Below are 144,179 nucleotides of genomic sequence, written 5' to 3'. Positions count from 1 at the left end.
GGTATTTGTCGTTTCTAATGGCTGAGTAATATTCCATTGTATACATAAACCACATCTTCTTTATCCATTCATCTTTCGATGAACACTGAGGCTCCTTCCACAGTTTAGCTATTGTGGACATTGCTGCTATTATAAACATCGGGGTGCAGGTGTCCCGGCGTTTCATTGCATCTGAATCTTTGGGGTAAATCCCCAACAGTGCAATTGCTGGGTCATAGGACAGGTCTATTTTTAACTCTTTGAGGAACCTCCACACAGTTTTCCAGAGTGGCTGCACCAGTTCACATGATGGTTATAATACAAACCTTATAGGGTCAAAAACTTCCCATCCTGACCAGTGGAAGGAGTCCAAAAAGACTAGAAGCAGTCACCATTAGAGTTCACCCTGTTCATGACACAAAACCTTCATTTATATTAAAAGAAAATACCCCTGTAGTCTCAGGGTGGTTGCCATCTCTGGGTCTGCCTGCTCTCCCATCTTCAGAGTGTATTGATCTTAATAAACTGCTTTGTGCTTTGCTACATACCTTCTGGCTGTCTTTATTTGAGTGGGGATCCTCATGCAAACCTTTCATGGGGAATCCAAAAACTGAGAAGTCCATTCACACAACACAGAATCTCCCACCAGTAACATCTTTTTAATCCTCCTGCTTTTTGGGCCATGTCTTCTTAAACTTATAACTAAGTTCAACTCCTCTCATCTTGGACAGGTCCAGCTTCGCTCTTACTAAAACAAGGATATCAACCCTTATCAAGAGGACACCCAGACTATCAGAGCCCCCTGGACCAAAGTTCTCAAGGCTTCCAGGACCAAGATACAAGCCCCACTTCACCTAAACCCTATATCATCTCCTCATGCCCCAGGCAGATAGCAAGGAATAGAACTCTGATTAAAACTTTGCTCCTGTTTAGCAGGAAGCAGCTTTGGAGCCTGACTTTGCCCCTTGACCTGAAATATTTCAGAGTCCCAAGTCCTTGAGGAGGGAATGATACAGTAGATAGTGGGTTAGACATGAGCTAGAGGCAAGGGAAATGATAAATACTTTACATATAAAAAACCTAAGGGCACAAAACCTTGACTTTGTGGCTTTTAACACCCTGGGGCTGATAGACAAGAGCCACAAATGCAGAACATGCACTCTCCTCTTCAACCTCTACCCCTGGGTAATCTATAGTTTCATTATAATGTATTTACATTGTGGTTCCAAGCCCATCGTCCCATGGGGGAAGATGACCATGACAGTTCTGGCAAGATTTGTAGGGCCAAAAACTCTCCCTCCTAACTGATAGGAGGATTCCCTTAGATGATTAGGAACAACCCCAGCCAGATATCACCCTAGCTATGCCCCATAACTTATGCAGGCATAAAAAGAAAACAAGACCTCTAATGCCAGGGCCTACCCACTCTACCACCTTGAGAGTGTACTATCCTTAATAAACGGTTTTGTATTTGTTACCTAACTTCTGGCTCTTTATTTGAGCAAGGATCCTCACACAAATCTTTCATGAGGAATCCAAGAACTGAGACCTCCATACACACAATGCAGAATCTCCCACCAGTAACAATTTAAGTTCTTCTTTTCTTCTAGTTCTTTTATTGACTTTTTTTAGTTTGGCATTTATATATTTTAATTTCTAAGGCATCTTTTTGTTTTTTATTTGCTCCTTTTTCTTAGCAGCCTGCTTTGATTTTATGGACTATATTATTTCTTAAATATTCACAAGGCCAGAAATATGTGTCTCTTAGATTTTATGTGATTCTTGTAAGATCAATTATTTCATATATTTGTTAATGCTATCAAAAGGGGGAAATGGTATTCCTCAAAAACATACTGATTCTTAGTTGTTCATTTATGTATGTTAACGGATGACCAGGTAGCATATATTTCCTCTGTGTTTACATATGTCTGTTTCCCCAACAGTTTTCTCCTCTGAGTGGTAGAGGTCCTATCCAATCTATGTATGCAGGGAGAGTATATAATGGGAAAACTGCCTTTTCTTTACTATTTGTGGCTGAAAAGGAATAAACACTCCCAGTCCACATTATAAAATTAGGAAGGTTTTACTCTGTGAGATTCCAGTATCCATGTTAAGAGAGGTAGATATTTTCAGGCAGATTGTTTCATTCTTTATAATTTACATCTCTGATTTGAACCCAAGATTAAATTTCCTAACTTCACATATAGAGGGTATGACTATTTTAAGTGTACCAAAACAATCATTTTAACAATCACGTGAGTTACCACTACTTATACCTGCTTATCCTGAATTTGTAGCCTTTTTATTGGACAACTACCTATTTTATAGTTTTTGCCTCTGTCTATCCTGGGCACTAGCTCTTGATGTAGTTTGTCAACAATGGGTATCTGTCTTCACTAATCAGAAATGTTCATACACTTAAAATGTGTTAATGCCTATTCCTCTCATACAGCTGCTGTTATCAATTTATTTCATTTTGTACTCCTTTCCAATCAATCATTTGGATGAACAGGAGGAAAACACATCTGCTTCATAAAAAACAATCAGCTTTAAAAAATAAATTATTAGCTATCTACTCATTTTACTGAAATACCTATATTATTTTAGGGACTACCAAGTACTGATTATGACTGCTAATAAGTTCACTGAAAGCTAACTAATATCTCAAAGATAAAGAAAAAGGCAGCCAAGTTGATAGATATGTTATTATGCTACCTTGTACATGCATGTATAATTTTATTGTCCTGTAAAGAAGCAAAAATAAATGACTTTATATTTGGACTACATGTTTTATTAAATGTGAACCAAATGTACCCGTTTGTCTATATTTATAGGCTAGCTACACTGCTACCATATACAATCTTACTTTTGAAAAGCATCTTGTCTCTTTTGCTCATTGGAGCTTATATCCACGCATTCATTCATTCAACAAATACTTATTCAGTGCCTGTAATGTGTCATCATTGTATTAGGTGCTAAGGATACGGCAATGAACATGAGAGATCTCTGATCTTATGGAATGTGCTGGCTATGATACAGACATATGATAAATATGTAAGCAAGCAAGTAACTAAATAATGATAAATTTTATGAATGTGTATGAATGAAGGAAATTATGTATGAAAAAAGCAAATAGTTTCCTGGGATAGTAAATACAGACTGTTGTAAGAATAAAAATGACTCAATTTTCTACCACCCATGGTAGGAGGAATTGAGAAGTTAAAAACTACCAACATGACTTTTTCCACTGTTGAGAAGTTGGTGGCCAAGCTTTATGTACCAGGCTTTTTGTATCAGATTGCAACTCAATATATGCAATTCAAAAAGATGCTACTAGTATATCTAGTTTTTTACACTGAAGGTAGTACTAAATCTATATATCTCTCATCAAAATAAATATATGAACTGTAGTGAATAGAATAATTTTCACTCACCAAAAATAAGCCAGATTAAATGATGGAGGGAAGGAGAGAAACTTCAAAAACATATTAACATAAAGATACTAATGAATTTTAAAATGATGCATTGTGAACTTACCCTATGAGACTATCTGCTAGTCATAGTAATAATATTCTGTGTGCCAAATGGCATATATGAGGGTCAGAACAAAGTTTACATTAAAGCAGTCAATATTTCATTATTACTTTTACTTTTATCCCTTAATTTTTCAAATTTTTTTTGAAAAGTCTCATCAATCAGACTTAAGGTATCTTGCTAGAATGCATAAAAGTAGCAGACCGAGCATAAATTACAATTCTATAACACTAACTCTTTGGCTTTAAAATATTCTCTACTTAAATGAAAATTTGGTACTAATTCATTTCTACTTCCCCCTCTTACTCTCCTCTCACCACTCTCTTTGGAATTAACTCTTTAGCTTTCAAAATATAGACATTTTATAGAGTTTAAAGGGAATCTTATGTATTTTAAAATTATGAAGTAAAAAAGATTTTTATTCTCTCTTCAACTATATTTTCTCTTATGATTTTTACATAAACCTTCACTGCAAAAAAAAGGGGTGAATTTGTTTCTTCATAAATGTATCTAATCAAGAGAAAAATCCCTGGAAATGTAAAAATTTTAAGTACCTTTGTGATCATCACTTCAAAATACTCAAATTTTTACCATGGAAGAAATAAGGAAAGGTGAAAAGATACCTGTAAAATTGAATTTGTCATTTAAAAAAAAATTGATCTGGAGACAAACTATTGAACTGAATTAGAGTTTATACTTATATTTATCTGGTTATCTTCTGAATCTAACATTATTAAAATGTCTTAAAATGGTTGCACTAAAAATTCACTCTAGTACATTATTTTTTATTGTAAACCAGCTATTTGTTTTGTAATTTGTTTCCAGTTGGCATGACATACTAATTTGTTAAAATTAAAATATATGTTTATCCAACATAAGTACTAAATATTATCCAGGCAAGGCACACTAAAAATTCTATTCATAATTATATTTTGTCTAATACACATAGAATTTACATTGTTTAAACAGAAAAGATGTGCAATGTGCATATCTAATAGACAACATCATGCCTAATGGCAAAAATTCTCTTTGCTGTGGTTTCATTTGATGTGGTTTGCATTTCCTGTGTATACTGATTTTTAAAAAATTATAAGAATAACTAGCTTAAACTAATCAATAAGCCAAAGTGTCATATTTTAGAGTGGCAAAAATCTGCTCATTTTCAATTCTTAGGGATTACCAATGCAATTGTATATTTGTTATTTTATGAAAATTTGCAAGAAATATTTATTCATAAACTGGATCTTCTTTTCACACCATTGGTATAAATTTAAGATTACTTGATTTATTATCCTTGGTTATATAATTTTAGTATATTTCTGGTGTGAGACTACGAAGTGCTAAAATTATTTCTGTGAATGACCCCTATTTGTTTCATCAAGACTAGACTTGAGGGTTTTCGCAGATCAGTGCCTACAATTATTATATCATAACACAATTAACAGGAGTGTGGCAAGCCTAGACTTCCTAAAAGGTAGGATCTAGTGATGGTAATATTGGTACCTGTACTTTCTACTCCAGTCTTCCTCAGATACTGGTTTATTTATATTTTTAATTCCCATAGGAAAATGTTGTATTATACATTATGCACCACTAGAAATTATGTTAAGTCAATCAAAATAGAACATGAAGCAATGAATACAAGTACTTAAGAATCCTACTATTAAAATGTAATTGATCTGGAGGGCACCTGGCTGGCTCAGTCAGTGGAGCATACAACTCTTGATCTTGGGGTCATGAGTTCAAGCCCCACATTGGGCCTAGAATTTAAAATAAATATTTTTGTAAAGAAAAAAAATGAGATTGATCTGGGTTTTAATTCTATTCAAGTGCTCACTTAGGCAGTACATATAATAATTCTATTCAAGAACTCCTTACCTCTAACTTAAGTAAATTGCTTACATTCTGATTTTTCACTTGCCTCATCTCTAAAATGGGTATTATGATCTCTGTGTCACCACTTTTTGTGAGAATTAAAAAAAATAATGGATGCAAAGTGCTTAAAATAATACCTGCTAAGTAGTAAATTCTTAATAAATAATACATATTGTTATTGATTGAATATTACTAGCTAACTAATGAAAGTGTTGGTGAAGAATAATTTTTTTCTACCCTTCAAGATCCTTCTACTTTGACTAACAATCAAATTGACATGAGACAGACTAACAGGAGAAAATATAATTTAATAGCCTACATACTGGCAATACACAAAGACATGGAAATTCCAAAAATATTGAAGAAACATGATACTTATAAGAACTAAGAAGAGGGGAGAAATCTGATGATACAATTGAGAGAAAGACCATTAGCAGGATGGTGAAAAAAAAATGTTTGGAAAACAAAGGTTCCTTTATTTATGTAGATAAGTTTCTTAGCTAAAGAATCTCTGTTATTAGCTCTCTTCCTGTTATAATCAGGCAGTTGAAAGGAAGGTAAAGAGATTTTCTTGAATCTTCTGGGGTTTTATTGCTTTTAACTCAAAATAAGTTCATACCAAAGTGGCCCATCTTGGGGCTGCCTGCCCTTGGCCCTTACAAAAGCATATCAGTGGCAGTAGTTTAATATGTGGATTATTGGAACACTGGGGTGGCAAGGGAGAGGGAGCTCAATCAGTTAAGCATCTGCTTCAGCTCAGGTCATGATGCCAGGGTTCTAGAATCAAACCCAGAATTTTTGAATCAGAAAGATTCTGCTTTGCCAGTTTTCAGCTCTATAATCCTGGGCAACTCACTGCAATTTTCTGTACCTCATTTTTTTTCATGTAAGAAATGAAAATAATAATATTAATTATATCATAGGGTATTGAGCAGATTTAAATGAGATAATTTATGTAAATTTTTAAAGTAGCAGCTGAGACATGGTAAACACTAAATAACTTATTTTTCTGTAATTTTATTTTTTTACTTTATTTTTTATTTTATTTTTTATTAGAGTTCAATTTGCCAACATATACCATGTCACCCAGTGCTCATCCTGTCAAGTGTCCCCCTCAGTCCCCATCACCCAGTCACCCCAACACCACATCAACCTCCCCTATCACTACCCCTTGTTCATTTCCCAGAGTTACAAGTCTCTCATGTTCTGTAATCCTCACTGATGTTATTACTAATTTTCTCTCCTTTCACCTTTATTCCCTTTCACTATTTTTTATATTCCCCAAATGAATGAGACAATACAATGTTTGTCCTTCGATTGACTTAATTCACTCCACATAATATCATCCAGCTCCATCCATGTAAAAGCAAATAGTGGGTATTCCTCATTTCTAATGGCTGAGTAATATTCCATTCTATACATATATCACATCTTCTTTATTCATTCACCTTTCGATGGACACCGAGGCTCCTTCCTCTGTTTGACTATTGTGGATATGGCTGCGATAAACATTGGAGTGCAGATGTTCCGGCGTTTCACTGCATCTGTATCTTTCAGGTAAACCCCAGCAGTGCAATTGCTGGGTCATAGGGCAGTTCAATTTTTAACTCATTGAGGAACCTCCACACAGTTTTCTAGAGTGGCTGTACCAGTTCACATACCCACCAACAGTGCAAGAGGGTTCCCCCTTCTCCACATCATCTTCTAACATTTGTTGTTCATCATCATCTTCTAACATTTGTTGTTTCATGTCATGTTAATGTTTGTATTTCCCTGATGGCAAGTAATGCAGAGCATTTTCTCATGTCCTTGGCCATGTCTATGTCTTCCTCTGTGAAATTTCTGTTCATGTCTTTTCCCATTTCTTTTTTTTTAATTTTTTTTTATTGGAGTTCAATTTGCCAACATATACCATAACACAAGTGCTCATCCCGACAAGTGCTCCCGACAAGTGCCCCCCTCAGGGCCCATCCCGACAAGTGCCCCCCTCAGGGCCCATCACCCAGTCACCTCAGCCTCCAGCCCACTTCCCCTTCCACTACGCCTTGATCATTTCCTAGAGTTAGGTGTCTCATGTTTTGTCACCCTCACTGATATTTTCACTCATTTTCTCTCCTTTCCTTTTATTCCCTTTCACTAATTTTTATATTCCCCAAATGAATGAGACCATATAATCTTAGTCCTTCTCCGATTGACTTATTTCACTCATCATGACACCCTCCAGGTCCCTCCACGTCAAAGCAAAGAGTGGGTATTTGTCGTTTCTAATGGTTGAGTAATATTCCATTGTATACATAGACCACATCTTCTTTATCCATTCACTTTCGATGGACACCGAGGCTCCTTGCACAGTTTGGCTATTGTGGACATTGCTGCTAGAAACATTGGGGTGCAGGTGTCCCGGCGTTTCATTGCATCTGTATCTTTTGGGTAAATTCCCAGCAGTGCAATTGCTGGGTCGTAGGGCAGATCTATTTTTAACTCTTTGAGGAACTTCCATACAGTTTTCCAGAGTGGCTGTACCAGTTCACATTACCACCAAAAGTGCAAGAGGGTTCCCCTTTCTCCACATCCTCTCCAGCATTTGTTGTTTCCTCTCTTGTTAATTTTCCCCATTCTCAAAGGTGTGAGGTGGTATCTCATTGTGCTTTTGATTTGTATTTCCCTGATAGCCAGTGATGCAGAGCATTTTCACATGTCCTTCTTGGCCATGTCTATGTCTTCTTTGGTGACATTTCTGTTCATGTCTTTTGCCCATTTCATGATTTTAGATTATTTGTTTCTTTGCTGTTGAGTTTCATAAGTTCTTTATAGATCTTGGAAACTAGCCCTTTATCTGATAGGTCATTTGCAAATATCTTCTCCCATTCTGTAAGTTGTCTCTTAGTTTTGTTGATTGTATCTTTTGGTATGCAAAAGCTTCTTATCTTGATGAAGTCCCAAAAATTCATTTTTGCTTTTGTTTCTCTTGCCTTCAAGGATGTATCTTCCAAGAAGCTGCTGTGGGAAAGTGCAAAAAGGGTGTTGCCTTTGTTCTCCTCTACGACTTTGATGGGATCTTGTCTCACATTTAGATCTTTCATCCATTTTGAGTTTATCTTTGTGTATGGTGTAAAAGATTGGTCTAGTTTCATTCTTCTGCATGTGAATGTCCAATTTTACGAGCACCATTTATTGAAGAGACTGTCTTTTTTCCAGTGGATAGTCTTTCATTCTTTGTCGAGTATTAGTTGGCCATAAAGTTGAGGGTCCACTTCTAGATTCTTTATTCTGTTCCATTGATCTCTGTGTCTGCTTTGGTGCCAGTACCACAATGTCTTGATGACCAGAGCATTGTAGTAAAACCTGAAATCTAGCATTGTGAAAACCCCTGCTATGGTTTTCTTTTTTTAATATTCCCTGGGCTATTCGGGGTATTTTCTGATTCCACACAAATCTTAAGATGATTTGTTCCAACTCTCTGAAGAAAGTCCATGGGATTTTGAAAAGGATTGCATGAAATGTGTAAATTGCACTGGGTAACATTCACATTTTCACAATATTAATTCTACAAATCCATGATCATGGAATATTTTTCCATCTCTTTGTGTCTTCCTCAATTTCTTTCAGAAGTGTTCTGTAGTTTTCAGGGTAGAGAACCTTTACCACTTTGGTTAGGTATATCCTAGGTATCTTATGCTTTGGGGTGCAATTGTAAATGAGACTGTCTCCTTAATTTCTCATTCTTCAGTCTCATTCTTAGTGTAGAGAAATGCCACTAATTTCCGGGCATTGATTTTGTATCCTGCCACACTACTGACTTGCTGTATGAGTTCTAGCAATCTTGGGGTCGACTCTTTTGGGTTTTCAATGTATAGTATAATGTCATCAGTGAAGAAAGAGATTTTGACTTCTTCTTTCCAATTTGGATGGCTTTCATTTATTTTTGTTGCCTGATTGCTAAGGCTAGGACATCTAGTACTATGTTGAATAGCAGTGGTGTGAGTGGACATCCCTGTCTTGTTCCTGATCTTAGGGGAAAGGTTCTCAGTTTTTCTCCATTGAGAATGTTACTTGCTGTGGGCTTTTTGTACTTGGCTTTGAAGATGCTGAGGAATGTGCCCTCTATCCCTACACTCTGAAGAGTTTTGATCAAGAATCGATGCTGTATTTTGTCAAATGCTCTCTGAATCTATTGAGAGGATCCTATGGTTCTTGTTTTTTCTTTTGCTGATATGATCAATCACATTGATTGCTTTCTGAGTGTTGAACCAGCCTTGCATCCCAGGGATAAATCCCACTTGTTCATGGTGAATAATCTTCTTAATGTATTATTGGATCCTATTGGCTAGTATCTTGTTGAGAAGTTTTGCATCCCTGTTTATCAAGGATATTGGCCTATAATTCTCCTTTTTGGTGGGGTCTTTATCTGGTTTTGGAATTAAGGTGATGCTGGCTTCTTAGAACGAGTTTGGAAGTACTCCATCTCTTTCTATCTTTCAGCTTTAGTAGAATAGGTATGTTTCTTCTTTAAACGTTTGATAGAATTCCCCTGGGAAGCCATCTGGCTCTGGACTTTTGTGTCTTGGGAGGTTTTTGATGACTGCTTCAATTTCCTCCCTGGCTATTGGCCTGTTCAGGTTTTCTATTTCTTCCTGTTCCAGTTTTGGTAGTTTGTGGTTTTCCAGAAATGCATCCATTTCTTCTACATTGCCTAATGAGCGTATAGCTGCTCATAATAAGTTTTTAAAATCGTTTATATTTCCTCAGTATTGGTGGTAAAATCTCCTTTTCCTGATTTTATTAACTTGAGTCTTTTCTCTCTTCTTTTTAATAGGGCTGGCTAATGGTTTATCTATCTTATTAATTCTTTCAAAGAACCAACTCCTGGTTTTGTTGATCTGTTTCATAGTTCTTCTGGTCTCTATTTCATTGAGTTCTGCTCGAAGCTTTATTAATTCTCTTCTTCTCCTGGGTGTGGGATCTATTTGTTCTTCCTTCTCCAGCTCTGTTAGGTGCAAGGTTAGCTTTTGTATTTGAGTTCTTTCCAGTTTTTGGATGGATGCTTGTATTGCGATGTATTTCCCCCTCAGGACTGGTTTTGCTATATCCCAAAGATTTTGAATGGTTGTGTCTTCATTTTCAGTAGTTTCCATGAATTTTTTAATTTCTTCCCTAATTTCCTGGTTGACCCTTTTATCTGTTAGCAGGATGGTCCTTATCTCCATATGTTTGAAATCCTTCCAAGCTTCTTCTTGTGATTTAGTTCTAATTAAAAGCATTATGGTCTGAAAATATGCAGGGGACAATCCCATTCTTTTGGTATAGGTTAAGAGCTGATTAGTGTCCCAGTATGTGGTCTCTTCTGGAGAAAGTTCCATGTGCACTTGAGAAGAATGTGTATTCAGTTGCATTTGGATGTAAAGTTCTGTAAATATCTGTGAAATCCATCTGGTCCAGTGTATCATTTCAAGCTCTTATTTCTTTGGAGATATTGTGCTTAGAAGACCTGTCATTTACAGGAAGTGCTGTGTTAAAGTGTCCCAGTAGAAGTGTATAATTATCTAAGTCTTTACTTTGGTTCTTAATTGATTGCAGCTCCCACATTCGGGGCATATATATTAAGGATTGTTAAGTCCTCTTGTTGGATAGATCCTTGAAGTATGATATAGTGGCCCTCTTCATCTCTTACTACTGTCTTTGGGATAAACTTTAATTCATCTGATATAAGGTTGGCTACCCCTGCTTTCTTTTGAGGACCATTTGAATGGTTAATGGTTCTCCAACCTTTTATTTTCAGGCTGTAGGTGTCCTTCTGTCTCAAATGAGTCTCTTGTTGACAGCAAATAGATGGTTCTTGCATTTTTTATCCAGTCTGAAACCCTGCGCCTTATGATGGGATCATTATGCCCATTCACATTCAGAGTTACTATTGAAAGATATAAATTTAGTGTCATCTTAATACCTATTCAGTTCCTGTTTTTGTGGATTATTTCTTTGGACTTCCTCTTTCTTTTAAAGAATACCCCTTAATATTTCTTGGACAGCTCGTTTGGTGGTCCCAAATTCTTTCAGTTTCTACCTATCTTGGAAGCTCTTTATCTCTCCTCTTCGGAGTGAGAGCCTTGCTGGATAAAGTATTCTTGGTGGCAGGTTCTTCTCATTTGGGACCCTGAATATATCCTGCTAGCCCTTTCTGGCCTGCCAGGTCTCTGTGGAGACATCTGCTGTCAACCTAATATTTCTCCCCTTATATGTTGGGGATCTCTTGTCTCTTGCTGCTTTAAGGATCTTCTCTTTATCTTTGGAATTTGCAAGTTTCACTATTAAAAATTCGAGGTTTTGAATAGATTTTATTGACTTTGGGGGGGGAACCTCTCTATCTCCTGGATCTGAATGCCTGTTTCCCTCCCCAAATTAGGGACGTTCTCAGCTATGATTTGTTTAAATATACTTTCTGATCCTCGGTCTCTTTCAGTGCCCTCTGGAACCCCAATTAAACAGATTTTTCCTTCTGAGGCTGTCATTTATTTCCCTTAACCTTTCCCCATGGTATTTTAATTGTTTTTCTCTTTTTTCCTCAGCTTCCTTCCTTGCCATCAACTTATATGTCATTCACTTGTTCTTCTACTTCATTAACCCTCATCGTTAGGATCTCCAGTGTGGATTACATCTCATTTAATTGATTTTTAATTTCGGCCTGATTAGATCTAAATCCTGCAGTCATGAAGTCTCTTGCATTCTTTATGCTTTTTTCCAGAGCTACCAGTAGCTTTATAATTGTGCTTCTGAATTGGCTTTCTGACATTGAATTGTAATCCAAATTCTGTAATTCTGTCAGAGAGAGTACTATCTCTGACTCTTTCTCTTGTGGTGAGTTCTTCCTTTTAGTCATTTTGCTCAGTGCAGAGTGGCTAAAAACAAGTTGTACTGGAAAAATTAAGGAGAAAATAAAGGAGAAGGAAAAAAAGGGAAAAAAAAAGCAAAGAACTAAAAAGAAAAAAACAAAAAACAAAAACAAGAAAAACCAAGGAGGGGTATTCTCTGATTCTATATACTGCCAAGTCCCTCAACTTCCCCTGGAGCTTTTCAGTTCTGCTTAGTCAATAACTTGCTCTCCTCCTGTCATTCCAGCTGGTCTTCTGGTGGAGGGGCCTCGTGTTCTGTTTCTCATGTGTGTGCACATGGGGGAGCTGCCCCATTCCCTGCCAGGTGCATGGCTCAGTGGGAACTGTTTATCCTATGAGGCCCCTGCTCCCTGGTGGCCCTGCTCCATCCCAGTCACAAGGTGACACAGGGAGGAACAAGAAGACTGGCAGCAGCCAGCTCTCCATCTCTGGAGTCAGCTCCCACAGTAACACCCGCAGCTCCCAGTCCACAGGGGCCTGGATGATCTGGGGGCGGAGGGTGCTGATCTGCACAGCTCAGGGTGACTCGGGGCCAGGAGCCTCCTCGCTGTTCTGTGTCCTCCCACCTCTGCCTGTCCCTGGGAGAACGCTGGATCCTAGGCTGTGTCTCCCAGCACCCTGGGCTCCAGGGCCTGCGCCGCGGGAATCTCGCCCCCTGGGGCTACGCAGCCCCCTCCACGTGAAGCCCCCACCTGAGCCGCCACCTGAGCTGCTACCGAGGCCCCACCAGGCATGCGCTCCAGCCTTTTATGGAGCTTGGCCTGTGGTGTGTGGCACACTTTCCCCCGGGGCGTCCTTCCTCTGTTAGTGACCCCGGGAACCTGGGGCTCCACTGCCCCTCCTGGGATCCTGCCCGAGTTCCCTGTCAGTGCCTTTCTGTCTGGGAAGATTGGTAAAGTTCCTGCTTCTCCAGGACTGGACTTTCCTGTCCTGGAGGCTCTCACCACCCGGCCTCAGCCCGGCTCCTAGCGGGGGCTCCTCCCCCACTGGATGCTTTTTTATTTATTTTTTTTCCATCTTCCTACCTTGATGGAATTGTGAATCCTTCTCACTGTAGCATTCCAGCTGTTCTCTCTTTAAATCACAGGCCGAATTCTTAGGCTTTCAGGATGATTTTTTAAGGTATAGCTCTCGGACCCACAGCCTCCACCGCCTCCCCAAACACTTCTTCAAGAGGTTCTGGGGTCGAGAAGCTGCCGTTTTTTATTTTAATTCTTACTGTCTTTCTGTCTCTACCCAGTCAAATAACATGGAAAAACCCTCATTGCAATAAATCAATTAGTTAACATTTTTAAGAAAAATTAGAGTGTGTGTAACTCATAGGGATTATTCTTCATGAAAAGTTTTCAAATTAAAATTTAATAAATAGGAAAAAATGAACAAATAACAAGATCAAAGAGTGCTGACATTGTCCTGTTACAATAGCTTTATTAATAGAGTAATTGGCGTACATTTCAATAGTCCAACTTTACTTGTAAGCCTAAATGATTTTAATACCATTTCATTAGAAATGTACAATTGAAAATATTCATTTGCAATATATGCATAGAATACCATAGCATCAATAGCTCTGACAAAGCTTTTATACCTGAAATGCCCTTTATTCACTGTCATCTAACAAAAGTTCATCCATTTTTCAAGACTTAGATAAAAAGCCAATTCCTTATTGAAGCTTTCCCAGATTCCCTCACAAAAAAGCCATCAGGTATCAATTGTCATGGTTCTTTCATTATTCATATTTTAGTCATTTATTATACTCTACCTCTTTCTATAGGTTTGTATGTAAGTGTGTGTTTCTTTACTTCCCATACTACTTTATAAAGATCTCATGAAATTCATAGATTATATATTTCTATTTCTTTGCACAAATACTCTAGGTCAGTCTTGTATCTAAGGGACAGTCACAAATGTTTTGTATAATTACAAAATATTGGAATTACAAAATGTCATAAGTATTCATATCATCCAAGGAACTAATAATCTGATTATAGTATCATGGAAAATAATATTAAAGCTACCTCCTTTTCTTTTGTCCTCAAAAACAAACTCTATTTAAGTTAAATTCCTCCCTTCATATCATAGAATAGGTTTCACCATCTATGAGAACTTGTGGTATTTTGGTTTGAAAATGCCTATGTACTTTGTTCTCTCTACTTTTTAATTCAATTTTCAAAAATGCTTCCTTCTTCACTTTCATTGTTGACTATGATTATAAATTTAATATCTTCTTTATACATTTTTTCACTTTTAAATTGTATCATCAAGAGTTGTAGAGAGAAATCTTAATATATTAAGCCTTGAACTTCAACTTTGAAACATGATGTTTTTCTTCATAGCAAAGGGCTCCAACACAGGTCAAAAGCATATGAAAAATATCTGTTTCTAGCCATGATGAAATAAATAGAACCATAGTTGCCCTCGTAACATAAACAACTAGAAAACTGAAGAATATATATATTATGAGAGACACATAGAGCGAGGTTGGTAGATAGAGGGAGAAGTAGGCTTCTCACAGGGAGCCTGATGTGGGACTCAATACCTGGACCAGGATCACTCCCTGAGCCAAAGGCAAATTCTCAACCACTGTGCCACCCAGGTGTCCTGGAAATGGATATTTTAATTATTGTGATGGCTACACAGGCATACACATATGTTAAAACTCATTAAATTGAAACTTAAAATGGGCATATCTGCAGAATTCCAGGGAATTCAGGGAAGAGGAAGATCATAAGCTCAACTCATCCAACAGATACATATAGATAACACCCACTTCAGTGCAACTAATCTAGGAAATGAACTGAAGACAGGAAGAACTGGCTTTCCACAGTTCATCTTAGAGAGGAGACCACATCAAAATTAATAGGAAAGGCAGAGACACAGTTGGAAATCAAACTAATCTGCAAGACTAACCAAAAGAGGAAGAAGAAGAAGAAGAAGAAGAAGAAGAAGAAGAAGAAGAAGAAGAAGAAGAAGAAAAAGAAGAAGAAGAAGAAAAGAAAAGAGAAAAAAAAGAAAAGAAAAGAAAGAAGGGAAGAGAAAAGAAAAGAAAGAAGGGAAGAGAAAAAAGAAAAGAAAAAAGTCATCACGACATGGAAAAGGAAGAGGAACAGGCCCTACAAAAAGCACTCCAGACACAGGGGAGCTATACTGGGAAGACAAATCTCCATAATACTTGGTTTTGAAAACAAGAGGGGTTTAATGTCATGAGTTTTTACAATCAGTGTTCTTAACGCCAGGTATTTTAAAAATCAGTGGACTCAACTCTGGGAGAGCCAGTGGGTGATAGGAAAGAGTAGCCTCTCTTAAAATGATAGCACAACAAATAACCCTATAGAGATACAACATAAAGGCACCAATTTGAAAAGCATCTCGGGTATAGAGAAGAAGATTTATTCACTAATCTCAGAACATGTACTGAAGGGACAGGAATCTTTAGGAGACCTCGCCAAGAACAAAAGAACTGGCAGGCGCCATTTCTCTACCCTGCCCCACAGCCTACCAAGACACCTGCAGAAACCAGCACAAACACTTTGTTACCTGGCTTGCTAACACTCTGTCAACAGATTCTTCTGAAGACTCACTCCATCTAACTTACTCCACTCCCCACTTGGCAGGAGTCCATCCAAAGCAGTGCCACAAGCATCTCATTGTGCAAGCAGCTACAACAGTGGTCAGCACCACACTAAATTGACTCTTGCTGTGGGGAGATAAGAAGATAAGCATATGCATCAGTTCTACTGCAGCCCAAGCAATGGTTCAGGAACATACATCTGATCTGACTGCTGGTCCTGCCCACAACAAACCCTCTTGGGAGGCAAACACAAAAGAGTACCCAGTACTTTGGGGTAACTGTAACTCCAACAGACAGACTGGTGGCAGACATCTGCTCTGAGTGCAGGCCTCATCCCCTAACAAAAGCAACTCAGGGTACAGTATAGAGACAGCACCCTGCAATTCAGTGTCATCACAGCCCCAGCAGAGGTCAGACCCGACTCAAGCAAAAGGCAGTCCCAGATGGGACCCTTAACATCAGAGGTACCAAACACTGCCCACAACAAGCATAAGGCCACTGTAGCCACTTGACTGAAGGCAAACACAGCTTAAACACAATAGTAGGGCACACACAACACATACAGGAAACACTCTTGAAGTTCCATGTTCTGGAGAACAAGGGATATTGCACTATAGGGTCTCCTCATAAGGACACTACTTTCAAGATCAGGAGATATTCCTAACTTTCCTGATACATAGGAATAGACACAGAGTGACACAGAGGAATATTTCCCAAATGAAATAACAGGAAAAAAGCACAGCAAAAGAGCTCAACAAAACAGAGACAAGCAATATGCCTCGTAGGGAATTCAAAGTAAAGGGTCATAAAGATATATACTGGAGAAAAGAATGGAGGATCTTAGTGAGACTTTTATCAAAGACATAAAACTTAACAAATAACCAATCAGAGATGAAAAATTCAATAACTTAGATTAGGAATACACTAAAAGGAACAAATAGTAGACCAGAAGAAGAAGAGTAGATCAATAAGCTAGGGGGCAGAGTAATAGAAAGCAACCAAGCAGAACAGAAAAAGAAAATAATAATAGTAATAATAATAATAATAATAATAATAATTAATAATAATAAACAACTGAGAATAGGTTAAATAAATTAACTCAGCAACATCATCAATTATAAAAACATTCGTATTATAGGAGCCCCAAAAGTTAAAAACAGACACTAAGGGACAGAAAATTTATTTGAAAAAATCATAGCTGGAAACATCCCAAATATGTGGAAGGAAACAAATATCCAGATATAGGAGGAACAGAGAGCCCCAACAAAATGAACTCAAGAAGGCCCATACAAAGACACATAATACCTGAAACTACAAAAAAGTCCTGATAAGGAAAGAATTTTCAACACAGCCAAAGAAGTTCAAAGCAGTTACATGCAAAGGAAACACCATGAGAATATCAGCTGATTTTTCAGTAAAAATTTGAGGGACAGAAGAAAGTGGCAGGATATACTCAAAGTGATGAAAGAAAAAACCTTTTATTTTAAATATTTTATTTATTCATGAGAGACACAGCAAGAGAGGCAGAGACATAGACAGAAGGAGAAGCAGGATTCCTACCAGGACTCTGGAATCACACCCTGAGCCAAAGGCAGACGTTCAACTACTGAGCCACCCAGGCATCTCTGAAAGAAAAAGCCTTAAGCCAAGAATACTTTATCCAGCAAGATGATCGTTGAGAATGGGAAAGATAAAGATTTTTAAAGACAAACAAAAGTTAATTTACTTCATGACAACTAAACCAAAGTTACAGGAAATGTTAAAGGGAATTCTTTGAGTGAAAAGAAAGGCCATAATCAGGAGTAAGAAAAATTAGGAAAGAAAAACTTTTACATGTATATACAAACATAATGAAAGTAGATCAATCCCTTATAAAATCAGTATAAAGAGGGATGCCTGGTTGGCTCAGTTGGTTAACCATCTGACTTGATTTCAGCTTAGGTCATGATCTTGGGGATGTGAGATTGAGCTCCTCATGGGGCTCGATGCTGAGTGTGGAGCCTGTTTGAAATTCTCTCCCTCTGCCCCTCCCCACCCCAGGTTGTTTTTTCTCTCTCTCTCTCAAAAGAAAAAGAAAAACAGTACAAAGATTAAAGCACAAAGCAATAAAAATCAATTATACCAGTAAAAATCAGTCAAGTGGGACAGGTGGAGAAAAGGACCCTAGACTCATCTCATCCCACAAATACAACTGTAAACTGCCAAAGCATTCTAAATGTCTCAGAAACCAACCTGAAAACTGACAGAATAAACTCTACAACTAAAGGGAGAGAAGAAGCCACATTAAAAAAGGAAGGAAGTATGGGGAGATGGCCCTGGAGAGAAATGGATCAAACATAGTGCAGAGGAGAGTGTGTCATGGTCATAGAGAGGGCCAAAGAGGGTAGAGAACACAAGGGAACACACAATAACATTTCCCCAAAGCCCTGGGGGAAGACAAGAAGGGCTGAGTTTTATGAATTCTTGCAAAAATCAGAGCATAATTCCTGCAGTTTAAAGGTTGGAAGGTTTGGCTGGGATGGAGTCAAGAAGGCACTGCCCTCCTCCTGGAGAGAAGGCAGGCAAACAAAATGGGGGCAGGTGGCATGAAAACTATGATTTGAAGAACACCTGTGGCACAGAATGGAAAGATTATTGACTCTTCTTGGACACATTCCTGAGAGACAGCATTCAAGGAAATACCTCTCCAGGGACAAAGGCTGACACAATTTCCTTCATCTCCCCTTAGCATAAACACAGAACCACCTGCAAGAAGCAGAGCAGTGCCAACACTAGCTGCCTAAAGTGCTTGCACCAAGTCCTACAACTCAACACTGTGGTGGAACTGCCCTTCTCAGTTAAGTTTGTCTCAGTCCCACTATGGTAGATCTCTTCCCCAGAAAGCCAACAGAAACATCTGCCCCCAAAACATCCCCTGACCAGAGAATTGTGAAGAGATTCGGTTCTAGTGGAAGTAGTATCAGATCTCATTTAACAAGCAAAACAGAGCACACCTAGTTAAAACTCATCACTTTCTGGCCAAAGACTAAACACTGCCCACTACAGGCAAGAAGAGGCCCTGCAGATGATAGCCTCAAGAATAGAGCAGCTAAAACACAAGAACAGAGCACAAATAGCACACACAGAGCACCCCCTTGTCCCTGAAGGGACAGGCCTGGGACACTACATGTCTCTTCTTCAAAGGCCATCACGTTCAGGAGCAAGAAATACAATGGGCTTCTTAAACACAGAAAAAGGCAGAGACTTTCAAAAATTAAAAGATGGAGGAATTCATACCAAATGAAAGAACAAGATAAGGCCACAGTCAAAGATCTAAGTGAAAAAGATATAAGTTACATGCCTGATGGGGAATTTAAAGCAACAATAATAAGAATACTTCACCTGGCTTGAGAAAATAATGGAAGACTTCAGGAAGACCCTCACCAAAGAGATTAAAAAACTTAAAATAGAATCAGAAATGAAGAATGAAAAACTGAGATTGGAAACAGGCTTGATGCAATGAACAAAAGCCTGGAAGAAGTAGATAAATGAATAATTAATACAGCAGGCAAAATTATGGAGGATAATGAAGCTCAACAAACAGAGAAAGAAGAACTAAGGAACATGAGACTAGACTGAGGTAAATTAGTGACTCCATCAAGCATAATAACATTCTTTTTTATAGGAGTCCCAGAAGGAAACAAAAGAGAAAGGAGACAGAAGGTTTATTTTAGGAAATTATAGCTGACAACTTTCCTAATCTGGGAGAAAGAAACAGACATCCAGTCAAGGAGGCAGAGAAGTCCCATTAAAAGCAGCAAAAAGCAGGTCAACACCAAGATATACTGTAATTAAATTTACAAAACATAGTGGTAAAGAAAATAAAATTTAAAGCAGCAAGACAAAAGAAGTCTTAACTTACAAAGGAAGACCATAGGCTGACTGCAGATTTCCCATTGAAGTTGTCAAGCCAGAAGGGAGTGGTATGATATATTCAACCTGCTGAATGGAAAAAAATCTACAACCAAGATTTTTTTTCTATCCAGAAAGGCTATAATTCAGAATAGAAGTAGAGATAAAGAGTTTCCCAGGCAAGCGAAAACTGAAGGAGTTCATAACTACTAAAACAACCCTGCAAGAAATATTAAAGGGGAATCTTTAAGTGATAAAGAAAGACCAAAATGATTAACACAAATGAGAAAGGAACAGAGAAAATTTCCAAAACCAATGACAAGTAATAAAATGGCACTAGATACATATCTATTAATAATTACTCTGCATGTATATGGCCTAAATTCTCCAATCGAGAGACATAGAGTGTCAGAATGGATTAAAAAAAAATACAAGATACACCTATATGCTACCTATAGAGACTCTTTTTAGACTTAAATACATCTGCAGATTGAAAGTGAGGGGTTGGAGAATCATTTATCATGCAAATAGATATCAAAAGAAAGCTAAGGTAAGAATACTTATATCAGACAAACTAGACCTTAAAACACAGTGTAATGAGAGATTAAGAACACTATAATAAAAGGGATAATCCAACAAGATCTGACAATTATAAATATTTATGCACCAAAAATGAGAGCGCCCAATATATATAAAACAAATAACAATGAACATAAAGGAACTAATTGATAATAATACAATAATAGTAGGGGCCTTTAACATCCCACTTACATCAATAGGCACAACAGACAAGCAGAAAATCAACAAGGAAACAATGGCTTTGAATGACGTACTATACCAAATGGACTTAACTGATATATACAGGCACTTCCATCCTTTTTTTTTTCAAGTTTTAATGTCTAGTTAGTTAATGTATACTGTATTATATTAGTTTTAGGTGTAGAATTTAGTGATTCATCACACACATACAATACCCAGTGACCAACACAAGTGCCCTCCTTAATACCTATCACATTTAATATGTCCCCCCACCCATCACCCCTCCAGTATCCCAAATTTGTTTTCTATATGTAGGAGTCTGTTTTCTGGTTTGACTCTTTTTTTCTCCATATGTTCGCCTGTTTTGTTTCTAAAATTTTACATATGAGTGAAATATAATATTTGTCTTTCTCTGACTGACTTGTTTCACTCAGCAAAATACTCTCCAGTTTCACCCACATCTTTAAAATGGCAGGATTTCATACTTTTTAAAAATTAGTTTCAGAGGTAGAATATGGTGATTCATGAGTTGCATATAACACCTAGTGCTCATTACATCAAGTGCACTTCTTAATGTCCATTACCCAATTTTCTCTTCTTGCCACCCATCTCCCCTCCAGCAAACCCTCAGTTTGTTACCTATAGTTGAGTCCTATAGTTGAGTCTTTTATGGTTTGTCTCCCTGTTTTCATCTTATTATATATTTCCTTCCCTTCCCCTATGTTCATCTGTTTTCTTTCTTTCTTTTTTTTTTAAAGATTTTTATTGGGGCACCTGGGTGGCTCAGTGGTTGAGAATCTGTCTTTGGCTCAGGTCGTGATCTCAGGGTTCTGGGATCGAGTTCTACGTCAGGCTCCTCACAGGGAGCCTGCTTCTCTCTCTGCCTATGTCTCTGCCTCTCTCTCTGTGTCTCTCATGAATAAATATTTTTTTATTTAAAAACTTAAAAAAATAAAGAAATATAATGGAATACCATTATATATATAATATATAATTGCATACACACACACACACACACAATGGAGATATATCAGTTGAAGGACTTTTGAGCTCTTTCCATAATTTAGGTATTGTTGATAATACTACTATAAATATTAGGGGGTATTACTTGGAATTAGTGTTTTTGTATCTTTGGATAAATATCTGTAGTTCAATTGCTAGATCATAGGGTAGTTCCACTATTCAGGTTTGAGGAAATTCCATACTATTTTCCACAATGGCTGCACCAGTTTACATTCCCACCAATAGTGTGAGAAGGTTCTCCTTTCTCTGCATCTTTGATAAAAACCTGTAGTTTCTTGTGTTGTTAAATTTAGCCATTCTGACAGGTGTACATCTACACATCTACATCTCATTGTAGTTTTGATTTGCATTCCAATGATGATAAGTGATGTTCAGCATCTCTTCATGTGTCTGTTATCATCTGTATGTCTTCTTTGGAAAAATGTCTATTCATGTCTTCTACCGATGTTTTAACAGGATTATTTGGGGTTTTTGGGGTGTTGACTTTTATAAATTCTTTACATATTTTGGATACTAATCCTTTTTAAAAAAATTTTTATTTATTTATGATAGTCACACAGAGAGAGAGAGAGAGAGAGAGGCAGAGACATAGGCAGAGGGAGAAGCAGGCTCCATGCACCGGGAGCCCGACGTGGGATTCGATCCTGGGTCTTCAGGATCGCGCCCTGGGCCAAAGGCAGGCGCCAAACCGCTGCACCACCCAGAGATCCCAGGATACTAATCCTTTATCAGATATATTCTTTGCAAATATATCATCTAATTAATTAGATTGCCTTTTAGTTTTGTTGATTGCTTCCTTCACTGTGCAGAAGCTTTTTATCTTGATGACATCTCAATAATGATTTTTACTTTTGTTCTCTTGCCTCAAGAGACGTTTCTGGTAAGTTGCTATACCTATATCAAAGAGCTTAATGCCTGTGTTATCCTCTAGGATTTTGATGGTTTCCTGTATCATATTTAGGTCTTTCATCCATTTTGAATTTTTGCGTATGATGTAAGAAAGTGGTCCATTTTCATTCCTTTGCATGTTACTGTCTACTTTTCTCAACATTTGTTGAAAAGACTATTTTCCATTAACTATTCCTTCCTGCTTTGTTGAAGATTAGTTGAACATAGAGCTGAGGGTCCATTTCTGGGTTTTCTATTCTGCTCCATTGATCTAAGGGTCTGTTTTCATTCCAGTACCATACTGCCTGCATCACCACAACTTTGTAATATAAATCGAAATAAGGAATCATTTGCCTCCAGATTTTCTTTCCTTTTTCAAGATTCTTTTCACTATTCAGGGTGTCTTCTGGTTCTATATAAATTGTAGGATTGTTTCTGCTAGCTCTGTGAAAAAGACTGCTGGTATCTTGACCAGGGCTGCACTAAATGCCTAGATTGCTTTGGGTAGTATAGACATTTTAACAATATGTGTTCTTCCAATCCACGAGCATGGATTATTTTTCTATTTCATTGTGTCATCTTCAATTTCTTTCATCACCGCTTTATGGTTTTCAAAGTATAAATCTTTAACTGTATTGAGTAGGCTTATTTCTAGGTATCTTATGGCTTCTGGTGCAATTGCAAATGGAGTAAATTCCTCGATTTCTCTTTCTGCCCCTTCATTATTGGAGGATAGAGATGAAACAGGTTTCTGAATGTTGATTCTGTATCCTGTGACTCTACTGAATTTGTGTATCATTTTTAACAAATTTTTGGTAGAGTCCTTTTCGTTTTCCATATAGACTTCCATGTTGTCTACAAATTGTGAGTTTGATGTCTTTCTTGTCAATTTGGGTTATCTTTTATTTCTTTCTATTGTCTTATTCCTGAGTGTAGGACTTACAGGACTATGTTAAATAACTGGTAAAAGTGGGCATCCTTGTCTGGTTCCTAACCATAAAGTAAAATTTCTCAGATTTCCCTTATTGATGATGTTATTAGCTGTAGGTTTTTAATATATGGCCTATATGATATTGAGATATGTTCTATCTCTACTTTGTTGAGTGTTTTTAATCATTGTACTTTGTCAAATGCTTTTTCTGCATTTATTGAGGGTATCAAATGTTTCCTAACCTTTCTTTTATTAATGTGTTATATCATGTTGATTGATTTGAGAATAATATTCTCAATCCCACTTGATCATGGTGAACAATTCTCTTAATGAACTGTTGGATTCAATTTGCTAGTATTTTATTCAGAGTTTTGCATCCATATTCATCTGAGATATTGGCAGTAGTTCTCTTTATAGTAGTAGAGTGATTCATTTTTGAATCAAGGCAATCCTGGCCTCATAGAAAGAATTTGTATTTTTTCCCCCTCCAATTCTATTACTTTGGAATAGTTTGAGAAGAATAGGTACTGATTCTTTTTAACTGTCTGGTAGAATTGCCATGGGAAGTCATCTGGCCCTGGACATTTTTGGGGGAGATTTTGATAATTGATTCAACTATCTTACTTCCGGGATGCCTTGGTGGCTCAGTTAGGCATCTGCCTTTGGCTCAGGTCATGATCCCAGGGTCCTAGGATCAAGCCCCAAGTCAGGCTTTCTGTTTAGTGGGAAGCTTGCTTCTCCCACTTCCTCTGTCTGCCAGTACCCTTGCTTGTGTGCGCTCTCTCTCTCTCTTTCTCTGTCAAATAAATAAATAAAAATCTTCTTAAAAAAGAAAACAATTACTTTGCTTCTTTTGTCCAATTTAATAAGTATAACTTGTGATTTTCTTTTAAAAGAAATGCTATAGAAATATAAATATTCTTGTATTATAATCAGTGTTACATTGTATTGAATGTTTAATTTAGACATCATTCTAAAGGATTAATATTTAAATTCACCAAGAATATCCTTACACTTCAAATATTTTATTAATTTCATTGAAGTTAAGTCAAAAGTAAAATATTTCAGAGAAAGTTTAATAAACTTTTATTTCAGAAAATACCAATAAACATAGACATATCTAACAAAAATACAGGTGGAAATGGAAAAATTCAGTCTATTATTCAGATATTTGCGACAGAAACAAAAAAGGTCAGGCATTTGTAAAGGATTTTCTGAAATATATGGCTTAATTTAAATCCAATTAATTAACATATAGTGTATTATTAATTTCAGAGGTAGAGTTCAGTGATTCCTCAGTCTTATATAATCCCCAGTGCTTATTAAATCACATGGCATTTTTTTCTTGTCTTTTAAGATTTTATTTATTTATTCATGAGAGACAGAGAGAGAGAGAGAGAGAGAGGCAGAGACACAGGCAGAGGGAGAAGCAGGCTCCATGCAGGGAACCTGACATGGGACTTGATCCCGGGTCTCCAGGATCACACCTTGGGCTGAAGGTAGTGCTAAACTGCTGGGCCACCAGGGCTGCCCCATCACATGGCATTATTAATGTCCATCACCCAGTTACTCTGTCCTCCAAACTCCATCCCTTCTGGCAACCTTCATTTTTTTTTTTTTTTTTTTGCTATGATTAAGAGTTTTTTCTGGTTTGTTTCCCTCTCTGATTTCATTTTATTTTATTTTTCTCTCCTTTCCTCTATGATCCTCTGTTTTGTTTCTTGAATTCCACATATGAGAGAGATCATATGATAATTGTCTTTCTCTGATTGACTTATTTGCCTTAGCATAATACTCTCTAGTTCCATTCATGTCATTGCAAATGGCAATATTTCATTTTTTTGATGGCTGAGTATTCCATTATACATATATATCATATCTTTATCCATTCATCTGTTGATGTATATTGGGGCTCTCTCCATAGTTTGGCTAATGTAGACATTGCTGCTATAAACATTGAGGTGCAGGTGCCCCTTCGGTTTAGTACATTTGTATCTTTAAGGTAAATACCTAGTAGTGCAATTACTGGGTTGGAGGGTAACTCTATTGTCAACTTCTAAAGGAACCTGCATGATGTATTCCAAAGTGGCTGCACCAGCTTGCATTCACCAAACATGTAAAAGTGTCCCCCATTCTCCACATCCTTGCCAACATCTGTTGTTTCCTGACTTGCTAATTTTAGTCATTCTGACTGGTATGAGGTGGCATCTCATTGTGGTTTTGATTTGTATTTCCCTGATGCCAGTGATGTTGAGCATTTTTTTCATGTGTCTGTTGGCCATTTTTATGTCTTCTTAGGAGAAATGTCTGTGCATGTCTTTTGTCCATTTCTTGAATGGGTTATTTGTTCTTTGGGTTGAGTTTGATAAGCTTGTTATGGATTTTGGATACTAGCCCTTTATCTGAAATGTCATTTGCAAATACCTTCTCCCATTCTGTTGGTTGTCTTTTGGTTTTGTTGGCTGTTTCCTTTCTCTGCAAAAGTGTTTTATCTTGATTAAGTATCAATAGCTCAATTTTGTTTCCATTGCCTTTGGAGATGTGTCTAGAAAGAAGTTGCTGTAGCTGAGGCCACAGAGGTTGTTGCCTGTGTTAACCTCTAGAATTGTGATGGATTCTTGACTCACATTTAGATATTTAAACCATTTCGAATTTATCTTTTTGTGTAGTATAAGAGAATAGCCCAGTTTCATTCTTCTGTATGAGGCTGTCCAATTGTCCCAGATCCATTTATTGAAGACACTGTCTTTTTTCCAGTGGATATTCTTTCCTGCTTTGTCAAAGATGATTGACCATAGAGTTGAGGGTCCATTTCTGGATTCTCTAATATGTTTCATTGATCCATGTGTTTGTTTTTGTGCCAGTACCATACTGTCTTGATGATTACAGCTTTGTAATACAGCTTGAAGTCAGGCATTGTGATGCCCCCAGCTTTGATTTTTTTTCAATATTCCTCTGTTATTTGGGGTCTTTTCTGATTCCATATAAATCTTAGAATTATTTGTTCCAACTCTGTGAAGAAAGTCCATATTTTGATAGGGATTGCATTGAATGTGTAAATTGCTCTAGGTAGCATAGACATTTTCCTAATATTTATTCTTCTAATCCATGTGCATGGAATGTTTTTCCATCTCTTTGTGTCTTCCTAGGTTTATTTTGTAAGTGTTCTGTAGTTTTTAGAGTGCAGATTCTTTACCCTTTTGGTTAGGTTTATTCGTAGATACCTTATGGTTTTGGGTGCAATTGTAAATGAGATTGATTCCTTAATTTCTCTTTCTTCAGTCTCATTATTTATGTATAGAAATGCAATTGATATCTGTGCACTGATTTTATATACTGCCACTTTGCTGAATTCCTGTGTCAGTTCTAGCAATTTTTTTAGTGATGTCTTTTGGGTTTTTCACATTGACTATCATGTCATCTGTGGAGAGTGAGAGTTTGATTTCATCTTTAGAATTTGGATGACTTTTATTTCTTTTTGTTGTCTGATTGCTGAGTCTATGACTTTGAGAATTACATTGAACAACAATGGTGAGAGTGAACATCCCTGTCGTGTTCCTGATTGTAGGGGAAAAGCTCTTAGTATTTCCGCATTGAAAATGATATTTGCTGTGAGCTTTTCTAATATGACTTATATGATACTGAAGTGTGTTCCCTCTATCCCTACACTGTGAAGTTTTAGTAAAGAAAGTTTGCTATACTTTGTCAAATGCTTTTTCTGCATCTATTGAGAGGATCATATGATTCTTGTCCTGTTTTTTATTATGTGATGTATTACATTGATTGATTTGTGGATATTGAACTAGTCTGGCAGCCTAGGAATAAATCCCACTTGGTCATGGTGAATAATCCTTTTAATATACTGTTGTATTCTATTGGCTAGTATTTTGGTGAGAATTTTGACTTCCAGGTTTATCAGAGATTTTGGTCTGTAATTCTACTTTTTGATGGAGACTTTGGTTTCAGGATCAAGTCAATGCTTGTCTCATAGAACGAATTTGAATTTCTTTCCATTTCTATCTTTTGAAACAGTTTCATAAAAATAGTTATTAGTTCTTCTTTAAATGTTTGGTAGAACTTCCCTGTGAAGCCATCTAGCCCTGGACTCCTGTTGATGAGATATTTTTTATTACAGCTTCAATTTCCTTGCTAGTAATGGGTTTTCCTTGCTAGTTCAGGTTTTCTATTTCTTCCTGTTTCAGTTTTGGTAGTTTATACATTTCTAGGAGCATATCCATTTCTTCCAAATTGTCCAATTTGTTGGCATATAATTTTTCATAATATCTCTTAAAATTTGTTTGTATTTCTGTGATTTTGGTTGTGAATTCTCCTCTCCTGTTTTTGATCTTGTTTATTTGAGTTCTTTACCTTTTCTTTTTAATAAGTCTGTCCAGGAGCTTATCACTGTTTTTTTGTTTTTTTTTTTCAAAAAATTATTTCCTGATTTCATTTATCTCTTCTGTTTTTTTCTTTTGTTGTTTGTGTACCACTTACCTCTGCTCTAATTGTGATTATTTCCCCTTCTTCTTCTGATTTTAGACTTCATTTATCTCTTACTGTTTGATTTAGGTTTAAGGTGAGGTTACCTATTTCAAATTTTCCTTGCTTCTTGAGGTAGGACTATATTACTATATAACTTCTCTCTTAGGATTGCTTTCGCTGCATCCCAAGGATTTGGACCACCATGTTTCATTTTCATTTGTTTCATGTATTTTATTAGTTTCTTCTTTAATTTCCTGTTTGATCCATTCCTTCATTTGTATCAAGGTCTTTAACCACCATATACTTATAGTCTTTCCAAAATTTTTTCCTGTACTTTTCATATTTCATAACATTGTTGCTCAGCAAAAATGCATGGTATGGTCTCAACCTTTTTGTACTTGTTGAGGTCTGATTTGTGACCTATTATGTGATCTTTCTGGAGAATGTCCCATGTGTGCTTCAAAAGAATGTGTATTCTGCTGCTTTAGAATGAAATGTTCTAAATGTATCTTAAAGTCCATCTGGTTAAGTATGTCATTCAAAGCCATTGTTTCTCCATTGATCTTCTGCTTAGATTATATATGTAGTGATGTAAGTTGGGTGTTAAAGTCCCATAGTACTGGGGCTCCCAAGTGGCTCAGTCAGTTAAGCCTCTGTCTTCAGCTCAGGTCATGATCCCAGGGTCCTGGGATTAAGCACATGTTGGGCTCCCTGCTCAGTGAGGAGTTCACTTCTCCCTTTCTTTCTCTGTGTCCCCCTCATGTTCTCTCTCTCTCTAAAATAAATTAATAAAATATGTTTTAAAAAATAAAAATCTTCTACTATTATTGTATTATTATCAATGAGTTATTTAATGTTTGTTATTAATTTTTTTATATATTTGGGTGCTACCAAGTCAACTTCATAAATATTTACAATTGTTAGATCTTCCTGTTGGATAGTCCTCTTTATCTGATGTAGTGCCCTTCTTCATCTCTTGTTACAGTCTTTGCTTTAAAATCTATTTTGTTTGATTTTAAGTATTGATACTGAAGCTTTCTTTTGACATTAATTTGCATCCATTCCCTCACTTTCAATCTGCAGGTGTCCTTAGGTGTCAAAAGAATCACTTGGAGGCAGTATATAGATGGTTCCTGTTTTTCTATTCATTCTGGTACCCTATGTCTTTTGAATGTAACATTTAGGTCATTTACATCCAGAGTAATTATTGATAAATATGAATTTAATGCCATTTTATTAATTGTTTTGTCATTGTTTCTGGAAATTTTCTGTTCCTTTCTAGTCTTTGTTGCTTCTTGTCTTTCTTTCCCACTCAAAGAGGCCCTTTTACTATTTCTTGCAGGGTGGGTTTAGTGTCACAAAATCCTTTTCTTTGTGTTTATCTGGAAAACATATCTCTCCTTCTATTCTGAATGTATGTTTACTGGATAGAGTATTCTTGGCTGTATGTTTTTGCCATTCAAGAGGTTGAATATATCATACCTCTCTTTTCTGGCTTACTAATTTTTTGTAATGTTCTGCTGCTAACCCTATGGGCCTACCCTTTTAGAGACTTTTGTTTTGCTCCTTTTAGGATTTTTTCTTTATCTCTATATTTTGCAAATTTAACTAAGTATGTCTTTGTGTTCGTCTGCTTTTCTTAATTTTAATGGGAGTTCTCTGTGCTTCCTTGATCTGTGTGTCTATTTCCTTTACCAGATATGGGAAGTTTTCAGCTATAATTTCCTCAAATAATTTTTCTGCCCCCTTTTCTCTCTTCTTCTTCTTCTGGGAGTCCTTTTTAATTTTAAAGATTTTATTTATTTATTCATGAGAGACAGAGAGGCAGAGACAAGGGAGAGGGAGAAGCCGGCTCCATGCAGGGAGCCTGATGTGGGACTCAATCCAGGGGCCCCAGGATAACACCCTGGGCTGAAGACGGTGCTAAACTGGTGAGCCACCCAGGCTGCCCTTCTTCTGGGAGTCCTATGATACAAATGTTATTACACTTGGTGGAGTCACTGAGTTCACTACGTCTACTTTTGTGATCCAATATTTTTCTTTCCCTCTTTTTTTCAGCTTCATGATTCTCCATAATTCCATCTTCCATATCACTTATTCATTCCTCGGTTTCTTCCATCCTTGTTTTCATTACCTCCAGTCTGTATTGAATCTCAGTTATTATAGCTTTCATTTGGCCTGATTGGTTTTTTAGTTCTTTTATCACTGTGGTAATGTTCTATCTGATATTTCCATACTTTTCTCAAACCCAGCTAGTATCCTTGATTGTTGCTTCTGGATCAGGCATGTTACTTATACCCGTTTTAATTTGATCTCTGGCCATGATCATTATTTTGGGATGAATTGCTCCATCTTGTATTTTGTCTAGGTCCCTGTTTTCTTTTCTTGTTAAGAGATTGTTATATTTCTTGCTCCTGAGAGTAATAAAAAACAGGCTTCATGAACAATAGGTCATATAATTCCAGGGACTGGCACTTCAAGACGTGTCTCTATTGTGTGCTGTGTACACTTTGATGCTGTGTTATGGTTGCTCTATCCCTCAGGTCAGTCCTCTGAAGAGTTTCTTGTTTGCAGTATGGAGTGTTTGGACCTTGGCCAAAATGTGGCAAGTTTTAACTAGGTATGCTCTAGTCTGTTTGTGAAAATAGACCTGATGCTATTTCCAACAGAATGGAAACTTTGCAGAACTCTCTTATCAGTAGACATGGTGCATACACAGGTGTGTGTTGGTCTTCTGTGGGAGAAGACCACTGTGTTGGTCCTTAGACATACTTTCCTTAGAAAAGCAGTGCCAACAGAGGGCAGGGCAGCAGGACTAGGTGTAAGCAGGTGAGGTAGACAGTATTGGTGCTATGCTGTTTCCTGAAGGTGGCTTTTGGTGAGAGGTGGGGAGGTAAATGGTACCATCCTGCTCCTTTGTCCCTGGAGAGAGGAGTCTGTGCTTGTTGCTCTCAGTGAAGCACTGCAGAGGAGCAAATAATTTCTCCTCATGCATCATAGTTTTTCAGATCACTGATTTCACATGTCTGTCTCTGAGCCATCTGCCTAACTGGAGCAGCATGGTATATGTTGGGCTCTATACTAGCCATGCTACTGACCTTTAAAATTGTAAACTTCATGAATCTGGTGTAGTGGGGACCTGTGCTGGTCCTCTGGGATAGGGCCTTGCCATGCTGGGGCTTATGTAAGTATAACTCAGATGGGCACTTATGCCAGGTTTCAGGGGCATGGGATTTGCAGTAAGCAGGCTAAACAGGAGTCCCTTGTTTAGCTGCCCTCACCAGGTGTCCCTGTGCCTATACTGACTGGTGGGGGGGGACACACCCATTGCTTCTTTTATACCCATAGAGTCAATGCCACTTCTCAAAGATATGCTCCAAAAATTATAAATAGTACCTCCCTGTGCCCCTAAGGTGATCTTTAGATCATACAATCAGCCTCAGGGTTGTTTGCCAGCCTCTGTTCCAGGTGTACTGCAGTGTCCTCAGGTCTCTATTATAGCCAAGCCTGGGGACCTCCAAAACTCTAGTGTTTGAACCCCACTGGTTGCAAAAACTCATGAAATTCAATCTTCCTCTTTGCCTATCCAGTGGCTTTGGGGGAAGTGTTCTCCTTTTGTGTATCCCTGTGAGAGCCACTCTCTCTTGCCTTTCTCTGCCCCCAAGGGCTCTAACCCTTCCAGAGCATCTACACTCTGTTCCTCTCCAAACAATGTCTCTATTCTTCCTAATTTCCTCAATAGTCCTCTTCAATCCCTCTAGTTTTGCAGTTTGTTCTATCAATCTTCGGTTAATTTCTTGAGTATTCAGAATGATTTGGTAGTTATGTAGCTGTGCTGGAGGGATGAGGCAAGCTCCGGGTCTGCTTTCTATGTAGCTTTCCCCCAGAACATTCCATCTGAAAACAAAAGAATACACATTTTTTTCTTGTGCACACAGGAACCATTCAACACCATCAAGTGAGATTTATTCTGGGGTTGCCAGGGTTGTACCATATTCACAAATCTATCAACGTGACACACCACATTATTGATAGAAAGGATAAGAACCATATGAATCTCTCAGTAGATGAAGGAAAAGCATTTGACAAACTATTATTTATAAAAACCCTCAACAAAGTAGGGACATAGGAAACATACTTCAACATAATAAAGGCCATATATGCAAAACCCACAGATAATATCCTCAGTGAGGAAAACTAAGCTTTAAGTCTATGATCAGGAATAAGACAGAGATATCTACACTCACCATGTGTTTAACATAGTACTGGATGTCCTGGCCACAGTAATCAGACAGTAAAAAAGTAAAAGACATTCAAAACTTCAAGGAAAAAGTACAACATTCACTATCTGCAGATGATATGATACTCTATGTGGACAACTAGAAATAATCAACTAAAATATTGCTAGAATTGATGCAGAATTCAGTAAACTTTCAGGTTACAAAATCAACATACAGAAATCTGCATTTCTATATACCAATAATGAAGCAGAAGAGTGAGTAATAAAAGAATCAATCCCATTGCCAATTTCACCAAAAGATACCTAGGAATAAGCCTAACCAAAGAGATGAAAGATTTGTAATATGACAACTACTAAACTCTGGTGAAAGAAACTAATGATGACACAAATGGAAAGACATCCCATGCTTATAGATCAGAAGAACAAATATTGTTAAAATTTCGATACTATCCAAAGGAATCCACACATTTAATGCAATCCCTATCAAAATACCAACAGTATATTTTTACAGAGATAGAAGAAATTATCTTAAGATTTGTATGAAACCACGAGAGACCCTGAATAGCCAGAACAACCTTGGAAAAGCAAAGCAAAGCTGGAGACATCAAAATTCTGGATTTCAAGCTATATTATAGTGCTATAATGATCAAGACAGTATGATACTGGTACAAAAGTATTGACAAAGATCAATAGAAAATAATGCAAAATCCAGAAATGAACCCACACCTGTATTTTCAATTAATCTCTAACAAAGCCGGAAAGAATATCCAATAGAAAAAAAGGACAGTCTCTTCAAAAAATGGTGTTGGAAAAAATGGAAAGCAACATGGAAAAGAAAGAAACTAGACCATTTTCTTACACCATACACAAAAATAAATTTAAAATGGATGAAAGACATATATGTGAGATAGGAAACCATTAAAATTGTAGAGGACTGCACAGGCAGTAAACCTTTTGACATTGGCCCCTGGAACTTCTTCTTAGATATGTCTACTGAGGCAAGGGAATCAAAAGCAAAAATAAGCTATTGGAACTTCATCAAAACAAAAAGCTTCTATATATTTAAGGAAACAATCAACAAAACTAAAACGCAACCTACCGAATGGGAGATATTTGCAAATGACATATCTGATAAAGGGTTAGTAAAATGTATAAAGAGCACTGGGTGTTATACTATATGTTGGCAAACCAAACTCCAATAAAAATACATATAAAATAAATAAAAATAAATAAATAAAATTATGAAAGACAAAAAAAACTTTATAAGCTCAACATTCAAAAATCAAATAGTACAATTAAATAAATGGGCAGAAGATATTAATAGATATTTTTCAAAGAAGACATACAGCTGACTGACAGATACATGAACTGATGCTCAACATCACTGATCATCAGGGAAATGAAAATTAAAACTACAATAAGATAGCACCTCACACCTGTCTAAATGGCTAAAATCAACAACATAAGAGACAAATATTGATGAGGCTGTGGAAGAATGGAAACCTTCTTACACTTTTGGTGCTAAAGCAAACTGGTATGGCCACTGTGGGAAGCAATATGGATATTCCAGAAAAAGTAAAAAATGGAACTCCCCTATGGTCCAGCAACTTCATTACTAGGCATTTACCAAAGAATACAAAAATACATGCACCCTGATGTTTATAGTAGCATTATCAACAACAGCCAAATTATGGAAAGAGCCCAAATGTCCATCGACTGATGAATGGATAAAGAAGATGCAGTATATATATGATGGAACTAGAGATTATTATTCTAATGAAATAAGTCAGTCAGAGAAGGACGTATACCATATGATTTTGCTCATATGTGGAATTTTAGAAACAAAACAAATGATCATAGGGAAAAAATGAGATATACACAAACCATGAAGCAGATTCTTAACTATAGAGAACAAAGTGATGGCTACCAGAAGGGAGGTATGTTGGGGGTGATGGGGATTAAGGAGTGAAGTTTTTGTGATCAGCATGGGATGTTGTAAGTGTTGCATCACTAAACTGTAGACCTGAAACTGATATTACACTGTATGTTAATTATGTAGAATTTAAATAAATAATTTTAATAAAAAACCTACTGAATTTTATGCTTAAAAGTATAAATTTAAGGAATATGAATTCTATCAATAAAGCCGTGTTTTAAAAAAGAATATTTAACAAAGAGAAATAAATAAGGAATGTGATACTGAATTAATTAATGGTTTCTTAGATAAGCTACTTAAGTACAAGCAACAGAATTTTTAAAAATAGATAAATTGAATTTCATCAAAATTTAAAAAGTTGTGCAAAAGACACCATAAAGAAAATGAAAAAAAAAAACCCCACAGATTGGGTAAAAAAATATTTGTAAATCATATATCTGAAAAAAGTTTAGTATCTAGAATACATAAAGAAATCTTACAACTAAATGATTAAAATATAACCCAGTTGGGGCAGCCCAGGTGGCTCAGCGGTTTAGCGCTGCTTCAGCCCAGGGCATGATCCTGGAGACCCAGGATTGAGTCCCATGTCAGGCTTCCTTCCCTGCATGGAGCCTGCTTATCCCTCTGCCTGTGTCTCTGCCTCTTCCTCTCTCTGTGTGTCTCTCATGAATAAATAAAATCTTAAAAAAGATAATCCAATTGAAAATATAGGCAAAGGATCTGAATAGTTATTTCTTTAAAAATTTAAATATGACCAATAAGCACCAGAAAATATGTTTAGCAGAATTTATTAATTAATAAATATTAATATATTAATAAAACAAAGTGGTTTACTGTACTGGCTCATCCTGTAAGATTATATTCCCCCTCATTATCATTCTGTACCCTACTTTTATCTCATTTATGTTTTGGTGGGCAATGAGGGTTCTGGTTTATATAAATTTGGGACTGAGCATCTTCTACAATACAGGACTTAAAACACTCAGAACCAAGAGGATCACCCTCTAGGACCCCTCAGGTACACTACATTCTCCCTCCACTACAAGTTCTTCACCACCACCAGAATGCAATTAATTGCAAATCCAAGTCACAACAAGATGTCATTTCACACCCACTAGGATGCTTATCATAAAAAAGAAAAACAACAAAAAATGTTCATGAGGATGTGGAGAACTTGAAACCTCATATGTTGCAGATAGTAATATGAAAGGGTGCAGCCACTATGGAAAACTGTTTGGCAGTTCCTCAAAATATTAACAGGAAATTCTCACATGATCCAACAATTCCCTTTTTAGGTATATTTTCTAGAGAAATGAAAACATATGTCCACACAAAAATGTGCACACAAATATTTATTGCACCATTATGCATAATAGTCCCAAAGTGGAAACAACCCAAATCACCTTCAACTGATAAATAGGTAAACAAAATATGGTATAACCTTTTAATGGAATGTTATTGTTCAATAAAAATGAAGTAGTGATACATGAAATGACACTGAAAATCACTGAAAATATTATGATAAGTAAAAGAAGCCAATCACAGAGGAAAACATATTGCTTACTTCCATTTATATGAAATGCTACTAAACAATGAATGGGTCAACCAAAAAAATAAAAGAATTAAAAAAAAAAACTACAGGGAAACAAATGAAAATGAAAACACAGAAGTCCAAAATATTTGAGATTCAGCAAAAGCAGTTCTAAGAGGGAAATTTGTGGCAATATAGGCTTATATGAAAAACAAGAAAAATATCAAATAAACAGCCTAAACTTATAATAAGGAGACAGAAAAAGAACAAACAAGATAAAAAATCAACAGAAAGAAGGAAATAATAAAAATAGGAACATAAATAAATGATATAAAAACTAAAAAAATAGAGCAGATCAATGAAAGAAGGAGCTGGTTGAAAAAGATCAATAAAATTGATAACCTTCTAGCCAGACTCCTCAGAAAAAGAGAAATGACTCAGATTAAGAAAATGGAGGGATAGGGAGACGGTGCAAGATGTCAGAGTAGTAGGGGTCCTCAACTCACCCGGTCCCACAAACTTACCTAGATAACTTTGAAACCAACCAGAACATCTACAAATTTGACCTGAGATTTAAAGAGAGAACAGCCAGAATGCTACAGAGAAGGGTTTTTGCTTCTAACAAGGTAGGAAGGTGGAAAGAAATATAAAAAAATAAAATAAAATAAATAAAATAATAAAAATGAAATAAAATAAATAAAATAATAAAATAAAATAAAATAATAAAATAAAATAAAATAAAATAAAATAAAATAAAATAAAATAAAATAAAAATCAAGTTGGGGAGGGGCTCCACGAGGAGCAATAAGCCAAACTCCGGGTCGGGAAAACCCAGCCCTAGAGAAGCATGAGCTTTCAAAATCCGCACCAGATTTTTCCTGGACAGAAAAGTGCTCAGCAGAGAAATTGGGCAGAATCACAGGAGGGGCAGTGAAGCCTCCAGTTTCCCGGAGTCACTAAGAGAGGAAGTGCACCCAGGGGAAAGCGAGCCACAAACTGTGGGCCAATCTCAAAGGGCTGGACATGCCCGACAGGGCATGTGGGAGAAGCCATTCGGTCAGGCGAGGGGCTCCAGACAGAGGTGTCTGAACCCTGTTGCCTTCAGGGACCCCGCAGCCCAGGAGCACAATTCCACCAGCACAGGGCTCCAGAACCCAGGGGGGCGGAGTGAACAAAGCCCACAATCCTGCACTCCCACTAGGACAGGTGGAAGCTGGGAGGGCACAGGACAGCCAGAACTCTCCTGCCGCTGGGCGCCCCCAGCTGTGCAGATCAGGACACCTGCCAGCCCAGGAGCATCTAAGTCCAGTGAGGACTGGGAGACTGTGTTAGTTACTAGCCGGGAGCTGACTCCAGAGCTGAAGACCTGGCTGCCGCCAGTGTTGTTGTTCCTCCTTATTTCACCATGTGCCTGGGAGAGGCAGGGCCAACAGGGAACACAGGCCTCACAGGATAAACAGCTTTTATTGAACCTGGCAGCCAGGAGGCGGCAGGCAGCTCCGTCCAAGCACAGACACCTGAGAATCAGCACAGCAGGCCCCCTCCCCAGGAAGACCAGCTGGAAGAACAGTAGAAGAGCAAGTTCTTGAACAAGCGACTCTGGGAAGCTCCAGGGGAAGTCGAGGGATTTAAAGTATATGAAACTAGAGGGTACCCATCCGTTCTTTTTTTTTTCCTTTTTCCAGTACAACTCGTTTGTATATCAAACTATAAATTTCCAATTTTTTCTCCCACCTTAACTAGAATATTTTCCCACCTCCTCAATTTAAATTTGTTCCTTTTTGATTTTCATATTTCTATAATTACAGGTCTTAGATATATTTTCCCACTTCTAGATTCCCTTCAACATACTCGACTTAATTTTGGGAAATATACAAGATATGTTTTTGTTTGTTTGTTTAGTGTTTTTTGTTTTCTCTGCCTCATTGTTTTACAAAGGAGGAAGTTAATACCTTCTAAACCTTGACCACCAACATGCACCCAGAACAAAGTGGTTTACTATACTGGCTCATCCTGTAAGATTATATTCTCTCTTCATTATCATTCTGTACCCTACTTTTATCTCATTTATGTTTTGGTGGGCAATGAGGGTTCTAGTTTATATAAATTTGGGACTGAGCATCTTCTACAATACAGGACTTAAAACACTCAGAACCAAGAGGATCACCCTCTAGGACCCCTCAGGTACACTACATTCTCCCTCCACTACAAGTTCTTCACCACCACCAACTCCCAGTGCAACCCTTTTTTTTTCCTTCTCCGTTTTTTCTCTTTACTTTTGCTTTCATCTCTTCTTTTTTTCAATTTTCATCTTTTTCTTTCTACTGTGGGATTCTAGGCCTTTTATTTTTTACTACTTTGTTTTAAAATTTGTTTTTCACTTTAGTGGTCCTTTTGTTGTATTTTGTTCTGATTTCTCTTTACAATTTCTGGTCTCTAACCTAGTCAGAATCATCCAGGATGAAATTTACTTAGGTCATGGTTGATATTCTTGACTCATGCACTCATACAGCCACTCTGCACTGAGCAAAATGAAGCCAAACTCTACCTCTTCGCAGATAATATGATACTGTACTTAAAAAATCCAAAAGTCTCCACCCCAAGATTGCTAGAACTCATACAGCAATTCAGCAGTGTGGCAGGATACATAATCAATGCCCAGAAATCAGTGGCATTTCTCTACACTAAAGATGAGACTGAAGAAAGAGAAATTAAGGCGTCAATCCCATTGACAATTGCACCAAAAAGCCTAAGATACCTAGGAATAAGCCTAACCAAAGAGGTAAAGGATCTATACCCCTAAAACTACAGAACAATTCTGAAAGAAATTGAGAAAGACAGAAAGAGATGGAAAGATATTCCATGCTCATGGATTGGAAGAATTAATACTGTGAAAATGTCTTTGCTACCCAGAGCAATTTTACACATTCAATGCAATTCTGTATCAAAATACTATGGACTTTCTTCAGAGAGTTGGAACAAATCATCTTAAGATTTGTGTGCAATCAGAAAAGACCCCAAATAGTCAGGGGAATATTGAAAAAAAAAAAAAAAAACAGAGCCAGGGGCATCACAATGCCAGATTTTAAGTGATACTACAAAGCTGTGGTCATCAAGACAGTATGGTACGGGCACTAAAACAGACACATAGATCAAAGGAACAGAATAGACAACCCAGAAATGGGTCCTCAACTCTATGGTCAACTAATATTCGACAAAGCAGTTAAGACTATCCCTAGAAAAAGGACAGTCTCTTCAATAAATAGTGCTGGGAAAATTGGACAGCCACATGCAGAAGAATGAAACTAGACCATTCTCTTACACAATACACAAAGATAAACTCAAAATGGATGAAAGATCTCAATGTGAGACAAGAATCCTCAAAATTCTAGAGGAGAACACAAGCAACACCCTTTTTGCACTTGGCCACAGCAACTTCTTGCAAGATACATCTATGAAGACAAGGGAAACAAAAGCCAAAATGAACTTTGGTACTTCATCAATTTAAAAAGCTTCTGCTCAGCAAAGGAAACAGTCGACAAAACTAAAAGTCAACCTACAGAATGGGAGACGATATTTGCAAATGACCTATCAGATAAAGGGCTAGTATCCAAGATATGTAAAGAACTTATGAAACTTCACAGCAAAGAAACAATCCAATCATGAAATGGGTAAAAGACATGAACAGAAATGTCACCAAAGAAGACATACATATGGCTGACAAGCACATGAGAAAATGCTCCGCATGACTTGCCATCAAGAAAATACAAATCAAAACCACTATGAGATACCCTCTCTCACCAGTGAGAATGTTGAAAATTAACAAGACAGGAAACAACAAATGTTGGAGAGGTTGTGGAGAAAGGGGAACCCTCTTGCACTGTTGGTGGGAATATTAACTGGTACAGCCACTCTGGAAACTGTGTGGAGGCCCCTCAGAAAGTTAAAAACAGAAATGCCCTATGACCCAGCAATTGCACTGCTGGGGATTTACCCCAAAGATACAGATGCAGTGAAACGCTGGGACACCTGCACCCTGATGTTTATAGCAGCAATGTCCACAATAGCTAAATTGTGGAAGGAGCTTCCACCTTAAATCACTTTAACTATTTGAAAACCACTACCTTCTACCATTAATTCTTTTTTTAAAATGAAGTGTCTCCTGATGAAAAAATGAACATTCCCTATGAAGCATTCCTTCAAAAAAACTAAACCTAATCTGACCAATACTCAAGATACAACTACTATTCATAGAAATTGTAGAGGTCAGTATGGAGGGAAAAAGCTATACCACAAGAATTCTCAGCTTTTGCACATGAAATATTATTATAATTGCTTAAAACAACACCAAGGACGTATTTGTGTCCAGTAAGATACCTGGTTGAACCAAAGATTGAAAAGAGCTCAGCTATATCAAAGAATTAAAAAATCAAATCTGTTTTCTGTTTTTTATTCATTTATTTGTTCATTTGTTCATTCATTCAAAGGCACTTATTGAACAATTATGTGAGTTTTTTGAGATAAAAAAAAATGTTTCTTTTCCCCCAGAAACTTACAATCTAGTCAATGAGACAGAATGTGAACAACTGTGATAAAAACAAAAAAGTAATAAACACTAAAATAGGAATGCAGCTAAAATATATTCTAAATACAGAGAATAAACAAAAAAGAATTAAAAATTGAGACTCTTCCCTGGGCAAGGTTTTCATTAGGTACTATTATATGTATTAATTTGAATGTTCCATACAACTTGATGATCTAGGTATTATTTACCACATTTTACAGATGAGAAACCTGAGGCTCATAAAGGATGGGTAACTTCCTCAAGACTACACAGCTAATAAGTGGCAAAACTGCATCATAAATATAGCAATGCTTTATTCTATAGTTTGCACTTTTTATACTATACAATATCAGGTGAGGAAGGATTCTCAAAGGCTGCTGAAGTGCACACTGCTTACACATCTGAAACGGTATCAACATATCTGCATTTTGCAGGATGGTAGTGCAAGAAACGCAATCTGTTTACATGAAGTCAGATAGTGATGGCAACCCAAGTTGTATTAGGAAAGCATCCAGAAGTCCAAAAGGGGGTAATGTAGGTACAATTTTAATCTTATATTCAACAAATATTTGAGTATCTAGTGAGTTCAATTTTGAGCTCTTTGAGATTTAGGTACTTGAGCGACATCCAAATGGATGTAAAGAGAAGCCAGCTGGATTTGTGTGTCTATAGGTCATCTGAAATGTCTCAGTTGGAAATATTATTTTAGAAGTGTATAGCATAATTGAAGCCAATGATGTGAATAAGGTTACTTCCAGAGAGAATAAATAAAAAGGCTTGGAACTAATGTTTAAGGAACACTGCACCCCTCATTATTTTGTGAAGTGCTTTAAAATGATCTGTTTTTATTTATTTATTTTTAATTTTTATTTATTTATGATAGTCATCACAAAGAGAGAGAGAGAGAGGCAGAGAGAGAAGCAGGCTCCATGCACCGGGAGCCGACGTGGGATTCGATTCCGGGTCTCCAGGATCGCGCTCTGGGCCAAAGGCAGGTGCCAAACCGCTGCGCCACCCAGGGATTCCCAAAATGATCTGTTTTTAAACTGTGGCAATGCTGAATAAAGGGAGTCAGAGAGGACTTTATGTAAACTTTGAATAGATATTTGTGCTAAACTTTGAATTATGAGTATTATTTCTCTACCTTGTGAATATGGACAATTAACTCTTGAGGAAAGAGCATGAGCAAAGACACACAGAAGCATCAAATGAAATGGTTATTTGAAAAAAAAAAGAAATGGTTATTTGGAGAAAAATAAGCAAGTCTTGTTGCAGCTATAAAATGATTAATGAAAAAAGTCTACAAAGATCTCAGTCTACAACTGAGATCAATTGTGGAGAAATTTAATCTATGCGCAATGGGGATTTGTTGTTGAAGTCTTTAAGAAAAGTAACAGCCATATTTATATTTCAGGAAAAGAATTCCAATATTATTATGAAGGATTGATTGAAAATAAGATTGTAGTTTTTATTTCTCTGTGTTAGGATACTCAAGATATTAAATTAATTTTCCTGTATTTTCTTATTTATTTTGAATTTCCCTTCTCCCCAGTTCATGCAGTGCTTTTCACTGCATTGGTAAACAACAGAAGATTCAAATCAAGGTTTTGAATTTTAAAATTTTATTTGAGTAACAGAAGTCTGAGCTTCCAAAACCTCTACCCTAAAAAATTTGAAACTTAAAGTCTATGCTACAAATGGTAGATCTGGAATAAAAACCAGTTTTTCCACTTCAAACCAAAGATTACAAAATCTAGGAAAGAAAATCAGAAGTGAAACAAAAAGTGAGATGCTAATAGGACCCTGAAAAAATGACTCTGATCAATACTTTCCACTAGATGAGATTTTATGATTTAAGAATATGAAACACCAGAAGGGTTTTAGGAATAGTAGAGCAGAAATGTTCTGTGTCTTCTTTTCTGAGATGCCTTTCTATGCCTTCTAACCCTAGCAGGAAATAGGAGAAGAAAATAGACATGGCTGTATTTGAACAATAGGTTTCCAACAGCTTCAGAGTTCCCCATTGTTCTGCAAGATATGAGAAAGGCCATATGTTCACCATGTTTTCTTTTTTTTTTAAAGATTCTATTTATTTATTCATGAGAGGCACACAGATAGAGAGAGAGAGAGAGAGAGGCAGAGACATAGGCAGAGAAAGTAGTAGGCTGCATGCAGGGAGCCTGATGTGGGACTTGATCCCGTGTCTCCAGGATCATGCCCTGGGCTGAAGGCTGACGTTCAACCGCTGAGCCACCCAGGCATCCCATTGACCATATTTTCAAGAAGAACAGGAAAGTATCTGATCAGTCCTTGTTATAGGGATGAAAAGGACATAATAATGGACCATGGCCAGGGTTTAGACAGGAGTGAAGATATATCAACATGGATAGACAATGATGGCAGAGAAACATGATTTGAAAAAAAAAAATAAGGAGAGAGATAGAGACTCTGAAATGACTGAGGAAAGCTTGAATTGTTGAGATTATTTCTACAACTCAGCTTATTGGAACCACAGAATTTAAGTTCATATGTAAAGAAAAAAATGACATTAACTACTCATCGAAGTTTATAAACTGAGAATTTATATCCACTATATCTTGGTCTCCAATATACAAATCAAAGTCAGAATACTAAACATTCAAATTTTCTCTACACCTAAAACAAGATCTGTATTTTAAAAATACATCAATACAGATAAAAGAAAATAGGAAGGAACCATAATTCCCTTATTCACTTATAATTACCATCAACATTGTGTTATATTTAAATTCAGTCCATTACTTTCTGTAAAATAGATACTGTAGAAAACATTTGCATTTGACATTATATTGTCAACATCTTCCTATGGTGTTAAATATTCCATAAAATACCACTTAAGTGACCAATAATATTTCACTACATGAATATAGGTGAATTGTTTTATCATTTTCTTGATTTAGATCAACTCTTACTTTTGGAAATAGGGATGCCTGGATGTCTCAGTGGTTGAGCATCTGCCTTCAGCTCAGGCCATGATCCTGGGGTCCATGATAGAGTTCCACATTGGGCTTCTTGTGGGGGTCCTGCTTCTATTTCTGCCTATGTCTCTGTCTCTCATGAACAAATAAATAAAATCTTTTTAAAAAGGAAATGTAAATAATTTTGTGATTAATATCCTTACACATAAATCTCTGTGCCCATTGTGATCAGTATCTTTGGATAGATTTTTACAAGAGTCAAAAAGCACTTTTGGTTCAAGATGGCAAGTTGAAGAAATGCTGAAACCTCCCTCTCTCAAACATAGGCAAAGATAATAGAAATTTTATTCACACATATATCACTGCACTCACAAACAAGGGAACTCTGAAGAGCAGAAATGGAAATACTTAGGCTCATGAAATATATCTGAGTCATTTGGAAATAATGATTTCCTTTACAATTTGCCAAGTATAAACTGAAAATACATGTTTAGCGAAAAAACAATAGAAACATGACATGTATCTTCAAAAAAGTAGGGAAAATATCCGACAAAAAAAAACTGTTTATTCAAATAAGACTGAAAAAAATGAAAAAATAACAAAGAAAAAGAGAAAAAAACACACAAAGAAAATGATTGCAAATAGAGAACATACATAATGAAAAATATGATGGCTGAAATAAACATAAATATTTTATTAATCATATGAAATGTTAAGTAAGTATATTTGATCATTAGAAAACAGATTCTGAGTTTGTATTTTAAAATATAAAACAATGTTATTCATAAGGTTCAAAACTAGAACAAAGTAATATAGTTATGTTGAATATAATAATATAACAAAAGATATTCCAGGCAAATGTCAATAGAAATAAAACTAGTAGAGCAATAATAATATCAAACAAAGTAAAACAAAGCAAAGCACATTAAAAGGTAAAATCAGGTTTAGCTCATATTAAAGGACCAATTTACTAAGATTAACAGTCATAAACTAAGGTTCCTTAAAAAAACAGAATTTTTCATGTAAAATTTCAGCTTATAACAAAAATAGAAAACTTCCAAATTCATTTTATGAGACTAATATTTTTTTTCTATTAAGCAAGTACCCCAGGATAAAGATAGCATGTCTGAGTAAATATAACTCACAAAGAAGGATCTAGGTTAGGTTAGAGTTTCTCAGCTTCAGTACTAATTGATGAATAATAATTATCACTTTTGTTTAATAATATTTAATAATACTTAAGTAAACATGTAAATAAAAATTATTATTATTATTATTATTATTATTATTATTATTATTTAGTTGGATAATTCTTTGTTGGGGGATTGGCTTGTGCATTGAAGGATGTTTAACAGCATCCCTGACAACTGCCTACAAGATGCCAGAAGTCCTTCCCTACCCTACCCACTACCCAGTTGTAACAATCAAAACTGTTTCCAGATATTGTCAACTGTTTGCTGGAGGTAATAATCATTTCTACCTAGATGAGCCAATAAATTTCCTTACTATTTAAAACATTTTAAGACTAACTTTCAGTTATCTTCAGCCAAAATCATCAAAAAAGTAACACTCTGTCCCTATGCCAGGTTCCCTTATTTTTTCTCAGATATTATTTACTGTTCTTTATAATTTTTCCCATTGAGCTTTAGAACATCTGTAATGTAAAAACTAAATTCAGCTGGAATTTCTTTAAAATTATGATGTATTTGGAGAGAGTTTGCCTCATAACAACATATAGGTTTTCCATCAGAAATCATGGCTTTGCATTTTTTATGTGGTCCTTTTTTGCTGCTAAATATTTTTTTTAATTTTTGCTATAATGGTCTTGAACATATCCTGTTGTTCATGCTTGGACATTTTGTTGTTGTTGTTGCTCAATAGCAAAAATAAATGGTATTATTTCCCTAATGTGAGTTCTGATAGATAATAAAATTAGGAGAAATTGTCTATTTCATAGATGAGAAAATTAAATCCTTTGAGACAAATCTGACCTACAGTATGCTCTTGTAAATACAGCTTTATTAGCACATATTCAGGCTCATTTATCCACTTACAGTCTGGGTGCTTTCACACTACAATTGCACAATTGAATAATTATAAAGAAATCTTATGGTAGTCAAAGCCTAAAATAGTTACCATCTGATCCATTATAGAAAAAGATTACCAGCTTCTGGTCTACTTCAGTGAACTCTTACTAGCTTCAAGCATTTTTCATTTCCTAACAGGAGATAATAGTGGACTAGGAGAACCCTAGGCTCACTTGTCCCATGAATGCAACTAGATAACTATCAAATAATCCTAAATACCCCAGAAATCAACCTGAAAATGGACAGAACAAACTCTACAACTAAAGGGAAAGAAGAGGCCACAACAAAGAAGGTAGAAAGTGCAGACACATACTTTAGGAGGGGAACAGATCATGTGTATTGTGGAGGGGCAGGGAGCTATGGTCACAGAGAAAGGTGAGAGAGAGAGAGAATGTGTACATTCTTGAATTGGACACCAGAGGGATTGAATTTCATCTGTTCTTGTAAACAGAAGGGCTTAAAGCCTGGAGTCTTAAAGGCCAGATGGTTTGGGCAGCATAGAATCTGGAGGGCACTGTGCTGCTCCAGGAGAAAAGGCAGGCAAATAACCTGGCAGTATACAGTATGGAGACAGTTATCTGAAGAGTGCCTGGGGAACACAGTGGGGAGATTATTTGGTCTTCTCAGAGCATATTGCTGAAAAGCAGCATTCAAAACACCTCTCCAGGAAAAAAGGAACTGACCAGTGCCATGTCCCTCCCCTGCCCTGCAGCATCAACACAGAACCACCTGCAGGAAGTAGCACAGCATTCACACTAGTTGCTAAATTTGCTTATGCCAAGACCCATCCACTGCACTCTGGTGGGGCTGCTTTTCTCAGTCACAGCACAGTATACCTCTACCCCAGAAGACTACTGCAAACTTCTGTCCATACCATGTCTCCCAATTAGGCAGTTATGCAGGGCCTCAGTTCTGAAGGAGATGGTGTCAGGTTTCATTTCATAAGCACACCAGAGCACATCCACTTCAAACTTACCACATTCAGGCCAGGGACCATACACTCCTAACAGCAGACAAAGATAGACTCTGCATATGACTGCCTAAAAGATAGAGCAGCCAGAACACAAAAGCAGAACACAAATAGCACATACTTCAGACACTCCCTGAAGCACCAGGCCCTGGGCACTATATGGCCTCTTTGTCATAAGTCCATTACTATCAGGAGCAAAAGACATAACTGGCTATTCTAACACAGAGAAGATGAGAAGATAGAGGAATTTATCCCAAATGAAAGAACATGATAAGGTCACAAAAGAGATTTAAGGGAAACAGATATAAGTAACATGCCTGATGAAGAATGTAAAGCAACCATAATAAAGATACTAACTGAGCTAGAGAAAATAATAGAAGACATCAGAGACCCTTACCACAGAGACAAATGAGTAAAAAAAGAATCAATCAGAAATAATGAATGCAATAAATGAGATTGAAAACAGGCTTGATGTAATGAACAGCAGGTTGGAAGCAGTTTATGTGATAAAGAAGACAAATTAATGGAAAACAACAAAGCTGAATAAAAGAGAAAAGGAAGAATTATGCAACATGATAATAGACTTGGGAACTCAGTGACTTCATCAAACATAATAACATTCATATCATAGGACTCCCAGAAGAAGAAGAAAGAGAAAAGGGGGTAAAAGATTTATTTAAAGAAATAATAGCTGGGGTGCCTGGGTGGCTCAGTCAGTTAAGCATCTGCCTTCAGCTCTGGACATAAACCAAAGGTCCTAGGATTGAGCCCCACATTCTCTCAGCAGGTAGCCCACTTTTCCCTCTCCCTCTACCACTCCCCTACTTGTACTCTCTCACAGGTGTTTTCTCTCTCTCTCAAATCAATAAAACTAAAATCTTTAAAAAAAGAAGTAATAGCTAAAATTTTGTCTAAACTAGGGAAGGAAACTGCCATCTGGATCCAGGAGGCAAAGGGAACTTCTATTAAAATCAACCAAAGCAAAAAAAATTATAATAAAAAAATCAAAAAACAAAAATAAATAAATAAAATAAAATAAACAAAAGCAGGGCAACACCAAGACATGTCGAAATGAAATTTACAATCTATAGTGATAAAGAAAAAAAACCTTAAAAGCCGAAAGATGAAGTCTTTAGCTTACAAGGGAAAAAACATGAAACTACCAGTAGATTTTTTGACCAAAACTTGGCAAGCCAGAATGGAGTGGCATGATATTTTCAATGTGCTCATTGGGAAAAATCTGCAGTGAAGAATACTCTATCCAGCAAGGCTATTATTCTGAATAGAATGAAATAAAGGGTTTCCCAGAAAAATAAAAACTAAAAGAATTCATTACCAAGAAAGAATCCCTATAAGAAATATTAAAGGGGCTCCCTGAATGTACAGAAGTCACCAAAATTGATAGTATAAAGTCAGGAAACACAAACAGAAAAAATGAATATTTCTATAAAAATTAGTCAAAGAACTCACACAACAAAAGTATATAAAATGCAATAGCACATACCAAAAACATGAAGAGAAAAGGAAAAAAAGAATGGTTTCAAACTTGAATAACTATCAACTTAATGTAGAAATTATATATAAATCTAATACTAGCCATATATCAAAAACCACTAATAAAAATGCAAAGAATATAAAGATAGAAATCCAAATATATCACTAAAGAAAATCAGCAAAACATGAAAAAGAGAAAAAAAAGTGTCAGAGAAAATCTCCAGAAAAAACAATAAGCAAGTAATAAAATGGCAATAAATACATATCTATCAATAATTATTTTGAATGTAAATGGACTAAATTCTCCAATAAAAAATAGGGCTTCAGAATGAATAAAAAGCAAGACCCATCTCTATGTTTTCTACAAGAGACTCATTTTAGACCTAAAAACACCAGTAGATTGGAAGTGAAGGGAGAAACATTTATCATGCAAATGAATGTCAAAAGAAAGTCAGAGAAGTAATATTTATATCAGAGAAACAAGACTTCGAAAAAGACTATAAAAAAAGATAAAGAAGAGCATTATATAGTCATAAAAGGGACACTCCAAGAAGAAAAGATCATATTTGTAAATATTTATGCACTCAACATATGGTCACCCAAATATATAAATCAATTAATAACAAACATAAACGAACTAACTGATAGTAACATAATAGTAGTAGGGGGATTTAACACCCCACTTACATCAGTGGACAGATTATCTGAACAGAAAATCAACAAGGAAACAATGGCTTTGAATAACACACTAGAGCAGATGGACTTAACAGATATATTCAGACCATTATATCCTAAAACAGCAAAATACACATTCTTTTCAAGTGGACATGGAACTTTTTCCAGAGTAGATCACATATGAAGTCACAAAACAAGCCTCAACAAACATAAAAAGATTGAAGTCCTACCATGCAACTTTTCTGACCACAATGCTATGAAACTAGAAACCAACCACATGAAAAAATTTGGAAAGACCACAAATACATGGAGATTAAACAACATGGTACTAAAAAGTGAATGGGTGAACCACAAAATCAAAGGAGAAATTTTAAGAATACATAGAAGTGAGTGAAAATGAAGACACAATGATCTAAAATATTTGGGACGCAGCAAAAGCAGTCATAAAAGGGAAACATATAGCAAGATAGTCCTATCTCAAGAAGGAAGAAAAAACAAATAAACAACCTAAACTTACACCTAAGGGAGCTAGAAAAATAACAACAAATGAAGCCAAAATCCAGCAGAGGAAGGAAATAATATTAGAGCAGAAATAAATGATATAGAAAGTAAAAACATGATAGAACAGGTCAATGAAACCAGCTACTAATTCTTTGAAAAAGTTAATAAAATTGACAATCTTTTAGCAAGACTTATCAAAAAGAAAAGAGAAAGGACTCAAATAAATAAAATCACAAATGACAGAGGAGAAATAACAACCAACACTACAGAAACACAAACAATTATGAGAGAATATTATGAAAAGCTATATAGCAAATATTGGACAACATAGAAGTTAATAAATTCCCAAAACTGAAACAGAAAGAGATAGAAAACTTGAACAGGCTGATAACTAGAAAAGAAACTCAATTAGTAATTAACAAACCAAACAAACAGAAGTCCAGGGCCAGAAGGCTTCACAAGTGAAGAATAGTTAATACCTTTTCTACTTGAAGTACTGAAAAAAAAAAAAAAGAACAGAAAGGTAAATTACCAAAATTATTCTATGAGGCCAGCATTACCCTGAAACCCAAAGCAGATACAGACTCCACTAAAAAAGAGATATACAGGCCAATATCCCTAATGAAGAGAGATGCAAACTTTCTCAATAAAATACTAGCAACTGAATCCAACAGTGCATTAAGCAATTCATTCACTAAGTTCCAGTGGAGTTTATTACAGGGTAGAAAGGGTGCTTCAATATTTGTAAATCAATGAGATATATTACATCAATAACAGAAAGAATAAAATCATATGATTTTTATCATTTGATTAGATCATTTCAATAGATGCAGGGAAAGCATTTAATAAAATAAAACTCTCATTCATGATAAAAGTAGGTTTAGAGGGATCATATCTCAACATAATAAAAGCCAAATGCAAAAAAAACCAATTCACCCTAAATGGGAAAAATCTGAGTTTTGCCTCTATGGTCAGGAACAAGACAGGGATAACCATTCTCACCACTTTTATTCAATATAGCACTGGAAGACCTAGCCACAGCAATCAGAAAACAAAGAGAAATAAAAGGCATCCAAAACAACAAGCAAAAGTGAAACTTTTGCTATTTGCAGATAATGTGATACTCTAATTAAAAAACCTGAAAGACTCCATTAAAAAATTGCTAGAACTAATAAGCAAGTTCTGTAATGTCACAGGATACAAAATCAATGTACAGAAATCTGTTCCATTTCTATACAGCAACAATGAAGCAGCAGAAAGAGAAATTAATAAAACAATTCCACTTACACCAAAACAATAAGATACCTAGGAATACCTAGGATACCATTTGCACCAAAAACAATAAGATACCTAGGAATAAACCCAAGCAAAGAGATGAAAAGACCTGTACTCTGAAAACTATAGAACATGGATGAAAGAAATTGAGCATGACTCAAAGAAATGGAAAAACATTCCATTCCCATGGGTAGGAAGAATGGTTTTAAAATATCTATACTATCCAAAGCAATGTACACATTTATTGCAATGCCTATTGAAATGCCAACAGTAATTTTTAACAGAGCTAGAATAAATAATCCTAAAATGTGTATGGAACCACAAAAGACCATAAATAGACAAAGCAATGTTGAAAAAGAAATGGAAAGTGGGAGACATCACAATTCTGGACTTCTAGTTATATTACAAAGTTGTTGTGATTAAAACTGTATGGTACTGGCGCAAGAATAGACACATAGATCATTGGAAAAGAATGGAAAACCCAGAAATGAACCCACAGTTATATGGTCAATCAATCATCAACAAAGTATGAAAGAATATCCAACGGTAAAAGGACAGTCTCTTCAACAAATGATGTTGGCAAAAGTAGACAGCCGCATGCAGAATAATGAAACTGGACCATGTTTTCACACCATACACAAAAATAAATTCAAAATGTATTAAAGACCTAAAAGTGAGAGAGACCTGATACCATAAACATCCTAGAGGAGAACACAGTAACCTCTTTGACATCAGTCATAGCAACTTCTTTCTAGATATATCTCCTGAGATATTTACCCAAAGAATAAAAAAATACTAATTCTAAGGCATACAAGTACCCTGATGTTTATAGCAGCATTCATCTACAATAGCCAAATTATAGAAACAGCCCAAGTGTCCATTGACTGATGAATGGATAAAAATAAGAGGTGTATATATACAATGGAATATTAGACATAAAAAGAATAAGATCTTGCCACTTACATCAACATGGTTGGAGCTAGAGAGTATTATACCAAGTGAAATAAGTCAAAGAAAGGAAAATATCATATGATTTAATTCATATGCAGAACTTAAGAAACAAAACAACCAAGCAAAGGGGACAAGTAAGAGAGGCAAACCAAGAAACAGACTCTTAACTATAGGAAACAAACTGATGGTTACCAGAAGGGAAATGGGTTGGAGGTTGGGTTAAATAGGTGATGGGAATTATGGAGTGTACTTGCTGTGATGAGCCATGGATAAAGTATGGAAGTGTTTTATCACTATATTGTGTACTCGAATGAATATTCCACTTTGTTAACTAAATACAGTTTAAATATCCATCACTGGTGATAGGCATTAAGTAGGGCACATGATGTAATGATAACTGGGCATTATATGCAACTGATAAATTATTGAACACTACATCTGAAACTAATGATGCCCTCTATGTTGGCTAATTGAATTTAAATTAAAATTTTTATAAATAAATGCAACTTAAATAGAAATTTCTTAAAAACTAAAAAATGAAATATAGTAGACCCATAAACAAAATTTTCAGTTAAGTATCTGACATTATCTAGATTAGCAATCTTCAGGTAAGCAGATTTTATCTCTTCATTTCCAAAATTCATTTCTCCTATTTCGTGGTTTGTTTGGTTGGTTATTTGGTTGGCTGGCTTTTATTAATCAATGTCCTATAACTACTCTGATATTAACAAAAATGGTTTGATTTATGAGTTTATGGTTTGATTATTGAGTATAATCTAACTTTGAAATTACTTTTTCTTTTTTAAAAAAAATATTTTATTTTTTATTCATGGGAGACACACAGAGAGGCAGAGACATAGGCAGACGGAGAAGCAGGATTGCCTTGCAGGAGTCCATCCCAAAACCCAGGGATTACAACCTGAGCCAAAGGCAGACACTCAACCACTGAGCCACCCAGATGCCTCTATTTTCTCCTTTTATATTATGAAAATATCTCTACATCTCTCTTACTCTTTTAATCATAAATAAATGTTAAATTATATTAATTACCTTTTTATGATTAAATATCTTATCTATTCATCTATTAATGTGGTAATTATTTTGTTACTTTACTCAATCATATTGCCTTCCTGGAATAAATTATACTTTTAAATTATATGTCATCTTTTCAGTTTATTCCTACCTTTTTCAGGAACATTTTATAGAGAACTATTTGCATCAATATTTAGAAGTATAATCAATCTTTTTACTTTATGTGCTATCTTTGTCAGGTTTTATCTGAATTCGGTTATTTTAATGACATGAATAGGGAAGATTTTCTTTTGAATCTGAACTCTGGAATAGTTTCTATAGAAACTAAATTCTTTGTACTTGAAATATTTACAAAATTCTAACATAAAACTATCTGTTGTAAGGAGAGACTTCTTAGACCTAATCCTTTGGGTTTCTTCCACACCCACTGATCTCTTTACATTTTTACATCTTTAGACAATTTAACCATTTGAATTTTTCAAGAAAGTCAAAATCTTGAGTTTTTCAAATCTATTAGAAAAGAACTGCATATTGAGTTGTTTTTTAAAACCTGTTTCCGTTTTTAAAATTTTAATTTAAATTCAATTTATATTATTTCTTATTTATTTATTTACTTACTTACTTTTTTTTAATTGGAGTTCAATTTGCCAACATATAGCAAAACACCCAGTGCTCATCCAATCAAGTGCTCCCCTCAATGCCAGTCTCCCAGTCACCCCCACCCCCACGCCCGCCTCCCTTTCCACAACCCCTTGTTTTCCAGAGTTAGGAGACTCTAATGTTCTGTCTCCCTTTCTGATATTTCCCACTCATTTGTTCTTCTTTCCCGTTTATTCCCTTTCACAATTTTTTATATTCCCCAAATGAATGAGACCATATAATGTCTGTCCTTCTCCGATTGACTTATTTCACTCAGCATAATACCCTCCAGTTCGAACCACGTCGAAGCAAATGGTGGGTATTTGTCATTTCTAATGGCTGAGTAATATTCCATTGTATACATAAACCACATCTTCTTTATCCATTCATCTTTCGATGGACACCGAGGCTCCTTCCACAGTTTGCCTACTGTGGACATTGCTGCTAGAAACATCGGGGTGCAGGTGTCCCGGCGTTTCACTGCATCTGTAATTTTGTGGTAAATCCCCAGCAGTGCAATTGCTGGGTCATAGGGCAGGTATATTTTTAACTCTTTGATGAACCGCCACACAGTTTTCCAGAGTGGCTGCACCAGTTCACATTCCCACCAACAGTGCAGGAGGGTTCCCTTTTCTCCACATCCTCTCCAACATTTGTTGTTTCCTGTCCTGTTAATTTCCCCCATTCTCACTGGTGTGAGGTGGTATCTCATTGTGGTTTTGATTTGTATTTCCCTGATGGCAAGTGATGCAGAGCATTTTCTCATGTGCATGTTGGCCATGTCTATGTCTTCCTCTGTGAGATTTCTCTTCATATCTTTTGCCCATTTCATGATTGGATTGTTTCTTTGCTGTTGAGTTTAATAAGTCCTTGATAGATTTTGGATACTAGTCCTTTATCTGATACATCATTTGCAAATATCTTCTCCCATTCCGTAGGTTGTCTTTTAGTACTGTTGACTGTTTCTTTTGCTGTGTAAAAGCTTCTTATCTTGATGAAGCCCAAATATTCATTTTTGCTTTTGTTTCTCTGGCCTTCATGGATGTATCTTGCAAGAAGTTGCTGTGGCTAAGTTCAAAAAAGGTGTTGCCTGTGTTCTCCTCTAGGATTTTGATGGAATCTTGTCTCACATTTAGATCTTTCATCCATTTTGAGTTTATCTTTGCATATGGTGTAAGAGAGTGGTCTAGCTTCATTTTTCTGCATGTGGATGTCCAATATTCCCAGCACCATTTATTGAAGAGACTTTTTTCCAGTGGATAATCTTTCCTGCTTTGTCGAATATTAGCTGACCATAAAGTTGAGGGTCCACTTCTGGATTCTCTATTCTGTTCCATTGATTTATGTGTCTGTTTTTGTGCCAGTACCACACTGTCTTGACGACCACAGCTTTGTAGCATAACCTGAAATCTGGCATTGTGATGCCCCCAGCTATGGTTTTCTTTTTTAATATTCCTCTGGCTTTTTGGGGTCTTTTCTAATTCCACATAAATGTTAAGATAATTTGTTCCAACTCTCTGAAGAAAGTCCATGGTATTTTTAAGGGATTGCATTAAACATGTAAATTGCCTTGGGTAACATTGACATTTTCACAATATTAATTCTTCCAATCCATGAGCATGGAATATTTTTCCATCTCTTTGTGTCTTCCTCAATTTCTGAAGTGTTCTGTAGTTTTTAGGGTAAATATCCTTTACCTCTTTGGTTAGCTTTATTCCTAGGTATCTTATGCTTTTGGGTGCAATTGTCAATGGGATTGATGCCTTAATTTCTCTTTCTTCAGTCTCATTGTTAGTGTGTAGAAATGCCACTGACATCTGGGCCTTGATTTTTTATCCTGTCACACTTCCAATTTGCTGTATGAGTTCTAGCAATCTTGGGGTGGTGTCTTTTGGTTTTTCTATGTAGAGTATCACGTCATCTGCGAAAAGGAAGAGTTTGACTTCTTCTTTGCCAATTTGAATGCCTTTTATTTCTTTTTGTGGTCTGATTGTTGAGGCTAGGACTTCTAATACTATGTTGAATAGCAGTGGTGAGAGTGGACATCCCTGTCTTGCTCCTGATCTTAGGGGAAAGGCTCCCAGTGCTTCCCCATTGAGAATGATATTTGCTGTGGGCTTTTCATAGATGCCTTTTAAGATGCTGAGGAATGTGCCCTCTATACCTACACTTTGAAGAGTTTTCATCAAGAATGGATGCTGTATTTTGTCAAATGCTTTCTCCATATATTGAGAGGATCCTATGGTTCTTGTTTTTTCTCTTGCTGATATTATCAATTGTATTGATTGTTTTATGAGTGTTGAACCAGCCTTGCATCCCGGGGATAAATCCCACTTGGTCATGGTGAATAATCTTCTTAATGTACTGTTGGATCATATTGACTAGTATCTTGTTGAGATTTTTGCATCTGTATTCATCAGGGTATTGGTCTATAATTCTCCTTTTTGGTGACATCTTTGTCTGGTTTTGGAATTAAGGTGATGCTGGCCTCATAAAACGAGTTTGGAAGTGTTCCATCTCTTTCTACCTTTCCGAACTGCTTTAGTAGAATAGGTTCAGTTTCCTCTTTAAATGTTTGATAGAATTCCCCAGGGAGGCCGTCTGGCCCTGGACTTTTGTGTCTTGGGAGGTTTTTGATGACTGCTTCAATTTCCTCCCTGGTTATTTGCCTGTTCAGGTTTTCTATTTCTTCCTGTTCCAGTTTTCATAGTTCGTAGTTCGCATTTCGTAGAAATGCGTCCATTTCTTCCAGATTGCCTAATTTATTGGCGTATAGCTGTTCATAATATGTTTTTAAAATCGTTTGTATTTCCTTGGTGTTGGTAGTGATCTCTCCTTTCTCATTCATGATTTTATTAATTTGAGTCTTTTCTCTCTTCTTTTTAATAAGGCTGGCTAATGGTTTATCTATCTTACTAATTCTTTCAAAGAACCAACTCTGTGCTCCTGGTCTGCGCTGTTGGATTCCCGCTCCCGGCCGCGCAACCCCCTCTGCGGAGCCGCCGCCCGAGCCCCTCCGAGCTGCTCCGGGTCCCGCCGGGTCCCGCCGTGCGCGCTGCAGCCCTTAGGGAGCTCGGCGCACTCTCGTGGGCGCGCAGTTGCTCTGTTACTGTCCCAGGGAACCCGAGGGCATCCTCGCCCTCCTGGGTCCTGCTCCAACTCCCTGGAGCCCCTTTCCGCCCGGGAAGGTTGGTGCAGCTCCTGCTCCTCCGGGACGGGGCTCTCCTGTCCTGGGGACACTCGCCCTGGCCTCAGCCCGGCGCCTCGCGGGGCCCCTCCCCCTTGGAGGCCTTTTGTTTCTTTATTTCTTTTTCCCCGTCTTCCTACCTTGATAGAAGCGCGAACTCTTCTCACTGTAGCATTCCAGCTGTTCTCTCTTTAAATCTCAGGCCGAATTCGTAGATTTTCAGGATGATTTGAAGGTTATCTAGGGAATTTGGTGGGGGCAGGTGACTTGGGGACCCTACGCTTCCGCCATCTTGCCCCTCCCTCTCATTACTTGTTTTATATAATTTTGTATCCTTAAAATATGTTATTTCTATTTTTTCTGTTTATCTTTTATTTTTCTTAATTAGATTTTCCAAGGAAGTTTCCTTCACTTATCCCAATTATTTGCCCCTGAATTTATTTTTAATTCTGTGTATTCAATTTTCTGCTTTATAAATTTCCCTTTTTAATTGTCATCAGAGACTGACTAGTAATTCTTCAAAACAAAATTTCTCTCTTTCAACAATAATGTGATTTTCCTTCTCTCTAATTTCTAACTGAAACACAAATATTTGCAGGTAGTTTCAAGTCTTTAAAACTATGCTTCTATATTTTGGAAATAACATAATGGAAAATAGTATCAACATTTTTATATGAGAAAGCAGAGTTATGATAGAAACTTCCAAAAATAAAAAATACTATTTTTTTTTACAAAACACACAAACCCACTGTATAAAATGCAATGAACAATCAACTAGATAAAAAAAATGTTCACTCTCTCTAGCAACAAATTATATGAAATTTTTGTACTTTGCTTTATTTATAAATTGGTAAAATGGAGTTTGTTATGCTGATAGAACAAAGTGCTATAAAAAGTTTAAATGGCTCTTTTCTTCCAGTAGTGTAAATTTATATACTATTTCAGGAAATAATTTACAAGTATGAAACAAAAGTTTTAAAGGGGTTATAATGGACAAATTCACTTCTCGAATTTGATTTTAGGGAAAAAAGTTCATCATGGTATTATATATAAAGAGAAAATTTCAGATATAACCTAAAAAATTTCAAAAAAGGTTAAAGTATGACTGATTCACTTGATAAAATTGGAAGGTTTAAAATGTTTATAACAAGTATGTGATGATTTGAAAAACATTTGTGTATCACTGTTAAGTAAAAAGGCAGAATTTTACAATTGTGTAAATAACACATTTACAACTGTTTCCTTTTCTATTTTTTAAGTGTGAAAATTGTATATATATATGTTTCTAGGGCTGCCGTAACAAAATATCACAGACTGGGAGGTCTAAATAATATAAATGTATTTTCTCACCGGTTTGAAGATCCAAAGCACAAGATAAAAATGTTGACAGGCTTGGTTTCCTCCATGGATTCTTTCTGTGGCTTGCAGATGAACACCCTTGCACTGTGTCCTCAACTGGTCTTTTCTGTGTGTTTGTGAACCCCTGACATCTTTCCGTGTGTCCAAATTTCTTTTTCCTATAAGAACAACAGTTATATTGGATTAGGGTCTTCCCTAAAGACCTCGTTTTAAATTAATCACCTATTTAAAGTCTTCATCTCCAAATATAGCAACAACCTAAAGTACTGAGGAATTCGACATATGATTTGGAGGGGGAAGGACAGAAATTAGTCCATAACACTTTCCAACATGGATGCCTTTTATTTATTTTTGTTGCCTAACTGATCTAGTAAGAACCTCCAGTACAATGTTGAGTAGAACTGGTAAAAATGACATCCTAGTCTTATTCCAAATCTTAGAATGAGTTTTTAGTATTTCACCATTAAGTATGATGTTATTGACTGGTTTGACTGCTGTTTTTTACTAGTTTTAAAAAGTTCCCTTCTATTCTGAGAATATTGAATATTTTTATCATGAGAGGATGTGGACTTTATCAAATGTTTTTGTCACTTGAAAATGTGGGTTTTTTGTCTTTATTATATGGTGTATTACACATATTGATTTTTGTATGTTGAAAACTAGGAATAATATTAATTTTATTTTTCATTTGCATTTTCCTTTATTAGAGATATTTATTTCTTTGTATGGTTTTGAGTTACCATCCGGCATCCTTTCATTCTAGCCTCAGGACTCCCTTTAACATTTCTTATAGGGCATATCTATAAGGAATGGACTTACTTAACTTTGTTTCTCTGGAAATTTCTTAATATCTTCTTCATTTTTGAAGGATTGTTTTACTACATATAGAATTCTTGGTTGACGGTTTTGTTTTTCTTTCAACATTTTGAATATGTCATCCACTGCCATCTGGCCTCCACGGTTTCTGACCATACGTCAGTTATTAATCTTTTTGAAGAGTTGTTCTTGGTGATGAGTCATTTCTCTCTTGCTACTTTAAAGTTTCTCTCTGCCTTTATCTTGCAACAGTTTGATTATAATATTTCTAGGGTCTCTGAGTTTATGTTCTTGGAATTCATTTCGATTGTTGAGTTTAGAGATTTTTTCATCAAATTTAGGAAGTTTGTAGCCATTGTTTCTTTAAATGTTTTCTACCCATTTATCTTTCTTCTCTCCTTAAATTCTTTTTTTTTTTTTAAATTTTTATTTATTTATGATAGTCACACAGAGAGAGAGAGAGAGAGAGGCAGAGACACAGGCAGAGGGAGAAGCAGGCTCCATGCCGGGAGCCCGACGTGGGATTCGATCCCGGGTCTGCAGGATCACGCCCTGGGCCAAAGGCAGGCACCAAACCGCTGCGCCACCCAGGGATCCCTCTCCTTAAATTCTTAAAATGCATGTATGTTTGATGATGCTTTACAAGTCTCTGAATCTCTATTGATGACTTTCATTCTTTTTCTCTTTTTATTCCTTAACCTGAATAATCTCAATTGATCTATCTCCAGTTAATTGATTCTTTTTTCTCCTCGCCTGTTTTTGAGCTCCTCTTGTGAAACTTTTGTTTTGGTTTTTGTCCTTTTCAACTCTAAAATTTCCATTTTCTTCCTTTTTATAATTACTATCTCTTTATTGATATATTCTATTTGATGAGTCATTGGTTTCCTATTTTCTCTTATTTCTTTAGACATATTTTCCCTTAGCTTGCTGATTGTAATGAAAACAGCTGGTTTAAAATCATTGTCTTAGAATGTCCATAGTCTTGGCTTCAAGCAAAGTTTCTATTGATTATTTTTATTCCTTTTTATGGGCCATAGTTTCTTCTTTCTTTGTATATCTTTCATTTGCATGTTGAAAACTGGACATTTTGAATATTGTAATGTGACAACTCTGGAAACCAGATTCTCCTAGCCATTACTTGCTGTTGCTACTTGTAGCTGTTGTTCATCTAGATGACTTGTTGAGGTAACCCTGTAATGTCTATAATCATTGTCATGTTTGGTCCCTGAAATCTCCTTTCCACTATTTTAGTTATCACCAAATAATTGAACAGAGATTTACTTAAACACCCATAACCAAAAATCTTTCAGTCTTTGCCAAGGGGCTCTGTATATGTTGGCTACACCTTCAATACTCAGTCAGGTAGCTTAAAATTCTACCTTAGTCCTTACTTCCCACTTACACAAAGCTTCAAGGTCAGCAGGATATGAGAGCTTAGGACCTTCTGAGATATTTCCTTAGCATGCAGACAGCCCTTACCATGTACATGAAATTCTAGATTCCTAGGAATGCTTTGGAACTTTCAAAGACATTAAAGATTTTTCATTCCTCCAGTTTTTTTTTCTCCCAAGCATTCTGATTAGTCTCTTATCTTTCCCAACTCCAATTTATGGCCTCTGACAGAAGCAACTAACAAGTCAGCCATTAAATATTTTCAATAAATGGTTCCTAGGAAGCAGTATTAGTGCTAGACTAACTCTGAATAAAAAGGAAATAAAAGCAAGCTTTTTGAGCCAGGTTTTTAGGGAATCATCAGAGAGTTAAGAACAAATAATTACAATTCTTCTGAAAGAAAAGAATGAATTAATTATAATTCTTCTGATGTGGTCTGTTCTGTTCCCTCAAGTACTAAAAATGTAGACTGTTATTTCCACAGCTAATAATCTTGAAAGAAGAGGCTAGAGCCAGGGTAAATTAAAATTCCACAGAATCTACTATTCTGCCTTAAAATCCACCATTTTTCTTTAGTAAGCATTCTCAAGTTTGCTACAAAACTTTAATTTCCAAAGTTCTGCAAAAGTTGATTCTGACAATTATTGCCCATTTATTTCATGGTTTTCATGGAGAAGCTACATTTATTCTTCCTCACTCTGCAATTTTTGCTAATATCCCTCCATATTTTTTATATTAATATAACACTTTTCTTGTATTTTTAAAAATTTTAATACAATAGCCGGGCTAAAAGAGCTTTTTTTCCTAGTTTAATTTTTTTTAATTTTATTTATTCATGAGAGACATAGAGATTGAGAGAGAGAGAGGCAGAGACACAGGCAGAGGGAGAAGCAGACTCCATGCAGGGAGCCGGACGTGGGACTCGATCCCGAGTCTCCAGGATCAGGCCCTGGACTGAGGGTGGCGTTAAACCACTGAGCCACCCTGGTTGCCCCCTAGTTTAATTATATAATATGTTAAATATGCCCAAGACATGAGGGGAAAGTAAGCCTTTTGAAAAAGGGCATAAAATACAGGCTTTTCTTGTTTGAACATTATGTTACTATTAATGATGTTCTACACATCACATAAAATCTTTAGAGTAAAATATAAAAGATATACTTCTTCATTGTACTGTTCAAGAAATCCTTTCATCATTACTATTATCTTTATATAAATAATTTAGGGAACACCTAGTACAATATAAAATAGGTAAATCCAATATAAAATAAGTAAAACAGATTTATTATATCTAAGACTTAGCATAAAAGGTGATGTCTGATGAAAAAATACTGACATGAAAAATAAGTTTATTTAAAAATATTAATGATGCTATTAACACCACCAATTCACTAGAAATTGTATACAATAGCTTTTGGCCAATTGTAAGGAAAAAGGAGAGGAGTCAGCAATAGTTATGATCCAACTTAAAAATGATTGTTTTTTTGTCAGGGACAGTAATCAAACATATACACTTTAACAAAATTTTGAAACATACATTATCTTAAGTAGGCAAATGTGTGAATTGCAGTAGTAAAAAATTTATATTTAGTAAGGTACTAAGGTCAAATTACTTGTCAATTTATTTTTACCATTTTAAAAAGGCTTCCTGGACTTCTTGACTCTCTTGATGACATGGGGTAGCAAACTTACTGAAATCAGTAGGCTTTTGTTGGAGAAGAGTGAAATGTTTCAGATAGAGACAATAACTTGGGAGAATGGACACTGAATACATTTTCTAGAGGAAAGAAGACAAGATAGACCAAAGATAACCAAAGAAGTAAGACCTCCAAAACACAGGATGACAAACAAATAAGTCCCCATATGGTCACAAATAAAGCTTGAGAATTCAAAACAGCACCCTATATACCAAGCTCGTTCACATTTACTTATTTAAAATTATTTATAATGTTTATTTTTTTGTTTTTGTACTTTAGTACTAAAACTATTTGCCAGTATATCTCAATTCTAAAATAAATAAAATTTGTGCTTAATATGAAAAAGCATTTGTCAGCTCAGCCTGCTATAACAAAATATCACAAACTTAGTGACTTGAACAACACAAATTTATGTTCTCACAGTTCTGGAGGCTGGAAATCCAAGTTGAGGGTGCCAGAATGGTTGGATTCTAGTAAGAGCTCTTTTCCTGGATTGTTGACAGTTGCCTTCTCAATGTGTCCTCATATGCCAAGCAGGGAGAACAAGCTTCCTGGTAGCTCTTCTAAAGGCACCAATCCCATAACAAGTGCCCTAACCTCATTATTTCAACTAGACCTAATTATCTCCAAAGACCCTATCTTCAAATACTGTCATGCTGGGGGCTTAAGGTTTCAACATATAAATTTTGGGCGGACACAATTCAATACATATCATAAAAAATTTATCAGTTATGTTTCATTCTTCTCCTAAGACTTCTATTAAAATAAATATTAAGGAAATATATATATATATATATATATATATAATTTCCGTATGTATATATATGCCACATATATTTCTATATGTATATATAGAAAATATAACTTATACATATAATATATATATTTCTTCATGTCAGTTTACTTTACACATTGAGCCAAGAGGCACAATTGTTAACTAAACAGAACACATTAATATCAAAACCATAAGAAATTATATGCCTTGGGGCACCTGGGTGGCTCAATCTGTTAAGGGTCTGCCTTCTGCTCAGGTTGTGGTTTCAGAGTCCTGGGATTGAGCCCAAAGTTTGGTTCCCTGCTCAATCCCAGGACTCAGTGGGGAGTTTGTTTCTCCCTCTCTCTCTCTCTCCCCTCCTCGCTGCTCATGTTTTTCTCTCTCAAATAAATAAATAAATAAAATCTTTTTTTAAAAAAATTATGTCTTTTTACTTAAGGCAAAGATGCTCTAAGAAGCAGATAACAGCAAAAATGATGTTCTACAACATGACTAGAGCATGCAATGCAGATATTCAAATAGCGTTTCTTTGAGCAAGTTTAGTGATCTATGTCATCTTAGCTGAGTTGTATGGAGAGGTTTACTGAAGCACTCTTATTTCTAAAGATCACACTTTTAATGAGCCAGCCATTTCATTTTTATCCTAATTCATTTTTATCTTAATTCACTAATTGTTCCACTATAATGGTCATCAGAAAGCTAAAGGAGGGACACCTAGGTGGCTCAGTGGTTGAGCATCTGGCTTCAGCTCTGAGCATGATCCCGGGATTCTGAGATCAAGTCCTGCATCAGGCTCCCCACAGGGAGCCTGTTTATCCCTCGGACTATGTAGCTGCCTTTCTGTCTGTGTCCTTCATGAATAAATAAATAAAATCTTTTAAAAAAGAAAGCTGAAGGATTCTGTGAACTACAAAGATTTTGACATACGCATACTTTTTCATGATAAAAGAAAAATCTCTTACATCCATCTTGGGTGTTGCCAGAAACATCTTTTAAAACAGAATAATTAAAAAAAATAAAATAAAATAAAACAGAATAATTAATGTGAAATTACTTTGATCAGGGCTTCATCGTTCCCAGTATCACAAGATGATAGTCACATTTATATTTAAAAACTATTTGGTGAAGATTAAATATCTAGAGACTTTGTTAACCTTAAGGTTGAAATACTTAAACTTTGATTTCTTATTTTCATCATTTTGTACATTGAAGGGAATTGAAGAAAATTGATCTAGTAAAACTACTGGTGTGAATCTTAATTATGATATGTTTGAATAAATTGTTTTCCTTAGTTTATTAAAAGCCTATCTCTAAAAAAAAAAAAACAAATGAAACTGATTAGTGAGTGTGGAAATCAAATATTTCTAAAGATAATTCAGCCCTCTCTGTCCTCTTAGGAATACTTAGTTTAGAAAGGGGAAGGGAAAACCTAACCAATGCCTCCAGCAAGAAAGATTTTATTTGAGAGAAGTTACCATGTGATAGTGGGCAGGACTTAGAATTCTCCTTGTATTTTCAGAAACATTTGACATTTCATTTTTTAAAGATTTTATTTTATTTTATTTTATTTTATTTTATTTTATTTTATTTTATTTTATATTTGACAGAGAAAGAGAGAGAGCATGGGCAGTGGACGGGCAGAGGGACAAGCAGACTCCCACTGAGCACAGAGCCTCACACAGACTTGATCCCAGGACCCTGAGATCATGACCTGAGCTTAAGTCAGATGCTTAACTGACTGAGCTACTCAGGTGCCCTTGACATTTCATTTTTTTAAGGTTTTATTTAAATTGCTTTTGGTTAATATACAATGTAATATTGATTTCAAGAGTACAGTATAGTGATTCAAAACTTCCATACAACACCTGGTGCTCATCACAGCAAGGGCATTCCTTAATCCCCATCACTTATTGTACCCATTCCCCAGCCAAGTCCCTTCTGGATACCACCAGTTTGTTCTCTATAGTTAAAAGTTGATTTTTTGGTTTGCCTCTTTGCCTCTTCATCTCTTTTTTTTTTCCCCTTTGCTCCTTTCCTTTGCTTCTTAAATTACACATATGAGTGAAATCGTATGGCTATTTGTCTTTCTCAGACTGACTTAATTTGGTTAGCATTCTATTCTCCAGCCCCATCCTTGTCCTTGCAAATGGCAAGACTTCATTCATTTTAATGTTAATATTAACGCAATAGTAATATTCCATTGTGTGTGTGTATGTATGTATGTATGCTGATATATATATATCACTTCTTTATCCATTCATCAGTTGACAGAAACTTGGGATGTTTCCATAATGTGGCTGTTGTAGATAATGCTGCTATAAACCATGGGATACATGTATCCCTTTGGATCCCATGTATATTTGTATTCTCTGGGTAAATACCTATTACTGCAATTGCTGGATCATAAGGTGCATCTATTTTTAAATTTTTATGAAGGCCCATAGTGTTTGCCACATTGGTTGTACCAGTTTACATTCCCACCCACACTACAAGAGGGTTTCCTTTTCTCTACATCCTTGCCAGAGTATGTTGTTTCTTGTGTTTTTGATTTTAGCTATTTTGACAGATGTGAGGTGATAACTCAAAGTAGTTTTAATTTCTATTTCCCTGATTATCATTTTTACTGAGAATCTTTTCATGTATGTGTTGGGCATTTGAATGTCTTCTTTGGAAAAATGCCCATTCATATCTTCTCTACAATTTTAATTAGATTATTTGGTTTTTAGAAGGTTGACTTTTTAAGTTCTTTATATATTTTGGATACTAACTCTTTATCAGTTTTCATTTGCAAATATCTTCTCCCTTACCACAGTTTCCATTAAGTTTTGCTGTTTTCTTTGCTGTGCAGAAGGTGTTTTTTTTTTGTTTGTTTTGTTTTATGAAATCCCAATAGTTTATTCTTGCTTTTGTTTCACTTTCTTCAGGAGACTTATCTAGTAAGAAGTTGCTACAGCTGATGTCAAAGAGGTTATTGCCTGTGTTATCCTCTAGGATTTTAATGGTTTACAGTCTCACGTTTAGGTCTTTCATTCATTTTCTATTTATTTTTGCATATGGTGCAAGAGATTGGTCCAGTGTCATTCTTTGGCATGTTGCTGTTCAGTTTTCCCAATGCCATTTGTTGAAGAGATTGTCTCTTTTTCCTTTGGATATTCTTTCCTGCTTTGTCAAAGATTAATTGACCATATAGCTGTGGGTCCACTTCTGGATTTTCTATTCTGTTCTATTCTGTTCCGTTGATATATGTGTCTATTTTTGTGCTAGTACCTTACTGCTTTGATTACTATAGTTTTGTATTATAACTCAAGTCCAGAATTGTGATGCCTCCAGCTGTGCTTTTCATTTTCAAGGTTGCTTTGGCTATTCAGGATCCTTTGTGTTTCCACACAATTTGTATGATTGTTTGTTCTAGCTCTTCAAACAAAATGCTGGTGGTGTTTTGATAGGGAATGCATTAAATGTGTAGATTGCCTTGGGTAGTACAGACATTTTAACAATATTTGTTCTTCCAATGCATGAGGAGGGAATATTTTTCCATTTCTTTGTGTCATCTTCGATTTCTTTCTTCAATGTTTCATACCTTTCAGGATACAGGTCTGTCACCTCTGTGGTTAAGTTTATTCCCAAGTATCTTATGGTTTTTGGTGCAATTGCAAATGAGATTGATTCCTTAATTTCTCATCATCTTGCCCTGTTATTTGTGTATAGAAATGCAACAGATTTCTGTACACTGATTTTGTATCCAGTGACTTTACTGAATTTGCATATCGATGCTCTACCAATTTTTTGGTGGTCTTTTCAGTTTTTCTATGTAGAGTGCCATGTCATCTGCAAATAGTGAAAATTTGACTCCTACCTTGCTGATTTTGAATGTTTATCTATTCTTTTTCTGGTCTGATTGCTGGGACTAGTACTTCCAATACTATGTTAAATTACAATGGTGAGACTAGACCTCCCTGTTTTGTTCCTAATGGTAGAGGAAATGCTCTCAGTTATCCTCATTGATGATATTAATGCTGTTTTTTTTTTTGTATGTGGCCTTTATTAGATTGAGATATGTTTCTTCTAACCCTACATTGTTGAGGGTTTATCATGAATGGATGTTGTACTTGTCAAATTATTTTTCTGCATCTATTAAAAGGATCATATAGTTCTTATCCTTTTTTATTAATATTCTGTATCATGTTGATTGATTCATGAATACTAAATCACCCTTGCTGCCCAGGAATAAATCTCACTTGATCATGGTGAATGTTTCTTTTAGTGTACTCTTGGATTCAGTTTGTTAATATTTTATTGAGAATTTTTGCATTTGTATTCATCAGGGATATTGGCTTATAGTACTCTTTTTAAATGAATTCTTTGTCTGGTTTTGGTATCAGGGTAGTGCTGGTCCCATAGAATGAGTTTGAAAGTTTTCCTTCCTTTTCTTTTTTTTGGAATAGTTTGAGAAGAATGCATATTAACTCTTCTTTAGAAATTTGGTAGAATTCCCCTCTGAAGTCACCTGGCCCTGGAATATTTTTAGCTGGTAGAATTTTAATTACTGATTTAATTTCTTTGCAGTTTTTAGTCTGCTCCAGTTTTCTATTTTATTTCTGTTTCACCTTTGGTAATTTATATGTTACTGAGAATTTATCCATTTATTCTAGGCTGTCCAATTTGTTGGCATATTTTTTCTTAATATTCTTTTATAATTGTTTGCATTTCTGTGGTGTTGGTAATTATTTCTCCTCTCTCATTTATGATTTTATTTATTTGGGTCCTCTCTCTTTTCGTTTTGATAAGATCAGCATGGGGTTTATCAACTTCATTAACTTTTTTCAAAGAACCAGCTGCTGGTTTCATTGATCTCTTCTATTGGTTTTGTTTGTTTGTTTCTATATCATTTACTTCTGCTCTAATCTTTATTATTTCCCTTTTTATACTGGCTTTAGGCTTCCTTTGTTTTTCTTTTTCTATTTCTTTATGTGAGATTTTTGTTGCTTTGTGAGGTATGCTGGTACTGCCATATACTTCGCTTTTGCTGCAGCCCAAAGATTTTGGATCATTGTGTTTTCATTTTCATTTGTTTCTATATGTTTTGTTTTCTTTGATTTCCTGGCTGACCCATTCATTGCCTAGTAGTATGTTTAACCTCCATGTATTTGTGGTCTTTCGATATTTTTTCTTGTGGTTGACTTCAAGTTTCCTAGATTTGTGGTCAGAAAATATGCATGGTATGATCTCAATCTATCTGTACTTGTTGAGGCCTAATTTCTGAGCTAGTATGTGGTCTCTTCTGGGAAATGTCTCATGTGCACATAAAAAGAATGTGTATTTTTCTGCTTTATGATGAACTGTTCTGTGTATATCTGTAAAATCCATCTGGTCCAATGTATCATTCAAAGACATTGTTTCCTTGTTTATTTTCTGCTTAAATAATCTGTCCTTTGATGTAGGTGGAGTGTTAAAATCTCCTATTATTGTTGTATTATTATCAATTTGTTCCTTTATACTGATTATTAATTGCTTAATATATTTGGGTGCTCCCATGTTTAGCACATAAATATTTACAATTGTTATATTTTTATGGTTATATCATGTCCTTATTTATCTATTTTTAAGTCTTTATTTTATGTGGTGAATTTTAACTATGTGTGCTTTAGTCTACTTATGAAATAAGACCTGATATCAACTCCACCAGAACTGAAGCCCTGCATAACTCTCTGGTTGGGAGAAATGGTGTGGCAGAAGTTAGTCCCGGTCTTCTGGGTAAGGGGCCTGGTGATCTGGGACAGAGGCAAACTTGACTGAGAAGGGTAGTCCTGCCAGAGGACAGGGAATTGGGGCTTGGTGTAAACAAGTTAGGCAGTCAGTGTCTAAACTAAGATGCTTCTCTCATGTTGAGGGGTAGTAGAGGGAAATGGCACCAGCAAGATCCTGGAGAGGCATCTAAGTGAATGCCACCCCTTAAGGAGAAGAGTGAATAATCTACCCCACTGTGTTCCCCAAGCTTTTTCCAGATAGCTGTTTTCATGCTGTCTGCTCCCAGATTGTTTGCCTGCCTTCTCTCCAGGAGCCCCTTAGGGCTCTATTCCAGCCAAGATGGCTGATCTTTAAAACTCCAGGCCTTAAGCCACACTGGTTGCCAAGAACTCAAAAAATTCAGCCTCTCTCAATTTTTAAGCCAATGGCTTTGAGGAAAGTTCTTGTGTTCATTTCTAACCCATTGTCTGCAACTGTGGCTCCCTCCTCTCCACAGCATCCATGATCCATTTCTCCCCTAAATCCACATCTTAGCACTTTCTGCCTTCTTTGATGTAGCCTCTTCTCTCCTTTAGTTGTAGAGTTCATTCTGTCAGTTTTCAGGTCACTACCCGGGGTATTTAGGATGATTTGATTATTATATAGTTGTGTTCATGGGACATGATGAGCCTAGGATCCTCCTACTCCATTGCCATGTTATAAATCTCAGTGTTTGACATTTCAAATTGATTTTCTCTGGTAAGTACTATATTCTCTTCTGTAAATGTTAATAGTAATACTTCATTTTTTCATAAAATATCAAGTTCTTAGGGTAGGAGGGAATAAAAACCTTAATCATAAGAACCAACATAATCCAATGAGGCATCTTTATATAAATCTCACACTAACACACTTCGACAATTAGTAGTGCAATGGAGGCTGGGCAAAGGAAATCTTATTTAATTAAAGGTTCTTCCTCCACTGCTGTATGTAATCACTATAGATGAAAAATAAACCTGAAATTAAGTTAATTGAGTTAGTTCATACAGCTAACTTTTCCAACTGCGTGGTTTGTCTATGTTATATGCAATGATTCAATTAAGTGACAAAATTATTTCAAGCAACAGACACTATCTCATCTTTCAAAAGACTCACTTTTGCAACCTAGATAAATGCCAAATAAGTATTCTGATATGGTTTCATAGAACTTTAACACTATAATATCATTTTACCCCCAAATGAAAATTGTTGAACCAACAGCAGCATTTAAGCAAATGCTGACCCACTTCACAAGTATCTTAAAAAGTTAAAAAAACAAGTCTTGTTTTGGTTTTGTTTAAATAAATCACTTATTTGGCTGTGTTTTAAAAGTAGAGTTTCATTAGAATTGGACTTTCCTTCTTTCCTTCAGACAATGTGTCCATATCAATGAAAGATAGTACATTGTAGTAAATGGAACAAAGACATTAAAAAAGATAATTGAGTGTATCAAAAATAAAAATTAGCAGATTTAAAAATTAGCAGATTTTCTTTAATGCTGTGTAGTAAGTTAACTAAACTCTACCAATTAATAAACATGCACTCTGGTAGTACAGGAAATCAAACTGAGTCTAAATGTCAAGTAGAATTCCATAAGAGAATTTGATATAGAATCATGCAGACTGAGGCTGTCAACAGAATTCAATGTTTCCAAATGTCTGTTTAAAGGTTTGCCCATTAGACTAAGAGCATCAATTGTATATTATTTATTTTTATCCTTTATTTTGTATTTTGTATTTCTTCACTTTGTGTATATTATTTATTTTCTAACACAATATCTGGTTCATAGTGAAATGGTCTACACACTTCTTAAGTGAATGGCTTAATAGAGCCAAAACACCTGGTAGAGAAAATAAAATTTTAGCTAAGGTTGCAGTATGCATGTATAGGGTAATGTTTTAAAATAATAATGCCCACCAACAAGATTATATATCACTGAAACATATGTCTGTTGATGAACTACTATTTGATTGAACTTCCCATGGTATGCTGGCTATGTTAACACTCCAAATGGTAGAGTCACAATAGAATGGTTTCCAACATATTGATCCAATCAGCCACATTATCTACATGGCAATAGAATCGGCATAGACCTAAAGGCATCAATGTCTCTATGTCATCTATAACTAGATGATAGTTATACCTTTAATTCTTTTAAACATTTATTTATGAGAGAGAGAGTGGAGGGGAGGAGCAGAGGGGAAGGACAAGCAAACTCCGTGCTGAGCATGTAGCCCTATGTGGACCTTGATACCACAACCTTGAGATCAGGACCTGGACTGAAATCAAGTCAGACACTCAACCGACTGAGCAATCCAGGTGCCCCTTTATTTTTTATTCTTTGAGGAACCCCCATACTGTTTTCCACCATGGCTATACCAATTTACATTCTCATTAAGAAACAAATGAATAAACAAGCAAAAAAAAACAGAATCAGACTTACAAATACAGAGAACAAACTGATGGTTGCCAGAGGGAAGGGGCATGAAGGAATAGACAAAATGGATGGAGAGTAGGAGATATAGTCTTCATGTTAGGGAATGAATAAGTCACAGGAATAAAAGGTATACCTTTCAGTTAAATACTTGTTAAATAAGGATATATAAAAGGTATCTATATACACCTATATATTTCCTATGGAAATATAGTCAATGGTATTGTAATAGCATTGCATGGTGACATTTGTGGTAAGTATAGGATACCATAATGTATAGCCGTTGAACCATTTTGAGTTTATCTTTGTGTATGGTGTAAAAAAAAGTTGTCCAGTTTGTCACTCCTGCATGTTGCTGTCAAATTATCCCAACACCATTTATTGAAGAGACTGTTTTTTTTTTCCCATTGGATAGTCTTTCCTGCTTTGTCAAATATTAGTTGACTATAGAGTTAAGGGTCCATTTCAGGATTCTCTATTCTGTTCCACTGATATGTGTGTCTGTTTTTGTGCCAGTATCATACTGTCTTGATGATTACAGCTTTGTAATACAGTTTGAAATCTGGAATTGTGATACCTCCAGCTTTGGTATAGATTTTAACATTCCTTTGGCTATTCTGGGTCTTTTTCTGGTTTCCATACAAATTTAGGATTGTTTATTCCAGATCTGTGAAAAATACTGGTGGTATTTTGATAGATATTGCAGTAAATGTGTTGATTGCTTTGGGTAGCATAGGCATTTTAAATATATTTGTTCTTCCAATCCATGAGCATGGAATATTTTTCCATTTCTTTATGTGTTCCCCAATCTCTTCATAAGTGTTCTACAGTTTTCACAGAACAGATTCTTTACTTTTTGCTTAGGTATAATCCTAGATATCATGTGAGTTTTGGTGAAAATGTAAATGGTATAGATTCTTTGATTTCTCTTTCTTCTGCCTCATTGTTAGAAATGCAACTGACTTCTGTGCATTGATTTTATATCCTGCAACTTTGCTGAATTCCTGTATCAATTATAGCAAATTTTACTGGGGTCTTTTGTGTTTTCTACATATAGTATCAAATCATCAGTGAAGAATGAATGTTTGATTTCTTCTTTTCTGATTTAGATGCCTATTATTTTTCTGTTGTATGATTGCTGAAGCTAGGACTTCCAGTACTATATTGAACAACAAGGTGGGAGTGGGCAATCCCACCATGTTCCTGACCTTAGGAAAAAACTCTTAATTTTTCCCCATTGTGAGGATAATATTCAAGATATGTTTTCATATATGGCTTTTATGAAGCTGAAGTATGTTCCCTCTATCTCTACATGCTGGAGAGTTTCAATCAAGAAAGGATGCTTTATTTTGACAAATGCTTTTTCTGCATCTATGGAGAGCATCATATGGTTCTTGTCCTTTCTTTTATTACTGTGGTGTCTTGTATTGATTGTTTTGTGGATGTTGAAGCAACCCTGCAGACCAGAAATAAATCACACTCGATTATGGTGAATAATCCTTTTAATGTACTGCTGGAGCCTCTTAGCTTGTATCTTGGTGAGAATTTTGGCATCCATGTTCATCAGGGATATTGATCTGTAATTCTTTTTAGTGGAGTCCTTGTATGGTTTTGGGATTAAGGTAATGCTGGACTCATAGAATAAGTTCAGAAGTTTTCCTTCCATTTCTACTTTTTGAAACAGCTTCAGAAGAATAGGTATTAATTCTTCTTTAAATGTTTGTTAGAATTCCACTGGGAAGCCATCCAGTCCCAGAATCTTGTTTGTTGAGTGATTTTTAATTAATGCTTCAATTTCTTTCCTGATTATGGATCTGTTCAGGTTTTCTATTACTTCTTGTTCCAGTTTTGGTCACTTATATGTTTCTAGGAATGCATCCCTTTCTTCCAGATTGCCTAATTTGTTGGCACATAATTGCTTATAATATTCTCTTACAATTGTATTTCTTCAGTGTTAGTTGTGATCTCTCCTCTTTCATTCGTGATTTCATATACCTGCATCCTTTATCTTTTCTTTTTGACAAGTCTCGTTAGGGGATTATTGATCTTATTAATTCTTTCAAAGAACCAGCTTCTAGAATCAGTGATATTTTCTACTGTTTTTTTTATTCCTAAATCATTGATGTCTCCTCTCTATTTTTTTTTCTCTTCTTCTGTATTTAGTCTTTATTTGCTGTTCTTTTTCCAGCTCCTATAGGTATAAGGTTAGGTTGTATATTTGAGACTTTTCTTGTTTCTTGAGGAAGGCCTATCTTGCTATATACTTCTGCCTTAAGTCTGCCTTTGCTGCATCCCAAAGTTTCTGAACTGTCATGTTTTTATTTTCATTTGTATCCGTGTATTTTTATAATTCTTCTTTAATTTCCTGTTTGACCCATTCATTCTTTAGTAGGATGCTCCTTAACCTCCATGTATTTTTGGTCCTTCCAAATTTTTTCTTGTGGTTGACTTCAAGTTTCATGGTGTTGTGGTCTGAAAATATGCATGATAAGATCTCAATCTTTTTGTACTTGTTGTGGCCTGATTTGTGACAGTATGTGACCTATTCTGGAGAATGTTCCATGTACACTCTAAAAGAATGTGTATTTTGCTGCTTTAGGATGAAATGTGCTGAATATATGTGTAAAGTAAATCTGGTCCAGTGTGTCATTCAAAGCCCTTGTTTCCTTGTTGATCTTCTGCTTCAATGATCTGTCCAAAGCTCTGAGTAAGGTGTTAAATTCCTCTACTATTATTGTATTATTATCAGTGAGTTTCTTTATCTTTGTTATTAATCGGTTTATATATTTGTCTGACCTCAAGTTAGGGGCATAAATACTTACAATTTTTAGATCTTGCTGGATATTCCCAATAAGAATATGATATAGTGTCCATCTTCATATCTTATTCTGTTCTTTTGTTTAAGATATAGTTTGTCTGATATAAGGATGGGAACTCCAGCTTTTTAAATGTCCATTAGCATGTTAAATTATTCTCCACTCTCACTTTCAATCTGGAAGTGTCATTGGGTCTAAAATGAGTCTCTTGTATACAGCATATCAATGGGTCTTGTTTTTTTTTATACTTTCTGACACCCTATGTCTTTTAATTGGAGTATTTAGTCCACTTACATTAAGACTAATTATTGAAAGGTATGGATATATAGTGCCATTTTATTACCGGTAAAGTAATTGTTCCTCTAGATTGTCTCTATTCCTTTCTGGTCTTTGTTACTTTGGGCTCTCTTCACTCAATGCACCCCTTTAATATTTCTTGCAGGGCTAGTTTTGTGTTCATAAATTAGTTTTTGTTTGTCCTGGAAACTCTCTCTCCTTCTATTCTGAATTACAGTCTTTTTGAATAAAGTATTTTTGGTTGCATATTTTTCCCATTTAGCATATTGAATATATTACTCCCATAATTTCTGGCCTGCCAGGGCTCCTTGGACACATCTCCTGCCAGCCTATGTTTCTACCCTTGCATTTTAAGGACCTCTTGTCCCAAGCTTTTTTCAGGATTTTCTCTTTATCTTTGAAATTTGCCAGCCTCACTATTGTATGTCAAAATGTTGACCCATTTTTATTGATTTTGACTTTGAGAGGGATTCTCTGTGCCTCCTGAACCTGAAAGCCTGTTTCCATTCCCAGATTAGCAAAGTCCTCAGCTATAATTTGTTCTAATAAACCTTCTGCCCCTCTCTCCCTCTCTTCATCTTCTGGGACCGCTATTATCCAGATATTATTTAACTTTATGTAATCACTGAATTCTCCCTCTGCCTGTGTCTCTGCCTCTCATTCTCAATCTGTGTATCTATGAATAAATAAAAATCTTTTAAAAAATATTAGATTAACAGCAGACTTCTTCACAGAGACCTGGCAGTCCAGAAACGTCTGGCAGGATATATCCAGGGTACTAAATGAGAAGAACATGCAGCCAAGAATACTTTATCCAGCAAGGATCTCATTCAGATTAGAAGGAGACATAAACTCTTTGAGGAACCTCCACACAGTTTTCCAGAGTGGCTGCACCAGTTCACATTCCCACCAACAGTGAAAGAGGGTTCCCTTTTCTCTGCATTCTCTCCAACATTTGTTGTTTCCTGCCTTGTTAATTTTCCCCATTCTCACTGGTGTGAGGTGGTATCTCATGTGGTTTTGATTTGTATTTCCTTGATGGCAAGTGATGCAGAGCATTTTCTCATGTGCTTCTTGGCCATGTCTATGTCTTCCTCTGTGAGATCTCTTTTCATGTCTTTTGCCAATTTCATGATGGGATTGTTTGTTTCTTTGTTGTTGAGTTTAATAAGTTCTTTATAGATCTTGGAAACTAGCCCTTTATCTGATATATCATTTGCAAATATCTTCTCCCATTCTGTAGGTTGTCTTTTAGTTTTGTTGACTGTATCCTTTGCTGTGCAAAAGCTTCTTATCTTGATGAAGTCCCAATAGTTCATTTTTGTTTTTGTTTCTTTTGCTTTCGTGGATATATCTTGCAAGAAATTACTGTGGCCGAGTTCAAAAAGAGTGTTGCCTGTGTTCTCCTCTAGGATTTTGATGGAATCTTGTCTCGTATTAAGATCTTTCATCCATTTTGAGTTTATCGTTGTGTATGGTGAGGGTGGTCTAGTTTCATTCTTCTGCTGGGGATTTACCCCAAAGATACAGATGCAATGAAATGCCGGGACACCTGCACCCCAATGTTTCTAGCAGCAATGTCCACAATAGCCAAACTGTGGAAGGAGCCTCAGTGTCCATCGAAACATGAGTGGATAAAGAAGATGTGGTTTATGTATACAATGGAATATTACTCAGCCATTAGAAACGACAAATACCCATCATTTGCTTCAATGTGGATGGACCTGGAGGGTATTATGCTGAGTGAAGTAAGTCAGTTGGAGAAGGACAAACTTTATATGGTCTCATTCATTTGGGGAATATAAATAATAGTGAAAGGGAATAGAGGGGAAGGGAGAAGAAATGGGTAGGAAATATCAGAAATGGACACAGAACGTGGAAGGCTCCTAACTCTGGGAAATGAGCTAGGGTTGGTGGAAGGGGAGGAGGGCAGGGGGTGGGGGTGACTGGGTGGCGGGCACTGAGGGGGGGCACTTGACGGGATGAGCACTGGGTGTTATTCTGTATGCTGGCAAATTGAACACCAATAAAAATAAATTTATTATTAAAAAAAGGAGAGATAAAGAGCTTCCAAGAAAGGCAGAAACTGAAAGAATATGTGACCACCAAACCACCTGTGCAAGAAAACGTAAGGGGAACCATTTAAAAGAAAAAGGAAGGCCAAAGAAATGATCCACAAAAACAGTGATTGAATATGTATTACAATGACACTAAATTCATATCTTTCAATAGTTACTCTGAATGTGAATGGGCTAAATGATCCCATCAAAAGATGCTGGGTTTATCCTGAAGACTGTAGTAGGAGATGAAGAGGGACACTATATCATACTTAAAGGATCTATCCAACAAGAAGACCTAACAATTATGAATATTTAAGCCTCTAATGTGGGAGCTGCCAAGTATATCAATCAAATAATAACCAAAGTAAAGACATACATAATAATACATTAATAGTAGAAGACTTCGGGATCCCTGGGTGGCGCAGCGGTTTGGCGCCTGCCTTTGGCCCAGGGCGCGATCCTGGAGACCCGGGATCGAATCCCACGTCAGGCTCCCGGTGCATGGAGCCTGCTTCCCCCTCTACCTATGTCTCTGCCTCTCTCTCTCTCTCTCTGTGTGACTATCATAAATAAATAAAAATTTTAAAAAAATGACAGTTTAAAAAAAAAAAATAGTAGAAGACTTCAACACAGTACTTTCTGCAAATGACAGATCCTCTAAGCACAATATGGCCAAGGAAACATGAGCTTTAAATGATACATTGGACCAAATAAATTTAACAGATAGATACAGAACTTTGCATGCAAACATAACTGAATACACATTCTTCTCAAGTGCATATGGAACTTTCTCCAGAATAGACCACATACTGGGTCACAAATCAGGTCTCAACCAATACCAAACACGGGGATTGTCCCCTCCATGTTTTCAGACCATAATGAGTTGAAACTAGACATAGTCACAAGAAGAAATTTGGAAGAAACACAAACACGTGAAGGTTAAAGGGCATCCTGCAAAAAGATGAATGGGTCAACCAGGAAATCAGAGAATTAAAAATATTAATGGAAACTATACATCGCAATTCAAGCATGTCTCAAAAAATTGGAAAAAGAAAACTCAAATACACAAGCTAACCTCGCACCTAAAGAACTGGAGAAAGAAGAGCAAATAAAACCTACACTAAGGAGAAGAGAGTTAATGAAGGTTTGAGCAGAACTCAATGAAATAGAGACCAGAAGCAGTGTAGAACAGATCAACAAAACCAAGAGTTGGTTCTTTGAAAGAATTAATAAGATATATAAACCATTAGCCAGCCTTATTAAACACAAAAGAGAAAAGACTCAAATTAACAAGATCATGAATGAAAGAGGAGAGATCACAATAAATACCAAGGAAATACAAACTTTTTTAAAAACGTATTATCAGCAGCTATACGCCAACAAATTAGGCAATCTAGAAGAAATGGTTGCAGTTCTGGAAACTCACAAATTACCAAAACTGGATGAAGGAAGAAGTAGAACACGTGAACAGACCAATAACCAGGGAGGAAATTGAAGCAGTCATCAAAAACCTCCCAAGATACAAAAGTCCAGGGCCAGATGGCTTCCCTGGGGAATTCTATCAAAACTTCAAAGAAGAATTCTATCAAACCTTCTATCAATACCTATTCTACTAAAGCTGTTCCAAAAGATAGAAAGGGATGGAATACTTCCAAACTCATTTTATGAGGCCAGCATCTCCTTAATTCCAAAAGAGAAGACCCCATCAAAACGGAGAATTAGAGACGAATATCCCTGATGAACACGGACGGAAAAATTCTGAACAAGATACTACTCAATAGGATCCAACACTACATTAAGAAGATTATTCACCATGACCAAGTGGGATATATCCCCAGGTTGCAAGGCTGGTGCAACACTCGTAAAACAATCAATGCTATTGATCATATCAACAAGAGAAAAAACGAGAACCATATGATCCTCTCAATAGATGCAGAGAAAGCATTTGACAAAATACAGCATCCATTCCTGATCAAAATTCTTCAGAGTGTTGAGATAGAGGGAACATTCCTCAGCATCTTAAAAGCCATCTACAAAACGCCCACAGCAAATATCATTCTCAATGGGTAAAAATTGACAGCCTTTCCCTTAAGATCAGGACCATGACAGGGATGTCCACTCTCCCCACTGCTATTTAACATAGTACTAGAAGTTCTAGCCTCAGCAATCAGGCAACAAAAAGAAATAAAAGGCGTTCAAATGGGCAATGAAGAAATCAAACACTCCCTCTTCACCAATGACATGATACTGTACATGGAAAACTGAAATGACTCTACCCAAAGGTTGCTAGAACTCATACAGCAGTTCAGCAATGTAGCAGGGTATAAAATAAATGCCCAGAAATCAGTGTCATTTCTAAACACTAACAATGGGATTGTAGAAAGAGAAATTAAGGAGTCAATCCCATTTACAATTGCACCCCACAGTATAAGATACCTAGGAATAAACCTAACCAAAGAGGTAAAGAATCTATACCCTAAAAACTACAGAACACTTCTGAAAGAAATTGACGAAGACACAAAGAGATGGAAAAATATTCCATGCTCATAGATTGGAAGAATTAATATTATTAAAATATCAATGCTGCCCAGGGAAATTTACACATTCAATGCAATACCTATCAAAATCCCACGGACTTCCTTAACAGAGTTGGAACAAATAATATTAAGATTTGTGTGGAATCAGCAAAGACCCCAAATAGCCAGGGGAATATTGAAAAAGAAAACCAGAGCCCGGGCATCACAATGCAATATTTCAAGTTGTACTACAAACCTGTGATCATCAGCACAGTGTGGTAATGGAAGAAAAACAGACAAGTAGATCAATGGAACATAATAAAGAACTCAGAAATGGGCCCTTAATTCTATGGTCAATTAATATTCTACAAAGCAGTAAAGACTATCCACTGGAAAAAGAACAGTCTCTTTAATAAATGGTGCCGGGATAATTGGACTGCCACTTGCAGAAGAATTAAACTGGACCATTCTCTTACACTACTCAAAGATAAACTCAAAATGGATGAAAGATCTAAATATGAGACAAGAATCCATCAGAATCCTAGAAGAGAACATAGGCAACATCCTTTTTCAACTTGGCCACAGCAACATCTTGCAAGATACATCTATGAAGGCAAGGGAAACAAAGGCAAAAATGAACTATTGGGACTTCATCAAGATAAAAAGCTTTTGCACAGCAAAAGAAACAGTCAACAAAACTAAAAGACAACCTACACAGTGAGAGAAGATATTTGCAAATGACATATCAGATAAAGGGCTAGTTTCCAAGATCTATAAAGAACTTAAGAAACTCAACAACAAAGAAACAAACAATCCAATCATGAAATGGGCCAAAGTCATGAACAGAAAGGTCACCAACGAAGACATACACATGGCTGACAAGCACATGAGAAAATGCTCTGCATCTCTTACCATGCCATGAGGGAAACACAATCAAAACCACAATGAGATACCACCTCACACCAGTGAGAATGGTGAAATTTAAGAGACAGGAAACAACAAATGTTGGAGAGGATGTGGAGAAAGGGGCACCCTCTTGCACTTTGTTGGGAGTGTGAACTGATACAGCCACTGTGGAAAACTGTGTGGGGGTTCCTCAAAGAGTTATAAAGAGAGCTACCCTATGACCCAGCAATTTCACTACTGGGGATTTACCCCAAAGATACAGATTCAGTAAAACACTGGGACACCTGCACCCCATGTTTATAGCAGCAGTATCCACAATAGACAAACTGTGGAAGGAGCCTTAGTGTTCATCGAAAGATGAATAGATAAAGAAGATGTTTGCTCCTTTAATTAGTATATATATATATATATATATATATACACATATATATATATATATATATATGGCAAAAAAATACAGATAAAAAATAATTTTAAGCGTGCCTGGGTGGGTCAGTTGGCCAGGCATCTGAATCTTGATCTCAGCACAGGTCTTGATCTCAGAATCATGAGGTCAAGCCCTGCATTAGGCTCCATGCCCAGCAAAGAGCCAAAAATAATTAACTAGTTAATAATTAATTAATTAGTGGGTCCCTGGGTAGCTTAGTTGGTTAAGCATCTGCCTTGATCTCAGGTCATGATCTTAGAGTCCTGGAATCAAGACCCACATCAGACTCCCTACTCTGCAGGAAGCCTGCTTCTCCCTCTCCTTCTGCCTGTAATTCCCACTGCTTATGCACTCTCTTTCTGTCAATTAAATAAATAAAATCTTTAAAAAAGAAATGATTTTTAGAGTTGCAAGACAGTTACATACAAGGGAAACCCCATAAGGCCATGAACTTATTTTTTGGTAGAAACTTTGGAGGCCAGAAGAGTGGCATGATATTCAAAATGATAAAAGGAAAAAAATCTGCCCTGAGAATAATTTCCTCAGCAAGGCTATCAGTCAGAATAGTAAGAGAGATAAAGAAATTCCTAGACAAACAAAAGTTAAAAGAATCCATGACCACTAAACCAAACTTATAAGAAATATTAAGGGAAACTGTGAGTGGAAAACGAAAACCATAAGTAAATGTAGGAAAAATATGAAGCACAAAAGCAAAAAAAGAAAAGTGTATCTGTAAAAATCAGTCAATGGAAGCACAAAATAAAAGGATATAAAATATGATACCAAATATCTGAAACATATAAAGGAGAGAAGCAAAGAATGAGTTCAAAATTAAGGAAATATCACCTTAATACAGACTACTATATGCAGAAGATGTTATATATGAACCGAATGGCAACCACAAATCAAAAATCAGTAACAGATATGAAAAAAAGTGTAAGGAATACAGCTATTTTCCTATAGAAAACCAACTAATCATGAAATAAGAAATCAAGAGAATAAAGGAACAGAGAAAAATAACAAAACACCACAAAACAAGTAACAGAATGGCAATAAATACATACATATCAACAATTACCTTGAATGTAAATGTAATGTCTGCAAAAGACAAAGAATGACACTATTAATAAATAAAGAGGACAACTCAACAAGAAGATATAATTATAAATATATATGCACCAAACATGGGAACAATTGAACTCATAAAGCGGTTTATAATAAACATAAAATAACTAATCAACCATAATGCAATAATGGTAGGGCACCTTAATGTCCCACTGACTTCAATGGATAGTTCATACAAGCAGAAACTCAACAAGGAAACAGTGCCTTTTTATGATACATTGGACTAGATGGATTTAACAGATACATGCAGAATATGCAATCCTAAAACAGCAGAATTCACATTATTTTCAAGTGCACATGGAACATTCTCCAAAATAGATCACATATTAGGTCACAGAACAAGTCTCAACAAATTAAAAAAGATTGAAATTATACCATAAATCTCTTCTAACCACAACTCTATAAATCTAGAAGTCAACCACAAGAAAAAATTTTGAAAGACCCCAAATACATAGAGGTAAAATAATATGCTACTAAATAATGAATGGCTCAACCAGGAAATTAAAAAGGAAATTAAAAAATACATGAAAACACAACAGTACAAAATATTTGTGATGCAGCAAAATTGGTTCTAAGAGTGAAGTTTAGAGCAATACAAGCTTATATCAAGAAATAAGAAAAATCTCAAATAGAAAACAGAACTTTACACCTAAAGAAGTTAGAAAAACAGGAGCAAAAAATGCTAAAACTGGAAAAGAAAGAAAATAATAAATATTAGAACAGACATAAATGACATAGAAAGTAAAAAAAAATAGAAGAGGTCACTGAAACAAGGAGCTGGTTCTTTGAAAAGATCAATAAAACAGATGAACTTTTGTCATACTCTTAAAAAGAGAGAGAAAGAGAGAAGACTCAAACAAAATCATAAATGAAGGAAGCAATATAACCACCAATATCAAGAAATACAAAGGATCGTAAGAGAATATTATGAAAAATTATGTGCTAACTAATTTTGTAATCTGCAAGAAATGGATAAATTCCTAGAAAAATATAACCTAAAATACCAAAACTGAATCAGAAGAAATATAAAATTTGAAGAGACTAACAGAAAGGAAATTGAATTTTTAATCAAAAAACTCTTAACAAACAAAGACCAGACAGCTTCACAGAAGAATTCTACCAAACATTTGAGAAAGAGGTAATACATGTTCTCAAACTTTCCAAAAAATAGAAGAAGAAGAAAAAATTGTAAACCTATTCTATAAAGGCAGCATTGCCTTGATCCAAAATATGAAAAACTTCACTAAAAAAGAAAACTACAGTCCAAGATCCCTTATGAACATGGATGCAAAATTCTCAACAAAATACTAGGAAACTGAATCCAACAATATATTTTTAAAAACCATTCACACAATCAACTGGGATTTATTCCTGGGTTGCAAGTGTGATCAATAATCACAAACCAGTGAACGTGGTATACCAATTTCATAAAAGAAAGTATAAAAAACACATGATCTTTCCAACCGATGCAGAAAAAATATTTGACAAAGTACAACATTCATTCTTAATAAAAACACTCAACAAAGTAAGTTTATAAGGAACAGACCTCAACATAATAAAAGCCATATGCAAAAAAACACTCAGTTTTTCCTCTGAGAGCTTTTCCTCTATGACCAGGAACAAGACAGAGATGTCCACTCTCACCACTGTTTTTTTTTTCTTTATTTTTATTGGTGTTCAATTTACTAACATACAGAATAACCCCCAGTGCCCGTCACCCATTCACTCCCACCCCCCGCCCTCCTCCCCTTCTACCACCCCTAGTTCGTATCCCAGAGTTAGCAGTCTTTACTTTCTGTCTCCCTTTCTGATATTTCCCACACATTTCTTCTCCCTTCCCTTATATTCCCTTTCACTATTATTTATATTCCCCAAATGAATGAGAACATATAATGTTTGTCCTTCTCTGACTGACTTACTTCACTCAGCATAATACCCTCCAGTTCCATCCCCGTTGAAGCAAATGGTGGGTATTTGTCATTTCTAATAGCTGAGTAATATTCCATTGTATACATAAACCACATCTTCTTTATCCATTCATCTTTTGTTGGACACCGAGGCTCCTTCCACAGTTTGGCTATCGTGGCCATTGCTGCTATAAACATCGGGGTGCAGGTGTCCCGGCGTTTCATTGCATTTGTATCTTTGGGGTAAATCCCCAACAGTGCAATTGCTGGGTCGTAGGGCAGGTATATTTTTAACTGTTTGAGGAACCTCCACACAGTTTTCCAGAGTGGCTGCACCAGTTCACATTCCCACCAACAGTGTAAGAGGGTTCCCTTTTCTCCGCATCCTCTCCAACATTTGTGGTTTCCTGCCTTGTTAATTTGCCCCATTCTCACTGGTGTGAGGTGGTATCTCATTGTGGTTTTGATTTGTATTTCCCTGATGGCAAGTGATGCAGAGCATTTTCTCATATGCATGTTGGCCATGTCTATGTCTTCCTCTGTCACCACTGTTTTTTTAACATAGTACTAGAAGTCCTAGCCACAGCAATCAGACAACAAAGAGAAATAAAAGCATCCAAATTGGCAAAGAAGAAAACTTTAACTATTTGCAGATGACAAAATACATAGAAAAACTGAAAGACTCCACCAAACATTTGGTACAACTGATACAGGAATTCAGTAAAGTTGCATGATACAAAATCAATGTACAGAAATTGGTTGCATTTCTTTACACCAATAATGAAGGAGCAGAAAGAGAAATTAAGAACTCAATCACTTTTATATTTGCACCACAAACCATACGAGTACTAGGAACAAACATAACCAAAAAAGTGAAACATCTATATATTCTGCAAACTATAAAACACTGATGAAAAAATTGAAGATGACATGAAGAATGGAAGCATTTCATGATCATGGGATGGAAGAGCAAATAATGTTAAAATGTGTATACTATTCTATGGAATCTACACATTTAATGCAATCCCTATCAAAATACCACCAGCATTTTTCACAGAGCTAGAACCACCAATCCCAAAATTTGTATGGAACCACCAAAGACCCCAACTTAACCAAAGCAATCTTAAAAAAGAATAGCAAAACTGGAAGCATCACAATTTCAGACTTCAAGTTCTATTACAAGCTGTAATGATCAAAACAGTATAGTACTGGCACAAAAAAAAAAAAAAAAAAAAAACCAGGCACATGGGTCAAAATAACAGATTAGAAATCCATGAAATAAACCCACATTTATATGGTCAACTAATCATTGACAAAGCAGGAAAGACTATCCAATGGAAAAAAGACAGTCTCTTCAACAAATGTTATTTGGAAAACTGGAGAGCAACATGCAAAAGAATGAAACTGGACCACTTTCTAACACTCTACACAAAAAGAAATTCAAAATGGATGAAAGGCATAAATGTGAGTCATGAAACCATAAAGACCATAGACGAGAACACAGGCAGTAACCTCTTTGATATCAGCTGTAGCAACTTCTTACTAGATAAGTCTACTGAGGCAATGTAAACAAAAGCATAAATACACTATTGGGACTATATCAAAATAAAAAGCTCCTGCACAGCAAAGGAAACATACAGAATGGGAGAAAATATTTGTCAGTGACAACTGTGATACAGAGTTAGTATCCAAAATATGTAAAGAATTTAAAAGGGAGGAGCTAAAATGGCAGAGTAGGAGGAGGACCGTAGGCTTGCTTCTTCCCTCAAACACAGCTAGATAAATAGTGAATCATTCTGAATACCCAAGAAATCGATCTAAGTACTGACAGAACAAACAACACATCTAGAAGGAGAGAAGAGGTCACATCATAGAAGATCGGAGGTACAGAGATGTGGTTTGGGGGAGAAAAGGATCACAGGTGCTAGAGTAGAGAGCCCTGGTCACAGAGAGAGGTGAGAGAGAGAAAGAGGAGTACATAGAGGTTCACCCAAGGAAGACACTTCCCCATAGCTACTGACTGAGAAAATGAGTGGGGTTAATTTTCCTGAGTTTTTACAACCAGTGAGGCTCAAAGTCTGGGGCTTAAGAGACCTGCAATGTGGATAGTATAGAGCCCTGAGGGCACTGCAGTGCTCCTTTAGAGGAGGAGGGCAGATAACCTGGGGGCAGATGGCATGAACTGAAGATCCCCTGGGATGAACTGGGAGAGACAGTTCTCCCTTCTTGGAGTGCACCTGGGAGAGGTGGCATGCCACTCTGGGGACAAAAGAGCCAACGGGTATCATTTTCCATCCTAGCCCTTCAGCTTAGGCAAAGACACCTGCTGAGGGCACCTAAACTGGACACTGGCTCTTTGGTGTGCTTACTCCAAACTCTACAACTCTGAGCTTTGCTGCAACTGCCATTTTGAGACAAATCTGCATTAGTCCTGGCATGACAAGACACTCCCCCCAGAGACCAGCATGGGTTCCTGTCATGCCTGTTTCCTAATGTTTGGAGTTTTAAATCTCAGCTAGCCTGCCTGGGATACATCCCAAGGTGCACTATGCTGATGGACAGACAGGCAGCCTTGACACAGACAGAGTGAAGGCAACTATCTCAAAGACACCTGAGATATAGGAGGGGAAATTGTTCACTCTTCTGGGAGGGTTTCCTGGACAGGGGCAAGCACAAACTCCCCTCTCCAGGGACTAGAGAAATGATGCTCCTCAGCATAAACTAACTTCAGTAAACAGCATAGCACCAACACTGGTGGCCTAAACTGCTTAAACAAAATCTCATCCCACTGCACTCTGCTTGTATGCCTGAGAACCTGCACAGGGGCCCTTCATCAGAAGAGTAGCACAAACCCTCAAACATACCATATCTACTGACCACAGAGTTCTGCAAAGCTTCAGCTCTAGTGGAAATAGCATCAGGTATCTTTTAAGAAGCAAATCAGAGCATACCTAGCTAAAACTCACCACACTCAGCCCAAGATCCAAACTACAGGCTAGGAGAAACTCTGCAGAGGATTGATCTGAGGGAAAGAGCAGCCATAACACAGCAGCAGACTGTGTATCATACATCAGATATACTTTCTGAAGCACCACACCCTGGGCATTATATGACCTTTTCTTTATAAAGCTGTTATTCTCAGGAGGAGGAAACATAACAGGTTTTCTTAACACAGACAAGATAAAAACCTATATAAAATGCCAAGATGGAGGAATTCATCCCAAAATAAAGACCATGAAATTGTCATGGTCAGAGATGTAAAAAAACAGACATAAGTAATATGACTGATCCAGAATTTAAAGCAACCATCATAAAGATACTAGCTGGGATTGAGAAAAGCATTGAAGACAATAGGGAATCACTTACACAGAGATATTAAACCTAAAAACTAGTCAGGCTGAATTGAAAAAGGCAAAAACCAAGATTTGAAACTGACTGGATGTAATGATGACAGGATGGAGGAAGAAGTAGAGTTACAAATAAGTGATATAGAAGATAAAATTATGAAAAATAATAAAGCTGATCAAAAGAGGGAAAGAAAAGCATTGGATCATTAATGTAGACTTGGGGAACTCAGTGAATCCATGAAGTGTAATACATTTGTATCATAGGAGTCTCCTAGGAAGACAGGGAAAGACGGGCAGAAGGCTTATTTGAGGAAACTATAGTTGAAAACTTCCTTAATTTAGACAGGGAAACAGACATTCAAATCCATAAGGCACAGAGAACTCTCATCAAAATCTGATGAGACAAAAGCATGTCAATAACAACACATACTGTAGTATAATTTGAAAACATAATGACAAGGAAAAAATTCTAAAAGCAGCAAGACAAAAGAAGTCCCTAACTTACAAGGGAAGGCATATAAGGTTAGAAACAGATTTCTCCACAGAAACTTGGCAGATAAGAAAAAAGTGGCATGATATATTCAATGTGCTGAATGGGAAAAATCTGCAGCCAAGAGTACTCTATCCATCAAGGCTATCATTCAAATAAAAAGAGACATAAAGAGTTTCCCAGACAAAGAAAAACCAAAGGAGTTTGTGACCACTAAACTAGCCCTGCAAGAAATATCAGGGGACTTAGAAATATTAGGAAAGGGGACTCTGAATAGAAAGGAAAAACCAAAGTGACAAAGACTAGAAAGGAACAGAGAAAATCTCCAGATACAAGCAGTACAATGGCACTAAATTCAGTATGTGTCAATAATTACTCTGAATGTAAATGGACTAACTGTTCCAATCAAAAGACCTAGGGTGTCAGAATGGTTCAAGAAACAAGATTCATCTACATACTGCTGACAAGAGACTCATGTTATATGTAAAGACACCTGTAGATTGAAAGTGAGGGGATGGATAAATATTTATCATTAAATGGTAGTCAAAAGAAAGCCAGAGTAGCAATACTTATATCAGAAAAACTAGATTTAAACCAGACTGTAACAAGAGGTGAGGAAGGGCATTATATCATAATAATGGGAACTATCCAATGGGAAGATCTAACAATCATAAATATTTATGGACCCAACTTCATAGTACAAAAATATAAAGAACCGTGAATAACAAACATAAATTCTTTGATAATAATACAATAACAGTAAGTGACTTTAACACACCACTTACATCAATGAACAGATAATCTGGGCAGAAAATTGACAAGGAAACAATGGCTTTGAATGATACATGGGACCAGATGGATTTCACAGATATACACAGAACATTTCATCATGCAGCAGTAAAATACACATTCTTTTCAAGTGCTTATAAGACTCTCCAGAGGAGAGCACATACTAGTTCAGAAATCAGGCCAAAACAAGTACTACTAAAAGATTGAGATCATACCATGCATATTTTCTGACCACAAAGCTAGGAAACTTGAAGTCAAACACACACACACACAAATATATGGAAAGACCACAAATACGTAAAAGTAAAAGAACGTGCTACTAAATGATGAATGGGTCAAATAAGAAATCAAAGAAAAAATAAAATAACTTGTGGAAACAAATGAAAATGAACACAAAATGGCCTAAAACCTTTGGGATGCAGCAAAAGAGGTCCTAATAGGGAAGTATATAGCAATACAAGCTTATGTCAAGAAGCAAAAATATCTCAAATAAAATACCAAAACTTACACTTAAAGGAGGTAAAAATAAAACAATAAACAAAATGTAAAGTCAGTAGAAAGAAGGAAATAATAAAGGCTGGAGCCTAAATAAATTATATAGAAATAAGAAAACCCAGTAAAACCAGGAGCTACTTCTTTGAAAACATTAATAAAATTGGTAAGCCCCAGCCAGACTTATGAAAAAGAAAAGAGATGGAACCAAATAAATACAATCAAGAATTAGAGAGGAGAAATCACAGCACCACAAACATACAATTATAAGAAAATATTATGAAAATCTATATACCAAAAATTGGGCAACATGGAAGAAATGGATAAATTCCTAAAAATATATAAACAAGCAAAACTGAAACAGAAGAAATAGAAAACTTGAACAAACTGATAACCAACCATTCCAAAGAAAGGGAATAACTAATCAAAAATCTCTCAACATATCAAAATTCAGGGTCACATGGCTTCACAGAAGAAATCTACCAAACATTTAAAGAAAAGTTAATATCTATTCTTCTCACTCTATTCCAAAAAATAAAAATGGAAGGAAACTTCAAAACTCCTTTTTAATTAATTAATTTATTTATTTATTTATTTAATTTATTTTTTATTGGTGTTCAATTTGCCAACATATAGAATAACACCCAGTGCTCATCCCATCAAGTGTCCCCCTCAGTGCCCATCACCCAGTCACCTCCACTCCCCGCCCACATCCCCTTCCACCACCCCTAGTTCGTTTCCCAGAGTTAGGAGTCTCTCAAGTTCTGTCTCCCTTTCTGATATTTCCCACTCATTTGTTCTCCTTTCCCCTTTATTCCCTTTCACTATTTTTTATATTCCCCAAATGAATGAGACCATATAATGTTTGTCCTTTTCCGATTGATTTATTTCACTCAGCATAATACCCTCCAGTTCCATCCATGTTGAAGCAAATGGTGGGTATTTGTCATTTCTAATGGCTGAGTAATATTCCATTGTATACATAAACCACATCTTCTTTATCCATTCATCTTTCGATGGACACCGAGGCTCCTTCCACAGTTTGGCTATTGTGTACATTTTATGTGGCCCGAATTACCTTGATTCCAAAACCAGACAAAGACTACAATAAAAAAAAAGAAAGAACTATAGGCCAATATCTTTGATGGACATGGATGTAAAAAATTCTCAACAAGATACTAGAAAATTGAATCCAACAACATATTAAGAGAATCATTCACCAAGATAAAGAGTAATTTGTTCCTGTATTGCAAGAATAGTTCAATATTCTCAAGTCAATCATCATAATACTCAACATTAATAACATAATTGCATGAAAAACAATAAGATATCTAGGATTAACTCTAACCAAAAAGGTAAAAAGATATGTGCTCTGAAAACTATAAAACATTGATGAAAGAAAATGAAGAGGACACATAGAAGTGGAAAGACATTTCATGTTCAAGGATTGGAAAAATCAATGTTGTTAAAAAGTCTATACTATTCAAAGCAATCTACATATTTAATGCAATATCTATAAAAATACAGTAATTTTCCAAAAGCTAGAACCACCTATACAAAAATTTGTACAGAATCTCGAAAGCCACTGAATAGTCTAAGAAATCTTGAAAAATAAAAGCAAAGCTGGAGGCATCACAATTCCGGACTTCAAGCTATATGACAAAGTTGTAGTGATCAAAACCATATGGTACTGGGGCACCTGGATTGCTCAGATGGTTAAGCATCTGCTTTCAGCTCCATTAATGATCCTGGGGTCCTGGGATGGAGCCCCACATGGGATTCCCTGTTCATTAGAGTGTCTGCTTCTTTCTTTGCCTCTTCCTTCCACTTGGGTTCTCTGTCAATATCTCTCCCTCTAATAAATAAATAAAATCTTAAAAAAAAAGACACATGTAAATTTTGTATAAAACTATGTACAGGGTTGTTAGTAAAACAAAACTAATTTCCTGGTCAATAATTCAATATTTCCAACTATTATTTAACCTTAATTATTTTTAGAGTCTGCTTTCACAATAAAACATGCCTCAGTCTGGCTAATAATTTACATGGATCACCTTATAAATTATCAGTTTAAGAAAGAGATCTAGAGAGATTAAGAAACTAGTCCAAGTGGTGCACCTAGGATTATAGACATATTATTTATATACGTGTGTATGTGTGTGTGTGTGTGTGTGTTTTATTTAATCCACTCTGATGGGAGTGAGGGGATAACTCATTGTGGTCTTGATTTGCATCTCTTTAATGATGAGTGATGTTAAACATCTTTTCATGTCTGTTAGCCACCTGTATGTCTTCACTGAAAAAGCATCTATTCATGTCTACTTTTTAATTATATTATTTGTTTTTGGGTTTTGTGTTTTATAAAATCTTCCCCCCTTTTTTAGCCAATGGAGAATATTTTCTTTTGCATGTCATATATATGTGCATGTTGGTAAAAATAAATATAAAATTTAAATATTTCAGTAAAATTTTAAAAAGCAAAGGATCAAACGCTTTTTCTTTAATTCAAACATTTAGCTATTTAGTTTCCAGTTTTTATTTGAATTTGAGTTAGTTAACATACAGTGTAATATTAGTTTCAGGTGTAGAATCTAGTGATTCATCACTTACATAAAATACCCAATGCACATCCCAACCAGTGCCCTACTTAATACCCATCACCTGTTTAACCCATCCCCTGCCCACTTCCCCTCCAGGAGCCTTCAGTTTGTTCTCTATAGTGAAGAGTCTGATGTATGGTTTGCCTCTCTCTTTTTTTCCCCATGTCCATTTATTTTGTTTCTTCAACTTCCACATATGAGTGAAATCATATGGTATTTGTCTTTCTCTGCTTGACTTATTTCTTAGTATAATACTCTAACTCTATCCATGTCATTGAGAATGGCAATATTTCATTCTTTTTTACAGCTAAGGAATATCTTGTTATATATATCCCACCTTTTCTTACCCACTCATCACTCAATGGACATTTGGCTTCTTTCCATAATTTTGGCTATGGTTAATATGCTGTCATAAACATCAGAGGCAAAAATTGCTTTGAATTAGCGTTTCCATATCCTCTGGGTAAATACCTAGTAGTCCAATTGCTGGATCATAGAATAGTTCTATTTAAAAAATTTTTAGGAACCTCGATACTTTTTTCCAGAGTGGCAGCACCAGGTGGCATTCATGCCAACAGTGTAACAGTTTCCCCTTTCTCCACATCCTAACCAACATCTGTTCTTCCCTGTATTTTTAATTTTAGCTATCCTAAACAGTGTGAGGTGTTGCTTCATTGTGTTTTTTATTTGTTTCCTGATGCTGAGTGATGCTAAGCATTTTTTCATGTGTCTGTTGGCCATTTGTAGGTCTTCTTTGGAGAAATATCTATTCATGTCTTCTGCACATTTTTTAACTGGGTTATTTGTTTTTTGAGTGTTGAGTTTGGTAAGTTTCTTTATAGATTTTGGATACTTACCCTTTATCAGATATGTCATTTGCAAATATTTTTCCCATTATGAAGGTTACCTTTTAGTTTTGAGGATTGTTTCATTCACTGTGTAGAAATTATTTATCTTAATGAAGTCCCAATAGTTTGTCCTTGCTTTTGGCTTCCTTTGTCTCCAGAGACTGATCTAGTAAGAACTTGCTATGGTTGATGTCAAATAGATTAATGCCTCTGTTCTCCTTTAGGATTTTGATGGTTTTCTGTTTCACATTTAGGTCTTTCATCCATTTTGAATTTATTTTTGTGTGTGGTGTAAGAAAGTGGTCCAATTTCATTCTTTACATATTGCTGTCCAGTTCATTGAAGATTCTGTCTTTTTTCCATTGGATGTTCTTTCCTGCTTTGATGAATATTAGTTAGCCATATAGTTGTGAGTCCATTTCTGAGTTTTCTATTCTGTTCTATAGATCTCTGTATCTGTTTTTGTGCCAGTACTATGTTTTTTTAAGATTTTATTTATTTATTAGAGGGAGAGATATTGACAGAGAGCGAACCCAAGTGGAAGGAAGAGGCAAAGAAAGAAGCAGACTCTCTAATGAACAGGGAATCCCATGTGGGGCTCCATCCCAGGACCCCAGGATCATTAATGGAGCTGAAGGCAGATGTTTAACCATCTGAGCAATCCAGGTGCCCAGTAACATATGGTTTTGGTACTACTACCCCACTACAACTTTGTCATATAGCTTGAAGTCCATAATTGTGATGCCTCCAGCTTTGCTTTTCTTTCTATTTTTAAGATTTTATGTATACATATATATATATATACATATATTATATATATATATATATATTAGCCATCAGAAAGGATATTTACCATTTACATCCATGTTAATGGAAGTGGAGGGTATTATGCTGAGTGAAATCAGTTGATCAGAAACAGACAAATATCATATGGTTTTACTCGTATGTGGAATACAAGAAGCAGTGCAGAGGATCATAATAGGAGGGAGGGAAAACTGAATAGGAAGTCATAAGAGAGGGAGAAAAACCCTGAGTGTCTCTTAACCACATGAAATAAACTGAGGGTTGTTGGAAGGGTGGTAGGTGGAGGGATGAGGTTATTGGGTGATAGGCATTAAAATGGGCACTTGATGTGACGAGCACTGGGTATTATATACAACTGATGAAGTATTGAATACTGTATCTGAAACTGATGACATACTATATGTTGGCTAATTGAATTTAAATGTAATATAAGGGAAAAAAAGTATTTTGCTTTCAACACATCCTCGGACTGTGTTCAATTTAATGTGCCCTAAATGTTTAACCCCTTGAGTTTGGTTATATGCTTAGTACTCAGAAATAAAGGATATATTGTGGTAACTATGCTTATAGAGATATGAACAAGTGCTAGGAACCACAAAGGAGCCAATTTTTTCTCCTGGATACCATAGCAGGCTATACAGAGACCTTGATATGTATAATCAGACTGATGGAAAGAAAGTTTAGAAGAGAAAGAAAGAAAGAAAGAAAGAAAGAAAGAAAGAAAGAAAGAAAGAAAGAAAGAAAGAAAAAGAAAGGAAGGAAGGAAGGAAGGAAGGAAGGAAGAAAGAAAGAAAGAAAGAAAGAAAGAAAGAAAGAAAGAAAGAAAGAAAGAAAGAGAATGAATACAGTAGAGGGAAAACAAGGAGCACATCTAAAATCAAAGAGACTCAGAAAAAACAGAAATGTAAATGAAATGGGTCCTGAACAAATGCAACACCATAGAAGCACATAAGGGAAAAGACAGAAGAAACTACATAAAAAGACATACCAAAGAGACTATGATACTGAGAAGAATTAATAAAAACACCAAAAACAAAGGGAAATCTATTAGCTTGAACTACAAAAGGAGGAAGAAAAATATAGAGGAGAAGAAAAGGATCTTAGAAGAACATTGTGTATAAATTTGTGAGTGTGTATTTACCATGAGAGAAGCATGAAAGAGTGTGGAGAAAGAGAAAGAAAGATGAGGAGAAATTGAAGAAATATGAAATAACCAAAGATTGGTATGTGAAGGGAGTGAGAAAAATTGAAGACATAAATGGACTTTAGGAGAATGAACGTGGACACACAAAATGAAAAGAGGGAGAGAGAGAAATGGAAGAAAGAAATGGAAAAGAGGACTGAAAGAGGTGGAGTATAAAAGAAAAAATGAGGGATTGAAAGATGGCACATTTATACACATATATGTATAATTATGTATGTATACATGCATTTTGCATTTGTGTATATACCTGTGTATATATATTCACATATATATGTGCCTGTGTATGTGTGTGAAAGGTGAAAAAAGAGACAGAGGTTCAAAAAAAATAATTAAGCAAGAAATGTTTTAAAGGTTTAAAGAACAGAAAAAATCTGTAATATTATCTACCTAAAATACATAATAGCTATTTTCATATTTTTCTTAGGAGAAATTATTTAAAATTATATAATTGTATTATTCTAATAGACTATAAAATTGTTTATTTCAGTAATTCTTATAGTCTCTCATTTATTGAAGCTCACAATGTATTAGTGAATTCAAAAAGTACCTGTTATGGGACGCTTGGGTGGCTCAGCGGTTGAGCCTCTACCTTTGGCTCAGGACATGATCCTGGGGTCCGGGATCGAGTCCCACATTTGGAATCCCTGAGAGGAGCCTGCTTCTCCCTTTGCCTATGTCTCTACCTCTCTCTCTCTGTGTCTGTCATGAATGAATAAATAAAATCTTTTTTAAAATACCTGTTATATCCTTCTGATACATTTAAAGTAAAAAAATGGCTATTTTCCAGAATCTTAGAATAGCAAATATAAGAAATTAAAGCACTATCATTAAAATACCAATTGAGGGACATAGTTCTCCACCAAAATCTCTCTACTTTCAAAGAATTCTCTTTCTTCCACATTTTCCTATGAGGCACCTATGAGAACAGCAAATCAAAGAAATTGAAGGAAATATTACCCCAAGGGATAAAAGAGACAAAGATCAAGGTTATGAGCTATGACATCAGAATCATGACCACTAGGTTTTTACCATCCCTGAGCACCTGGCCCTACTCAGGTTACCTAGAGAATATGAGATGCGCAGCCTCTGGAAATGTATCTTACAAGGGCACACACCAGGCTAACACATTAATTTCTACATAATTGGAAAAGGCAAAGCCTCACTTGGATTTTGAACTGCAGTCCTCAGTCTTCCCACAGAAATTTTTTTTTAATTTATTTTTTATTGGTGTTCAATTTACTAACATACAGAATAACACCCAGTGCCCGTCACCCCTTCACTCCCACCCCCTGCCCTCCTCCCCTTCTACCACCCCTAGTTCGTTTCCCAGAGTTAGCAGTCTTTACGTTCTGTCTCCCTTTCTGATATTCCCCACACATTTCTTCTCCCTTCCCTTATATTCCCTTTCACTATTATTTATATTCCCCAAATGAATGAGAACATATAATGTTTGTCCTTCTCCGACTGACTTACTTCACTCAGCATAATACCCTCCAGTTCCATCCCCGTTGAAGCAAATGGTGGGTATTTGTCATTTCTAATAGCTGAGTAATATTCCATTGTATACATAAACCACATCTTCTTTATCCATTCATCTTTCGTTGGACACCGAGGCTCCTTCCACAATTTGGCTATCGTGGCCATTGCTGCTATAAACATCGGGGTGCAGGTGTCCCGCCGTTTCATTGCATTTGTATCTTTGGGGTAAATCCCCAACAGTGCAATTGCTGGGTCGTAGGGCAGGTCTATTTTTAACTGTTTGAGGAACCTCCACACAGTTTTCCAGAGTGGCTGCACCAGTTCACATTCCCACCAACAGTGTAAGAGGGTTCCCTTTTCTCCGCATCCTCTCCAACATTTGTTGTTTCCTGCCTTGTTAATTTTCCCCATTCTCACTGGTGTGAGGTGGTATCTCATTGTAGTTTTGATTTGTATTTCCCTGATGGCAAGTGATGCAGAACATTTTCTCATGTGTGTGTTGGCCATGTCTATGTCTTCCTCTGTGAGATTTCTGTTCATGTCTTTTGCCCATTTCATGATTGGATTGTTTGTTTCTTTGGTGTTGAGTTTAATAAGTTCTTTATAGATCTTGGAAACTAGCCCTTTATCTGATATGTCATTTGCAAATATCTTCTCCCATTCTGTAGGTTGTCTTTGAGTTTTGTTGACTGTATCCTTTGCTGTGCAAAAGCTTCTTATCTTGATGAAGTCCCAATAGTTCATTTTTGCTTTTGTTTCTTTTGCCTTCGCGGATGTATCTTGCAAGAAGTTACTATGGCCGAGTTCAAAAAGGGTGTTGCCTGTGTTCTTCTCTAGTATTTTGATGGAATCTTGTCTCACATTTAGATCTTTCATCCATTTTGAGTTTATCTTTGTGTATGGTGAAAGAGAGTGGTCTAGTTTCATTCTTCTGCATGTGGATGTCCAATTTTCCCAGCACCATTTATTGAAGAGACTGTCTTTCTTCCAATGGATAGTCTTTCCTCCTTTATCGAATATTAGTTGCCCATAAAGTTCAGGGTCCACTTCTGGATTCTCTATTCTGTTCCACTGATCTATGTGTCTGTTTTTGTGCCAGTACCACACTGTCTTGATGACCACAGCTTTGTAGTACAACCTGAAATCTGGCATTGTGATGCCCTCAGATATGGTTTTCTTTTTTAAAATTCCCCTGGCTATTCGGGGTCTTTTCTGATTCCACACAAATCTTAAAATAATTTGTTCTAACTCTCTGAAGAAAGTCCATGGTATTTTGATAGGGATTGCATTAAACGTGTATATTGCCCTGGGTACCATTGACATTTTCACAATATTAATTCTGCCAATCCATGAGCATGGAATATTTTTCCATCTCTTTGTGTCTTCCTCAATTTCTTTCAGAAGTGTTCTATAGTTTTGAGGGTATAGATCCTTTACATCTTTGGTTAGGTTTATTCCTAGGTATCTTATGCTTTTGGGTGCAATTGTAAATGGGATTGACTCCTTAATTTCTCTTTCTTCGGTCTCATTGTTAGTGTATAGAAATGCCACTGACTTCTGGGCATTGATTTTGTATCCTGCCACGCTACCGAATTGCTGTATGAGTTCTAGCAATCTTGGGGTGGAGACTTTTGGGTTTTCTATGTAGAGTATCATGTCATCGGCGAAGAGGGAGAGTTTGACTTCTTCTTTGCCAATTTGAATGCCTTTAATGTCTTTTTGTTGTCTGATTGCTGAGGCTAGGACTTCCAGTACTATGTTGAACAGCAGTGGTGAGAGTGGACATCCCTGTCTTGTTCCTGATCTTAGGGGAAAGGCTCCTAGTGCTTCCCCATTGAGAATGATATTTGCTGTGGGCTTTTCATAGATGGCTTTTAAGATGTCGAGGAATGTTCCCTCTATCCCTACACTCTGAAGAGTTTTGATCAGGAATGGATGCTGTATTTTGTCAAATGCTTTCTCTGCATCCAATGAGAGGATCATATGGTTCTTGGTTTTTCTCTTGCTGATATGATGAATCACATTGATTGTTTTACGGGTGTTGAACCAGCCTTGTGTCCCAGGGATAAATCCTACTTGGTCATGGTGAATAATTTTCTTAATGTACTGTTGGATCCTATTAGCCAGTATCTTGTTGAGAATTTTTGCATCCATGTTCATCAGGGATATTGGTCTGTAATTCTCCTTTTTGGTGGGGTCTTTGTCTGGCTTTGGAATTAAGGTGATGCTGGCTTCATAGAACGAATTTGGAAGTACTCCATCTCTTTCTATCTTTCCAAACAGCTTTAGGAGAATAGGTATGATTTCTTCTTTAAACGTTTGATAAAATTCCCCTGGGAAGCCATCTGGCCCTGGACTCTTGTGTCTTGGGAGGTTTTTGATGACTGCTTCAATTTCCTCCCTGGTTATTGGCCTGTTCAGGTTTTCTATTTCTTCCTGTTCCAGTTTTGGTAGTTTGTGGCTTTCCAGGAATGCGTCCATTTCTTCTAGATTGCCTAATTTATTGGCGTATAGCTGTTCATAATATGTTTTTAAAATCGTTTGTATTTCCTTGGTGTTGGTAGTGATCTCTCCTTTCTCATTCATGATTTTATTAATTTGAGTCTTCTCTCTCTTCTTTTTAATAAGGCTGGCTAATGGTTTATCTATCTTATTAATTCTTTCAAAGAACCAACTCCTGGTTCTGTTGATCTGTTCCACAGTTCTTCTGGTCTCGATTTCGTTGAGTTCTGCTCGAATCTTTATTAACTCCCTTCTTCTCTTGGGTGTAGGATCTATTTGCTGTTTTTTCTCTAGCTCCTTTATGTGTAAGGTTAGCTTTTGTATTTGAGTTCTTTCCAGTTTTTGAATGGATGCTTGTATTGCGATGTATTTCCCCCTTAGGACTGCTTTTGCTGCATCCCAAAGATTTTGAACGGTTGTATCTTCATTCTCATTAGTTTCCATGAATCTTTTTAATTCTTCCTTAATTTCCTGGTTGACCCTTTTATCTTTTAGCAGGATGGTCCTTAACCTCCACGTGTTTGAGGTCCTTCCAAACTTCTTGTTGTGATTTAGTTCTAATTTCAAGGCATTATGGTCCGAGAATATGCAGGGGACAATCCCAATCTTTTGGTATCGGTTCAGACCCGATTTGTGTCCCAATATGTGGTCTATTCTGGAGAAAGTTCCATGTGCGCTTGAGAAGAATGTGTATTCAGTTGAGTTTGGATGTAAAGTTCTGTAGATATCTGTGAAATCCATCTGGTCCAGTGTATCATTTAAAGCTCTCGTTTCTTTGGAGATGTTGTGCTTAGAAGACCTATCGAGTATAGAAAGAGCTAGATTGAAGTCACCAAGTATAAGTGTATTATTATCTAAGTATTTCTTCACTTTGGTTAATAATTGATTTATATATTTGGCAGCTCCCACATTCGGAGCATATATATTGAGGATTGTTAAGTCCTCTTGTTGAATAGATCCTTTAAGTATGATATAGTGTCCCTCTTCATCTCTCACTACAGTCTTTGGGGTAAATTTTAGTTTATCTGATATAAGGATGGCTACCCCTGCTTTCTTTTGAGGACCATTCGAATGGTAAATGGTTCTCCAACCTTTTATTTTCAGGCTGTAGGTGTCCTTCTGTCTAAAATGAGTCTCTTGTAGACAGCAAATAGATGGGTCCTGCTTTTTTATCCAGTCTGAAACCCTGCGCCTTTTGATGGGGTCATAAAGCCCGTTCACATTCAGAGTTACTATTGAGAGATATGAGTTTAGTGTCATCATGATATCTATTCAGTCTTTGTTTTTGTGGACTGTTCCACTGAACTTCTTCTTAAAGGGGAATTTTAAGAGTCCCCCTTAAAATTTCTTGCAGAGCTGGTTTGGAGGTCACATATTCTTTTAGTTGCTGCCTGTCTTGGAAGCTCTTTATCTCTCCTTCCATTTTGAATGAGAGCCTTGCTGGATAAAGTATTCTTGGTTGCATGTTCTTCTCATTTAGGACCCTGAATATATCCTGCCAGCCCTTTCTGGCCTGCCAGGTCTCTGTGGAGAGGTCTGCTGTTAATCTCATATTTCTCCTCATATAAGTTAGGGATCTCTTGTCCCTTGCTGCTTTAAGGATCTTCTCCTTATCTTTGGAATTTGCAAGCTTCACAATTAAATGTCGAGGTGTTGAACGGTTTTTATTGATTTTAGGGGGGGATCTCTCTATTTCCTGAATCTGAATGCCTGTTTCCCTTCCCAGATTAGGAAAGTTTTCAGCTAGAATTTGTTCAAATACATATTCTGGCCCTCTGGCCCTTTCGGCGCCCTCGGGAACCCCAATTAAACGTAGGTTTTTCTTCCTCAGGCTGTCGTTTATTTCCCTTAATCTATCTTCATGGTCTTTTAATTGTTTGTCTCTTTTTTCCTCAGTTTTCCTCTTTGCTATCAACTTGTCTTCTATGTCACTCACTCGTTCTTCCACCTCGTTAACCCTCGTCGTTAGGACTTCAAGTTTGGATTGCATCTCATTCAATTGATTTTTAATTTCTGCCTGATTAGCTCTAAATTCTGCAGTCATGAAGTCTCTTGAGTCCTTTATACTTTTTTCTAGAGCCACCAGTAGCTGTATAATAGTGCTTCTGAATTGGCTTTCTGACATTGAATTGTAATCCAGATTTTGTAACTCTGTGGGAGAGAGGACTGTTTCTGATTCTTTCTTTTGAGGTGAGGTTTTCCTTCTAGTCATTTTGCTCAGTGCAGAGTGGCCAAAAGCAAGTTGTATTGGGAAAAAGAGAAAAAGAGAGGAGAGGAAGAAGGAAAGAAAAGAGAAAGAGAAAAAAAAAGGGAAGAGAGAAAAAAAAAACGAAAGAAGAAAGAAAAAAAAAGAAGAAAAAGAGAAAGAAAAAGAAAGGAGAAAAAAAGGGGGTGGGGAAGGAAACAAATCAAAAATCAAAACAAAACAACAAAAAAAAAACAAAACAAAAAGAAGAACCACCGGGGAGTATATTCTGATTCTGTGTACTTTAAGTCCCTTGGCTTCTCCTGGAAGTTGTCCGTCTAGCTGGTGTTCTGGGGGAGGGGCCTGTTGTGCTGATTTTCAGGTGTTAGCACTTGGGGGAGCTGCTGTGCCCCTGCCTGGTGCAGGGCTCGGTGGGGGTTGTTTACCCCGTGAGGCCGCAGGAGGAACAGCCCCAGTGGCGGGGCAGCTCTGGAAACCTGGATTCAGCTCCAGCAGGAACTCCGTCTGCAGGGCCTGGAGGCTCCGGGGCGGGGCCGCTGATCTGCTCAGCTGGGGCAGGAGCGTCCTCGCTGTCCTGGGCCCTCCCGGCCTCTGCCTGTCCCGGAGGAGGCCGGATCCTGGGCTGTGTCCCGGTGCCCTGTGCTCCGGAGCCTGCGCTGGTGGATTCGAGCTCCCGGGCCGCGCAACCCCCTCCGCGGAGCCGCCGCCCGAGCCCCCCTGAGCTGCTCCGGGTCCCGCCGTGCGCGCTGCAGCCCTTAGGGAGCTCGGCGCACTCTCCTGGGCGCGCAGTTGCTGTTACTGTCCCGGGGAACCCGAGGGCATCCTCGCCCTTCTGGGTCCTGCTCCAACTCCCTGCGAGCCCCTTTCCGCCCGGGAAGGTCGGTGCAGCTCCTGCTTCTCCGGGACGGGGCTCTCCTGTCCTGGGGACACTCGCCCCAGCCCCAGCCCGGCTCCTCGCGGGGCCCCTCCCCCTTGGAGGCCTTTGTTCCTTTATTTCTTTTTCCCCGTCTTCCTACCTTGATAGAAGCGCGAACTCTTCTCACTGTTGCATTCCAGCTGGTCTCTCTTTAAATCTCAGGCCGAATTCATAGATTTTCAGGATAATTTGAAGGTTTTCTAGGTAGTTTGGTGGAGACAGGTGATTTGGAGACCCTACTCTTCCGCCATCTTGCTCCTCCCCCCTCCCACAGAAATTGTATAAATAATCAACATGATTCTTCCCAAACCTATGTCTGCCTTCTAAAAGCTTGTACTGGGGCACCTGGGTTGCTCAGTGGTTGAGCATCTGCCTTTGGCTCAGGTCATGATCCCAGGGTCCTGGGATCAAGGCCCACATCAGGCTCCCCATAGGGAGCCTACTTCTCCCTCGCCTATGTCTCTGTGTCTCTGCATCTCTCATGAATAAATATATAAAATCTTTTTTTTAGTTTTATTTATTCATTCATGAGAGACACGGAAAGAGAAAGAGGCAGAGACACAGGCAGAGGGAGAAGCAGGTTCCATGCAGGGAGCCTGACATGGGACTCCATCCGGGTCTCTAGGATCACACCCTGGGCTGAAGGCAGCGCTAAACCCCTGAGCCACCCAGGCTGCGCAATATATAAAATCTCTAAAAAAATAAAGCTTGTACTAAAACAAATACACAGAAGTTCACAGGAACTCTGTGATTTCATCATCTTTAATTATCAGGACATTAAAATTTGTCAAAATGTATATTAAGTGTATTTGAAATTTCTAGAATAGTGAATGAAATATATAGGTAAAAATTAAACACCTAAGTGTAAAATTTCAGGACAGCCCATAGATTCACAAAAATTTCATAAACCTGAGAGTTACATATCATTTTAAAATAGGAGTGTCTAATTAGTTTTTTCCTACTCCTCTTCTTTTCTCCTGTGTCCACACTGTCAAGCTCTGTCACACATCTTCAACCAAGTGATTATGCCTATATTCTCTAAGATCAACCTGGACAGTGTTATTTAAACCTACCTGAAGGAAAGTTTCATATCACCAATAGAGCTTTAGGTTTTACTATCATTCTAAATACATGTGTTTTAAGAATAAATCAAACATCTCCAAAACTTATCAAGGCGAGATAATTTCACTTTTTTTTTTTTACCTTTTAAGAATCTTTTAAGGTAGCTATCTAATGTAATTTACAAAGTTAAAGTAACTCATAGCAAACTATAATGATTATAGTTCAAAAAATATTACTTTTAATTTTACTTCTGAACAAAAAAGATGCAAGACCCCAAATAAAATTCTTAAAAAGAAAATTTAAAAATCACTCACTATAGTCAAGTAAGGTTTATCTTAGGAATGCAAGAAGATACAATACTAAACAATTTATTAATGTAACACTTTGTGCCAATAGGTCAAATTAGTGATTTTTTTGACAATCACAACAGAAGCCAGAAAGAATATTCACTATATGTTCCTTATTTTAAATAATTGAGAGCACTTGTGATGAGCACTGGGTATTATACTGTAAGTATAAAACCACCACAAATCTTTTAGAACAGATAAAATCAAAGAGACTGATGACACCAAGTGGTGGAGAGAATGTGATGAAAAGTATCTGGGACTCTCCGCTCATTAACTAAAATGATTGGCCCAGGGATGGATATGCAAATAAGCTAGATTGTTCAAATTCCTTCCCTGAGACATAGATTTGCCCAATTGCTCGTGGCCATACTCCCTGACATTTGGAGAAAACCTGCTTGCAATGGAAAGAATGAGAAAAAGAGATTATCAGAGTTAGAAAATGTAGACAAAAATAGAGAAATAGGGGGTATTTGGGTGGCTCAGTCAGTTGAGTATCTACCTTGGGCTCAGGTCATGATCTCAGAGTCCTGGGATTAAACCCCCTGTCAGGTTCTCTGCTCAGTGGGGACTCTGCTACTCCCTTTTCCTCTGCCCCCCTCCCCACTCATACTTGGTCTCTCAAATAAATAAAATCTTTTTTAAAGTAAAATCTTTTTAAAAAGATAAATATTTATTTCTATATATGATGATTCATTTTATGTGTCAAATAAATGGAACTAAAGGATACCCAGAAAGCTGGTAAAACATCATTTCTGAGTGTGTCTGAGTTTGTTTCTGAAAAAGATTAGCATTTGAATCTGTAGACTGAGTAAAGAACATTGCCCCCATCAATGTGGGTATCATTCAATCCCTTGAGAGTCTAAATAGAATAAAAAGGAGAAGGAACAGCAAATTTGCCCTTTGTTTGAGCTGGAACATCCATTTTCTCCTGCCCTCAGACATCAGCATTCCTGGTTCTTGGGCTTTGAACTGGAACTTATACCATTAACTTTCCTGGTCCTCAGGCATTCTGACTCAGACTCAAATATACTACATGAGGAATTACACCATTGGCTTTCCTGGTTCTCCAGCTTGCAGATGGCAGATTGTAGGACTTCTCATCCTCCATACTTGCATGAGCACATTCCTATAATAAATCTCCTATGTGTCTATAGATCTATATACTATTGATTCTGTTTCCCTGGAGAACCTTAACTAATGCAATATTTAAGAGAAAGATGACCCTGCAATATTGATTCAAACCATTATTAGCTGAACACAGATATACTTTTGGAATTTTTCATAAACTTCCATTTATTGACATGCTTTCTTGAATTGTTTATTTTCAAGAAAGTTCTCACTAATGGAGAAATAACATTATATTAGATACACTTTGCATACTGAGTTCCTGTTATGAACAAAAAGCTATACAAACAGAACAGAACTTCTGCCCTCAATGTTAGTTGATGATTAATCCAAAAATATTTAAAAGACTAATAATATCCAATGTGAACTGAGTTTCAAAACAATGCTTCATAACATGATTTTATCTAGCAAAGATAATTTAGAACACCCTTCCTTAAGGAGATAGAGACAATTCTCTTCATTATTGAAAGCTTTGTTACTGAAATACAGTAGCTAGTTTTGGTTTTGTTTTTCATTTTTTAAGATTTATTTATTTTAGAGAGAGAAAGAAAGACTGCAGGGGGAAAAGACAGAGGGAGAGGGAGAGAGAATCCTTCAAGTAGACTTCATGCTGAAAATGGATCCCCACTTGGGGCCCCATCTCATGACCCTGTCATCACAACCTGAGCTCAAACCAAGATGGGGATGCTTAACTGACTGAGCCACACAAGCATCCCATAGTATCCAGTTCAAAAGATAAGATTGTATTTTCATACACCAAACACATGCCTAAAAAGTGGTAAATTCAGTCACTCAGAGAGTTTGTGCTCATGATGTAAATTTGATATTTTTAAAAACAGAATTATATGATTGGTTTGGAATAATGACACAATCCTGTCAATAATCAAGAAATGAGAGAGATATTTACAAGGGTTATAAAATGGCCCAACCATCCACACAGCTATTGTTCTCCTACCTATCATCACCTCTAGACTCTGAATACTTAACTGCCAAATACATGCATACATCATTAATATTATACTAGATATATATACATATAATATGAAAATTATATGCACACACACACACACATATATATATCCAGTAAGTATCATTACAATATTCAAATTCGTATCAAGATCTATTCTTAGATATATATTCTTTTTTAATGGAAAGATTAATACAACAAGATTTCTGTAATTCCATGTCATTACTTTGATTCTTTCATTTCTATCACCTGTGAGACTCTCACAATTCATGCATCTGGAGAGTAATCAAAATACCATTTGTTTTAATTCTAGGAAAGCCTAGTTATTGTGTATTTTCTAGGGAAGCATTTTGACAAGTTGAATGAAATGGATGGTTCCCATATTATAATTCCCCAAGAAAGAAAAAGTAAGGTGATTCCTCTTTAATTTTCATAATATGACTTCTCTTATTCAAAATTGTATAATCTTCAGAATTCCTAAAGCTATCTGGAATTTGCCCCTAAAGATCTTTCAAATTGATGCATGAAATATTTTTTTTGAAATATTTTTTAAATAATTTGTTACCCGAAAATTTAAAAAGTAACAATTAACAATTATAATATATTAGGAAATGAGGAACAGGCTAGGAAGAAACAAAACTCAAAACTTTAAGCAACTCAAGCTTCTTAATATCCTATGGAAAACAATAACAATGAAACCTTACTTTTATGTAACATGATTAAGGTTTCAAAAGCCCTTTCATATCAACCATTTTATTTGATACAACTGACTTGTAAGAAAGAATCTAGGGATCAAGTCCTTCTGACAGGTAAGCAGAGAGGCACAAATTTAAGTAATAAAATCACAGCTATAAACAGCATACATTTATTTATTCATCCATCCACTTAGAATTTATTGAAAGATTGTTATATGATAGATATTGTGCTAGTTGGCAATGGAATTCCCTTGCCTTCCCGGCTGTCAGAAAACTCTAAAAAGTGGAACAAATAAAAAATTTCAGCATGATGTGTGATAAATGCTATGAGGTGCTTTGTTGGTTAAGAAATGACACCTTTAAATTGGTGTGGAACTTTAAACTCCCTCGCATCTCACAGGTGATACGCTCATGATTAAAAAGTGATCTTTTCAGTTTCTTTCCCCAGATTGGAGAAGTTTTCAGCTATAATTTTTTTTAAAGATTTTATTTATTTATTCATAGAGTCAGAGAGAGAGAGAGAGAGGCAGAGACACAGGCAGAGGGAGAGGCAGGCATCATACAGAGAGCCCGATGTGGGACTCAATCCAGGGTCTCCAGGATCACACCCTGGGCTGCAGGCGGTGCTAAACCGCTGCGCTACCGGGGCTGCCCCAGCTATAATTTTCTTAAATAAACCTTTATTCTCTCTTCTTCTTCTGGGACTCCTACAAATATTATGTTTCATGAAGTCACCGAGTTCTCTAAGCTTACTTTTGTTTTTTTTTTTTTTTTAAAGATTTTATTTATTTATTCATGATAGTCACACAGAGAGAGAGAGAGGCAGAGACACAGGCAGAGGGAGAAGCAGGCTCCAGGCACCAGGAGCCCGATGTGGGATTCGATCCCGGGTCTCCAGGATCGCGCCCTGGGCCAAAGGCAGGCGCCAAACCGCTGCGCCACCCAGGGATCCCTCTAAGCTTACTTTTGTAATCCAAGATTTGTTTTGTCTCTTTTGATCAGCTTCATTATTTCCCATAATTCTATCTTCAATATCAAGTACTGATTCCTCAGATTCTTCCATCCATTTCGTCATTATGTACAGTTAGTTTTGAATCTCGGTTACTGAATTTTTCTTTTTGGCCTGATTGGATTTAAGTTTTTTTATTTCTACAGTAAGAGTATGTCTTTTTTATTTCTACAGTAAGCATGTCTTCCATGCTTTTCTCAAGTACAGCTAGTATTATCATGATTGTTGCTTTAAATTCTGTATCAAGAAAATTATATTTGTTTGATAGATAGCTGGCCATGCTTTTTTTTGTTCTTCCTTTTAGGATGAATTCCTCCATCCCAAGATTTTGTCTAAGTTTCTGCCTTCTCTGTGTTAATCAAGCCTGTTATACTTCATGCTTCTGCAAGGAGTGGCTTTATGATGAAGAGGTCATATAGTGCCCAAGGCCTGGCACTTCATTTGTATCTCTGGTGTGTGTGGCATGTGCTCAGCTGTTTTGTTTTGATGCCTCTAGCCTTCAGGTTACTCATCTGCAGAGGTCTTCCTTGCTTGCAGTGGGCAGTGTTTGGTCTTTGGCCAGAATGTAGTGAGTTTTAACTAGCTTTGCTCTGGTCTACTTCTTAAATGAGACCTTATACGACTTCCACTAGAACTGAAGCCCTGCAGAATTTCCTGGTCAGGAGATGCGGTGTGGGCTGGGGTTTCTGGTTGTCTTCTGAGGAAGGGGACTGTTGCGCTGGGACCAAGGCAAGTTTGACTAAGAATGGCAGGACCACCAGAGTGCAAGTGTGTCAAACATGGTGTTAGCAGGCTAGGTAGACAGTGTTGGAGCTGTGTTACTTACAGCACATGGCTCTGTGTTTATGCTGGTTGAAGCGGCAGGAACTGATGCCAGCCAGCTCCATTCTCTCCAGAGAGGGGTTTCCATGAATGTTGCCTTTCAGGGAAGCACTTTGAGAAGAGTGAACCATGTCCCACTGTGTCCCAGGGATTTTTTCTGATCTATATTTCCACACGATTTGCCTTTGGATTGTTTGCCTTCTCTCCAGGAGAAGAACAGTGGCCTCTGGTCTCTATCCCAACCAAGCCACCTGATTTTTAAAACTCCAGGCCTCAGGGACATGGTATAAGCAGGATCCTGCATCTCTCTCTAGAAGAGAGTCCTACCACACTGGGACTGAAACAATTTTTACCGAGAAGAGCAATTGCTCCAGAGCACAGGGTTGTGGGATTTAGTATAAGCAAGTTAGGCAGCCAGTTCTGGAGCTGAGTTGCTTTTATCAGGTGGCTCTCTGTTTCTACTAGCAGAGGAGGAAAATGGTGAAGTTATGCTACTTTTTCCTGGGAGAGGTGTGTCATTGAACACTGCCTCTCAGCAAAGCACTATGAGAAGAGAGAATTATCTCCCCCTGTGTGCCACAGGTATTCTTTTTATTTCTTTTCCAGGTTGTCTGGCTTGGGTTGTCTGCCTGCTTTCTCTCCAGGAGTAATGGAGCCCTTAAGGCTCAATTTCAGCCATTCTGGCTCACCTTTAAAACTCTATACTTTAAGCTCCATAGATTGCAAGAACTCAGGAAAATCATCCCCTCTCATTTTCCCAGCCAATGGCTTTGGGGAAGTGTTGTCCTTGTGTATTCCCTTCTGTCCTCCTCTCTTTCTCTTTTCCTTCTTCATTACTATGCCTACTTGACCTTCACAGTACTCACAATCCATTTCTCCCCCAAACCACATCTCCACACTTCCTACCTTCTTCAATGTGGCCTCTTCTTTCCATTAGTTATGAGTTTGTTCTGTCAGTCTTTGGTTTGATTTCTGGGGTATTTAGAATGATTTGATAGTTATCTAGTTGTGTTCATGGGAACAGACAAGCATAGGATCCTCATACTCCTCTGCCATCTTCCTCTACTCCTTATGGTTTCTTATATCTATTACTATGTTCTCTTTTTATTTCTAATATTATTTGTGCATTTTCTCCTTACCTTCTTTCCCAGGACTTTTGTTTGTTTGTTTTGTTTTCTTTGCTTATCAGTATTTTCAAAGAATTACTGGCCAGTTTTATTAATTGGCTTTACTTATTTTTCTGTTTATTAATTTAAGCTTCTATTTTCATTATTTCTTCTTTCAACCTACTTAATATATGTCCATTTAGTCAAAATTCATGATTCTATTATCCAAGTCTTCTATAATTTCTTGTCTTACAGGACTTCCTTTCTCTCTTTCCTTAATTGCTCTTTTTTTTTTTTTTTTTTTTTTCTGTAGGAAACATCTCTCATGAAGTTCTGGTCCATCTAACCTTTCTATAAATTCAGCCACATTTGTGGAACCAGAACAAGACTTCGTCAAGTAGAGCACTCCAATTCTCTGCTCTTAAAATATTTCAAAAATGGGCACATAGCCTAAGTACAATTATTTGGTTCCCTAAGAACTGCTAATGTTGATGCTGGAAGAAACAGGGAATTTTGTACTTGAGTAGTTTTAACTATAAACTTGTTATGCCAATTGAATGAATTAGTCATACATAAAAATTTTTGGTAGACACTGTGGAATTTATGTTGTGCCAATTTATGTTAGGTGATTATATACCCTAAATGCAGGCAAAGTGTCTATAAAAAAATATCATTATTGTTACATAAAGATGTGTGTGTGTGTGTGTGTACATTTAATCATAACATTACATTTGCTTGGGATGCCTGAATGGCTCAGTAGTTAAGTGTCTGACGTTGACTCAGGTCATGATCCCAAGATCCTGGAATTGAACCCCACATTGGGCTCCCTGCTCAGCAGTGAGCCTATTTCTCCCTCTCCCTCTCCACCCCCACCGCTCATTCTCTCCCCCCACCTCACACATTCTCTCTCTCTCTGTCAAATAAATAAATAAAATCTCCAACAACAACAACAACAACAACAACAAAAAACATTATATCTGCCCAAGGTATTTGTGTTTAACTAACACTAAAACGTTTTCTAGAGGACACTTAATTTTTAATGGTGAGGCACTGTATTATTTTCACTATGTTTGGTATAGCCTAAGACACCTGGATAACCAAGTGCTCTTAAGACTGATTGTAGTTGCTACAGAAAATGAGGCAGGCAACTCTTAAATCTAAGACAAATTAGAAATTACTAGGCTTTCAGGAAATGTGTTCAAGTTGATTATGTTTTCTTAATTAGCCATATATTTTCAGTCCATTCAGACAAAATTGTCATTAAGAAATAATTTTGCTACTTAAAGTATTAAATCTGCATGCATTTCTAAAATAAACCAATTGGTCATCATGTAATGCATTTGTGCCAATTTATTCAAGGTCAGTTTCAAACCAAGCACACTGCTGGTTTGTTCCTCTGTAGTTCAGAAACGTAGGGCATACACTATCCAATATATCAATTTTTGAAAGTAAAAAACAAAGGACCTAATAAAGTTTTGAATTCAATATGAGTTTTATCATTGCTCAGGAGGAGTCATGAAGAAATTCATATTTTAACTTTCACTTGAACACAAAGTATTGCAAGTATTTTTAAAAAAGATTTTATTTATTTATTCACAAGAGAGACAGAGAGAGAGAGAGGCAGAGAAAAAGGCAGAGGAAGAACCAGGCTCCCTGTGGAGAGCCCAATGCAAGACTCGATCCCAGAACTTAGGGATCGCGACCTGAGCCAAAGGCAGACACTCAACCACTGAGCCACCCAGGTGCCCTATTGCAAGCATTAAATTATTCACAAAATTCTAACTGTTCATAGCTAAAATACAAGTGGTTTGACATATCACAGTGAAAACTATCCAGAATTTTATATTGTTGACAAATCATAACAAAAGTTTATTTGGGTTATTTGGGGTTTTTCTCTTAAATGATTTTAAATTTAATTAACATATAGTGTATTATTGGTTTCAGAGGTATAGTCTAGTGACTCATCAGTTGCATATAACACCCAGTGCTCATTACATCAGGTGCACTCAATACCCATCACCCAGTTACCTCATCTCCCATCTACCTCCCATCCAGCAACACTCAGTTTGTTTCCTATAGCTAAGAGTCTCTTATGGGTTCTCTCTCTCTGATTTTGTCTTTATTTTCCCTTCCCTTCCCCATGTTCATCTGTTTTGTTTCTTAAATTCTACATATAAGTGAAATCATATGGTATTTGTTTTCTCTGACATTTCACTTAGCATAATACACTCTAGCTCATCCATATTGTTACAAATGGCAAGATTTCATTCCTTTTCATGACTAATATTTGATTATATATATGAATATGTATGTGTATATATGTATAAATGACATATATAAATGACATGTTATATAATTATATGTTATATATATTATATATATGTTATATATAATATATATATATGTTATATACATATATATATATATATAACATCTTCTTTATCCATTCATCTGTCCATAGACATCTGGGCCCTTCTCATATTATTGCTATTGTGGTCATGCTGCTTAAATACTGGGGTGGATATACCCCTTAAAATCACAGTTTGCATCCTTTGGAAAAATACCTAACAGTGCAATTACCAAATCAAGGGGTAGCTCTATTTTTAACTTTCTTAGGAACTTCCATTATGTTTTCCAGATAAAAGACTGTTCCTCTTTTTCTGTATCCTAGACAACATCTGTTATTTCCTGACCTATTAATTTCAGCTATTCTGACCAGTGTCATACGGTGTTTCATTGTGGTTTTGATTAGTATTTCCCTGAGTGATGTTGAGCATCTTTTCATGTTTCTTTTGGCCAATTGTACTCCTTTGGAAAAATTTTTGTTCATGCCTTCTGCCCATTTCTTGACTGGATTATACGTTTTTTGGGTGTTGAGTTTGATAAGAGCATTATAGATTTTGGATACTACCACTTTATGTGATATGACATTTAAAATATCTTCTCACATTCCGTAGGTTGCCTTTTAGTTTTGTTGACTGCTTCTTCTGCTGTGCAAAATCTTTTTAATCTTGATAAAGTAGTTTCTACTTTTGTATCTCTTGCCCTTGAAGATGTGTCTAACAAGAAGTTGCTGTGCACAAGGTCAAAGAGGTTGTGGCCTGTGTTCTCCTCTAGGATTTGAATATTCCTGTCTCACATTTTTGTCTTTCATCCATTTTGTGTTTATTGTTGGGTATGGTGCAAGAAAGTGGTCCAGTTTCAGTCTTTTGCATGTGGCTGTCCAATCTTCCCAACACCATTTATTGAAGAGATTGTCTTTTTCCATTGGATATTCTTTCCTGCTTTGTCGAAGATTACTTGAACATAGAGTTGAGGGCCCATTTCTGGCTTCTCTATTCTGTTCCATTGATCTATGTGTCTGTTTCTGTGCCAGTACCATACGGTCTTCATGATTACAGCTTTGTAAGACAGCATCTTCCTTAATTTCTTTTATAAGTATTCTCTAGTTTTCAGATTACAGATCCTTACCTCTTTGGTTAGGTTTATTCGTAGGTATCTTATGATTTTTGGTACAGTTGTAAATAGTATAGATTACTTGATTTCTCTTTCTTCTGTGTCATTGATAGTGTACAGAATGCAATGACTTCTGTGCATTGATTTTATAGCCTGCCATGTTTCTGAATTCCTGTATGAGTTCCAACAATTTTTGGTTGGGGTCTTTTGTGTTTTCTACATCAAAACAAATTTCTACATCATGTTGTGTGTGAAGACCAAAAGTTTGATTTCTTATTTGCTGATTTGGATGCCATTTGTTTCTTTTTGTTATCTGATTGCTGAGGCTAAGACTTCCAGTACTATGTTGAACAACAGTGGTGAGAGTGGACATCCCTGTCATGTTCCTGACCTTAGGGGAAATGCTCTCAGTTTTTTCCCATTTAATATGATATTCACTGTGGGTTTTTTGTATATGGCTCATTTGGTATTGAGATATATTCCATATATTCCTATGCTGTAGAAAGTTTTAATCAAGAAAGGATGCTGTATTTTGTCAAATGCTTTTCTGCATCTGTTGAGAGGACCATATGGCTCTTGTCCTTTCTTTTATTAATATGGTATATCACATTGTTTGATTTGCACATGTTGAACTACCTTTGTACCCAGGAATAAATTCCACTTGGTCTATAATCATTTTAATGTACTGTTGGGTCCTCTTATCTAGTACCTTGGTGAGAATTTTTGCATCCATGTTCATCAGAGATCTTGGTCTGTAATTTTCCTTTTTTGGTGGAGTCTTTGGTTTGGGAATCAAGGTAATGCTGTCCTCATAGAATGAGTTTGGAAGTTTTCCTTCCATTTCTATTTTTTGTAACAGCTTCAGAAGAATAGGTATTAACTCTTCTTGAAATGTCTTGTAGAATTCTGCTGGGAGATCATCTGGATATGGTATCTTGTTTGTTGGAAGATGTTTGATCATTGATTCAATTTCTTGCTGGATATGGACCTGTGCAAGTTTTCTATTTATTCTTGTTTCAATTTTGTTAGTTTATGTTTCTAGGAATGTATCCATTTCTTCAAGGTTTCCTAATTTGTTGGCATATATATGCTCATTATATTCTTTTAAAATTATTTTTATTTCTTTATTGTTGGTTTTGATATCTCATGTTTCATTCCTGATTTTATTTATTTGGATCCTTTCTCTTCTTTTTGAGAAGTCTGGCCAGGGGTTTATCGATCTTATTAATTCTTACAATGAACCAGCTCCTAATTTCATTGATCTGTTCTACGTTATTTTGATTTATAGTTCATTGATTTTTGCTCTAATCTTTATTATTTTTCTTCTTTTGCTGAATCTAGGCTTTATTTGCTGTTCTTTTTCCAGCTTCTTTATGTGTAAGGTTAGGTTGTATATTTGAGAATTCCCTTGTTTCTTGAGAAAGGCCTGTATTGATATATACTTCTCTCTTAGGACCACCTTTGCTGCATCCCAAAGATTCTGAACTATTGTGTTTTCATTTTCATTTGTATCCATGTATTTTTAAATTCTTCCTTAATTTTCTGACTAATTCATTCTTTAGTAGAATGCTCTTCAACCTCAATGCATTTGTATTCCTTCCAAATTTTCTCTTATGATTGAGTTAACTTTTTAAAACAATGTGGTCTGAAAATATGCCTGGAATAATCTTCTTTTGGTCCTGGTTCAGACCTGATTGTAACCCAGTGTGCAATCTACCCTAGAGAATGTGCCATGTTGCACTCGAGAAGAATGTATATTTTGTTGCTTTGGGCTGAAATGCGCTAAATATATCTGAGAAGTCCATTTGGTCCAGTGTGTCATTCAAAGCCATTGTATCATTCTTGATCTTCTGCTAGATTATCTGTCCATTGCTGTGAGTGGGGTGTTAATTTCCCCTACTATTATTATATTATTATCAATGTCATTTTTAATTTTGTTACTAATTGGTTTATATAATTTGCTGCTTCCAAGTTAGGGGCATGAACATTTACAACTGTTAGCTCTTCTTGTTGGATAGAATGCTTTATTATGATATAGTGTCTGTCTTCATCTCTTATTACAATCTTTGGTTTAAATCTAGTTTGTCTGATATAAAGATTGCTACTCCAGCTTCTTTTTTATAAGATTTTATTTATTTATTCATGAGAGGGAGAGAGTGAGAGAGAGAGAGAGAGAGAGAGAGGCAGAGACACAGACAGAGGGAGAAACAGGCTCCATGCAGGGAACCTGATGTGGGACTCGATCCCGGGACTCCAGTACCATGCCCTGGGCCGAAGGCAGGAGCTAAACCGCTGAGCCACCCAGGGATCCACCCCAGCCTCCTTTTGATGTCTTTTGACCTGAGAAATGATTCTCCATCCACTCACTTTGAATCTGGAGGTGTATTTGGATCTAAAATGAGTCTCTTGAATACAGCATATTGGTGGGTCTGGTGTTTTTATCCTTTTTGATACCATGTGTCTTTTAATTTGAACATTTAGTCCATTTACATTCAGATTAATTATTGAAAGATCTGAATTTAGTGACTTTTTAGTCTCTGTGAAATCAATATTCCTGTAGATTGTCTCTGTTCCTTTCTGGTGTTTGTTACTTTTGGGCTCTCTCTTTGCTCAACATCTCCCCTTTAATATTTCTTGAAGGGCTGGTTAATGTTCTCAAAATCCTTTAATTTTTGTTTGTCCTGGAAACTCTTTATCTCTCCTATTCTGAATGACAGTGTTGTTGGACAAAGTATTCTTGGCTGCATATTTTTCCCATCTAGCACATTGATTATATCATGTCAGTCCTTTCTGACCTGTTAGGTCTCTGAGGACAGGTTTGCTGTCAGCCTATGTGTCTATCCTTGTAGGTTGAGGACCTCTTGTCCCAAACTGCATTCACAACTTTCTCCTTATCTTGGAAATTTGCAGGCTTAACTATGTTATGTTTTTATTAATTTTGAGCCATGGGTCTCAATTCCTCCTGGAGTTGAATGCCTGCTTCTTTCCCCAAATTATTGAATTTTTCAGCTATGATTTATTCAAATAAACCTACTGCCACCCCTACCCTCTTTTTCCAAGATCCTAGTATTCTAATATTATTTCACTTTATGGTATCCCTGATCTCTCAAATTCTCCCTTTATGATCAAGTAGTTATTTTTTTCTCTTTTTATCAGCTTCCTTATTCTCTATGATTTTGTCTTCTGTATCACTGACTCTCTTCTGCCTCATTTACCCTAGCTGTTAGAGCCTCTATTTTTTACTGCTTTCATTAATAGCAGTTTTTAATTTCAGTCTGATTAGATTTTAGTTCTTTTATTTCTTCAGTAAGCTTTCTCTACTGTCACCTATGCTTTTTTCAGGCCCAGCTAGTATCTTTATAATCCTTGTTTTGAATTCTAGTTCTGACATTTTATATCCATGTTAATTAAATCATTGGCAATGAATCCTGCCTCCTGTTCTTTTTTTTTGTGGTGAGTTTCTCTGTGTCATCATTATGTCCAGAAAAGAAAAGATGAAAGAGAGGGAAAGGACAAAAATAGCAACAACAACAGAAAAATATAAACAAATCAAAAGAAAACAGAAAAAAAAAACAAATTAAAAAAATCAAAGAAGAAGTAAAATAGATAAAACAATAAACTATATTCTGGGTGTATTTTGGTCTATTTGCTTAAAGAAACTATATCCCAAAATAGGAAAGAAATAAAAACATATATTTACAAAAATATAATAAAATAAAAGACCATCAAAACTAAATATATATATGTATATATATAAACATATATATAAAGAAGTTGAAAAATAATTAAAGAAAAGAATTGATAAAGTATGAAAATAGCTGAGAAAAAAAAACTCAGAGACCAGAGAATAAAACAAACCAACCTCGAATGCTATATACTGTTTTCCCCAAGCACTAATGTTTTGTCATTCAATATAATCAGTAAACTTGGTGCTAGCCAGTTGTTCCTTATAGTCTTCTGGAGGAGGGGCCTGTTGCACTGATTCTCAGGTGTCCTTACTGCAGTGGAAATGACCCTTCCTTGCCAAGGGGTTGGGCTCAGGATTGCACTACATGGCACTCTTTTGCTCCCTGAAGGCTTTCAGCACCATCAGGGGGATGAAAATGGTTGTGTCCCAATCTCTAGCCCCAGGGCTGAAAGTTCATGATCCCCACTCTTTAGTGACCCCTCACAGCAAAGCATTCTATCACTTTTACCTCCCTGGTTTCCTTCCAAATGCCGTGTTCACCCAGCCTGTGACCAAGTGTTTTTATCTCAGGCATGTGACCCACGTTCCAGTCTCCAAACATGAGAGACACTTGTGGCCTGGACCTGTGCCATTCCTTCCAGGGAAGGGAAGTGAGCCTTACCATGCCTCTGCCTTTTGCCGGCCCTGGCCCAGAGAGGGCCCATGTGACTATGCTGCAGTCCACAGCAAGATCTAGCAGAAAGCTGGTACCTAGATTCACTGTTTTCAGCCAGCTTCCCCACTCCAATGCCTGGGAACTCTATGGCACTCAGGCACCAGAATTCTTTTGTGACCTGGGAGATCAGAGATTGTGCTGTCCCACCTGGGATTCTGCCCTGCTCTGCCACCTGAGCACGTTAAGCTAAGGACATTCTTAGTCATTGTAGCAGACTTCTAAAATTTATGATTTGGGGACCTGATGCTCATAATACTTTGCAGTAGCCTCCTTAAGTAGGTTCCTTCCCAAGTGGTATCCTCTGATATATCACCCTGTATTCACATCTCTGCACCACCTACTTTGCAAAAACTGTTTGCTTTCCTATTTGTAGAATTGCAGCAATTCTTTTCTCAGATCTGCGATTGATTTTGCAGGTGTTCAGAATGAGTTGATAATAATCTAGCAGAATTCCAGGCACCATAAAATTAGGGTACCCTACTCCTTAACCATCTTAAATCCTCCCTATTTGGGGTATTTTAATAAAATATACAAACATTCAATGATAGGCTGATTAATTACTATTCTATCAATAAAATCAATTCTTCTATGGGGCTTAGAAATAAATAATGACCAATTGCCTTGAAGAATCACCAAGAGGAGACCCATTTAAAGCATAATAAGATGTTCAATAATACTTAGCAATATATTCAGTCTCACATTTCTAGATTTAGCATAAATTACCCAGTATTTCCATTTATTTGAACTCAATTAAATGTACCACACCTACACATATTGGAAAATTATACTATGAATCACTCACCTTGAGGCTTTGACTCAGCATGATATGTGTTGTCTTTTATTTTTGGACCACAGTGTTGTAAAGGAATGAACACTTGTGTATATTTTCTTCATGGGTCTGTTGTAAAGATAATTGAGTTAGAGAATAGCTTAAACTTTTGGCCTAAAGGGCAATACAAATTGAACTAGGAAAATTAACACAAACTCACCTGTTCAGTATGCAGTATCTATTAAAAGGAAGGACTTGGGCACCTGGCTGGCTCTGTGGTTGAGCGTCTGCCTTTGGCTCAGGTCATTATCCAAGGATCCTGAGATCAAGTCCTGCTTAAAGCTCCCTGCATGAAACCTGGATTTGAATGCCAACCTCAATACTTATTAGCAGTGTGGCATTTTCTATGTTGTTTACACTTTCCTAGTTTTACTTCCCTCTCTAAAAATGGGCAAAAAAACTGCCGCCTCACTCAAAGTTGTGAGGATGAAATATTTTGGCTATGTTTTAATACACTTAATTCTAATAAATGGCATTTTAATAAACACTCAATATATAACTAATTACATAATAATGTGATTAGGGAGGGTTCTCCAGAAAAACAGAACCAGCACATTGCATATATCTATACAAAAATGTTATTATAAGGAATGGGCTCATACACTTATGGACGCTGGCAAGTACAAAGATCTGCAGGGTGTGTCTGCAAACTAGAGACCCAAAAAAGGCTATTCTTTTATTCAAGTCCAGGAATATGCAAACAAACAAACAAAGCTGATGTCTTAGTCTGAAAGCTGTCAGAGATGAAGAATTATTCTTCTCTTTTTAAAGTTTTATTGAAGCATAACTAATATAAAACATTGTGCCTATAATTAACAACTTACTATGTACACTTAAAATTTTTTTATGAGTGTGGCTCTGATATTAAGTATTCTAACCACCCTCCATCCAATATACACACACAAAGGGGCTGTCAGGAGGGATTCTTCTTATTCACTGGGGGTCAAGCTTTTTGTTCTATCAAACCCTTAACTTATTGGATGAGGCTCACCCATAATAGGGAGAGCAATCTGCTTTACTCTAATGATTCAAATGTTAATCTCAACCAAAAAAATCCTAACAAAAACACCCAGAATAATATTTAACCAAATATCTGGGGATCCTGAGGTCCAGTCAAGTTGAGATAAAAAATTAACCTTTACAGATGAATGTTAGTAAAATCTTATACTCTGCATATATGATTCAACAATATTTATTAAAACCCCAAACTGCTTTCATAATTCTTGTGTTTCTATGTCATATCAAACAACAGATTTGAGTGAGGATCTTGTGTGTAAGATTTTATTTTAGAATTATTTGCTTTGTTTTTTTAACAAAGAGCCCAGTTGTTTGATTAAATTCATTGGTCACTATTATTTATATTCCCCACATGAATGAGAACATATAATGTTTGCCCTTCTCCAACTGACTTACTTCACTCAGCATAATACCCTCCAGTTCCATCCATGTTGAAGCAAATGGTGGGTATTTGTCATTTCTAATAGCTGAGTCAGTTCTTTCTCCTATTTTTCATATATTTTTTATTGGAGTTCGATTTGCAAAATATAGTATAACACCCAGCGCTCATCCCATCAAGTGCCCCCCTCAATGCCTGTCACCCATCAACCCATCCCACTGCCCACCTCCCCTGTCTCTATCACTTGAACGTTTCCAAGAGTTGGGAGTACGCTCATGCTTTGTCTCAATCTCTGACATTACCCATTCATTTAATCTCCTTTCCCTTATAACCACTTACACTATATTTTTATATTACCCACATGAATGAAACCATATAATGTTTGTCCTTCTCCAATTGACTTACATCACTCAGCATAATACCCTCCAATTCTATCCACGTTGAAAAAATATTCATCTTTTCTAATGGCTGAGTAATATTCCATTGTATATATAGACCACATATTATTCATCCGTTCATCTTTCGATGACACTGAGGTTCCTTCCACGGTTTGGCTATTGTGGAATTACTGCTATAAACATTAGGGTGCAGGTGTCTCAATCTTTCATTGCATCTGTATCTTTGGGGTAAATCCCCAGCAGTGCAATTGCTGGCTCGTAGGATAGCTCTATTTTTAAATCTTTGAGGCACCGCCACACAGTTTTTCAGAGTGGCTATAAACAGTTCACATTCCCACCAACAGTGCAAGAAGGTGCCCCTTTATTCACACACTCTCCAACATTTATTGTTTCCCATCTTCTTAATTTTCACCATTCTAACTGGTGTGAGGTGGTAACTCACTGTGCTTTGATTTTTATTTTCCTAATGGCTAGTGATGCTGAGCATTTTCTCATGTGCTTGTTGGCCATGTCTATGTCTTCTTCTATGAAATTCCTGTTCATGCATTTTGCCCATTTCATGATTGGATTCTTTGTTTCTTTGTTGTTGAGTTTAATAAGTTCTTTATAGATCTTGGATACTAGCCCTTCATCTAATATGTCATTTGCAAATATCTTCTCCCATTCTCTAGACTGTCTTTCAGTTTTGTGGACAGTTTCATTTGCTATGCAGAAGCTCTTTATCTTGATTACGTCCAAATAATTCATTTTTGCTTTTGTTTCCCTTGCCTTCATAGATGTATCTTGCAAGAAGTTGCTGTGGCCAAGTTCAAAAAGGGTGTTGCTTGTGTTCTCCTTTAGGATTTTGATAAATTCTTATCTCACATTTAGATCTTTCATCCATTTTGAGTTTATCTTTGTGTATAGTGTAAGAGAATAGTCCAGTTTCATTGTTCTACAAATGGCTGTCCAAATTTCCCAGCATCATTTATTGAAGAGACTGTCCTTTTTCCAGTAGATCCTGCTTTGTGGAATATTAATTGAACATAAAGTTAAGGGCCCATTTCTGGGTTCTCTATTCTGTTCCATTGATCTATGTGTCTGTTTTTGTGCCAACCACACTGTCTTGATGATCACAGTTTTATAGTACAACTTGAAATCCAGCATTGTGATGCTCCCAAATCTAGTTTTCTTTTTCAATATTCTCCTGGCTATTCGGGGTCTTTTCTGATTCCACACAAATCTTAAGATTCTTTGTTCCAATTCTCTGAAGAAAGTCCATGGTATTTTGATAGGAATTGCATTAAATGTGTAAATTGCCCTGGATAGTATTCACATTTACACAATATTAATTCTTCCAATCCATGAGCATGGAATATTTTTCCATCTCTTTGTGTCTTCCTCCATTTCTTTCAGAAGGGTTCTGTACTTTTTAGGGTAGAGATCCTTTACCACTTTGGTTAGGCTTATTCTTAGGTATCTTATGCTTTTGGGTGCAATGGTAAATGGGATTGACTTGTTAATTTCTCTTTCTTCAGTCTCATAATTATTCTATAGAAATGACACTGTTTTCTGGGCATTGATTTTGTATCCTGCCACACCGCTGAATTGCTGTATGAATTCTAGCAATCTTGGGGTGGAGACTTTTTGGTTTTGTATGTACAGTATCATGTCATCAGCAAAGAGGGAGACTTTGACTTTTTCTTTGCCAATTTAAATGCCTTTTTTCTTTTCATTGGTTACTGAGGATAGGACTTCTAGTATGTTGAATAGCAGTGGTGAGAGTGGACAACCCTGTTGTGTTCCTGGTTCTTAGGGGAAAGGATCTCTGTTTTTAGCCCATGAGAATGATATTTGCTGTGGGCTTTTTGTAGATGGCTTTGAAGATGCTGAGGAATGTTCCCTGTATCCCTATACTCTGAAGAGATTTGATCAGGAATGGATGCTGTATTTTATCGAATGCTGTCTCTGCATCTATTGAGAGGATCATATGGTTCTTGTTTTTTCTCTTGTTGATATAAACTATCACGTTGATTGTTTTATGAGTGTTGAACCAGCCTTGCATCCCGGGGATAAATCCCACTTGGTCTTGGTGAATAATCTTCTTAAGGTACTGTTGGATCCTATTGGCTAGTATCTTGTTGAGAATTTTTGCATCTGTGTTCATCAGGGATTTTGGTCTATAATTCTCCTTTCTGGTCTATAATTCTCCTTTCTTAGTCTAGTTTTGGAACTAAGGTGATGCTGGCCTCATAAAATGAGTTTGAAAGTATTCCATCTCTTGCTATCTTTTCGAACAGCTTTAGTAGAATAAATATTGTGTCTTATTTAAACGTTTGATAGAATTTCCCTGGGAAGTCATCTGGCCCTGGATTTTTCTGTCTTGAGATGTTTTTGACGACTGCTTCAATTTCCTCCCTGGTTATTTGCCTGTTCAGGTTTTCTATTTTCTTCCTGTACTAGTTTTGGTAATTTGTGATTTTCCAGAAATGCATCAATTTCTTCTAGATTGCCTAAATTCTTGGCCTATAGCGGCTCATAATAGGTTTTTAAAATCGTTTATATTCCTTGGTATTGGTTGTGTTCTCTCCTCTTTATGGTTTTATTAATTTGAGTCTTTTTTCTTTTTAATAAGGCTGGCAAATGGTTTATCTATCATTAATTCTTTCAAAGAAAGAACTCCGTTTTGTTGATCTGTTCTACAGTTCTTCTGATATCTATTTCAATGAGTTCTGCTCGAAACTTTATTACCTCTCTTCTGATTGGTATAGGTTTTATTTGCGGCTCTTTCTCCAGTTCCTTGAGGTGCAAGGTTAGATTGTATATTTGAGTTTTTTACAATTTTTTGACGGATACTTGTATTGTGATGTATTTTCCTCTTAAGACTGCTTTTGCTGTTTCCCAAAGATTTGAATGGCTGTATAGTGCTTTTCATTAGTTTCCATGAATCTTTTTAATTCTTCTCTAATTTCCAGGTTTATCCTTTCATCTTTTAGCAGGATGCTTTTTAACCTCCACATGATTGAGTTTCTTCCAAATTTCTTCTTGTGGTTGAGTCCTAGTTTCAAAGCATTAAGGTCTGAAAATATGCAGGGGAGAATCCCAGTCTTTTGGTTTCAGTTGAGACCTGATTTGTGACCCAGTATGTGGTCTATTCTGGAGAAATTTCCATGTGCACGTGAGAAGAAAATGTATTCATTTGTGTTTACATGCAAAGTACTGTAAGTATCTGTGAAATCCATCTGGTCCAGTGTATCATTTAGTGCTCTTGTTTCTTTGCTGATGTTGTGTTTAGAATATATGTCATTTGCAGAAATTGTCATGTTGAAGTCTCCCAGTACTAGTGTATTATTATCTAAGTATGTCTTTACTTTGGTTATTAATTGATTGATATCCTTGGCAACTCCCACATTAGGGGCATAAATCTTCATGATTGTTAGGTCTTCTTGTTGGATAGATCCTTGCAGTATGCTGTAATATCCCTCTTCATCTCTTACTACAGTCTCTGGGATAAACATTATTATATCTAATATGAGGATTGCTAACCCAGCTTTCTTTTGAGGACCATATGAATGGTAAATGGTTCTCCAACCTTTCATTTGCAGGCTGGAGGTGTCCTTAGGTCTCAAATGAGTCTCTTGTAGATAGCAAATAGATAGGTCTTGCTTGTTTATCCAGTCTGAATCCCTTCATCTTTTGATGGTATCATTAAACCCATTCACATTCAGAGTTACTATTGAAAGATCTGAATTTATTGTCATCATAATACCTATTCAGTCCCTGTTTTGTGGATCATTTCTTTGGGCTTCCTCTTTCTTTTCAGAGCCCCCCTTAATATTTCTTGCAGAGCTGCTTTGGTGGTCACATATTCTTTCAGTTTCTGCTTATCTTTGAAGGTCTTTCTCTCTCCTTTTATTCTTTATGAGAGCCTTTCTAGTTATACTATTCTTGGCTGCATGTTCTTCTCATTTAGTACCGTGAATATATCCTGCCAGAACTTTCTGGCCTGCAAGGTCTCTGCAGAGAGGTCTTCTCTTAATCTAATATTTCTCCCCATATAAGTTAGGGATCTCTTGTCTCTCACTGATTTAAGGATTTTCACTTTATCTTTGGAATTTGCAAGTTCACTATTAAATGTCGAGGGGTTGAATGGTTTTTATTGATATTGGGGGGGGAACCTCTCTATCTCTTGGATCTGAATGCCTGTTTCCCTCCCCAGATTAGGCAAGTTCTCTGCTATGATTTGTTCAAATATGCTTTCTCACCCTCGGTCCCTTTCAGCACTCTTTGGAACCCCAATTATACGTAGATTTTTCCCTCTGAGGGTATCATTTAATTCACTTAATTCTTCTTCATGGTATTTTAATTGTTTTTCTCTGTTCCAATGTTTCCTTCATTGCCATCAACCTGTCTTCTATATCTCTCACTCTCTCTTCCACCTCATAAACCCTCATCTTTAGGACCTCCAGTTTGCATTGCATCTCATTTAATTGGTTTTTAATTTTGGCCTGATTAGATGTAAATTCTTGAGTTTCTTGAATCCTTTATGCTTTTTTCCAGAGCCACCAGTAACTTTATAATTGTGTCACTGAATTGGCTTTCTGACACTGAATTGTAATCTATATTCTGTAACTCTGTGGCAGAAAATACTGTTTCTGATTCTTTCTTTTGTGGTGAGTTCTTCTTTCTAGTCATTTTATTCAGTGTAGAGTGGCTGTATGAGCGGGCTGAGTCAAGAATATCAACCACCACATATGTAAATTTCACCCTAGATGATTCTGATGTGGTGAAAGACCAGAAAATGAAAACAAAGATCAAAACGAGGTAAAACAAAAGTACCCCTAAACTGAAAAACAAATTTTAAAACAAAGCAGCAAAAGATAAAGCCCAAAGTCCCAAAGGATAAGAAAAAAACGAAAAGAGAAAAAAAGCAAAGGTAAAGAAGAAAAAAAAAGAAAAAAGGAAAAAAAGGAGAAGAAAAAAGGGGCGACTGGGAGAATGTAGTACCTGAGGGGTCCTAGAGGGTGATCCTCTTGGTTCTGCGTATATTAAGTTCTATATGTTAGAAGATGCTCAGTCCCAAATTTATATAAACCAGAAATACTTGTAGAGAGCTCCACCATTGAAACATAAATGAGTTAAAAGATGGGCTGCAGAATGGGAATGAAGAGAGAATATAATCACACAGAATGAATCAGCATGGTATACTACTGGGTTCTGGGTGTATGGTCATCATTTTTTAAAAGGTATTAACTTCCACCATTGTAGAACAAAATGAGGCAGAGTAAACAAAAAACACAAAACAACAAAACTTATCTTGTATACATCCCAAAAATATGTTGAGTATGTTGAAGCGAATCTAGAAGTGGAAAATATATCTTAGACCTGTAATTGTACAAGTATGAAAGTCAAAAAGGAAGAAACTTAAAAATGAAGAGGTGGTAAAATATTGTAGTTAGGTGGGAAAAGAGAAAAAAAAATATTGGAAAATTTTAGTCTGATATAAAAACGAGTTGAATTGGAAAAAAGGGGGTGAAAAGGATGGGTACCCTCTAGTTCTATATACTGTAAATATCTGGACTTCCCCTGGAGCTTTCCAGCGCTGCTTGGTCAAGGACTTGCTCTTCTGCAATCCTTCCAGCTGGTCTTCTGGGGGAGAGGCCTGCTGTACTGATTCGCAGGTGTGTGTGCCTGGGGGAGATGTGCCCCCTCGCCCCCTGCTGGTGCCAGGCTCTGTGAGAGCTATCTACCCCATGAGGCCTCTGTTCCTGGTGGCCCGGCCTCACCCAGGCACACAGTGACACAAAGAGGAACAACTGCACTGGCGGCGACCAGATCTCCAGCTCTGTAGTCAGCTCCTCGCTTTACCTACCACAGTCTCCCAGTCCGCACTGGCCTAAGATACTCCTGGGGCTGGTGCGTGTGGGTTGACCTGCACAGCTTGAGGGCGCCCAGCAGGAAGAGAGTCCTCCCTGTCCTGTGCCTTCCCTGCTTCCGCCTGTCCCAGGGGGTGTGCAGGATCATGGACTGTGTCTGCTCGGGCATCCTCATATCCGGGGCCTTGTGCTGCTGGAATCACACTCCTGGGTCTCCAGCTCCGAAGGCAGCAGGGCATAGACCCTTCTGTCTGGAGCCACCTGCCTAACCAACTGGCTTCTCCCTGATGCCCTGCCAGGTGTGCACTCCAACCTTTACAGACCTTGGACCACAGTTTGTGATGCCCTTTCTCCCGGGTACACTTCCTCTATTAGTGACTCCAGGAGACTGGAGGCTTCACTGGCCCTCCGGTGATTCTGTCTAATTTCTCTGCCAAGCACTTTTCTGTCCGGGAAGAATCCGGTGCAGATTTTTAAAGTTTCTGCTTCACCGGGGCTGGGGTTTCCTGTCCTGGTGGCTCCCACTGCTTGGCTTTAGCCGGGCTCCTCTCTGTGCCCCTCCCCCACTTGATTCTTTTTTATTTTATTTTATTTTCTCCTCCTTCCGACCATGTTAGAAGTGAAAACCCTTCTCTCTGTAGCATTCTAGCTGTTCTCTCGTTAAATCTCAGGTCAAATTCATAGGTGTTCAGGATGATTTGAAAGTTATCTAAGGGGATGCCTGGGTGGATCAGCATTTGAGTGCCTGACTTCAGCTCAGGCATGATCCTGAACTCTCTGGATCGAGTCCCACATCCGGCTCTCTGCATTGAGCCTGCTTCTCCCTCTGCCTGTGTCTTTGCCTCTCTCTGTATCTCTCATGAATAAATAAGTAAAATCTTAAAAAAAAAAAAAAAAAAAAAGAAAGAAAGAAAGTTATCTAGGTAAGTTGGTGGGGCCAGGTGAGTTGAGAACCCCTACTCCTCCACCATCTTGCCCCATCCTGGTCAGTCCTTTCTAAACAGTCACTCTCGGCTATAGTCATATTGAGTGGAATTTTACAGCCTAGTAATTTTTGAAAAGGGCCAAAGCTTTCAAATGCAGAAAGTCATCACTATATAACACTAGATTTGAAAATTTATGAGCAATCTTTCCCACCATTAATCCTTAGGTTGGATTAAAGAGCATTATTGAGCATATCAGATAAATAGAGCAATAAAGTGAAATTTTATTGTACTTTTCATCAGCTCAAGTCAATGATTTTAGCTGAGATTTAAAAGCATTAAAGGAAAAATAATTTATGGTATAAAAAATGAATTTTCACAAAGATAACAAGACTGGCAAACAAATGCATAACATAAAAAACACAATTAAATTTTCTAAGCTTTAACTGCAATACATATTGCCCAGTATAACAATGCTACATTCCAATCATTTTTTTAATTGAACATTTCATGCTTTCTTATAAATTTTTTAAATTTTTCTTATAATTTTCTAGTCATGAAAATTTAAATTTTATACAGATGGTTGATTATACTATAATGCTTGAGACATGATATTAAAGGAACATTTTAAAATTCAGTGTAATACTGAATAAAACCAAGAAAAATTACAAACCTTTAAATCTAGAAAGTTGTTCTATACATGACAGAACACAATATATCATTTTTCTCTTGTTCTCAGTTAATTTGTTTGATAAATGAACATTTATTTGAAAATAAAGAATTAAGTAAATACCTAGAGAATGCCTTGCCTCTATTACTGAGAGGTTCTAAAGTTGAATACTTTTAATTTTTTTCTAATTTTTAACTGTTCTAGCCTTTAGTGAAAGGATAATTTCTGGGAAGATATCAAGTGTATAGATAATATTTTTAAAGAAAATCCAAAGGATTTAACAAAACACATAATCTAAATAAATTAACAAATAATGGGTATCTTTTATTTAGGTGTAACTTTGTAGCAGCCACTTTAGCAATATTATCATTGTCACATTCAAAACATTCCTTCAAAATAGGTATTACCTATCTGTTCTCTAATCTGTACTCCTCCACCACACACTGACCCTTCCATCACTACAAATGAGGATCTGAAGGTTGGGGGTATTAAGATATTAAGGATATTAAGGCCTGAGACCATAAACATGAGTGAATCTGAAACCAGTTCTATGCAGCGTCAAAACTCATTCTACCTCTAAAGAAATATTCAAGTCCCAGGACCACAAGCCTTTCTTTCCCAAAGCAGTGCAGCAATTTTCTCTTTGGAAAAAAATGAATTTTTAAAATTATAAATATATGTGTTTATTGTGGAAAACATAAAATATTAAGAGGCAAAAAAAAAAGGAAATTAGAAACAATCGATTATAATATCAGTACATGGTGTCATGAATGCTGTGCTGTGCCACCCAGATACCATTTTTGGCAAAAACAATTTATCTCCCAAAGTATTAGAAATATCGTGCTATTAGCTTTCAGCCCCCTTTGGGAATTTCTGTGACTGACAAAAGACACCCTAAAGTCACAGCTCCTTTCCGGACCAATCTACATACAATGACTGCTATGTGGTTAAAAAACTCCCCTTTTCCTCCACTTTGGGAACTCAAGACAACTAACAAAAGTCATAACCACGGAATCAAATGGTGGTTTGTTGTGGCTACCTCTCAGCCCAAATTTTCCCTCTGCCCAATTATGTTTCTTTCCTTCCCCAAATATAGGGTTTGAACTTGAAAGTATACTTTAATAAACTTCCTTCATGTCATTATCTGTTTCAGAGTCTGCTTTTGCGGGAATCCAACCTGTAGTTGGATCTCTGTCCAGGCTTGGAAAATGTATGTGTAAACTATAGGACAATAGTGTAGTTATTGCACTAAAATCAGCTTTTATTTTACAAATACATGAAAAACATTTTTCCACAATCTAAGAATTCTTTTATATTATATAGATTGTCTTGTATTTCATTGTACATTCCATATTTTATCTGCCTGATCTCTAATATTAAAGTGTTTTCAAATGATCAGCTCTAAACAGGATATTTGCCGTCTCAAAGTATATTCCCGTAAGATGATTATCAATTACTTCATGGTGGAGAATCCTTACAGATACTAAAAGGAAGCAGAATTTGTTACCTCTAAATATGCCCTAAGGATTATTTTACCCTGGTTATTTTTAACAAACTGCAGACACAAAATCTGCTCTGGAATGGAGCAAATATTACCTTTTGTAAGAAAAATTTACATCTATAAGGGAAATATCCATTTGTAAAGAAGTCTCCCTATCAGGAGGAGGAAGATGATCAAATCTCTAGAAACTTCATCAGTGGAGAAGTCGGAGGTGGGAGGGCAAGATGGCAGAGGAGTAGGGTCCTCAACTCACCTGGCCCCACCAATTTACCTAGATTACTTTCAAATCATCCTGAAAACCTATGAATTCCACTTGAGATGTAAAGAGAGAATAAGTGGAACGCTACAGAGAGAAGGGTTTTCACTTCCAACAAGGTAGGAAGGCAGAAAAAAAGTAAAAAAGAATCCAGTGGGGGAGGGGCACCGTGAGAGGCCTGGCAAAAGCTGGGTGGCGAAATCGTTGGGACAGGAAAGCCCAGCCCCAGAGAAGCAGGAACTTTAAAAATCCACACTGGATTCTTCCTGGACAGAAAGGTGCTTAGCAGAGAAATTGAGCAGAAATGCAGGAGGGGCAGTGGAGCCTCCAGTTTTCCGGAGTCAATAATAGAGGAAGTGCTCACCAGGGTAAAGTGGGCCACAAACTGTGGACCCATCTTGGTAAAGGGCTGGAACGCGGGCCTGGTGGGACATTCGGGAGAAGCCGGTCAGTCAGACAGCGGCTCTGGACAGAGGGTCTATGCCCTATGCCCTGCTGACCTGGGGAGACTTGGTCCCATGAGTGTGATTCCAGCAGCACAAGACCCAGATCCCACGGCACCAAGCGGACACAGCCCAGCATCCTGCACTCCCCTGGGGTAGACAGAGGCAGGGAGGGCACAGGACAGTGAGGACATTCCTGCTGCTGGGTGCCCCCAATCTGTGCAAGTCAGTGCAGCCACACCAACCCGGGAGCGCCCAGGCCAGTACGGACTGGAGGACTATGGTAGTTACTGTGGGAGCTGACTCCAGAGCTGGAGACCTGGCTGCCATCAGTGTGGTTGTTCATCCTTGTGTCACCCTGTGCCTGGGAGAGGTGGGGCCACCAGGCAACCAGGGGCCTCACAGTATAAACACCTTCCACTGAGCCCAGCACCCGGTGGGGTGGTGGGAAGCTCCCCCAGGTACACAAACTTGAGAATAAGCACAGTAGGCCCCTCCCCCAGAAGACCAGCTGGAAGAACAGGGGAAGAGCAAGTTCTTAACCAAGCATCACTGGAAAGCTCCAGGGGAAGTTGAGGGATTTACAATATTTAGAACCAGAGGGTACTCCTTCTATTTTCTTTATTCCTTTATCCAGTACAACTCGTTTTTATATCAGACTGAAGTTACCAATTTTTTCCTCTTTTCCCACCTTAACTACAATATTTTACCACCACTTAATTTTTAAGATTCTTCCTTTTTTGGCTTTCATATTTCTACAATTACAGGTCCTAGATAAATTTTCCATTTCTAGATTCCCTTCAACATACTAAACTTAATTTTTGGAGATATACAAGATATGTTTTTTTGTTTTGTTTTGGGTTTTATTTTCTCTGCCTCATTTTGTTCTAAAATGGTACAAGTTAATACCTTGTAAACTTGACCAGCATGCACACAAAACCATTGTTCTAAAATGGTACAAGTTAATACCTTCTAAAACTTGACAAGCATGCACACAGAACCAAGTGGTATACCATGCTGTTTCCTTCTGTGAGAATCTTCATTCCAATTATACCCCCAACTTTTATCTCATTCATGTTTTGGTGGTCAATGTTGGAGCCCTACACAAGTATTTCTGGCTTATATTAATTTGGGACTTGAGCATCTGCTAACATAGAGACTTAATAAACTCAGAAAAAAAGAGGATGACTCTTAGAACCCCTCAGGTAGACTGCATTCTCTCTCCACTACAACTTCTTCACCACCACCATCTCCCAACCACCCCATTTTTTCTTTTTTCTTTTTCTTTTCTTTCTTTTCCTATTCTTCTGTAAGATTCTTGACGTTTTATTTTTTACAACTTTGTTTTAAAATTTGTTTTTCACATTAGAGGTCCTTTTGTTTTAATTCCTTCTGAATTCAGATTCAATTTCTGGTCTCTGACCTCAACAGAACTATCTAAGGTGAAATTTACTTAGGCAGTAGTTGATATTCTTGACTCAGCCCGCTCATACAGCCACTCTGCCCTGAGCAAAATGACTAGAAAGAAGAAATCACCACAAAAGAAAGAATCAGAAACATTACTCTCTGCCACAGAGTTAAAGAATATGGATTAAATTCGATGTCAGAAAGCCAATAAAGAGCCACAACAATAAAGCTACTGGTGGCTCTGAAAAAAAAAGCATAAAGGATTCAAGAGACTCCATGACTGCAAAACTTAGATCTAATCAGGCCAAAATTAAAAATCAATTAAATGAGATCAATCCAAATTGTAGTTCCTAACGATGAGGGTTAATGAGGTAGAAGAAAGACAGAGATATAGAAGACAAATTGATGGCAATGAAGGAGGAGAGGAAAAAAGAGAAAAACAATTAAAAGACCATGAGGAAAGGTTAAGAAAAATAAATGATAGCCTCAGAATGAAAAATCTATGTATAATTGGGGTTCCAGAGAATGCCAAGAGGGACAGAGGGACAGAAAGCATATTTGAACAAATCATAGCTGGGAACTTCCCTAATTTGGGGAGGGAAACAGGCATTCAGATTCAAGAGATAGACAGGTCCGACCCAAAATAAAAAAAAAAAATCAACACCTCGATATTTAATAGTGAAACTTGAAAATTCCAAAGATAAAGTGAAAATCCTTAAAGCAACAAGAGACAAGCGATCCCTAACTTATACAGGGAGAAATATTAGATTAAGATCAGACCTCTCCAAAGAGACCTGGCAGGCCTGAACGTTCTGGCAGGATATATTCATGGTACGAAGAGAGAAGAACATGCAGCCAAGAATAGAATGACCAGAAAGGCTATCATAAAGAATACAAGGAGAGAAAAAGAGCTTCCAAGATAGGCAGAAACTGAAAGAATATGTGACAACCAAAGCAGCTCTCCAAAAAATATTAAGGGGAACCCTGAAAAGAAAGAGGAAGCCCAGAGAAATCATCCATAAAAACAGTGATGGAATAGGTATTATGATGACAATAAATTCATATCTTTCAATAGTAATTCAGAACATGAATGGCCTTAATGATCCCAGCAAAAGACGCAGGGTTTCAGACTGGATAAAAAAGCAAGACCCATCAATTTGCTGTCGACAAGAGACTCATTTGAGACCTGCGAACACCACAGACCTGCAAATGAAAAGTTGGAGAACCATTTACCATTCAAATGGTCCTCGAAAAAAAGCTAGGTTAGCAATCCTCATATCAGATAAATTAAAGTTTATTCCAAAGACTGTAGTAAGAGAAGCAGAGGGACACTATATCATACTTAAAGGATCTATCCACCAAGAGGACCTAAAAATCAAGAACATTTATGCCCCTAATGTGGGAGCTGCCAAGTATATCAATCAATTAATAAACAAGTTAAAAACATGCTTATATAATAATACACTAATAGTGGGAGACATCAACATGGCACATTCTGTAAAAGACAGATATGCTAAGCACACCTCCAAAGAAACAAGAGGTTTAAATGATACATTGGACCAGATGGATTTCACAAATATTAACAGAACTTTACATCCAAACGCAACTGAATACAAATTCTCCTCAAGTGCACCTGGAACTTTCTCTAGAATAGACCACATACTGAGACACAAATCAGGTCTCAACCAATACCAAAAGATTGGGATTGTCCCCTGCATATTCTCAAACCATAATGCTTTGAAACTTCAACTCAAACACAAGAAGAAATTCGGAAGTAACTCAAACACGAGGAAGTTAAAGATCATCCGGCTAAAAGATGAAAGGGTTAACCAGGAAATTAGAGAAGAATTAAAAAGATTCTTGGAAACTAATGAAAAGGAAGATACAACCGATCAAATCTTGGGATACAACAACACAATCCTGAGAGGGAAATACATCGCAATACAAGCATCCCTCAAAAAATTGGAAAAAAACACACATACACAAGCTAACCTCAACCTAAAGGAATTGGAGAAAGAACAGCAAAAAAACCTACACCCAGCAGAAGAAGGGAGTTAATAAAGATATGAGCAGAACTCAATTTTATAGAGACTAGAAGACCTCTAAAACAGATCAGCAAAATCAGGAGTTGGTTCTTTAAAAGAATTAATAAGATAGATAAACCATTAGCCAGCCTTATTAAAAACAAAAATGACTCAATAACATCACGAATGATAACGGAGAGATCACCACCAATACCAAGGAAATACAAACGATTTTAAAAACATTATGAGCAGATATATGCCAATAAATTAGGCAATCTAGAAGAAATGGACACATTTCTAGAAAAGCACAAACTAACAAAAGTGAAATTTGAAGAAATAGAAAACCTGAACAGGCCAATAACCAAGGAGGAATTTGAAGCAGTCATCAAAAACCTCCCAAGACACAAAAGTCCAGGGCCGGGTGGCCGCCCTAGGGGATTCTATCAAAACTTTAAAGAAGAAACAATACCTACTCTACTAAAGCAGTTCTGAAAGATAGAAATGGATGAAATACTTCCAAACTCGTTCTATGAGGCCAGCATCACCTTAATTCCAAAACGAGACAAGGACCACAGCAAAAAAGAAAATTGTAGACCAATATCCCTGATGAACACGGATGCAAAAAATTCTCAACAATACACTAGCCAATAGGATCCAACAGTACATTAAAAAGATTATTCACCATGACCAAGTGTGATTTATCCCTGAGATGCAAGGTTGGTTCAACAATCGTAAAGCAATCAACATGAGAGATTATATCAACAAGAGAAAAAACAAGAACCCTATGATCCTTTCAATAGATGCAGAGGAAGCATTTGACAAAATACAGCACCCATTCCTGATCAAAACTCTTCAAAGTGTTGGGATATAGGGAACATTCCTCAGCATCTTAAAAGTCATCTATGAAAAGCCCACAGCAAATATCATTCTCAATGGGGAAACACTGGGAGCCTTTCCCCTAAGTTCAGGAACACGGCAGGGATATCCACTCTAACCACTGCTATTCAACATAGTACTAGAAGTCCTAGCCTCAGCAATCAGGCAACGAAAAGAAATAAAAGGCATTCAAATGGGCAAAGAAGAAGTCAAACTCTCCCTCTTCCCAGATGACATGATACTCTACATAGAAAACCCAAAAGCCTCCACCCCAAGATTGCTAGAACTCATACAGCAATTCATCAGTGCGGCCGGATACAAAATCAATGCCCAGAAATCAGTGGCATTTCTATACACTAACAATGAGACTGAAGAAAGAGAAATTAAGAAGTCAATCCCATTTACAATTGCACCCAAAAGCATAAGATACCTAGGAATAAACCTAATAAAAGTGGTAAAGGATCTCTACTCCAAAAACTACAGAACACTTCTGAAAGAAATTGAAGAAGACACAAAGAGATGGAAAAATATTCCATGCTCATGGATTGGAAGAATTAATATTGGGTTAATGTCAATGCTACCCAGGGCAATGTACACATTTAATCCAATGCCTATCAAAATATCACGGACTTTCTGCAGAGAGTTGGAACAAATCATCTTAAGAACTGTGTGGAATCAGAAGAGACCCTGAATAACCAGGGGAATATTGAAAAATAAAACAAGAGTTGGGGGAATAACAATGCTGGATTTTAAGTTGTACTATAAAGCTGTGATCATCAAGACAGTGCGGTTGGCACAAAAACATATAGATCAATGGAACAGAATAGACAACCCAGAAATGGGCCCTCAACTCTATGGTCAGTTATACATTTGACAAAGGAGGAAAGACTATCCACTGGAAAAAAGACAGTCTCTTCAATAAATGGTGCTGGGAAAATTTTATAGCCACTTGTAGAAGAATGAAACTAGACCATTCTCTTATACCATAGACAAAGATACTCAAAATGGATGAAAGATCTAAATGTGAGACAAGAATCAATCAAAATCCTAGTGGAGGGGCAGCCCCTGTGACCCAGCAGTTTAGCACCACCTCAGCCCAGGGTATGATCCTGGAGACCCGGGATTGAGTCCCACGTCTGGCTCCCTGCATTGATCCTGCTTCTTCCTCTGCCTGTGTCTCTGCCTCTCTCTCTATCTGTGTGTCTGTCATTAATGAATAAATAAAATATTTCAAGAAGAAAAAAATTAGCTGTAAAAAAAAATCCTAGAGCATAACACAGGCAACACCCTTTATGAACTCGGCCACAGCAACTTCTTGCAAAATACATCTATGAAGACAAGGGAAACAAAGGAAAAAATAAACTCTTGGGACTTAATCAAGACAAAAAGCTTCTGCACAGCCAAAGAAACAGTCAACAAAACTAAAAAACAAACTACAGAATGGGAGAAGATATTTGCAAATGACATAGCAGGTAAACGGCTAGCATCCAAGATCTATAAAGAACTTATTAAACTCAATAGCAAAGAAATAAGCAATCCAATCATGTAAAGGGCAAAAGTCATGAACAGAAATCTCAACAAAGAAGACATAGACATGGTCAACAAGCACATGAGAAAATGCTCTGCATCACTTGCCATCAGGGAAATACAAATCAAAAACACAATGAGATACACCTCACACCAGGGAGAATGGTGACCATTAACAAGACAGGAAACAACAAATGTTGGAGAGGATGTGGAGAAAGGGGAACCCTCTTACACTGTTGGTGGGAATGTGAACTGGTGCAGCCACTCTGGAAAACTGTGTGGAGGTTCCTCAAAGAGTTAAAAATATAACTGCCCTATGACCCAGCAACTGCACTGCTGGGGATTTACCCCAAAGATGCAGATGCAGTGAAACACTGGGACACCTTAACCCCGATGTTTATAGCAGCAATGTCCACACTAGCCAATCTGTGGAAGGCCTCCATGTCCATCCACAGATGAATGGGTAAAGATGTGGTCTATGTATGCAATGCAATATTACTCAGCCATTAGAAATGCAAATACCCACCATATGATTCAACATGGTTAGATCTGGAGGGTATTATGCTGAGTAAAGTAAGTCCATTGGAAAAGGACAAACATTATGTGGTGTCATTCGTTTGGGGAATATAAAAAATAGTGAAAGGGGTTAAATGGGAAAGGAGAGAACATGATTGGGAAATATCAGAGAGGGTGGCAGAACATGAGAGACTTGTAACTCTGGGAAATGAACAAGGGGTAGTGGAAGGGGACTAGGGCAGGGGGTGGGGTGATTGTGTGATGGGCACTGAGGGGGGCACTTGACGGGATGAGCACTGCATGTTATGCTATATGTTGGCAAGTTGAACTCCAATTAAAATGTATACAAAAAAATCCGTGAAGTCATTGACTTAATTCTGCATGACATCCATATCCCAGTTTCCTGGCCTTTTTGTGGTAACCTCCCATAACTGGTTTCATCCCCAACACCAACCAACATCTTTGTACTTAGCTGGGGATGGCATTTAAAGTGGTGGCTTGGGTCATTTCCAGAAGTTACTATTTTCCTGGGAATCTACTATGTATACAGGTGGTATGCATGTTACTCAAATTCTGTTTGTTTCCCCCCTGTTAACCTTTTATCACAGGATGTTCTCAGTAAAGAACATGGAAAGGTGAAGGGAAAATTATTTGTCCTTCCCTACAACATCATATTAACCAAATGATGCAAGTAAATATTGTCAATAATGGGACTAAGCAACAGCATTTTTAAAAGAAAAGTGATTTTATTTATTTATTCATGAGAGACACAGACAGAGAGACAGAGACATAGGCAGAGGGAGAACCAGGCTCCATGCAGGGAGCCTGATGTGGGACTCATTCCGGGACTCTTGGGTCATGCCCTGAGCCGAAGGCAGCCACTCAGGAGTCCTTTTTTGTGTTTTTTAAAGATTTTATAGCATACACCCTCTTGATATGATGCAGTAAAATTCAGAATTGCTTCTGTGGTATTCCTACAAAAAGTGTTTAATATGAAACTGATCATAAGAAATATCAAATAAACCCAAATTGAGAGACCTTCTACAAAATTACTTGACCATACACATCAAAAACATCAATGTTGTGAATGCAAAGAGAAAAAAAGTCTTGGGAAATTTTTCACATAAAAGAAAACCAAAAAGACATTACAACTCAACACACCACATAATGCTGAATTTTCTATTGCTACAAAGGACATTATTTAGACAATTGACAAAAGTTCAATGAGATATGTATATACATAATAGCATTCTATTAATGTTGCTACTAATTTTGATAAGTGTGCTATGATTATGTAGGGGAATTCTTATTTTTAGGAAACATACACTAAAGTGTTTAGAGGTAAAGGAGAATCATGCCTGAAAGTCACTCTCAAATAGTTCAGGAAAAATAAATTGGTGTGTGTGTGTGTGTGTGTGTGTGTGTGTGTGTGTGTAGAAAGAGATAGAGGAGAATAGAGAAAGAGAGAATGAGTTTGGGTGGAGAAAGAAGGCAGAAGATAGGGAGAAAAGAATAAAGCAAATAAATAGAGAAAATATTGACATTTAGAATATCTGGATAAAGGATAAACAGAAATTCTGTCTACTATTCCTAGAACTTTTCTCTAAGACTGAAATTATATTTTAATAGAGGGATATTATTCTTTTACTATATACGCTGTAATTGTTCCAAGTGTGTAACTTGCATTTTAATTTTGGCTATGGTAATTATTAATGTATAAAAGCTTTTATTTTTTGTAGTAGCTATACAGGTGGTTTCCTATAGTGTAGGGCTTTCATGTTACACTCAGAAAGACCTTCTTCATCCCTTAATTATATAAACACTTACTTATAGTTTTTCTAACATTATTTGTATTCTTTTACTCAATTTAATACATATTTAATTTTGAATTGGTTTGGGTCCAATGCAGGGACTTAATTTTATTAGAGTTAACCAGGGGACCCACCATATATTAATTAATCCCTTCCACATTGGTTTGAAATATCATAGATACTATATTCTAATTTCTTATACAGTCCTGTTTCTAGGCTTTCTGTTCAATTCATGACACTACTCTCATGTTAAACTTTTAAAAATATTTTAGCTAATCCCTTTTGATATTTTGCAGTACAGTATGTCCTGCGTTATTTTTTTAATCTCCCCAGTATTGGGTGATATATTACCATTTTCAATGTTTTTATAAATTTATTTTTTATTGGTGTTCATTTGCAAACATATAGAATAACAACCAGTGCTCATCCCATCAAGTGCCCCCATCAGTACCCCTCACCCAGTCACCCGAACCCCCAGCCCACTACCCTTTCTACCACCCCTAGTTCGTTTCCCAGAGTTAGGAGTCTCTCATGTTGTCTCCCTTTCTGATATTTCTCACTCGTTTGTTCTCCTGTCCCCTTTATTCCCTTTCACTATTTATTATATTCCCCAAATGAATGAGACCATATAATGTTTGTCCTTCTCCGATTGCCTTATATCACTCAGCATAATACCCTCCAGTTCCATCCACGTCGAAGTAAATGGTGCGTATTTGTCGTTTCTAATGGCTGAGTAATATTCCATTGTATACATATACCACATCTTCTTTATCCGTTCATCTTTCAATGGATACCATGGCTCCTTCCACAGTTTGGCTACTGTGGAAATTGCTGCTATAAATATTGGGGTGCAGGTGTCCCGACATTTCATTGCATCTGTATCTTTGGGGTAAATCCCCAGAAGCGCAATGGCTGGGTCATAGGGCAGATCTATTTTTAACTCTTTGGGGAACCTCCACACGCTTTTCCAGGGGCTGCACCAGTTCACATTCCCACCAACAGTGTGAGAGGGTTCCCCTTTCTCCACATCCTCTCCAACATTGGTTGTTTCCTGCCTTGTTAATGTTCCCCATTCTCACTGGTGTGAGGTGGTATCTCATTGTGGTATTGATTTGTATTTCCCTGATGGCAAGTGATGCAGAGCATTTTCTTATGTGCCTGTTGGCCACATCTATGTCTTCCTCTGTGAGATTTCTGTTCATGTGTTTTGCCCATTTCATGATTCGATTGTTTGTCTCTGCTGTTGAATTTCAAAAGTTCTTTATAGATTGTGGATACTAGCTCTTTATCTGCTTTCTCATTTGCAAATATCTCCTTCCATTCTGTAGGTTGTCTTTTAGTTTTGTTGACTGTTTCCTTTGCTGTATAAAAGCTTCTTATCTTGATGAAGTCCCAATATTCATTTTTTTATTTTGTTTCTCTTGCCTTCATGGAGGTATCTTGCAAGAAGTTGCTCTGGCCAAGTTCAAAAAGGGTGTTGCCTGTGTTCTCCTCTAGGGTTTTGATGGAATCTTGTCTCACATTTAGATCTTTCAACCATTTGAGTTTATCTTTGTGTATGGTGAAAGAGAGTGGTCTAGTTTCATTCTTCTGCATGTGGATGTCCAATTTTCTCAGCACCATTTATTGAAGAGACTGTCTTTTTTGCAGTGGATAGCCTTTCCTCCTTTGTCGAATATTAGTTGACCATAAAGCTGAGGGTCCATGTCTGGATTGTCTATCCTGTTCCATTGATCTATGTGTCTGTTCTTCTGCCAGTACCACACTGTCTTAATGACCACAGCTTTGTAGTACAACCTGAAATCTGACATTGTGATGCCCCCAGATATGGTTTTCATTTTTAAGATTCCCCTGGCTATTCGGGGTCTTTTCTGATTCCACACAAATCTTAAAATACTTTCTTCCAACTCTCTGAAGAAAGTACATGGTATTAGGATAGGGATTGCATTAAACATGTAAATTTCCCTGGGTAACGTTGACATTTTCACAATATTAATTCTCCCAATCTATGAGCATGGAATATTTTTCCATCTCTTTGTGCCTTCCTCCATTTCTTTCAGAAGTGTTCTATAGTTTTTAGGGTATAGATCCTTTACATTTTTGGTTAAGTTTATTCCCAGGTATCTTATGCTTTTGGATGCAATTGTAAATGGGATTGACTTCTTAATTTCTCTTTCTTCAGGCTCACTGTTAGTGTATAGAAATGCCACTGACTTCTGGGCTTTGACTTTGTATTCTGCCACAATGCCAAATTGCTGTATGAGATCTAGCAATGTTAGGGTGGAGTCTTTTGGGTTTTCTATGTAGACTATCATGTCATCTGGGAAGAGGGAGAGTTTGACTTCTTCTTTGCCCATTTGAATGCCTTTTATTTCTTTTTGTTGCCTGATTGCTGAGGCTAGGACATCTAGTACTATGTTGAATAGCAGTGGTGAGAGTGGACATCCCTGTCTTGTTCCTGATCTTAGGGGAAAGGCTCCCAGTCCTTCCCCATGGAGAATGATATTTGCTGTGGGCTTTTCGTAGATGGCTTTTGAGGTGTTGAGAAGTGTTCCCTCTATCCCTACGCTTTGAAGAGTTTTCATCAGGAATGAATGTTGTATTTTCTCAAATGCTTTCTCTGCATCTATTGAGAGGATCCTATGGTTCTTGTTTTTTCTCTTGCTGATATGATGAATCACATTGATTGTTTTACGAGTGTTGAACCAGCCTTACATCCCGGGGATATATCCCACTTGGTCATGGTGAATAATCTTCTTAATGTATTGTTGGATCCTATTGTCTGGTATCTTGCTGAAAATTTTTGCATCCATGGTCATCAGGGATATTGGTCTATAATTCTCCTTTTCGGTGGGGTTTTTGTCTGGTTTTGGAATTAAGGTGATGCTGGCCTCACAGAACGAATTTGGAAGTATTCCATCTCTTTCTATCTTTCCAAACAGCTTTAGTAGAATAGGTATGGTTTCTTCTTTAAACATTTGATAGATTTCCCCTGGGAAGCCATCTGGCCCTGGACTCTTGTGTCTTGGGAGGTTTTTGATGACTGCTTCAATTTCCTCCCTGGTGATTGGCCTGTTCAGTTTTTCTATTTCTTCCTGATCCAGTTGTGGTAATTTGTGGCGTTCCAGGAATGCGTCCATTTCTTCTAGATTGTCTAATTTATTTGTGTATAGCTGCTCATAATATGTTTTTAAAATCGTTTGTATTTCCTTGGTGTTGGTAGTGATCTCTCCTTTCTCATTCATAATTTTATTCATTTGAGTCTTCTCTCTCTTCTTCTAAATAAGGCTGTCTAATGGTTTATCTATCTTATTAATTCTTTCAAAGAATCAACTCCTGGTTTTGTTGATCTGTTCCACAGTTCTCTTTGTCTCTATTTCATTGAGCTCTGCTCCAATCTTTATTAACTCTCTTCTTCTGCTGGGTGTAGGATCTATTTGCTGTTTTTTCTCTAGCTCCTTTAGGTGCAAGGTTAGCTTTTGTATTTTAGTTCTTTCCAGTTTTTGATGGCTGCTTGTATTGTGATGTATTTCCCCCTCAGGATTGCTTTTGCTGTATCCCAAAGATTTTGAATGGTTGTATCTTCATTCTCATTAGTTCCCATGAATCTTTTTAATTCTTCTCTAATTTCCTGGTTGACTCTTTCATCTTTTAGCATGATGGTCCTTAACCTCCAGTGTTTGAAATCCTTCCAAACGTCTTTTTGTGATTTGGTTCTAATTTCAAAGCATTATGGTCTGAAAATATGCAGGGGATGATCCCAATATTTTGGAATCGGTTAACAACTGATTTGTGATCCAATATGTGGTCTATTCTGGAGAAAGTTCCATGTGCACTTGGTAAGAATGTTTATTCAGTTGTGTTTGAATGTAAAGTTCTGTAAATATATGTGAAATCCATCTCGTCCAGTGTATCATTTCAAGCTCTTATTTCTTTGGAGATGTTGTGCTTAGAAGACCTAGCGATTGTAGAAAGTGCTACATTCAAGTCACCAAGCATAAGTGTATTATTATCTAAGTATGTTTTAACTTTCGTTATTAATTGATTGATATGCTTTGCGACTCACACATTCGGGGCATATATATTGATGATTGTTAAGCCCTCTTGTTGGATAGATCATTTAAGTATGATGTAGTGTCCCTCTTCATCTCTCACTATAGTCTTTGGGATAAACTTTAGTTTATCTGATATAAGGATGGCTACCCCTGCTTTCTTTTGAGGACCATTTGAATGGTACACGTTTCTCCCACCTCTTATTTTCAGGCTGTAGGTGTCCTTCTGTCTCAAATGAGTCTCTTGTAGACAGCAAATAGATGGGTCCTGCTTTTTATCCAGTCTGAAACCCTGCACCTTTGGTGGCGTCATTAAGCCCATTCACATTCAGAGTTACTATTAAAAGATATGAATTTGGGGCAGCCTCGGTGGCGCAGCGGTTTAGCGCCACCTGCAGCCCAGGGCGTGATCCTGGAGACCTGGGATCGAGTCCCACGGCGAGCTCCCTACATGGAGCCCGCTTCTCCCTCTGCCTGTGTCTCTGCCTCTCTCTATCTCTCTCTCTTTAATGAATAAATAAATAAATTTAAAAAAAAACTAAAAATAAAAGATATGAATTTAGTGTCATCATGATACGTATTCAGTCTCTGTTTTTGTGGATTCTTCCCTTGGATTTCCTCTTTCTTTTATAGAATCGCCCTTAGTATTTCTTGCAGAGCTGGTTTGGTGGCCACATATTATTTCAGTTTCTGCCTATCTTGGAAGCTCTTTATCTCTCCTTCTATTCTGAATGAGAACCTTGCTGGATAAAGTATTCTTGGCTGCATGTTCTTCTCATTTAGGACCCTGAATATATCCTGCCAGCTCTTTCTGGCCTGCCAGGTCTCTGTGGAGAGGTCTGCTGTTACCCTAATACTCCTCCCCATAAAAGTTAGAGATATCTTGTCTCTTGCTGCTTTAAGAATATTCTCTTTATCTTTCGAATTTGCCAGCTTCACTACTAAATGTCGAAGTGCTGAGCGGTTTTTATTGATTTTAGGGGGAGATCTCTCTATTTCCTGGGTCTGAAAGCTTGTTTCCCTTCCCAGATTAGGAAAGTTCTCAGCTATGATTTGTTCAAATACATATTCTGGACCTCTGTCCCTTTCAGTGCCCTTGGGAACCCCAATTAAATGTAGATTTTTTCTTCCCTAGGCTGTCATTTATTTACCTTAATATATCCTCGTGATCTTTTAATTGTTTTTCTCTATTTTCCCAGTTTCCCTCTTTGCCATCAACTTGTCTTCTATGTCACTCACTCATTCTTCTACCTCGTTAACCCTCATCTTTAGGACCTCTAGTTTGGATTGCATCTCATTTAATTGATTTTTAATTTCTGCCTGATTAGACCTAAATTCTGCTGTCATGAAGTCTCCTGAGTCCTTTATACTTTTTTCTAAAGCCACCAGTAGCTTTTTAGTAGTGCTTCTGAATTGGCTTTCTGACATTGAATTGTAATCCAAATTTTGTAATTCTGTGGGAGGGAGGACTGTTTCTGATTCTTTCTTTTGAGGTGAGTTTTTCTTTCTAGTCATTTTGTTCAGTGTAGAGTGGCCAAAAGAAGTTGTATTGGGAAAAGGAGAAAAAGAGAAGAGAAAGAAGAAAGAAAAAGAAAGAAAGAATGAAGAAGGAAAAGAATGGGGGAAGAGAAGAGAAGAGAGGAAAGGGGGGAAGCAAACAGAAAATGAAAAACAAGGGGGAGTATCCTCTGATTCTGTATACTACAAATCCCTCGACTTCCCCTGGAACTTTCCAGTGCTGCTTGGTCAATAATTTGGTTTTCCCCTGTCCGTCTAGCTGGTCTTCTGGGGGAGGGACCTGCTGTGCTGATTCTCAGGTGTCAGCACTTGGTGGAGCTGCTCACCCCCCTTCCTAGTGCAGGGTCAGTGAAAGTTGTCTAACCTGTTTATCCTGTGAGGCCACAGTGAAGCTCAGTGCGGGTTGTTTACCCTATGAGGCCCCAGGAGGAACAACAACAGTGGCGAGGCCAGCTCTCCAGCTCTGGATTCAGCTCCCACAGTAACTACAGAGCTCTCAGTCTGCAGGGTCCTGGATGCTCCGGAGGTGGGGGCCGCGGATATGCACAGCTCGGGGCCGCCTGGCAACAGGAGTGCCCTTGCTGTCCTTTGCCTTCCCGGCCTCTCCATGTACCGGAGGGAGGGCCGGATCTTGAGCTGTGTCCCCAGCGCCCTGTGCTCCCGGTCTGCACTGTAGGATTCGCGCTCCCGGCTGCTCAGCCCCCTCAGCGTGGAGCCTCTGCCAGAGCCACCCCTGAGCTGCTCCCGGATCCAGCCGGGCCCCCGCTGCAGCCATTTAGGGAGCTCGGCCATGGGGTATGGCGTTCTCCCCCCGGGCCCAGTTCCTCTGTTAGTGCCCCTGGGAGCCCGAGGGCATCCCCGCCCCTCCTGGGATCCTGCTCCAACTCCCTGCGAGTGCCTTTCCGTCAGGGAAGATTGGTGAAGCTCCTGCTTCTCCCAGACTGGGCTTTCCTGTCCTGCGGGCACTCGCCCTTCAGCCTTAGCCCGGCTCCTCGCGGGGCTCCTCCCCCTTGGAGGCCTTTTGTTTCTTTATTTCTTTTTTTCCCCCATCTTCCTACCTTGATAGAAGCGTGAACTCTTCTAACTGTAGCATTCCAGCTGTTCTCTCTTTAAATATCAAGCCTAATTCGTTGGTTTTCAGGATGATTTGAAAGTTACCTAGGTATTTTGATGGGGACAGGTGACTTGGGGACCCTACTCTTCCACCATCTTGCCATCTTGCCCTGCCTCCACCATTTTCATTTTTAATGTAAATTTGAATTTTACCTCTTTTCTTAATTAAAATTGGCAGAAATTACTTTTTCAAAGGATTAGCTCTTGGATTTATTTCTTGAGCCTACGCTTCTCTAATTAATTTTATTGTGACTTCTACCATTATTAATTCCTTCCCTTTGCTTTACTTAGCCTTATTTTATAACCCTTCTTATAAACTGATTTTGAATTCTTAGTTTATTTTTATTATTTTTCATTTGAAAAGAAAATCGTTAACTACTATGAATTTCATCAGTATAAGTTTAACCATTTTCCATACACTTTTAGGAGTAATATTGTCTTTATTGTTGCTTTCTAAACAGATTGAAACAAAAGTTTTCACTTTCTTATTGATCTAACAGCTATGAACAGGATATAGTTTAATCTCCAAGTAGCTATATATGTATCATTGTTTATCCTTTCATTACTAATTTCTATGTTTAGTGCATTGAGATCAGAGAATATTGATTGTATGATTTCCACTCTTTAGAATTTAGTGAAGTTTTCTTTATCACTTAATATGCAATCAGTATATTCAAAAATAAAAGCTCAATATGCAGTTGAAAATAATATGTGATCTCTTTAATGGTCTACATTATATTCCACTAGTAAACCCTTCAATGTTACTCTTTTAGTTTAATTGACTGAGAAATGTTCCATTATGATTTTTATTTTAAATAAATTTATCTTTATAGTTTTAACAATACTTACTTTGAACAGTTTAATAAACTTTTTCTAGATATGTCTCCTGAGGCAAAGGAAATCAAGGCAAAAATAAACTATTGGGACTACATCAAAATAAAAGGCTTCTGCACAGTGAACAAGATAACAAATCTAAATGGCAACCTACAGGGGTGCTGGGTGGCTCAGGTGGTTAAGCATCTGCTTTCAGCTCTGGTCATGATCTCAGGGTCCTGGGATTGAGCCACACATCCAGCTCCCTGCTCAGTGGGGAGTCTGCTTCTCCCTCTCCCTCTGCCTGTTCCTCCCCCTGCTTGTGTGCTCTCTCTCTGTCGAATAAATAAATACAACCTTTTTAAAAAATTTAAAAAATAAAAGGCAACCTACAGAATGAGAGAAGATATTTGCAAATGACATCAAATAAAGAGTATCCAAAATATATAAAAAGCATACAAATAAGCACCCAAAAACCAAATAATCCAGTTAAAATACGGGCAGAAGACATGATTGGACATTTTTCCAAAGAAAGCATACAGATGGGGAAGGAAGTTAAGATGCTGGAGTAGTAGGGGACCCCTGGGTTTGCCTCACCTCTCCAGCACAGCTAGATCAACATCAAATCATTTTGAACATCTCAGAAATTGATCTAAGCATTAAGAGAACAATCTGCAAAATTAGAGGGAGAGAACATTCCAGGTATCTAGTGCAGAGACATGAACTGGGGGAGAGAAAAGCCACAGTGCCACAGAGAGAATGGAGCCCTTTCCACAAAGAGAGGACAGAGAAAGGAACAGGGAAGAGAGCAGTGCATTGGGTTCAAACAAGAAAAACCCTCCCTCCAAACCATTGACTAGGGAGTCAAGAGAAACTTACTATCACAAGATTTCACAAACAGTGGAGCTCAAATTCTGAGGTTTTAGAAGTCCTCCACCATTTGCCAGTCAATCCAAGTTGGCAGCAGTGCTGTATGGGAGAAGGACAGCAGAGTTCCAGAAGTGGGCCGTGGACAGCATGGTGTAGGGATCTCCTGGGTTGCACTGAGAGAGAATGTCTCCCTTCTTGGAGTAACATTTGGAAAAATGTATATTGCCTCTCCAAGGATAAAAGACCTGCCGGGTGCCATTGTCGGACGTTTGTTCATCAGCAAGGGACAGAAGTACACACAAAGGGCAGGTAACCTGGTCACATCTTTTTGCTATGCTTCACCATAAACTCCAAGCACATGTATACCTGTGTGACTGCTTTTCTGGGACAAAATGGCACTAGACACAGTGCCATTTTGTCCCAGTGCCAGTCTCTCCCTCAGAGGAGGGAAGTGAGTCTGCGCTTTCCTGGTCCTTTAAAATTTGGAATTTTGAATTCCAGCTGTGTGCCAGAGATAAAACACAGGAGAACTGTGATGCCAGGCATGCCAATGACCCTGT

This window comes from Canis aureus, chromosome X (genome assembly GCF_053574225.1).
Source record: "Canis aureus isolate CA01 chromosome X, VMU_Caureus_v.1.0, whole genome shotgun sequence".
NCBI lineage: Eukaryota > Metazoa > Chordata > Mammalia > Carnivora > Canidae > Canis > Canis aureus.
This window is presented reverse-complemented; position numbering follows the sequence as displayed.